The sequence below is a fragment of the Aegilops tauschii genome, chromosome 3 (assembly GCF_002575655.3).
Source record: "Aegilops tauschii subsp. strangulata cultivar AL8/78 chromosome 3, Aet v6.0, whole genome shotgun sequence".
Lineage (NCBI taxonomy): Eukaryota > Viridiplantae > Streptophyta > Magnoliopsida > Poales > Poaceae > Aegilops > Aegilops tauschii.
In genome coordinates, this window is record NC_053037.3 from 690,924 (window position 1) to 835,102 (window position 144,179).

Sequence of the window (144,179 nt, forward strand, 5' to 3'; positions counted from 1 at the left end):
ACTTATATTTGTAGGCCTCACATATTTTTTAGGAGTTTTTCATAACCTTTTGATTTATTACTTTACATTTTTCTCCTCCTTTGAAACTCAGTACTCATTTAAATTGGACATTCGACACATTATAACAGCCTTTCCATCATTCCATTCTTTGAGAGTAGTCTTGACCACCGTACGGAAGTCATAAAACAGCTTATCCACATAAATTATTAATGTTTAGAACCTTTACATAAACGTTTGATCTGTTACCGTAGATTTTTTATTCGCTAAAATGAAAACTTACTTAAATAACATCATTTAGACATCCCACGAGCATTTCTTCCTTTCAAGCTTCGGAAGTTATATATTCGACCATATTGATCTCGTATAACAACTTATAACTAGTAATGACACAATTCCATCACCAATTTTGTATCCTTTTGATCCATCACTATCGATTTTCACTTTGTTCTAAACTTAAAACTTATTAATTAAGCATCATCGACATATTCGGAAATCGTCTCCACCATTTCATGCTTCGAGGGTAGTTTGTGCATTTATACCACTAGTAGGAAAAGGGGATTTTACCCCGGTTTGTAAGGGCCTTTTGTCCCGGTTTTTGAAACGGGACTAAAGGGTCGTTACTAAAGCCCTAACCCTTTAGTCCCGGTTCTTACACGAACCGGGACAGAAGGTCCTCCACGTGGCCGCTGCTGCCAGCCCAGGCAGGGGGGCCTTTGGTCCCAGTTGGTGCCACCAACCGGGACCAATAGGCAGGGCCTTTTGTCCCGGTTGGTGTCACCAACTGGGACCAATAGGCATCCACGCGTCATCATTTCAGGAGCTGAGGTTTTTGTTTTTTTTAAAGGGGGGGGGGTTGGGGGGTTAATTTAGGTGTTTCATATATTGTGTTAGCTAGCTAATTAATAGAGAGAAGTGTCCTCTCTTATCTCCGTGCTTGGTCGACGCTACGTACTATATACGTATGGAGATGACTAGACACGCTAGCTAGTAATCAAATGAAGGAAACAGAAGATCGTCATGAACATATGCATACAGAGAGAAGTGATATCGACCACCTCTCCTTCTCCGAGAGATTGGTCGAACAACAAGTTCTCGTATATCTATCCGACACTACCGGCTACATATATACAATAATTATCTCTTACAATACAATCTCCTAATTAAATTGTAAGAACACATGGTCCACATAGTATTCTCCATTTTCAGCGATCACGTGGTCAAGGAAGAATGCCGCCAATTCCTCTTGAATTGCTCGCATACGATCTGGTGCTAGGAGTTCATCCCGCTTCCGAAACATCTAATTTAAAGAACGGGGTCAATACATATATATATATATATATATATATATATATATATATATATATATATATATATATGAATAAATGAAACTCAACACAAATGATGGTAATAAAATAAAATTGTGAATATTATTGCTTACGCACTTCATATTGTTCGTCAGAGTAGCCCCGCTCATAGGTCGTGTAGCGGATGGACTCGCAAACGTAGTATTCACAGTAATTATTCCCGGGTTCCTGCCACAACCACTTTACAAGAAATAGAGGTCAATCAAACTGATAAGCAAGCATGCTAAATGCTATTGATGAAACTAGCGCTTGAATCACTAGGAGATGCGCGGAACATGCTACTATAGTACTTACTTTCGGGTGTTTAAATTGCAGCTTCTTCGACAGTCCCGGAGCTTTTGTGGTGAATTTTCTCCAAACCCTGCCAGACAAAGAAAACATTTACTTGATATCAGGAAATGAACAAAGTTGCTGATATGGTGGATAATGATTGATTTAACTTACTTCTCGAGCATTTGAGTCATGTTCGCATAGTCCTGGGGATCTTTTCGTCTCGAGTCTAAGAGGTTACTACTCCCTGCTCAAGCTTAATCTCTAGGAGAATATAGTGGAAGCAGCGCATGCATGCATAAGTCATCAATTACATTACCATAACCTGGACTAATAAGGGAAACCGAATATGCACAAGACAGTAACACTCACTTGAAGTTGTAAGGAAAGAGTATTATATCTTTGTTTTGATTTAATACCAACGATTGTAACAAGTTGGCCTCGGCTTCTTTGGCATGTTTTTCAACCGTATATGCATCTATGAGATTTGTGTTAATGAACCCAATATCACCGATTTGTCTTTTCTTCAATTCGGCGATCTTCAATCTGCATAATATAGTGAGGATAATTATAAATACATGCAATGAAAGAGCTAACCTATATAGAGAGACTTAATGACAGAAGTAGTAGTACTTACAGACAGTAGCAAGTGATCGTTGTTTTATCGAGGGCCTTTTGATTGTAAAACTGGAAGAAATCCTCAAATGGAACATTCAGCAGTTCAATTCCAACGAGGTCATACTCCGGTTTAACTCTCAGCGTCAAAGTATTCATCCCATCAGACTCTCTGCAGGTTTTCATGTACCAATCATGTAATCTTCGCATCATCGTTGTTAGAGATCTTTCATCTTTGACGAGAGGCTTCCCGTAATGGTATTTGTGTTCGTCCACCTCCATGATTTCATAATGTACATCGTCGGGCAGGTAATCTCCAAGATTGCTATAACCGGCCACCATCCTCGGATCATTAGCGACAATGTCTTTTGACACCTTGAGCGGGGGGCACGATTGGTTCGCTTGTTCGCCGAGCTGGGCAATTTTTTTCCCAGCTCGTCGTTCTTTTAACCTTTGATCACTGACAGTACTTCCCGACCGCTCCGCTTCGGCATATGTCTTTGCAAGAATGCACTCATAGTTGCCTCTCGGCGGAGACTTTGGTGGTTTTGTCAGGGCAGCCAGAGTGCGCTTTGCTTTCACCGGATCTACCTTCTCCTCCGGAGGTGGATGTTTCTTTGCTTTCACCCCTTCAAAGAAGTTTGTCACTTCGGCTCGCACGATCTTCCTGGTTTCCTCCTCGGTCCTCTCGTATGGTAACTTCTCTGGAGTCTTCATAGAAGGACCGAATCTGTATTGCCTCCCGCCTCTGGCAGCTGTACTGCTAGACGCCGGCAGAGCAGACGGAGCGGCTGCGGCTGTCTTCTTTCCTTGCTTACGAGGCGGAGAAGGACTACGACGCGCCGGAGCAGCCGGAGCGGTGGCGGGTCTCTTCCGCCCTTGCTGACGAGGCGGAGAAGGAGGAGGCTGGCTGCTCTGGCGCGCCGGCGCAGGCGGAGAAGGAGGCGGAGTGCCGCCACGCGCCGGAGAAGGAGGCCGAGTGCCCTGATCACTCGCCGGAGGAGGAGGCGGAGTGCCGCCACGCGCCGGAGAAGGAGGCTGAGTGCCCTGAACTCGCCGGAGGAGGAGGCGGAGGAGGAGGCGGAGTGCCCTTACTCGCCGGAGCCGTCCAGTTTGGAAGGTTGATGAGCTCCTTCCGCCATAGGCACGGAGTCTTCAGAGCTAAACCCAGCCGAGTCTCCCCTTCACCAGTAGGGTGGTCAAGCTGGAGGTCCTCAAATCCCTCCATTATTTCATGAACCATCACCCTAGCATATCCTTCTGGAATCGGCTGGCAGTGGTAGGTTGCGCCGGGTTTAGGAGGTAAAACAGAGCCAACAGCCGGCTTGACTTTGAAGTTCTGCCATTGCGCCATAAGGTGGCAATCTTGAGACTCCGCGATAGCATCCACGGGGTAGCTAGCAGGAGCCGTCAAGACATGCTCCAGCTGAAGCAGCTCGGTGGAAGCCACGCTGCTTCTCCGCTGAGATGGCGGGGTAGCTTCGGGGGTAGTTTCGGCATGTCGATTGCTGTCTCGTTCCTCTACGCTTGAACCCTTTCGTGCAGCTTCTGAATTTGGGTCTGCTCCATTTTTTGTTGGAAATATGCCCTAGAGGCAATAATAAATGGTTATTATTATATTTCTTTGTTCATGGTAATTGTCTATTATTCATGCTATAATTGTCTTGTCCGGAAATCGTAATACATGTGTGAATACATAGACCACAACGTGTCCCTAGTAAGCCTCTAGTTGACTAGCTCGTTGATCAACAGATAGTCATGGTTTCCTGACTATGGACATTGGATGTCATTGATAACGGGATCACATCATTAGGAGAATGATGTGATGGACAAAGACCCAATCCTAAGCATAGCATAAAAGATCGTGTAGTTTCGTTTGCTAGAGCTTTTCCAATGTCAAGTATCCTTTCCTTAGACCATGAGATCGTGCAAATCCTGGATACCGTAGGAGTGCTTTGGTGTGCCAAACGTCACAATGTAACTGGGTGACTATAAAGGTGCACTACGGGTATCTCCGAAAGTGTCTGTTGGGTTGGCACGGATCGAGACTGGGATTTGTCACTCCGTGTGACGGAGAGGTATCTCTGGGCCCACTCGGTAATGCATCATCATAATGAGCTCTATGTGACTAAGGCGTTAGTCACGGGATCATGCATTGTGGTACGAGTAAAGAGACTTGCCGGTAACGAGATTGAACAAGGTATTGGGATACCGACGATCGAATCTCGGGCAAGTAACATACCGATTGACAAAGGGAATTGCATATGGCCGGGATTGATTGAATCCTCGACACCGTGGTTCATCCGATGAGATCATCATGGAACATGTGGGAGCCAACATGGGTATCCAGATCCCGCTGTTGGTTATTGATCGGAGAGGCGTCTCGGTCATGTCTGCATGTCTCCCGAACCCGTAGGGTCTACACACTTAAGGTTCGGTGACGCTAGGGTTATAGAGATATGTGTATGCGGAAACCCGAAAGTTGTTAGGAGTCCCGGATTAGATCCCGGACGTCACGAGAGGTTCCGGAATGGTCCGGAGGTGAAGAATTATATATAGGAAGTCCAGTTTCGGCCACCGGGAAAGTTTCGGGGGTTACCGGTATTGTACCGGGACCACCGGAAGGGTCCCGGGGGTCCACCGGGTGGGGCCACCTATCCCGGAGGGCCCCGTGGGCTGAAAGTGGAAGGGAACCAGCCCTTAGTGGGCTGGGGTGCCCCCCTTGGGCCTCCCCCCATGCGCCTAGGGTTGGGAACCCTAGGGTGGGGGGCTTCCCCCTTGCCTTGGGGGGCAAGGCAACCCCTTCCCTCCTTTTGGCCGCCGCCCCCCACCCTAGATGGGATCTGGCCGGCGCCCCCCCTCCCAGGGGGCCTATATAAAGGGGGGGAGGGAGGGCAGCAAGCTACAGCCTTGGGCGCCTCCCTCCTCCCCTGCAACACCTCTCTCTCTCTCGCAGAAGCTCGGCGAAGCCCTGCCGGAGACCCGCTACATCCACCACCACGCCGTCGTGCTGCTGGATCTCCATCAACCTCTCCTTCCCCCTTGCTGGATCAAGAAGGAGGAGACGTCGCTGCACCGTACGTGTGTTGAACGCGGAGGTGCCGTCCGTTCGGCACTCGGTCATCGGTGATTTGGATCACGGCGAGTACGACTCCGTCATCGACGTTCATTGGAACGCTTCCGCTCGCGATCTACAAGGGTATGTAGATGCACTCCTTTCCCCTCATTGCTAGTATACTCCATAGATGCATCTTGGTGAGCGTAGGAAAATTTTAAAATTATGCTACGATTCCCAACAGTGGCATCATGAGCCAGGCCTATGCGTAGTTACTATGCACGAGTAGAACACAAAGCAGTTGTGGGCGTTGAGTTTGCCAATTCTTCTTGCCGCTACTAGTCTTTTCTTGTTTCGGCGGCATTGTAGGATGAAGCGGCCCGGACCGACCTTACACGTACGCTTACGTGAGACAGGTTCCACCGACTGACATGCACTAGTTGCATAAGGTGGCTAGCGGGTGTCTGTCTCTCCTACTTTAGTCGGAACAGATTCGATGAAAAGGGTCCTTATGAAGGGTAAATAGAAATTGGCAAATCACGTTGTGGTCATACGTAGGTAAGAAAACGTTCTTGCTAGAAACCTACAAACCACGTAAAAACTTGCAACAACAATTAGAGGACGTCTAACTTGTTTTTGCAGCAAGTGCTATGTGATGTGATATGGCCAGAAGATGTGATGAATGATATATGTGATGTATGAGATTGATCATATTCTTGTAATAGGAATCACGACTTGCATGTCGATGAGTATGACAACCGGCAGGAGCCATAGGAGTTGTCTTTACGCCATGTAATTTACTTTACTTTGTTGCTAAACGCGTTAGCCATAGAAGTAGAAGTAATCATTGGCGTGACGACTTCATGAAGACACAATGATGGAGATCATGATGATGGAGATCATGGTGTCATGCCGGTGACGAAGATGATCATGGTGCCCCGAAGATGGAGATCAAAGGAGCATGATGATATTGGCCATATCATGTCACTATTTGATTGCAGGTGATGTTTATCATGTTTTTGCATCTTATTTGCTTAGAACGACGGTAGTAAGTAAGATGATCCCTTATAATAATTTCAAGAAAGTGTTCACCCTAACTGTGCACCGTTGCGAAGGTTCGTTGTTTCGAAGCACCACGTGATGATCGGGTGTGATAGATTCTAACGTTCGAATACAACGGGTGTTGACGAGCCTAGCATGTACAGACATGGCCTCGGAACACACGCAATACACTTAGGTTGACTTGACGAGCCTAGCATGTACAGACATGGCCTCGGAACACGGAGGACCGAAAGGTCGAGCATGAGTCGTATAGAAGATACGATCAACATGGAGATGTTCACCGATCTTGACTAGTCCGTCTCACGTGATGATCGGACATGGCCTAGTTAAACTCGGATCATGTTTCACTTAGATGACGAGAGGGATGTCTATCTGAGTGGGAGTTCATTAAATAATTTGATTAGATGAACTTAATTATCATGAACTTAGTCTAAAATCTTTACACTATGTCTTGTAGATCAAATGGCCAACGTTGTCCTCAATTTCAACGCGTTCCTAGAGAAAACCAAGCTGAAAGATGATGGCAGCAACTATACGGACTGGGTCCGGAACCTGAGGATCATCCTCATAGTAGCCAAGAAAGATTATGTCTTAGAAGCACCGCTAGGTGAAGCACCAATCCCTGAGAACCAAGACGTTATGAACGCTTGGCAGCAGCGTGCTGATGATTACTCCCTCGTTCAGTGCGGCATGCTTTACAGCCTAGAACCGGGTCTCCAAAAGCGTTTTGAGAAACATGGAGCATATGAGATGTTCGAGGAGCTGAAATTGGTTTTCCAAGCTCATGCCCGGGTCGAGAGATATGATGTCTCCGACAAGTTCTTCAGCTGTAAAATGGAGGAGAATAGTTCTGTTAGTGAGCACATACTCAGAATGTCTGGGTTGCACAACCGCTTGTCTCAGCTGGGAGTTAATCTCCCGGATGACGCGGTCATTGACAGAATCCTCCAGTCGCTTCCACCAAGCTACAAGAGCTTTGTGATGAACTTCAATATGCAGGGGATGGAAAAGACCATTCTCGAGGTATATTCAATGCTGAAATCAGCTGAGGTAGAGATCAAAAAAGAACATCAAGTGTTGATGGTGAATAAAACCACTAAGTTCAAGAAGGGCAAGGGTAAGAAGAACTTCAAGAAGGACGGCAAGGGAGTTGCCGCGCCCGGTAAACCAGTTATTGGGAAGAAGTCAAAGAATGGACCCAAGCCCGAGACTGAGTGCTTTTATTGCAAGGGAAGTGGTCACTGGAAGCGGAACTGCCCCAAATACTTAGCGGACAAGAAGAAGGCCGGCAACACCAAAGGTATATGTGATATACATGTAATTGATGTGTACCTTACCAGTACTCGTAGTAGCTCCTGGGTATTTCATACCGGTGCGGTTGCTCATATTTGTAACTCAAAACAGGAACTACGGAATAAACGGAGACTGGCCAAGGACGAGGTGACGATGCGCGTCGGGAATGGTTCCAAGGTCGATGTGATCGCCGTCGGCACGCTACCTCTGCATCTACCCACGGGATTAGTTTTAAACCTCAATAATTGTTATTTAGTGCCAGCTTTGAGCATGAACATTGTATCTGGATCTCGTTTAATTCGAGATGGCTACTCATTTAAATCCGAGAATAATGGTTGTTCTATTTATTTGAGAGATATGTTTTATGGTCATGCCCCGCTGGTCAATGGTTTATTTTTTGATGAATCTCGAACGTGATGTTACACATGTTCATAGTGTGAATACCAAAAGATGTAAAATTGATAACGATAGTCCCACATACTTGTGGCACTGCCGCCTTGGTCACATTGGTGTCAAGCGCATGAAGAAGCTCCATGCAGATGGACTTTTGGAGTCTCTTGATTACGAATCATTTGACACGTGCGAACCATGCCTCATGGGTAAGATGACCAAGACTCCGTTCTCCGGAACAATGGAGCGAGCAACCAACTTATTGGAAATCATACATACCGATGTGTGCGGTCCAATGAGTGTTGAGGCTCGCGGAGGATATCGTTATGTTCTCACTCTCACTGATGACTTAAGTAGATATGGGTATGTCTACCTAATGAAACACAAGTCTGAAACCTTTGAAAAGTTCAAGGAATTTCAGAGTGAGGTTGAGAATCAACGTGACAGGAGAATAAAATTCTTACGATCAGATCGTCGTGGAGAATATTTAAGTCACGAGTTTGGTGCACACTTAAGGAAATGTGGAATAGTTTCACAACTCACGCCGCCTGGAACACCTCAGAGAAATGGTGTGTCCGAACGTCGTAATCGCACTCTATTGGATATGGTGCGATCTATGATGTCTCTTACTGATTTACCGCTCTCATTTTGGGGCTATGCTTTAGAGACTGCCGCATTCACTTTAAATTGGGCTCCGTCTAAATCCTTTGAGACGACACCGTATGAATTATGGTTTGGGAAGAAACCTAAGCTGTCGTTTCTAAAAGTTTGGGGATGCGATGCTTATGTCAAGAAACTTGAACCTGAAAAGCTCGAACCCAAGTCGGAAAAATGCGTCTTCATAGGATACCCTAAGGAAACTATTGGGTATACCTTCTACCTCAGATCCGAAGGCAAGATCTTCGTTGCCAAGAACGGGTCCTTTCTGGAGAAGGAATTTCTCTCGAAAGAATTGAGTGGGAGGAAAGTGGAACTTGATGAGGTGATAGTCACCCCTTCCGAACCGGAAAGTAGCGCAGCGCGGGAAAATGTTCTTGTGGTGCCTACACCGACTGGGGAGGAAGTTAATGATGATGATCATGAAGCTTCGGATCAAGTTACTGAACTTCGTAGGTCCACAAGGACACGTTCCGCACCAGAGTGGTACGGCAACCCTGTCCTGTAAATCATGTTGTTAGACAACGGTTATCCTTCGAACTATGAAGAAGCGATGGCGGGCCCGGATTCCGACAAATGGCTAGAAGCCATGAAATCCGAGATAGGATCCATGTATGAAAACGAAGTATGGACTTTGACTGACTTGCCCGATGATCGGCGAGCCATAGAAAATAAATGGATCTTTAAGAAGAAGACGGACGCGGATGGTAATGTGACCATCTACAAAGCTCGACTTGTCGCTAAGGGTTATCGACAAGTTCAAGGGGTTGACTACGATGAGACTTTCTCACCCGTAGCGAAGCTGAAGTCCGTCCGAATCATGTTAGCAATTGCCGCATACTATGATTATGAGATATGGCAGATGGACGTCAAAACGGCATTCCTTAACGGCTTCCTTAAGGAAGAGTTGTATATGATGCAGCCGAAAGGTTTTGTCGATCCTAAGAATGCTAACAAAGTATGCAAGCTCCAGCGCTCAATCTATGGGCTGGTGCAAGCATCTCGGAGTTGGAACATTCGCTTTGATGAGATGATCAAAGCGTTTGGGTTTACATAGACTTATGGAGAAGCCTGTGTTTACAAGAAAGTGAGTGGGAGCTCTGTAGCATTTCTCATATTATATGTGGATGACATACTATTGATGGGAAATGATATAGAATTCTTGGAAAGTATAAAGGCCTATTTGAATAAGTGTTTTTCAATGAAGGACCTTGGAGAAGCTGCTTATATATTAGGCATCAAGATCTATAGAGATAGATCAAGACGCCTCATTGGTCTTTCACAGAGTACATACCTTGACAAGATATTGAAGAAGTTCAATATGGATCATTCCAAGAAGGGGTTCTTGCCTGTATTGCAAGGTGTGCAATTGAGCACGGCTCAATGCCGGACCACGGCAGAAGATATAGAAAAGATGAGTGTCATCCCCTATGCCTCGGCCATAGGGTCTATTATGTATGCCATGCTGTGTACCAGACCTGATGTAAACCTTGCCGTAAGTTTGGTAGGAAGGTACCAAAGTAATCCCGGCATGGAACACTGGACAGCGGTCAAGAATATCCTAAAGTACCTGAAAAGGACTAAGGATATGTTTCTCATTTATGGAGGTGACGAAGAGCTCGTCGTAAAGGGTTACGTCGACGCTAGCTTCGACACAGATCTGGATGACTCGAAGTCACAAACCGGATACGTGTATATTTTGAATGGAGGAGCAGTAAGCTGGTGCAGTTGCAAGCAAAGCGTCGTGGCGGGATCTACATGTGAAGCGGAGTACATGGCAGCCTCGGAGGCAGCACAGGAAGCAGTCTGGATGAAGGAGTTCATTACCGACCTAGGGGTGATTCCCAATGCGTCGGGCCCGATGACTCTCTTCTGTGACAAAACTGGAGCTATTGCCCTGGCAAAGGAGCCCAGGTTTCACAGGAAGACCAGGCATATCAAGCGTCGCTTCAACTCCATTCGTGAAAGTGTTCAAAATGGAGACATAGATATTTGTAAAGTACATACGGACCTGAATGTAGCAGATCCGTTGACTAAACCTCTCCCTAGAGCAAAACATGATCAACACCAGGACGTAATGGGTGTTCGATTCATCACAATGTAACTAGATTATTGACTCTAGTGCAAGTGGGAGACTGTTGGAAATATGCCCTAGAGGCAATAATAAATGGTTATTATTATATTTCTTTGTTCATGGTAATTGTCTATTATTCATGCTATAATTGTATTGTCCGGAAATCGTAATACATGTGTGAATACATAGACCACAACGTGTCCCTAGTAAGCCTCTAGTTGACTAGCTCGTTGATCAACAGATAGTCATGGTTTCCTGACTATGGACATTGGATGTCGTTGATAACGGGATCACATCATTAGGAGAATGATGTGATGGACAAAGACCCAATCCTAAGCATAGCATAAAAGATCGTGTAGTTTCGTTTGCTAGAGCTTTTCCAATGTCAAGTATCTTTTCCTTAGACCATGAGATCGTGCAACTCCCGGATACCGTAGGAGTGCTTTGGGTGTGCCAAACGTCACAACGTAACTGGGTGACTATAAAGGTGCACTACGGGTATCTCCGAAAGTGTCTGTTGGGTTGGCACGGATCGAGACTGGGATTTGTCACTCCGTGTGACGGAGAGGTATCTCTGGGCCCACTCGGTAATGCATCATCATAATGAGCTCTATGTGACTAAGGCGTTAGTCACGGGATCATGCATTGCGGTACGAGTAAAGAGACTTGCCGGTAACGAGATTGAACAAGGTATTGGGATACCGACGATCGAATCTCGGGCAAGTAACATACCGATTGACAAAGGGAATTGCATATGGGATTGATTGAATCCTCGACACCGTGGTTCATCCGATGAGATCATCGTGGAACATGTGGGAGCCAACATGGGTATCCAGATCCCGCTGTTGGTTATTGACCGGAGAGGCGTCTCGGTCATGTCTGCATGTCTCCCGAACCCGTAGGGTCTACACACTTAAGGTTCGGTGACGCTAGGGTTGTAGAGATATGTGTATGCGGAAACCCGAAAGTTGTTCGGAGTCCCGGATGAGATCCCAGACGTCACGAGAGGTTCCGGAATGGTCCGGAGGTGAAGAATTATATATAGGAAGTCCAGTTTCGGCCACCGGGAAAGTTTCGGGGGTTACCGGTATTGTACCGGGACCACCGGAAGGGTCCTGGGGGTCCACCGGGTGGGGCCACCTATCCCGGAGGGCCCCGTGGGCTGAAAGTGGAAGGGAACCAGCCCTTAGTGGGCTGGGGCGCCCCCCTTGGGCCTCCCCCATGCGCCTAGGGTTGGGAACCCTAGGGTGGGGGGCTTCCCCCTTGCCTTGGGGGGCAAGGCAACCCCTTCCCCCCTTTTGGCCGCCGCCCCCACCCTAGATGGGATCTGGCCGGCGCCCCCCCTCCCAGGGGGCCTATATAAAGGGTGGGGGAGGGAGGGCAGCAAGCTACAGCCTTGGGCGCCTCCCTCCTCCCCTGCAACACCTCTCTCTCTCTCGCAAAAGCTCGGCGAAGCCCTGCCGGAGACCCGCTACATCCACCACCACGCCGTCGTGCTGCTGGATCTCCATCAACCTCTCCTCCCCCCTTGCTGGATCAAGAAGGAGGAGACGTCGCTGCACCGTACGTGTGTTGAGCGCGGAGGTGCCGTCCGTTCGGCACTCGGTCATCGGTGATTTGGATCACGGCGAGTACGACTCCGTCATCCACGTTCATTGGAACGCTTCCGCTCGCGATCTACAAGGGTATGTAGATGCACTCCTTTCCCCTTGTTGCTAGTATACTCCATAGATGCATCTTGGTGAGCGTAGGAAAATTTTAAAATTATGCTACGATTCCCAACATTTTTTTTCCTCCTCTCCTGGCTTTTGTAACCGCCTACGTCCAGAAAACCAGCCTTCCACGGAACGGAGCCTGGCGTGCCTCGTGTCCGTCCAGGGTGCTCAGGATTCCTGAGGGCCATTGTGAGCTCGTCGTTCTCTCTGTCTGGAATGAACGTCCCTTCCCGCGCTGCATCGATATATTGCTGGATCTTCTTGACTGGTATTCTCAAAAGCTCGTTCGTCCAAATGCACAACCCTGATACAGGGTCCAAGGTTCCGCCAGCCCCGAAGAACCAAGTCCGGCGACGGTCTGTCCAGTTCATTGTCTGTGGTTCGATCCCTTTTTCAAGCAGATCATTCTCAGCCTTGGCCCACTTAGGCCGGGCTTTGAGGTAGCCACCTGACCCCGTGCGATGGTGAAGCTTCTTCTTCGCAGCATTCTTCTTGTTTGTCGCTCACATCTTCTTACTCTTTTCCGATGTCTTGTGGGCCACAAATGCGGGCCAGTGATCTCTGATCTTCTCATACCGGCCGATGAATTCTGGTGTCTCTTCTTTGTCGACAAACGTTTTCAGCTCATTCTTCCACATCCTGAATAGGTCTGCCATCTTCTTAAGAGCATGAGACTTGATTAATTGCTCTTTAACTAGCTTCTCCGGATCCTCCTCTAGCGGTAGGGTGAAATTTGTCTTCAGCTCAGTCCAAAGATCATCTTTCTGCATATCATTGACATAAGACACCTCAGGGTCTTCCTTCTTAGGCTTATACCATTGGTGGATGCTGATCGGGATCTTGTCCCTAACTAGAACCCCGCACTGAGCAGCAAATGCATCCTTTGTCCGGATGGGTTCAATCGGTTGGCCGTCGCGCGCGATTGCTGTGATCTCAAACCTTTCATCCGAGCGCAACTTTCTCTTCGGGCCTCGTTTCTTTACCGCAGTTGTGCTCGATCCGGAGGGCTAGAAAAAAGAAGAAAGACGAGTGTTAATTAATATGTGTACATACCAAAACAATGAATGCATCAATTAGCTAGTCAGCACAGGCTTAACTAATATATTTACCTGGCCGGACTCTGTTCGGTCACCGGGGCCGTCACCACGGGCTCCTTCTTGCACCAGCATTGGGTCACCGGAGCCATCATAATCATGTCTTTCCTCCTCCACTCTTCGATCACCGTAGCCTGCTTCTTCACCCTGTTCTTCCAGACCATCATTGTCGTTAAGATACGACAAGATATCACCTCCGGCTAAGATTATGTCCCCCAACACCTCTTCTGCTTGCTCGTCTCGTTCGTGGTCCATTGTTTCTGCAAATATTACAACATGGCAATTATTACACAAACATGACAGCAGGTGGTTAGTGCAAACGTAGACCTAGCTTATTCCGGGTTTGGGGTGGCCTCGGCAACGCTTCAAGGGTAGGGGCGCGGCGGGAGGGGGTAGGAGACCGACATCGTTTTTTTCTAGGGTTTGGGTGTCCTCGAGAGTTTTGGTCGAGCGAGAGGGCCGGGGGTGCTCCCGTGGTATAAGTTATTACGGTCAAGAGGGGGTATAAATATCGACCGTCCATCATGTCGAAGTTATCTGGGAGGGAGTTATATATATCGACAACGACGACATACATACATGGGAAAATAATGTTATCGGGGAGGGGGTATATCGACCCCCCACGTGTTGAAGTTATCGGGAGGGGGTTATATCGACAACGACAATGAACGTACATGGGAAAATAATATTATCGGGGAGGGGGTATATCGACCCCCCCTCGTGTTGAAGTTATCGGGAGAGGGGTATATCGACGACTTTTTCTATTTTTTCTTCTTCTCTTCTATTCCTTTCTTCTTCTCCTCTTCTTTTTCTTCTTTTTTCCTCTTCTTATTTATTTCTCCTCTTCTTCCTCTCCCCTTCTTCTCCTTTCTTCCTCTTCTTATTTTCCTTTTTCCTCTCATTCATAAAAAAATGTTCAAATAGAAAATTTCGAAAAAAGTAAAGGTTTTGCCTAATGCATTGTTCATATGAATATACAAACATTTGCATATTCTACAATAATTAATATCACCAAAAAAATCTATGAACAGAAAAAAATCCTAACTTTTCTAAAAATCTATCTTTTGCTTATATACATGAACATATACACAGAGAACATATATACACAGAGAACATATATACATGAACATACATATATATACACAGAGAACATATATACATGAACATACATATATACATTTTTATAAAAATGCAATAAAAAGACAGGGAGGAAGGGGGCAGTGCCGGCCCTGACCAAGGCGACGGCGGCGTGGTCGGGGCAGGGGCAGAGGCGTTGGCGGCGAAGGGCGGGGCAGGGCGACGGCGACGACGGGGACGGGCCGGGGCGGCGCGCGTCGGGGCAGGGGCGCGGCTGACGGCGAGGGCGCGGGCAACGGCGAGGGCGACGACGGGCACGGGCGACGGCGACGGCGACGGCGGGGGCGGCGGGCGGCGTCGGGGCGGCGTCGGGGCAGCCTGGCGGCGTCGGCGTCGTCGGGTGTAACGCCCGGATAATCATGCTACAGTAATCCCACGCTAATCATGCCACGTCACCTCTGTTACTGTTGCTAACCTCACAATGATTCGAAACCGTTCCAAAATTTAAATTCTAAATAGTGGCAAACACCCAAAGTTTTCAAAAGTCAAAACAAAAATGTTCGGTGGGTGCCAAATAAGGCATAGTTAATTATGGTGAAGTAAACACATTTTTGGAAAATGCCTAAATATTTTAAAATGATGTAAAACAGAAAAAAAAGAAAGCTAACAAATAAAAAAGGAAAAAGAGCCCCCCACTGGGCCGTGGCCCAACTTGGCCGAACGGCCTCGGCCCACCAGGCCACCACCTAGGCCGGCCCACCCCGTCGCCCTTAACCCCCCTGGACCCCGAAACCCCCACCGACACTCCCCCCCACGAAATATCTCTCCCCTCTCCCCCGATTTGGATCGGGATCGAGAGGAGACCGCCGACCCCGCGCCAGGACGCCGTCGCCGCCGGAGCTCCTCGTCGGACGGCCTCACCGGAGCGCTCCCTCGCCGGTCTGCCTCTTCTGCATCGACGCCGTCATCCCCGTCCCCCACCTCGACACCCACTGCCCCGTTCCCTACGCCCCAATGTCAGCCCCGCCGCCGCGCTCGTCCCCGCGCGCCCTCGCTCCCTCTCTCGCTCCCTCGCGCTCGTCGCCGCGGCCGCTACCACCGCCCGCGCGCATCGCGCCACTCTAGCCACTCCGGTCCCCCTCCCGCACCTGTCCCGCTCGCCTCCCTGCTGGTCCTAGCCACCGCCGCGACCAGAGCGTCGGGGCCGTGCCCGTGTGGCTCGGCCACGGCCACCCTCCCTCCACGCGCGGCTGTGCCTCGCCTGCCGTTGACCGGTTCTTCCCGCGCCCTCCGGCGCCGCCCCAGTGCTCGCCTCTGCCTCCCGCCGGAGCTCCACGCCGGCCGCCGCCCTGCTCATCCCCGTGGCCTCGCCGCTGCCACGCCGGTGCCGCGCCGGCATTTTTCCCCTCGCCGTGGCCCCGACTGGCTGCGACCAGTTCAGGCGCCCGCGCCCGCACCCGCACGTTCCGGCGCCCACTCGCGCCCGTGTGCCCGATAAGGCCCCCAGGGCCTATGACACATGGGCCCCCGCGCCCAGAACGAAATAAAAAAAAGATTAAAAAAATTAAATTAATTTAAAAAATAAAAAAATAAATTAATTAAATTAATAAAAATAAATAAATAAATAATAAAGATAATTAATTAACTTAATTAATCCTGTTAATATTAACTAATTAAGATTAATTAACCTAATAACTAATTAACCTAATTAACTACTGTTAATTAGCTAACAGCCCCTGACAGGTGGGGCCCACCTGTCAGGTTGACCAGGTCAACGGTCAACTGCTGACGTCATGCTGATGCATTAATTAAATTTCAAATTAAATTAATTTATTAAATTCTAAAAATGATTTAAATCTTTAAAAATTAATATAAAATAAACCGTAGCTCGGATGGAAAAACTTTGTACATGAAAGTTGCTCAGAACGACGAGATGAATCCGAATACGTAGTCCATTTTTCAGCCACACGTTCCTAGCATAGCGAACATGGAACTTTCCCCCTCCGTTTCATCTGTCCGAAAATGCGAAACATCGGGAATACTTTCCCGGATGTCCCCCCCCCTTCGCCGGTACCACCTACTGCCGCGTTAGGACACACCTAGCACCGCTCATTGTCATGTCACGCATCGTCATGCTTATGTTTGCATTGTATTTACTGTTTCTTCGCCCCTCTTCTCTCCGGTAGACTACGAGACCGACACTGCTGCTGCCCAGTTCGACTACGGAGTTGACGACCCCTCCTACTTGCCAGAGCAACCAGGCAAGCCCTCCCTTGATCACCAGATATCGCCTATTCTTCTCTATGCTGCTTGCATTAGAGTAGTGTAGTATATTACTGCTTTCCGTTAATCCTATCCTGATGCATAGCCTGTCCTTGTTTCTACTGTTGTTACCTTTACCTGCACTCCTACATGCTTAGTATAGGATGCTAGTTTTCCATCAGTGGCCCTACATTCTTGTCCGTCTGTTGTGCTATACTATCGGGCCGTGATCACTTGGGCGGTGATCACGGGTATATACTTATATCCTATATACATGACACATGTGGTGACTAAAAGTCGGGTCGGCTCGTAGGAGTACCCGCAAGTGGATCTTTGTGGCGGAGCGACAGGGCAGGTTGAGACCGCCTAGTTGAGAGGTGGGCCTGGCCCTGGATGGCGTCCGCGGTTACTTCGACATAACACGCTTAACGAGTTCTTGGTATTTGATCTGAGTCTGGCCATTTGGTCTATACGCACTAACCATCTACGCGGGAGTAGTTATGGGTATCCCGGCGTCGTGGTATCAGCCGAAGCCTTCGTGACATCAGCGACTGAGTGGCGCGCGCCGGATTGGACTGGAACGCCATTAGGCTAGGTCTGCTTCCGGCCACGTACGCAACGTGCAGGTGTGCAATGGGCGATGGGCCCAGACCCCTGCGCGCATAGGATTTAGACCGGCGTGCTGACCTCTCTGTTGTGCTTAGGTGGGCCTGCGACGTGTTGATCTTCCGAGGCCGGGCATGACCCAGAAAAGTGTGTCCGGCCAAATGGGATCGAGCGTGTTGGGTTATGTGGTGCACCCCTGCAGGGAAGTTTATCTATTCAAATAGCCGTGTCCCTCGGTAAAAGGATGACCCGGAGTTGTACCTTGACCTTATGACAACTAGAATTGGATACTTAATAAAACACACCCTTCCACGTGCCAGATATAACCCGGTGATCGCTCTCTAACAGGGCGACGAGGAGGGGATTGCCGGGTAGGATTATGCTATGCGATGCTACTTGGAGGACTTCACTCTACTCTCTTCTACATGCTGCAAGATGGAGGCTGCGAGAAGCGTAGTCTTCGACAGGACTAGCTATCCCCCTCTTATTCTGGCGTTCTGCAGTTCAGTCCACTGATATGGCCCTTTACACATATACCCATGCATATGTAGTGTAGCTCCTTGCTTGCGAGTAGTTTGGATGAGTACTCACGGTTGCTTTTCTCCCTGTTTTCCCCCCTTTCCTTTCTACCTGGTTGTCGCAACCAGATGTTGGAGTCCAGGAGCCAGACGCCACCGCCGCCGACGACTCCTACGACACTGGAGGTGCCTACTACTACGTGCAGTCCGCTGACGACGACCAGGAGTAGTTAGGAGGATCCCAGGCAGGAGGCCTGCGCCTCGTTCGATCTGTATCCCAGTTTGTGCTAGCCTTCTTAAGGCAAACTTGTTTAACTTGTGTCTGTACTCAGATTTTGTTGCTTCCGCTGACTCATCTATGATCGAGCACTTGTATTCGAGCCCTCGAGGCCCCTGGCTTGTATTATGATGCTTGTATGACTTATTTATGTTTTAGAGTTGTGTTGTGATATCTTCCCGTGAGTCCCTGATCTTGATCGTACACGTTTGCGTGCATGATTAGTGTACGGTCAAATCGGGGGCGTCACAAGTTGGTATCAGAGCCAGGTTTCGATCCTGGGACCTGTGGGTTATGGGCACATGTCGCCATTGGGTGGTACTAGGATCTTTTACTCCTCGACCTTTACTCTGGGACTCTGAACTCTCTTCTACTCGGGTTAAACGAATTTACTAACTCTAACACTAGGATCCCGTGACCGCATTCACCCCAAAGTTGGATAAGCCATAGTTGTTTCTTAGAATAGTATTTTGAACGATTCACACACTGTCATTTGACTCATTTGAAACGTCTTGCCTTAAGATGGAACCCACGAGGCAGGTCGTGCGTCACACGACGGCCATTGGTGCCTCGGGATCACCTGCTGTGCTAGCTGAGATGATGACCTATCTGGGTTATTTATTTTGTTTTGTTTCTACTTACAACAAAAAACTTATTTATTTTATTTTATTTTGTTTCTAATTACTTATTTATTTTACTTTATGATAATACTTTTTGCTATTAAAGTTTCTATCAAAAAAAGTTCTTCATGAAAATTCTTTTTGCTGTATTTAGTTTTTTTGTTTTCTTTTTTGCTTTATTTATTTTGTTTTGTTTCTACTTACAACAAAAAACTTATTTATTTTATTTTATTTTGTTTCTAATTACTTATTTATTTTACTTTATGATAATTCTTTTTGCTATTGAAGTTTCTATCAAAAAAAGTTCTTTATGAAAATTCTTTTTGCTTTTAATGATTTTGAACAGAAAATACTTCGATAATTTTAGTTGCATCAATTTTATATGATTTTAGTTTCAATAATACTAGAGGTTTCTTATAATGTTTTGAACAGAAAATACTTTGTTAATTTTAGCTTCATAAATTTTATTAAAGTTTATTTTATTTTGTCGTAACACAAGAAGTCCGGAGTTGTAATAAGTTATTAAAAATAAAAAAGAGGCGCAATGCTCGTTGATTTGCTTCAAGCCTTTCAGAATAGTGTAGACTGCACTGCACATAGCTCCATGCAGTCTACCTTATTCCTCAAGGCTTGAAGCTAAGCAAAGTGAGCATTGCGCCTCTTCTTCATCGTCTCTGCACTCAGGGCTTATAAACCGCTCCTAGTGCCTCTCAGCTAGCGAGGTGGGACTAAAAAACTGCTTAGTAAGAAACTCTAGTACCGGTTCATGCCACGAACCGGTACTAAAGGTGCTCGTGGGGCCACAGCCTCATTAGTATCGGTTCGTGGCACCAACCGGGACCAAAGGGTGGAATTGGTCCCGGTTCGTGCCACCAACCGGGACCAATGGCCTTGCACAGCGGCGTGGTGGTGGGAGTTTAGTCCCACCTCGCTAGCTGAGAGAAAGCCGCACCTGTTTATAAGGTGCGGTGTGCCTGAGCTGTCGAGCTCCTCTCTAAAGTAGGCTTACGGGCCTAACCTCTCTGTACATGCCTGTGGGCCTACTGGGCCTTCTGCGGGCCTGAATCCTGGCCCATGGATGGGTTTCTAATCGTATTCAGGCCGTGGTGGCCCAGTAGGTGGCATAATTTTTAATTTTTGGCCTGTTATTTTTCATGCATTTACTAATTATTTTCAGCTATAAGACCCTAAAATTGAAAAGAATTTCAAATGAACTCTGAAAAGGTTGAAAGTTGGCTTGGTATCATCATTTCATCCACATAGCATGTGCAAGAAAGTTGAGAGGGTTACGGCAAAAACTAGATGCACTTCGTGTACAAAACGGACAATGGTATCATACTCGTCTGTTACAAAGTTGGCATGGTATCATCATAATAGTTGCAGGAGAAAGTCTTCACTTTTTCTTTGCTTGTGTCATTTGCTTATTGTGCCGTAACCATGGATAATCTTTATCATTTATCAGGATGCTTGGGTCAGCCTTGACTTTGAAGGGAGGAATTTCATGAAACTTTTCATAATCTTCAGACATGTCTGTCTTGCCCTCCACTCCCACAATGTCCCTTTTTCCTGAAAGAACTATGTGGCGCTTTGGCTCATCGTATGATGTATTCGCTTCCTTATCTTTTCTTTTTCTCGGTCAGGTAGACATGTCCTTCACATAGATAACCTGTGCCACATCATTGGCTAGGACGAACGGTTCGTCAGTGTACCCAAGATTGTTCAGATCCACTATTGTCATTCCGTACTATGGGTCTACCTGTACCCCGCCTCCTGACAGATTGACCCATTTGCACTTAAACAAAGGGACCTTAAAATCATGTCCGTAGTCAAGTTCCCATATGTCCATTATGTAACCATAATATGTGTCCTTTCCCCTCTCGGTTGCTGCATCAAAGCGGACACCGCTGTTTTGGTTGGTGCTCTTTTGATCTTGGGCGATCGTGTAAAATGTATTCCCATTTATCTCGTATCCTTTGTAAGTCAATACAGTCGAAGATGGTCCCCTGGACAACGAGTACAACTCATCACAAACAGTGGTGTCACCTCTGAGACGTGTTTCCAACCAACTGCTGAAAGTCCTGATGTGTTCACATGTAATCCAGTCGTCACACTGCTCCGGGTGTTTGGAGCGCAGACTGTTCTTGTGTTCATCGACATACGGGGTCACCAAGGTAGAGTTCTGTAGAACTGTGTAGTGTGCTTGAGACCAAGAATATCCGTCCCTGCATATTATTGAGTCCCCTCCAAGCGTGCCTTTTCCAGTCAGTCTCCCCTCATACCGCGATTTAGGGAGACCTATCTTCTTAAGGCCAGGAATGAAGTCAACACAAAACCCAATGACATCCTCTGTTTGATGGCCCATGGAGATGCTTCCTTCTGGCCTAGCGCGGTTACGGACATATTTCTTTAGGACTCCCATGAACTGTTGGGAATCGTAGCATAATTTTAAAATTTTCCTACGCTCACCAAGATGCATCTATGGAGTCTACTAGGAACGAGGGGAAAGGAGTGCATCTACATACCCTTGTAGATCGCGAGCGGAAGCGTTCCAATGAACGTGGATGACGGAGTCGTACTCGCCGTGATCCAAATCACCGATGACCGAGTGCCGAACGTACGGCACCTCCGCGTTCAACACACGTACAGTGCAGCGACGTCTCCTCCTTCTTGATCCAGAAAGGGGGGAGGAGAGGTTGATGGAGATCCAACAGCACGACGGCGTGGTGGTGGATGTAGCGGGTCTCCGGCAGGGCTTCGCCAAGCTTCTGCGAGAGAGAGAGAGGTGTTGGAGGGGAGGAGGGAGGCGCCCAAGGCTGTAGGTTGCTGCCCTCCCTCCCCCCCTTTATATAGGCCCCTGGGGGGGTGCGCCAGCCCTGGGAGATGGGATCTCCAAGGGGGGGGCGGCGGCCAAGGGGGAAGGGGTTGCCTTGCCCCCCAAGGCAAGGGGGAAGCTCCCCCCTAGGGTTCCCAACCCTAGGCGCATGGGGGGAGGCCCAAGGGGGGCGCCCCAGCCCACTAAGGGCTGGTTCCCTTCCACTTTCAGCCCACGGGGCCCTCCGGGATGGGTGGCCCCACCCGGTGGACCCCCGGGACCCTTCCGGTGGTCCCGGTACAATACCGGTAACCCCCAAAACTTTCCCGGTGGCCGAAACTGGACTTCCTATATACAATTCTTCACCTCCGGACCATTCCGGAACCTCTCATGACGTCCGGGATCTCATCCGGGACTCCGAACAACTTTCGGGTTTCCGCATACATATATCTCTACAACCCTAGCGTGACCGGACCTTAAGTGTGTAGACCCTACGGGTTCGGGAGACATGCAGACATGACCGAGACGCCTCTCCGGTCAATAACCAACAGCGGGATCTGGATACCCATGTTGGCTCCCACATGTTCCACGATGATCTCATCGGATGAACCACGGTGTCGAGGATTCAATCAATCCGTATGCAATTCCCTTTGTCAAACGGTATGTTACTTGCCCGAGATTCGATCGTCGGTATCCCAATACCTTGTTCAATCTCGTTACCGGCAAGTCTCTTTACTCGTACCGCAATGCATGATCCCGTGACTAACGCCTTAGTCACATTGAGCTCATTATGATGATGCATTACAGAGTGGGCCCAGAGATACCTCTCCGTCACACGGAGTGACAAATCCCAGTCTCGATCCGTGCCAACCCAACAGACACTTTCGGAGATACCCGTAATGCACCTTTATAGTCACCCAGTTACGTTGTGACGTTTGGCACACCCAAAGCACTCCTACGGTATCCGGGAGTTGCACGATCTCATGGTCTAAGGAAAAGATACTTGACATTGGAAAAGCTCTAGCAAACGAAACTACACGATATTTTATGCTATGCTTAGGATTGGGTCTTGTCCATCACATCATTCTCCTAATGATGTGATCCCGTTATCAACGACATCCAATGTCCATAGTCAGGAAACCATGACTAGCAGTTGATCAACGAGCTAGTCAACTAGAGGCTTACTAGGGACATGGTGTTGTCTATGTATCCACACATGTATCTGAGTTTCCTATCAATACAATTCTAGCATGGATAATAAACGATTATCATGAATAAGGAAATATAATAATAACCAATTTATTATTGCCTCTAGGGCATATTTCCAACAGTCTCCCACTTGCACTAGAGTGAATAATCTAGTTCACATCACCATGTGATTAACACTCACTGGTCACATCACCATGTGACCAACATCTAAAGAGTTTACTAGTCAACAATCTAGTTCACATCAGTATGTGATTATCACTCAATGTGTTCTGGTTTGGTCATGTTATGCTTGTGAGAGAGGTTATTAGTCAACGGGTCTGAACCTTTCAGAACCGTGTGCTTTACGAATATCTATGTCATCTTGTGGATGCTACCACGCGCTATTTGGAGCCATTTCAAATAATTGCTCTACTATACGAATCCGGTTTACTACTCAGTGTCATCCGGATTAGTGTCAAAGTTCGCATCGACGTAACCCTTTACGACGAACTCCTTTCCACTTCCATAATCGAGAAAATTCCTTAATCCACTAGGTACTAAGGATAAGTTCGACCGCTGTCATGAGATCCTTTCCGGATCACCATTGTACCCTCTTGACCAACTCATGGCAAGGCACACTACATGTGCGGTACACAGCATAGCATACTATAGAGCCTACGTCTAAAGCATAGGGGACGACCTTCGTCCTTTCTCTATCTTCTGCTATGGTCAGGTCTTGAGTCTCACTCAATACTCACACCTTGTAACACAGCCAAGAACTCCTTCTTTGCTGATCTATTTTGAACTCTTTCAAAATCATGTCAAGGTGTGCTGTCTTTTGAAAGTATCATCAGGCGTCTTGATCTATCTCTATGGATCTTGATGCCCAATATGTAAGCAGCTTTATCCAGGTCTTCCTTTGAAAAACTCCTTTCAAACAACCCTTTATGCTTTCCAGAAATTTTACATCATTTCGGATCAACAATATGTCATTCACATATACTTATCATAAATGTTGTAGCGCTCCCACTCACTTTATTGTAAATACAAGTTTCTAACAAACTTTGTATAAACCCAAAAACTTTGATCACTCCATCAAAGCGTATATTCTGACTCCGAGATGCTTGCTCTAATCCATGGAAGGATCGCTGGAGCTAGCATACCTTTTAGCATCCTTAGGATCGACAAAACCTTTCTGATTGTATCACATACAACCTTTCCTTACGAAAACTGGTAAGGAAACTTGTTTTGACATCCATCTGCCAGATTTCATAAATGTAGCTAATGCTAACATGATTCTGACGGACCTAAGCATTGCTACGGATGAGAAAAACTCATCGTAGTCAACTCCTTGAACTTGTGAAAATACTCTTTGCCACAAGTCGAGCTTCATAGACGGTAACATTACCGTCCATGTCCGTCTTCTTCTTAAAGATCCATTTATCTCAATGGCTTGCCGATCATCGGGCAAGTTCACCAAAGTCCATGCTTTGTTCTGATACATGGATTCTATCTCGGATTTCATGGCCTCGAGCCATTCGTCGGAATATGGGCCCACCATCGCTTCTCCATAGCTCGTAGGTTCATTGTTGTCTAGCAACATGACTTCCATCAGGATCACGCATTACTCTGAAGTAGTGCGCATCCTCGTCGTCCTACGAGGTTTGGTAGTGACTTGATCCAAAGTTTCATGATCACTATCATAAGCTTCCACTTCAATTGGTGTAGGTGCCACAGGAACAACTTCCTGTGCCCTGCTACATACTAGTTGAAGCGACGGTTCAATAACCTTATCAAGTCTCCACCATCCTCCCACTCAATTCTTTCGAGAGAAACTTTTCCTCGAGAAAGGACTCGTTTCTAGAAGCAATTACTTTTGCTTCCAGATCTGAAATGGGAGGTATACCCAACTGTTTTTGGGTATTCTATGAAGATGCATTTATCCGCTTTGGGTTCGAGCTTATCAGCCTGAAACTTTTTCACATAAGCATCGCAGCCCCAAACTTTTAAGAAACGACAACTTAGGTTTCTATAAACGGTGTCGTCTCAACGGAATTGCGTGGTGCCCCTTTTAAAGTGAATGCGGTTGTCTCTAATGCCTAACCCATAAACGATAGTGGTAATTTGATAAGAAACATCATGGTATGCACCATATCCAATAGGGTGCAGTTATGATGTTCGGACACACCATCACACTATGGTGTTCCAGGTGGTATTAATTGTGAAACACTTTCCACAATGTCTCAATTGTGTGCCAAACTCGTAACTCAGATACTCATCTCTATGATCATATCACAGACATTTTATCCTCTTGTCACGACGATCTTCAACTTCACTCTGAAATTACTTGAACCTTTCAATAATTCAGACTCGTGTTTCATCAAGTAAATACACTCAGCATCTACTCAAATCATCTGTGAAGTAAGAATATAACGATATCCACTGCATGCCTCAACACTCATTGGACTGCGTACATCAAAATGTATTACTTCCAATAAGTTGCTCTCTTGTACCATCTCACTGAAAATGAGGACTTTCAATCATTTTGCCCATGTGGTATGATTTGCATGTCTCAAGTGATTCATAATCAAGTGAGTCCAAACGATCCATCTGTATGGAGTTTCTTCATGCATATATACCAATAGACATGGTTCGCATGTCTCAATCTTTTCAAAAATGAGTGAGTCCAAAGATCCACCTACATGGAGCTTCTTCATGCGTTCTACACCAATATGACTCAAGTGGCAGTGCCACAAGTATGTGGTACTATCATTACTATCTTATATCTTTTTGGCATGAACATGTGTATCACTACGATCGAGATTCATTTTAGGTGCAAGACCATTGAAGGTATTATTCAAATAAACAGAGTAACCATTATTCTCCTTAAATGAATAACCGTTTTGCGGTAAACATAATCCAATCATGTTCAACGCAAACACCAAATCTTGATGGTAGAGGGAGGATGCGATGCTTGATCACATCAACCTTGGAAACACTTCCAACACATATCGTCATCAAACCTTTAGCTAGTCTCCATTTATTCCGCAGCTTTTATTTCGAGTTACTAACACTTAGCAACCGAACCAGTATCTAATACCCTGGTGCTGCTAGGAGTACTAGTAAAGTACACATTCATATAACGTATATCCAATATACTTCTGTCGACCTTGCCTGCCTTCTCATCTACCAAGTATCTAGGGTAGTACTGCTTCAGTGACCGTTCCTCTCATTACAGAAGCACTTAGTCTCGGGTTTGGGTTCAACCTTGGGATTCTTTACTAGAGCAGCAAATGATTTGCTGTTTCATGAAGTATCCCTTTTGCCCTTGCCCTTCTTAAACTAGTGGTTTTACTAACCATCAACTATTGATGCTCCTTCTTGATTTCTACTCTCGCGGTGTCAAACATCGCGAATAGTTCAACGATCATCATAACTATCCCTGATATGTTATAGTTCATCACGAAGCTCTACTAGCTTGGTGGCAGTGACTATGGAGAACTATCACTATCTCATCTGGGAGATTAACTCCCACTTGATTCAAGCGATTGTGGTACTCAGACAATCTGAGCACATGCTCAACGATTGAGCTTTTCTCCCTTAGTTTGCAGGCTTAAGAAACTTGTCAGAGGTCTCATACCTCTTGACGTGGGCACTAGTCTGAAATCCCAATTTCAGTCTTCGGAACATCTCATATGTTCTGCGACGTTTCAAAAAACGTCTTTGGTGCCACAATTCTAAACCGCACTGAACTATCTCGTAGTCATCAACACGTGTATGTCAGATGTTTCGTAACATCTACAGACGACGCTGAGGTTTAGCACACCGAGCGGTGCATTAAGGACATAAGCCTTCTGTGCAGCAATGAGGACAATCCTCAGTTTACGGACCCAGTCCGCATAATTGCTACTACCAACTTTCAACTAAATTTTCTCTAGGAACATATCTTAACCAGTAGAACTAAAGCGCAAGCTATGACATAATTTGCAAATACCTTTTTGACTATGTTCATGATAATGAAGTTCATCTGATTATGAACTCCCACTCAGATAGACATCCCTCTGGTCATCTAAGTGAAACATGATCCGAGTTTAACTAGGCCGTGTCCGATCATCACGTGAGACGGACTAGTCAAGATCGGTGAACATCTCCATGTTGATCGTATCTTCTATATGACTCATGCTCGACCTTTCGGTCCTCCGTGTTCCGAGGCCATGTCTGTACATGCTAGGCTCGTCAAGTAAACCTAAGTGTATTGCGTGTGTTCCGAGGCCATGTCTGTACATGCTAGGCTCGTCAACACCCGTTGTATTCGAACGTTAGAATCTATCACACCCGATCATCACGTGGTGCTTCGAAACAACGAACCTTCGCAATGGTGCACAGTTAGGGTGAACACTTTCTTGAAATTATTATAAGGGATCATCTTACTTACTACCGTCGTTCTAAGCAAATAAGATGCAAAAACATGATAAACATCACATGCAATCAAATAGTGACATGATATGGCCAATATCATCATGCTCCTTTGATCTCCATCTTCGGGGCACCATGATCATCTTCGTCACCGGCATGACACCATGATCTCCATCATCATGATCTCCATCATTGTGTCTTCATGAAGTCGTCACGCCAACGATTACTTCTACTTCTATGGCTAACGCGTTTAGCAACAAAGTAAAGTAATTTACATGGCGTTATTCAATGACACGCAGGTCATGCAAAATAATAAAGACAACTCCTATGGCTCCTGCCGGTTGTCATACTCATCGACATGTAGGTCGTGATTCCTATTACAAGAATATGATCAATCTCATACATCGCATATATCATTCATCACATCTTCTGGCCATATCACATCACATAGCACTTGCTGCAAAAACAAGTTAGACGTCCTCTAATTGTTGTTGCAAGTTTTTACGTGGTTTGTAGGTTTCTAGCAAGAACGTTTTCTTACCTACGTATGACCACAACGTGATTTGCCAATTTCTATTTACCCTTCATAAGGACCCTTTTCATCGAATCCGTTCCGACTAAAGTAGGAGAGACAGACACCCGCTAGCCACCTTATGCAACTTGTGCATGTCAGTCGGTGGAACCTGTCTCACGTAAGCGTACGTGTAAGGTCGGTCCGGGCCGCTTCATCCTACAATGCCGCCGAAACAAGAAAAGACTAGTAGCGGCAAGAAGAATTGGCAAACTCAACGCCCACAACTGCTTTGTGTTCTACTCGTGCATAGTAACTACGCATAAACCTGGCTCTGATACCACTGTTGGGAATCGTAGCATAATTTTAAAATTTTCCTACGCTCACCAAGATGCATCTATGGAGTCTACTAGCAACGAGGGGAAAGGAGTGCATCTACATACCCTTGTAGATCGCGAGCGAAAGCGTTCCAATGAACGTGGATGATGGAGTCGTACTCGCCGTGATCCAAATCACCGATGACCGAGTGCCGAACATACGGCACCTCCGCGTTCAACACACGTACGGTGCAGCGACGTCTCCTCCTTCTTGATCCATCAAGGGGGAGGAGAGGTTGATGGAGATCCAACAGCACGACGGCGTGGTGGTGGATGTAGCGGGTCTCCGGCAGGGCTTCGCCAAGCTTTTGCGAGAGAGAGAGAGGTGTTGCAGGGGAGGAGGGAGGCGCCCAAGGCTGTAGGTTGCTGCCCTCCCTCCCCCCCTTTATATAGGCCCCTGGGGGGTGCGCCAGCCCTGGGAGATGGGATCTCCAAGGGGGGGCGGCGGCCAAGGGGGGAAGGGGTTGCCTTGCCCCCCAAGGCAAGGGGGAAGCTCCCCCCTAGGGTTCCCAACCCTAGGCGCATGGGGGGAGGCCCAAGGGGGGCGCCCCAGCCCACTAAGGGCTGGTTCCCTTCCACTTTCAGCCCACGGGGTCCGGGATGGGTGGCCCCACCCGGTGGTCCCGGTACAATACCGGTAACCCCCAAAACTTTCCCGGTGGCCGAAACTGGACTTCCTATATACAATTCTTCACCTCCGGACCATTCCGGAACCTCTCGTGATGTCCGGGATCTCATCCGGGACTCCGAACAACTTTCGGGTTTCCGCATACATATATCTCTACATCCCTAGCGTCACCGGACCTTAAGTGTGTAGACCCTACGGGTTCGGGAGACATGCAGACATGACCGAGACGCCTCTCCGGTCAATAACCAACAGCGGGATCTGGATACCCATGTTGGCTCCCACATGTTCCACGATGATCTCATCGGATGAACCACGGTGTCGAGGATTCAATCAATCCGTATGCAATTCCCTTTGTCAAACGGTATGTTACTTGCCCGAGATTCGATCGTCGGTATCCCAATACCTTGTTCAATCTCGTTACCGGCAAGTCTCTTTACTCGTACCGCAATGCATGATCCCGTGACTAACGCCTTAGTCACATTGAGCTCATTATGATGATGCATTACCGAGTGGGCCCAGAGATACCTCTCCGTCACACGGAGTGACAAATCCCAGTCTCGATCCGTGCCAACCCAACAGACACTTTCGGAGATACCCGTAATGCACCTTTATAGACACCCAGTTACGTTGTGACGTCTGGCACACCCAAAGCACTCCTACGGTATCCGGGAGTTGCACGATCTCATGGTCTAAGGAAAAGATACTTGACATTGGAAAAGCTCTAGCAAACGAAACTACACAATCTTTTATGCTATGCTTAGGATTGGGTCTTGTCCATCACATCATTCTCCTAATGATGTGATCCCGTTATCAACGACATCCAATGTCCATAGTCAGGAAACCATGACTATCAGTTGATCAACGAGCTAGTCAACTAGAGGCTTACTAGGGACATGGTGTTGTCTATGTATCCACACATGTATCTGAGTTTCCTATCAATACAATTCTAGCATGGATAATAAACGATTATCATGAATAAGGAAATATAATAATAACCAATTTATTATTGCCTCTAGGGCATATTTCCAACATGAACCTCTCAAAGGGGAACATATTGTGTAGAAATACGGGCCCCAGAATGACAATCTCGTCGACTAGATGAACTAGGACGTGCGTCATGATATTGAAGAAGGATGGTGGGAACACCAGCTCAAAACTGACAAGACATTGCGCCACATCACTCCTTAGCCTTGGTATGATTTCTGGATCGATCACCTTCTGAGAGATTGCATTGAGGAATGCACATAGCTTCACAATGGCTAATCGGACGTTTTCCGGTAGAAGCCCCCTCAATGCAACCGGAAGCAGTTGCGTCATAATCACGTGGCAGTCATGAGACTTTAGGTTCTGGAACTTTTTCTCTGGCATATTTATTATTCCCTTTATATTCGACGAGAAGCCAGTCGGGACCTTCATACTGAGCAGGCATTCAAAGAAGATTTCTTTCTCTTCTTTCATAAGAGCGTAGCTGGCAGGACCTTCATACTGCTTCGGAGGCATGCCGTCTTTTTCGTGCAAACGTTGCAGGTCCTCCCGTGCCTCAGGTGTATCTTTTGTCTTCCCATACACGCCCAAGAAGCCTAGCAGGTTCACGCAAAGGTTCTTCGTCACGTGCATCATGTCGATTGAAGAGCGGACCTCTAGCTCTTTCCAGTAGGGTAGGTCCCAAAATATAGATTTCTTCTTCCACATGGGTGCGTGTCCCTCAGCGTCATTCGGAACAGCTAGTCCGCCGGGACCCTTTCCAAAGATTACGTGTAAATCATTGACCATAGCAAGTACGTGATCAGCGGTACGCATGGCGGGCTTCTTCCGGTGATCTGCCTCGCCTTTGAAATGCTTGCCTTTCTTTCGACATTGATGGTTGGTCAGAAGAAATCGATGATGGCCCAGGTACACATTCTTCCTGCATTTGTCCAGGTATATACTTTCAGTGTCATCTAAACAGTGCGTGCATGCGTGGTATCCCTTGTTTGTCTGTCCTGAAAGGTTACTGAGAGCGGGCCAAACGTTGATGGTTACAAACAGCAATGCGTGCAGGTTCAATTCCTCCTGTTTGTGCTCATCCCACGTACGTACACCGTTTCCATTCCACAGTTGTAAAAGTTCTTCAACTAATGGCCTTAGGTACACATCAATGTCGTTGCCGGGTTGCTTAGGGCCTTGGATGAGAACTGGCATCATAATGAACTTCCGCTTCATGCACATCCAAGGAGGAAGGTTATACATACATAGAGTCACGGGCCAGGTGCTGTGATTGCTGCTCTGCTCCCCGAAAGGATTAATGCCATCCGTGCTTAAACCAAACCATACGTTCCTTGGGTCAGCTGCAAACTCAGCCCAGTACTTTCTCTCGATTTTTCTCCACTGCGACCCGTCAGCGGGTGCTCTCAACTTCCCGTCTTTCTTACGGTCCTCACTGTGCCATCACATCAACTTGGCATGCTCTTCGTTTCTGAACAGACGTTTCAACCGTGGTATTATAGGAGCATACCACATCACCTTCGCAGGAACCCTCTTCCTGGGGGGCTGGCCGTCAACATCACCAGGGTCATCTCGTCTGATCTTATACCGCAATGCACCGCATACCGTGCATGCGTTCAAATCCTTGTACGCACCGCGGTAGAGGATGCAGTCATTAGGGCATGCATGTATCTTCTGCACCTCCAATCCTAGAGGGCATACGACCTTCTTTGCTGCGTATGTACTGTCGGGCAATTCGTTATCCTTTGGAAGCTTCTTCTTCAATATTTTCAATAGCTTCTCAAATCCTTTGTCAGGCACAGCATTCTCTGCCTTCCACTACAGCAATTCCAGTACGGTACTGAGCTTTGTGTTGCCATCTTCGCAATTGGGGTACAACCCTTTTTTGTGATCCTTTAACATGCGATCGAACTTCAGCTTCTCCTTTTGACTTTCGCATTGCGTCCTTGCATCGACAATGACCCGGCGGAGATCATCATCCTCGGGCACTGGTTCCTCTTGATCTTGCAGCATCATTGGGCACATCGTCTGGTTCCTCTTGATCTTCAACAGCTTCCCCCGTTGCAGCATCACCGGATTCAGGGGGCACATAGTTGTCATCGTCCACTTCTTCTTCGCCGTCTTCCATCATAACCACTATTTCTCCGTTCCTCGTCCAAACATTATAGTGTGGCATGAAACCCTTGTAAAGCAGGTGGGTGTGAAGGATTTTCCGGTCAGAGTAAGACTTCGTATTCCCACATATAGGGCGTGGACAACACATAAAACCATTCTGCTTGTTTGCCTCAGCCACTTCGAGAAAATCATGCACGCCCTTAATGTACTCGGAGGTGTGTCTGTCGCCGTACATCCATTGCCGGTTCATCTGCGTGCATTATATATAAATAAGTGTGTCAAAAACCATTACAGAACATCATGAATAGATAATTAAGTGACCAATTTAATAGAAGTTCATCATCACATTAAAACCAAAGTACATACATAGTTCTCATCTAACAACATATATATAGCTCTCCAGAGCATCTAATTAATTAAACCATACATTGAAACTATGTAAAACATTTCAATGCGAAAACAAATGCGATCATAATCGCAACCAAGGTAACAATTGATCCAACGGCATAATCATACCAAGCCTCGGTATGAATGGCATATTTTCTAATCTTTCTAATCTTCAAGCGCATTGCATCCATCTTGATCTTGTGATCATCGACGACACACTACTAGGAAAAGGTCTATTAGTGGCGCACCAGTTTTGCCTACTAATGGCGCACTACTGGTGCGCTACTAGTACCACGCCACTAGTATTTTTTACTAATGGCGCACCACTGGTGCGCCATTAGTATCTGGTATACTAATGGTGCACCAGGCAGTGCGCCATTAGTATAGGCCACGGTGCGCCATTACTATCTGACTTAGTAATGGCGCACCACATAAAAGTGCGCCATTAGTAACAATTTTTTTCAAATATTTTTTCAGGTCCTAAACTAGCATTTAGATTTCAGCACATGACATCCAGGTAAAACACCAGCTGCTAGATAAAAAAGAACATGACACAAATTCTCAATAACCCCAAAGCCAAACCTTGGAAAACAACAATCATCATGATAAAACAGGCATCCAGTATGAACAATCACAATTCTGTAACAAGTAACTGCTGACTTGAAGCATGGCTTTTGTCTACAAAATTCATGCAACATGAGATTGCTTAGCCAAGCATGGTCACGGGGTAGAAGTATTTCGGATTACAAGATACCTAATACAAAAGGATTGCTCGTCTAATCTCTCAGGCTATAATCTCAATTTAGGGACTTCCTCCGATCAGCGGATCATCAATCCTGCATCCCCTGCCCGCCATCTTCAGTCACCTTGTTAGCTTGGATCGTGTTGATAGCATTTGCAATGTTTCCCTGTAGCAGAATTTTAAGAGGAAACTGTATTAGTTGCTCGGTAAGCACCTATGAGTTCTCAAGGTCACTGTAGGAGTTGCATCTGACATTCATCAAGAAATTGGAAAGCTATGCATGTTCCTACTGAACTAGTTTGCAGCTGAAAATTAGCTGCTGCAGTTCACGGCGAGGTAGATGCTTACCCTCCACACTCTAAGCTTTGGACGTAGACTCTGCCATTGTGGCATCCCGAAGACCCTCGCAGTATGCCGGCTGAAATTACATACCAGACTAAGTATTAACCAAAAAGGAAAGGATACCAGACTAAGAATTTACTTTGGTGATCTATGATCGATCTTATATTTCTTTACAGAGGAGTATCTAATATAGTGATATTTGATTGCTAAACTAAATTCACATTTGGTGATATGATTGGAGAATGGCATGTTATATCATGTTCTGGTATGGAGAAAGCGATACATCGCCCAGAGAATCAAAATCATAAGCATTATGGCTCTCACGAGATTTTTCCACACGAACACAAGACCTAAGACGGAGATGTGAGCCGGAGGATAAAAGTACCTGATAGAGGTCAGATGACATGACAAACTCAATGATTGCTGCAGCAGCTTCTTCCTTCGCTGCACCAATTGCGTCGGCCTCATCAGACGAACCATCGAATGTAGCCAGTTACTTGTTCAGAAACTTGAAGTACTCCTTGGTCATGCTGACAATCATTATAACAAGAATGGGTTGCATCAGTATACAATCTTGCCATGTAGGTTAAAAAATGCAAGGAACTTGGAAGCAAAGGGCAATGCGTGCCGCACCCCTTCTGGTCTTTAAGAATCCTGGTGACGGCAAGGAACATGTCCCTCTGCTCCGGCTTGCCGATGCCTTAGTAGGCGACAAAGGCGTCGATATTCTTGAAGGTGGGCACGACGCAGTCGGCGGCCTTCCCGGCGGCGGCAAGTTCGAGCGCCTTCCTGTAGACCAAGGCCTTGCGGAGAGGCTCGGCAGTAGGTTGTACAGGCAGAACAGGCTGCAGACGTCCACACATTGGCATCATCAGGAACCTTATATAACAATCCGATACAGGGAGGCACGGACGGTGCGAGGGTCGCCGCGGTGGCTTACACTTTGATGCGCAGCGTGGGCTTCTCGTCCGGCTGGTGGGTGAGCTTGGCGCAGATGAGCCTGGCGATCTCCAGCGCCTCGTCCTCGGATCTGGCCTTGATGACGAGGTTGCAGATGACGGTGAGGGAGCACTCGAGATCTGCGGCCGCTAACGGCGAGCGACGCGGGGTAAGCAAGGCGGAATTGAACAAGAAATCGATAGGGATGGGGAAGGAGAGGGAGGGGGAGGGGGGAGGTGCCTTTGTCGGAGAGGCGTGGGGCGAGGAGGAGGAGGTCGGCGGAGGCGAGCATGAGGGCGGCCATGTCGAGCCAGCGGCCGGCGAGGACGTGCTGCTACGCCTCGGCGCAGAGGCGGGCCACCTCCGGGTCGGCGACCTCGGCGCCCGCGTCGGCCCAGGCGAGCTCCGCCGTGGAGCGCACCACCGCCAGCATCGGCTCCTCCTCCGTGGTGTTGACGATCGTTGCCATGGTCGGCTCCTTCACTCTTCCGCGCTAGGCTAGGGTGCGCCGCCGCCGGAGTGGGAGAGGAGGGGATTGGGAGGCGACAGAGAGCCAAAGACAGCACGACGAGGAAACCCTAAAATTTAACACCCGACGCCTCGGGCCCACGGGGTGCATTCGGTGGAATGGGCCAAGTTACTAATGGCGCACCGTTGGAGTGGTGCACCATTACTAGTTCAACTAGTAATGGCGCACCACATACACGGCGCGTCATTAGTAGTTTTTCATAAAAAACAATTTGAAAAAAAATTTGAAACAAAATTACTAATGGAACTAGTAATGGCGCACTGTCCCTGGTGCGCCATTAGTAATTTTGAAAAAAAACAATTATTTTTTACTAGTGGCGCACCATGGATGTGATGCGCCATTAGTATTTGGACACTAATGGCGCACCAACACATGGTGCGCCATTAGTATATAGTAGTGGTGCACCATAATTTTTTTACTAGGGTGCACCATAAATCTAATCACTAATTAACCAATTAACTGTTAGTTAATTAATTAGTCAATGACATGCGGGACCCTCACGTCGGTTTGACCAGTCAACACTTCTGTTGACTGCTGACGTCATGCTGATGCGGTAATACTAATTTCGAATTAATTTAATAATAATAATTTAGAAAATGATTTAAAACTTTAAAAATTAATATAAAATAAACCGTAGCTCGGATGGAAAAACTTTGTACATGAAAGTTGCTCAAAACGACAAGACAAATCCGAATATGCAGTCCATTTGCCAACCACACGTCCCTAGCATAGCGAACATGCAACTTTCCTCCTCCGGTCCGTTTGTCTGAGAACGCGAAACACCGGGGATGTTTTCCCCCTTCATCGGTATCACCTCCTACTGCGTTAGGGCACACCTGGCACTGTTACTTGTCTTGTCATGCATCGATATGCATCTGTTTGCATTGTATTCATTGTTTCTTCCCCCTCTTCTCTCCGGTAGACTAAGAGACTGGCGCCGCTGCTGGTGCCCCAATCGACTACGTTGTTGACGACCCCTCCTTGCTAGAGCAACCAGGCAAGCCCCCCCTTTGATCACCAGATATTGCCTATTCCTTCTCTCTACTGCTTGCATTAGAGTAGTGTGGCATGTTACTGCTTTCGGTTAATCCTATTCTGCTGCATAGCCTGTCACTGTTGCTACAGTCGTTACCCTTACCTGCAATCCTAAATGCTTAGTATAGGATGCTAGTATTCCATCAGTGGCCCTACATTCTTGTCCGTCTGCCATGCTATACTACAGGGCCGTGATCATTCGGGAGGTGATCACGGGTATATACTTACATACATATTATATGATACATGTGGTGACTAAAGTCGGGTCGGCTCGTAGAGTACCCGCAAGTGATTACAATGTGGGGGCTGAAAGGACAGGTGGCTCTATCCCGGTAGAGGTGGGCCTGGGTTCCCGACGGCCCCCGACTGTTACTTTGTGGTAGAGCGACAGGGCAGGTTGAGACCACCTAGGTGAGAGGTGGGCCTGGCCGTTGTCGGCGCCCGTGGTTACTTCAAAATAACACGCTTAATGAGATCTTGGTATTTGAGCTGAGTCAGGCCACTGGCCTATATACACTAACCAACTACACGGGAACAATTATGGGCACTCGACGTCGTGGTATTAGCCGAAGCCTTCTTGACGTCAGCGACTGAGCGGCGCGCGCCGGGTTGGACCGCGTAACGCAACTTCCTTTGTAATGGAAGTTGCTAGGTCTGCTCACCGGCCACGTACGCAACGTGTAGGTGTGCAATGGGCGATGGGCCCAGACCCCTGTGCGCATAGGATTTAGACTGGCGTGCTGACCTCTCTGTTGTGCCTAGCTGGGGCTGCGACGTGTTGATCTTCCGAGGCCGGACATGACCTAGAAAAGTGTGCCCGGCCAGAGGGATCGAGCATGTTGGGTTATGTGGTGCACCCCTGCAGGGAAGTTTATCTATTCGGTAAAAGGACGACCCGGAGTTGTACCTTGACCTTATGACAACTAGAACCGGATACTTCATAAAACACGCCCTTTCAAGTGCCAGATACAACCCGGTGATCACTCTCTCACAGGGCGACGAGGAGAGGATCGTCGGGTAGGTTTATGCTATGCGATGATACTTGGTGAACTTACCATCTACTCTCTTCTACATGCTGCAAGATGGAGGCTGCTACAGGACTAGCTATCCCCCTCTTGTTCTGGCATTCTGCAGTTCAGTCCACCGATATTGCCCCTTTACACTGATACCCATGCATATGTAGTGTAGATCCTTGCTTGCGAGTACTTTGGATGAGTACTCATGGTTGCTTTTCTCCCTCTTTCCCCCCTTTCCATTTCTTCCTGGTTGTCGAAACCAGATGCTGGAGCCCAGGAACCGGACGCCAACGTCGACGATGACTCCTACTACACCGCGGGTGCCTACTACTACGTTCAGGCCTCCGACGACCAGGAGTAGTTTAGGAGGATCCCAGGCAGGAGGCATTCGCCTCTTTCGATCCGTATCGCAGTTTGTGCTAGCCATCTTATGCCAACTTGGTTAACTTATGTCTGTACTCAGATATTGTTGTTTCCGCTGACTCGTCTATGATTGAGCACTTATATTCGAGCCCTCGAGGCCCCTGGCTTGTATTATAATGCTTGTATGACTTATTTTATTTTATAGTTGTGTTGTGATATCTTCCCGTGAGTCCCTAATCTTGATCGTACACGTTTGCGTGTATGATTAGTGTACTATTGAATCAGGGGTGTCGCACTTCGTTTCTTGTTTCGAAGTTGTCAACGCCGCCATTTGAAAATCTTACAACAACATATATATGTCAGAGTCACATATTTTTTAATAGTTTTTCATAACCTTTTGATTTATTACTTTACATTTTATCCTCCTTTGAAACTCAGTGCCCATTTAAATAGAACATTTGATACATTATAACAGCCTTTCCAGCGTTCCATTCATTCAGAGTAGTCTCAACCCCCGTATGGAAGTCATAGAACAGCTTATCCACATAAATTATTCATGTTCAGCACCATTACGTAAACTTTTGATCCGTTACCGCTGAGTTTTTATTCGCTAAAAAGAAACCTTACTTAAATAGCATCATCTAGAAATTCCACCAGTATTTCTTCCTTTCAAGCTTCGTAAGTTGTATGTTTGACCATATGGATCTCGTATAACAACTTATCACTAGTAAACATATAATTTCATCACCAATTTTGTTCCCTTTTGATCCATCACTATAGATTGTCACTTTGTTCAAAACTGAAAAATTATGAATGAAGCGTCATCGACATATTCCGAAATTACTTCCACCATTTCATGCTTCAAGGGTAGTATGTGCATTTATATGCACCTCACAAAGCAACTTACCTATAAAAATCATATAATTTGGTACATTTATTAACAGTTTTGATCCATCGTGGTAGATTTTTTATGTTTGCGAAACTAAAAACTTATTTAAATAGCATTATCGACAAGTGATAGAAGCCTTGCTTCTTTTCTTGTTTCGAAGTTGTCTATGCCGCCATTTGAAAAATCCTACAACAACTTATATATGTAGGTGTCACATATTTTTTAGTAGTTTTTCATAACCTTTTGATTTATTACTTTACATTTCCTCCTCCTTTGAAACTTAGTACTTATTTAAATAGGACATCCGACACATTATAACAGCCTTTCTATGATTCCATTTTTTGAGAGCAGTCTCGACCGCCGTATGTAAGTTATAGAACAACTTATCCACATAAATTATTCATGTGTAGCACCTTTACATAAACTGTTTATGCGTTACCGTAGATTTTTTATTTGCTAAATAGAAAACTTAAATAGCATCATTTAGACATTCCACCAGCATTTCTTCAATTCAAGCTTCCGAAGTTATATATTCGACCATATTGATCTTAGATAACAACTTATAACTAGTAATCATATAATTTCATCACCAATTTTGTTCCCTTTTGATCCATCACTATATATTTTTCATTTTATTAAAAAACAGTAAACTTATTAATGAAGCGTCATTGACATATTCCAAAATCGTTTTCACCATTTCATGCTTCGAGGGTAGTCCGTGCATCTATATACACCTTAGATAGCAACTTACCTATAGAAATCTGATAATTTGATACATTTTCAACCGTTTTGATCCATCATGGTAGATTTTCTATTTTTTTAAGAACTGAAATATTGTTTAAATAGCATCATCGACTAGTGATAGAAGCCTTGCTTCATTTCTTGTTTCGAAGTTGTCAATGCCGCCATTTCAAAATCCTACAACAACTTATATACGTAGGAGTCACATAATTTTTAGTAGTTATTCATAACCTTTCGATTTATTACTTTAAATTTTATCCTCCTTTGAAACTCAGTGTCCCCTTAAATAGGACATTCGATACATTATAATAGCCTTTCCATGATTCCATTCATTCAGAGTAGTCTCGACCCCCGTATGGTAGTCATAGAACAGCTTATCCACAAAAAATATTCATGTTTATCATCTGTACGTGAACTTTTGATCCGTTACCACTGATTTATTATTCACTAAAAAGAAAACTTACTTAAAAAGCATCATTTAAACATTCCACCAGCATTTCTTCCTTTCAAGCTTCAGAAGTTGTATGTTTGACCATATGGATCTCGTATAACCACTTATAACTAGTAATCATATAATTTTATCACCAATTTTGTTCCCATTTGATCCATCACTATAGATTTTCACTTTGTTCAAAACTGAAAACTTATGAATGAAGCGACACCGACATATTCCGAAATTGCTTCCACCATTTCATGCTTCAAGGGTAGTATGTGCATTTATATGCACCTCAGATAGCAACTTACCTATGGAAATCATATAATTTGATACATTTATTAATCGTTTTGATCCATCTTGGTAGATTTTCTATTTTTGCGAAACTGAAAACTTATTTAAATAGCATTATCGACAAGTGATAGAAGCCTTGCTTTTTTTCTTTTTTCGAAGTTGTCTATGCCGCCATTTGAAAAATCCTACAATAATTTATATATGTAGGCGTCACATATTTTTAGTAATTTTTCATAACCTTTTGATTTATTACTTTACATTTTCTCCACCTTTGAAACTTAGTACTTATCTAAATAGGACATTCGACACATTATAACAGCGTTTCCATCATTACATTTTTTGAGAGCAGTCTCGACCGCCGTGTGTAAGTCATAGAACAACTTATCCACATAAATTATTCATGTTTAGCACCTTTACATAAACTTTTGATCCGTTACCGTAGATTTCTTATTTGCTAAATAGAAAACTTAGAGCATCTCCAGCCGCGCCCCCAGAAGCCCCCCAGGCGATTTTTCGGCCGACGGCACAGAAAAATCGGCCAAGTCGCGCCCCCAAAGGCCCAATTTTCGCCGGCTTGGGCCGAAATTGGCGCCGGCGGACCCAAGCCGAACCCGGCGCGCTGGGGGGCGCTCGGGGGCGCCGGCCGAATCGTTTTTGGCGCGAAACTCGGCGGGCCCTCCTCGTCAGCGACTCGGCTCTTCTCGCCGCTTCATCGTCCCCATCACCTCGTTTCCCCCGGCGAATCAATGCCAAAGCTGCCGCACGCTGCCGCGCCAGTCAGCCTCCTTCATTGATGCCTCACGGGCGGCACAGTGAAGACCGGAGGGCGCCTCCGCCTATATAAAGCCGCCCCCAACGCGCTGGTGACGCACAAGCTCTCCACCGCCGACGCCCCATTCCTCCCCCGCCCCTCCCTCTCCTCTCTCCGTTCCAGTTCACCCATGGCCGAGCGCTTCCCAGGCGACGGTGCGGCGGCGAACGGCTTTGGCCGACGCCACCTCCACGAGGACGAAGCTCGGCTCCTCTATGAGGCCGAGTACCCGGTCCCGCCGGACATGCGGGTGCCCGGGGCATGGAGGATCTGCGTCGGCGGGGTCCCGGTGCCACCACCACCCACCGGGGCAGCGCGGCGCGCGAAGATCTCGCGTATCCGCGCCTCACTGCCGGCGGCGGCGAGGGAAGGGCCGCAGTACGTCCCCGACAGCCCACTCTGGGAGCCCTACTTCCGCCGCCGCCACGCCGAGCATCTCGAGGCCACCAACTGCGTCGTGCCCTCTGGGAGGCTCAACGCCGAAGGACGCCGCCGATGGTGGCGCGTGCTCGGCCGCACGCTCGAGGCCGTCCTCGAGTACATCGAGGGTGGCAACACGCCCAGGCTGGAGTACCCCGCTCCACCGTCCTTCTCCCGCCAGTGTGGGAGCTCATGGGCGCCGAGGCGCATGGACCCGGGGGCGTCCTCCTCCTCGTCCGGCCGCTTGTCCGGCTCTCCCTGCCTTCGCCCCGTCAAGCCGGAGCCACAGGACACACCGGTCAGCCACCGCACCCGCAGCTCCGGCGTCCGCATCGCCGACTCCTCCCACGCCTCTGATCGCCTCGTCCTCGTCAGGCCGAAGCCGGAACCCGGCCTCCCCGCGGAGTACGAGGAAGCCCTATAGTGGGCGCGGGACGACTACCTCCGCGACGAGATGGTCCGGCAGCACCGGGCCCTAGAGGAGATAGCCGCCCGCAAGCGTGGGCGCGAGGACGAGCACAGCGTGGTGATCCTCAAAAGCGACAAGGACGAGGACGCCCCCGGACCGTCCAACCCGCAGCGCCAACCTGGGGAGGGGCGCAGCAGGGACGGCGGCCGCGGAGGAGGCGACGGTGACGACGACGGCGGTGACTACTCTAAGTTCTATAGGCTCCTCGGCATGTAGATCTTCAAGGGCGGCGGGCAGCAAGGAGCGGCGAGGGCGACGGCGGGCCTTGTAGGTTTTTTTTCACTTTTTTGTAAAATATTTTAAATATGTATGAACTCGCCGAAGTTTGGTTGAATTTGCACCTAGTTTGCGAAGTTTGGTTGAATTTGCGCCTAGTTTCTGGATTTTAAAAAAATGCGTGGGCGCCGCGACTGGGGGGCATCACGCCCCCAGCACGCGGTTTTCGCCGGCTCGCCCCTAGGGGGCGATTTTTAGCGCCTCCTGGGAGGCCAACGGCTGGAGATGCTCTTAAATAGCATCATTTAGACATTCCACTAGCATTTCTTCATTTCAAGTGTCGGAAGTTATATATTCGACACTATTGATCTTAGATAACAACTTATAACTAGTAATCATATAATTTCATCACCAATTTTCTTTCCTTTTGATCCATCACTATAGATTTTCATTTTGTTCAAAACAGTAAACTTATTAATGAAGCGTCATTGACATATTTCCAAATCGTTTCCACCATTTCATGCTTCGAGCGTAGACCATGCATCTATATGCACCTTAGATAGCAACTTACCTATAGAAATATGATAATGTGGTACATTTTCTACCGTTTTGAACCAACATGGTAGATTTTCTATTTTTTTTAAACTGGAAAATTGTTTAAATAGCATTTATTGACAAGTGATAGAAGCCTTGCTTCGTTTCTTGTTTCGAAGTTTTCTATGGTGCCATTAGAAAATCCTACAACAACTTATATATGTAGGAGTCACATAATTTTTAGTAGTGTTTCATAACCTTTTGATTTATTACTTTACATTTTTTCCTCCTTCAAAACTCAGTGCCCATTTAAATAGGACATTCGATACATTATAACAGCCTTTCCATCATTCCATTCTTTGAGAGTAGTCTCGACCGCCGTATGGAAGTCATAGGACAGCTTATCCATATAAATTATTCATGTTTAGCACGTTTACGTAAACTTTTGATCCGTTGCCACTGATTTTTTACTCGCTAAAAAGAAAACTTACTTAAATAGCATCATTTAGACATTCCACCAGCCTTTCTTCCTTTCAAGCTTCGGAAGTTGCACGTTTGACCATCTGGATCTCGTATAACACCTTATAACTAGTAATCATATAATTTCATCACCAATTTTGTTCCCTTTTGATCCATCACTATAGATTTTCACTTTGTTCAAAACTGTAAACTTATGAATGAAGCGTCATCGACATATTCCGAAATCGTTTCCACTATTTCATGCTTCAAGGGTAGTATGTGCATTTATATGCACCTCAGATAGCAACTTACCTATACAAATCAGATTATTTGGTGCATTTTTTAACCATTTTGATCCATCATGGTAGATTTTATATTTTTGCGAAACTAAAAACTTGTTTAAATAGCATTATCGACAAGTGATAGAAGCCTTGCTTCTTTTCTTGTTTCGAAGTTGTCTATGCCGCCATTAGAAAAACCCTACAACAATTTATATATGTAGGCGTCACATATTTTTTAGTAGTTTTTTATAACCTTTTGATTTATTACTTTACATTTTCTTCTTCTTTGAAACTTAGTACTCATTTAAATAGGACATTCGACACATTATAACAGCCTTTCCATCATTCCAGTCTTTGAGAGCAGTCTCGACTGCCGTATGTAAGTCATAGAAGAGCCTATCCACATAAATTATTCATGTTTAGCACATTTAAATAAACTTTTGATCCGTTACAATAGATTTTTTATTTGCTATAAAGAAAACTTAAATAGCATTATTTAGATATTCCACCAGCATTACTTCGTTTCAAGTTTCGGAAGTTATATATTCGACCATATTGCTCTTGAATAACAACTTATAATTAGTAATCATATAATTTCAGCACCAATTTTATTCGCTTTTGATCCATCAAAATAGATTTTCATTTTTTTCTAAACAAAAAACTTATTGATGAAGCGTCATCGACATTTTCCGAAATCGTTTCCACCATTTCATGCTTCGAGGGTAGTCCGTGCATATATATGCACCTTAGATAGCAACTTACTTATAGAAATCTAATAATTTGGTACATTTTCAACCGTTTTGATCCATCATGGTAGATTTCCTATTTTTTTGAAACTGATTTTTTTTAAAATAGCATTATCGACAAGTGATAGAAGCCTTGCTTCGTTTCTTGTTTCATAGTTTTCTATGCCGCCATTTGAAAATCGTACAACAACTTATATATGTAGGATTCACATAATTTTTAGTAGTTTTTCATAACCTTTTAATTTATTACTTTACATTTTGTCCTCCTTTGAAACTTAGTACCATTTAAAAAGGACATTCGATACATTATAATAGCCTTTTCATCATTCCATTCTTTGAGAGTAGTCTCGACCGCCGTATGGAAGTCATTGGACAGTATATCCACATAAATTATTCATGTTTAGCACCTTTACGTAAACTTTTGATCCGTTGCCGCTGATTTTTTATTCGCTAAAAATAAAACTTACTTAAATAGCATCATTTAGACATTTCACCAGCATTTCTTTCTTTCAAGCTTCGAAGTTGCATGTTTGACCATCTGGATCACGTATAACACCTAGTAATCATATAATTTCGTCAACAATTTTGTGCCCTTTGATCCATCACTATAGATTTTCACTTTGTTCAAAACTGAAAACTTATGAATGAAGCATCATCGACATATTCCGAAATTGTGTCTACCATTTCATGCGTCAAGGGTAGTATGTGCATTTATATGCACCTCGGATAGCAACTTACCTATAGAAATCATATAATTTGGTAAAAAAAATTTAACTATTTAGATCCATCATGGTAGATTTTTCTATTTTTGCGAAACTAAAAACTTGTTTAAATTGCATTATCGACAAGTGATAGAAGCCTTGCTTCTTTTCTTGTTTCGAAGTTGTCTATGCCGCCATTTGAAAAATCCTACAACAACTTATATATGTAGGAGTCACATAATTTTTAGTAGTTTTTCATAACCTTTTGATTTATTACTTTACAATTTATCCTCCTTTGAAACTCAGTGGCCATTTAAATCGGACATTCGACACATTATAACAGCCTTTCCATCATTCCAGTTTTTGAGAGCAGTCTCGACCGCCGTATGTAAGTCATAGAACAGCTTATCCACACAAATTATTCATGTTTAACACGTTTACATAAACTTTTCATCCGTTATAGTAGATTTTTTATTTGCTAAAAAGAAAACTTAAATAGCGTCATTTAGAAATTCCACCAGCGTTACTTCGTTTCAAGCTTCGGAAGTTATATATTCGACCATATTGCTCTTGAATAACAACTTATAACTAGTAATCATATAATCTCATCACCAATTTTGTTCGCTTTTGATCCATCACTATAGATTTTCATTTTTTTTTCAAAACAGAAAACTTATTGATGAAGCGTCATCGACATTTTCCGAAATCGTTTCCACCATTTGATGCTTCGAGGGTAGTCCGTGCATCTATATGCTACTTAGATAGCTACTTACCAATAGAAATCTGATAATCTGGTACATTTTCAACCGTTTTGATCCATCATGGTAGATTTTCTATGTTTTTGAAACTGAATTTTTTTTTAAATAGCATTATCGGCAAGTGATATAAGCCTTGCTTCGTTTCTTGTTTCGAAGTTGTCTATGGCGCCATTTGAAAATCCTACAACAACTTATATATGTAAGAGTCACATAATTTTTAGTAATTTTTCATAACCTTTTGATTTATTACTTTACATTTTGTGCTCCTTTGAAACTCAGTGCCCATTTAAATTGGATATTCGATACATTATAATAGCCTTTCCATCATTCCATTATTTGAGAGAAGTCTCGACCGCCGTATGGAAGTCATAGGACAGCTTATCCACATAAATTATTCATGTTTAGCACCTTTACGTAAACTTTTGGTCCGTTGCCGCTGATTTTTATTCGCTAAAAAGAAAACTTACTTAAATAGCATCATTTAGACATTCCACCAGCCTTTCTTCCTTTCAAGCTTCGGAAGTTGTAGGTTTGACCATATGGATCTCGTATAACAACATATAACTAGTAATCATATAATTTCATCACCAATTTTGTTCCCTTTTGATCCATCACTATAGATATTCACTTTGTTCAATACTGAAAACTTATGAATGAAGCGTCATCGACATATTACGAAATCGTTTCCACCATTTCATGCTTCAAGGGTAGTATGTGCATTTATATGCACCTCAGATAGCAAGTTATCTATAGAAATAAGATAATTTGGTACTTTTTTTTAACCGTTTTGATGCATCATGGTAGATTTTCTATTTTTGTGAAACTAAAAACTTATTTAAATAACATTATCGACAAGTGATATAAGCCTTGCTTCTTTTCCTGTTTCGAAGTGGTCTATGCCGCCATTTGAAAAATCCTACAACAACTTATATATGTTGGCGTCACATATTTTTAGTAGTTTTTCATAACCTTTTGATTTGTTACTTTATATTTTGTCCTCCTTTGAAAGTTAGTACTCATTTAAATAGGACATTCGACATATTATAAGAGCTTTTCCATCATTCCATTCTTTGAGAGTAGTCTCGACCGCCGTATGTAAGTCATAGAACAACTTATCCACATAAATTATTCATGTTACAACCTTTACATAAACTTTTGATCCGTTACCTTAGATTTTTTATTTGCTAAAAAGAAAATTTAAAGAGCATAATTTATACATTCCACCAACATTTCTTCGTTTCAAGCTTCGGAAGTTATATATTCGACCATATTGATCTTGTATAACAACTTTATAACTAGTAATCATATAATTTCATAACCAATTTTGTTCCCTTTTAATCCATCACTATATATTTTCATTTTTTTAAACAGAAAACTTATTGATGAAGCGTCATCGACATTTTTCGAAATCGTTACCACCATTTCATGCTTTGAGGGTAGTCCGTGCATCTATATGCACCTTAGATAGCAACTTACCTATAGAAATCTGATAATCTGGTACATTTTCAGCCGTTTTGATCCATCATGGTAGATTTTATATTTTTTGAAACTGAAAAACTTTTTAAATAGCATTATCGACAAGTGATAGAAGCCTTGCTTCGTTTCTTGTTTCGAAGTTGTCTATGCCGCCATTTGAAAATCCTACAACAACTTATATATGTAGGAGTCACATAATTTTTAGTAGTTTTTCATAATCTGTTGATTTATTACTTTACATTTTGTGCTCCTTTGAAACTCAGTGCCCATTTAAATAGGACATTCGATACATTATAACAGCCTTTCCATCATTCCATTCTTCCCGACCGCCGTATGGAAGTCATAAGACAGCTTATCCACATACATTATTCATGTTTAGCACCTTTACGTAAACTTTTGGTTCGTTGCCGCTGATTTTTTATTTGCTAAAAGGAAAACTTACTTAAATAGCATCATTTAGACATTCCACCAGCATTACTTCGTTTCATGCTTCGAAAGTTATATATTCGACCATATTGATCTTGTATAACAACTTATAACTAGTAATCACACAATTTCATCACCAATTTTGTTCCCTTTTGATCCATCACTATAGATTTTCACTTTGTTCTAAACTGAAAACTTATTAATGAAGCATCATTGACATATTCCGAAATCGTTTCCACCATTTCATCCTTCGACGGTACTTTGTGCATTTATACGCACCTCAGATAGCAACTTACCTGTAGAAATCAGATAATTTGGTACATTTTTAACCGTTTTGATCAATCATGGTAGATTTTCTATTTTTGCGAAACTGAAAACTTGTTTAAATAGCATTATCGATAAGTGATAGTAGCCTTGCTTCTTTTCCTGTTTCGACGTTGTCTACCACAACTTATATATGTAGGCGTAAAATATGTTTTATTAGTTTTTCATAACCTTTTGATTTATTACTTTACATTTTCTCCTCCTTTGAAACTTAGTACTTATTTAAATAGGACATTCGACACATTATAACAGCTTTTCCATCATTCCATTATTCGAGAGTAGTCTCGACCGCCGTACGGAAGTCATAGAACAACTTATCCGCATAAATTATTCATGTTTAGCACTGTTTCATAAACTTTTGATCCGTTACCACTGATTTCTTATTCGCTAAACTGGAAACTTGCTTTAATATCATCATTTAGACATTTCACTAGCATTTATTCCGTTCATGCTTCGGAAGTTGTATGTTTGACCATATGGATCTCGTATAACAACTTATAACTAGTAATCACACAATTTCATCACCAATTTTGTTCCCTTTTGATCCATCACTATAGATTTTCACTTTGTTCTAAACTGAAAATTTATTAATGAAGCATCATTGACATATTCCGAAATTGTTTCCACCATTTCATGTTTCGACGGTACTTTGTGCATTTATACGCACCACAGATAGCAACTTAGCTGTAGAAATCAGATAATTTGGTACATTTTTAACCGTTTTTCCTATTTTTGTGAAACTGAAAACCTGTTTAAATAGCATTATCAATAAGTGATAGAAGCCTTGCTTCTTTTCTTGTTTCGAAGTTGTCTATGCCGCCATTTGAAAACCCTACAACAACTTATATATATGTAGGAGTCACATATTTTTTAGTAGTTTCTCATAACCTTTTGATTTATTACTTTAGATTTTCTCCTCCTTTGAAACTTAGTACCCTTTTAAATAGGACATTCGACACATTATAACAGCCTTTCCATCATTCTTTTCTTTGAGAGTAGTATCGACCACCGTATGGAAGTCATAAAACAGCTTATCCAAAAAAATATTCATGTTTAGCACCTTTACATAAACTTTTGATCCATTACCATAGATTTTTATTCGCTAAAATGAAAACTTACTTAAATAGCATCATTTAGACATTTCACCAGCATTTCTTCCTGTCAAGCCTAGGAAGTTTTATATTCGACCATATTGATCGTCATATTCCGAAATCGTTTCCACCATTTCATGCTTCAAGGGTAGTATGTGAATTTATATGCATCTCAGATAGCAACTTACCTATAGAAATCAAATAATTTGGTACTTTTTTAACTTGTTTAAATAGCATTACCGGCAAGTGATTGAAGCCTTGCTTCTTTTCTCGTTTCAAACTTGTCTATGGCGCCATTTGAAAATCCTACAACAACTTATATTTGTAGGTGTGACATATTTTTTAGGAGTTTTTCAATATCATTTGATTTATTACTTTACATTTTTCTCCTCGTTTGAAACTCAGCACTCATTTAAATAGGACATTTGACACATTATAACAGCCTTTCCATCATTCCATTCTTTGAGAGTAGTCTCGACCACCGTATGGAAGTCATAGAACAACTTATCCATATAAATTATTCATGTTTAGAACCTTTACATAAACTTTTGATCCGTTACCGTAGATTTTTTATTCAGTAAAAAGAAAACTTGCTTAAATAGCATCATTTAGACATTCCACCAGCATTTCTTCATTTCAAGCTTCGGAAGTTATATTCGACCATATTGATCTTAGATAACAACATATAACTAGTAATCATATAATTTCATCACCAATTTTGTTTCCTTTTGATACATCACTATAGATTTTCATTTTGTTCAAAACGGTAAACTTATTAATGAAGCGTCATTGACATATTCTGAAATTGTTTCCACCATTTCATGCTTCGAGGGTAGACCGAGCATCTATATGCACCTTAGAAAGCAACTTACCTATAGAAATATGATAATTTGGTACATTTACAACCGTTTTTATCCATCATGGTAGATTTTCTATTTTTTTGAAACTGAAAAACTGTTTAAATAGCATTATCGACAAGTGAAAGAAGCTTTGCTTCGTTTCTTGTTTCGAAGTTGTCTATGCCGCCATTTGAAAATCCTACAACAACTTATATATGTAGGAGTCACCTAATTTTTAGTAGCTTTTCATAACCTTTTGATTTATTACTTTACATTTTGTGCTCATTTGAAACTCAGTGCCCATTTAAATAGGACATTCGATACATTATAACAGCCTTTCCATCATTCCATTCTTTGAGAGTAGTCTCGACAGCCGTTCGGAAGTCATAGGATAGCTTATCCACATAAATTATTCATGTTTAGAACATTTACATAAACTTTTGATCCGTTAAAAATAGATTTTTTATTTGCTATAAAGAAAACTTAAATTGCATCATTTAGACATTCCACCACCATTACTTCGTTTCAAGCTTCGGAAGTTATATATTCGACCATATTGATCTTGTATAACAACTTATAACTAGTAATCATATAATTTCATCACTAATTTTGTTCGCTTTTGATCCAGCACTATAGATTTTCGTTTTCTTCAAAACAAAAAACTTATTGATGGAGCGTCATCGACACTTTCCGAAATCGTTTCCAGTATTTCATGCTTTGAGGGTAGTCCGTGCATCTATATGCACCTTAGATAGCAACTTACCTATAGAAATCTGATAATCTGGTACATTTTCAACCGTTTTGATCCATCATGGTAGATTTTCTATTTTTTTGAAATTGAAAAATTGTTTAAATAGCATTATCGACAAGTTATAGAAGCCTTGCTTCGTTTCTTGTTTCGAAGATGTATATGCAGCCATTTGAAAATCCCACAACAACTTATATATGTAGGAGTCACATAACTTTTAGTAGTTTTTCATAACCTTTTGATTTATTACTTTTCATTTTGTCCTCCTTTGAAACTCAGTGCCCATTTAAATAGGACATTCGATACATTATAACAACCTTTCCATCATTCCATTCTTTGAGAGTAGTCTCGACCTCCGTACAGGAGGTCATAGGACAGCTTATCCACATAAATTATTCATGTTTAACACATTTACGTGAACTTTTGGTCCGTTGCCGCTGTTTTTTTATTCGCTAAAAAGAGAACTTACTTAAATAGCATCATTTAGACATTCCACCAGCATTCCTTCTTTTCAAGCTTCGGAAGTTGTATGTTTGACCATATGGATCTCGTATAACAACATATAACTAGTAATCGTATAATTTCATCACCAATTTTGTTCCCTTTTGATCCATCACTATAGATTTTCACTTTTTTCAATACTGAAAACTTATGAATGAAGCGTCATCGACATATTCCGAAATTGTTTCCGACATTTCATGCTTCAAGGGTAGTATGTGCATTTATATGCACCTCAGATAGCAAGTTACCTATAGAAATAAGATAATTTGGTACATTTTTTTAACCATTTTGATCCATCATGGTAGATTTTCTATTTTTGCGAAACTAAAAACTTATTTAAATAGCATTATCGACAAGTGATAGAAGCCTTGCTTTTTTTTCTAGTTTCGAAGTGGTCTATGCCGCCTTTTGAAAAATCCTACAACAACTTATATATGTTGGCCTCACATATTTTTTAGTAGTTTTTCGTAACCTTTTGATTTATTACTTTACATTTTCTCCTCCTTTGAAACTTAGTACTCATTTAAATAGGACATTCGACACATTATAAGAGCCTTTCCATCATTCTATTGTTTGAGAGTATTCTCGACCGCCGTATGTAAGTCATAGAAAAACTTATCCACATAAATTATTCATGTTTACCACCTTTACATAAACTTTTGATCCGTTACCTTCGATTTTTTATTTGCTAAAAAGAAAACTTAAAGAGCATAATTTATACATTCCACCAAGATTTCTTCGTTTCAAGCTTCGGAAGTTATATATTCAACCATATTGATCTTGTATAAGAACTTTATAACTAGTAATCATATAATTTCATCACCAATTTTGTTCCCTTTTGATCCATCAATATATATTTTCATTTTTTTCAAAACAGAAAACTTATTAATGAAGCATCATCGACATTTTCCGAAATCGTTTCCACCATTTCCATTTTCCAGGGTAGTCCGTGAATCTATATGCACCTTAGATAGCTACTTACCTATAGAAATCTGATAATCTGGTACATTTTCACCCGTTTTGATCCATCATGGTAGATTTTCTAGTTTTTTGAAACTGAAAAATTGTTTAAATAGCTATATCGACAAGTGATAGAAGCCTTGCTTCGTTTCTTGTTTCGAAGTTGTCTATGCCGCCATTTGAAAATCCTACAACAACTTATATATGTAGGAGTCAGATAATTTTTAGAAGTTTTTCATAATCTTTTGATTTATTACTTTACATTTTGTGCTCCTTTGAAACTCAGTGCCCATTTAAATAGGACATTCGATACATTATAACAGCCTTTCCATCATTCCATTCTTTGAGAGTAGTCCCGACCGCCGTATGGAAGTCATAAGACAGCTTATCCACATCCATTATTCGAGAGTAGTCTCGACCGCCGTACGGAAGTCATAGAACAACTTATCCACATAAATTATTCATGTTTAGCACTGTTTCATAAACTTTTGATCCGTTACCACTGATTTCTTATTCGCTAAACTGGAAACTTGCTTAAATATCATCATATAGACATTTCACTAGCATTTCTTACATTCATGCTTCGGAAGTTGTATGTTTGACCATATGGATCTCGTATAACAACTTATAACTAGTAATCACACAATTTCATCACCAATTTTGTTCCCTTTTGATCCATCACTATAGATTTTCACTTTGTTCTAAACTGAAAATTTATTAATGAAGCATCATTGACATATTCCGAAATTGCTTCCACCATTTCATGTTTCGACGGTACTTTGTGCATTTATACGCACCACAGATAGCAACTTACCTGTAGAAATCAGATAATTTGGTACATTTTTAACCGTTTTTCCTATTTTTGTGAAACTTAAAACCTGTTTAAATAGCATTATCAATAAGTGATAGAAGCCTTGCTTCTTTTCTTGTTTCGAAGTTGTCTATGCCGCCATTTAAAAACCCTACAACAACTTATATATATGTAGGAGTCACATATTTTTTAGTAGTTTCTCATAACCTTTTGATTTATTACTTTAGATTTTCTCCTCCTTTGAAACTTAGTACCCTTTTAAATAGGACATTCAACACATTATAACAGCCTTTTCCATCATTCTTTTCTTCGAGAGTAGTCTCGACCACCGTATGAAAGTCATAAAACAGCTTATCCAAAAAAAAATTCATCTTTAGCACCTTTACATAAACTTTTGATCCATTACCGTAGATTTTTTATTCGCTAAAATGAAAACTTACTTAAATAACATCATTTAGACATTTCACCAGCATTTCTTCCTTTCAAGCCTAGGAAGTTTTATATTCGACCATATTGATGGACATATTCCGAAATCGTTTCCACCATTTCATGCTTCGAGGGTAGTATGTGAATTTATATGCACCTCAGATAGCAACTTACCTATAGAAATCAAATAATTTGGTACATTTTTTAACCATTTTGATCCATCATTGTAGATTTTCCATTTTTGCCCAACTGAAAACTTGTTTAAATAGCATTACCGGCAAGTGATTGAAGCCTTGCTTCTTTTCTCGTTTCAAACTTGTCTATGCCGCCATTTGAAAATCCTACAACAACTTATATTTGTAGGTGTCACATATTTTTTAGGAGTTTTTCATAACCATTTGATTTATTACTTTACATTTTTCTCCTCCTTTGAAACTCAGTACTTATTTAAATAGGACATTCGACACATTATAACAGCCTTTCCATCATTCCATTCTTTGAGAGTAGTCTCGACCACCGTATGGAAGTCATAGAACAACTTATCCATATAAATTATTCATGTTTAGAACCTTTACATAAACTTTTGATCAGTTACCGTAGATTTTTTATTCACTAAAAAGAAAACTTACTTAAATAGCATCATTTAGACAGTCCACCAGCATTTCTTCATTTCAAGCTTCGGAAGTTATATATTCGACCATATTGATCTTAGATAACAACATATAACTAGTAATCATATAATTTCATCACCAATTTTGTTTCCTTTTGATCCATCACTATAGATTTTCATTTTGTTCAAAACGGTAAACTTATTAATGAAGCGTCATTGACATATTCTGAAATTGTTTCCACCATTTCATGCTTCGAGGGTAGACCGAGCATCTATATGCACCTTGGAAAGCAACTTACCTATAGAAATATGATAATTTGGTACATTTTCAACCGTTTTTATCCATCATGGTAGATTTTCTATTTTTTTGAAACTGAAAAACTGTTTAAATAGCATTATCGACAAGTGAAAGAAGCTTTGCTTCGTTTCTTGTTTCGAAGTTGTCTATGCCGCCATTTGAAAATCCTACAACAACTTATATATGTAGGAGTCACCTAATTTTTAGTAGCTTTTCATAACCTTTTGATTTATTACTTTACATTTTTTGCTCATTTCAAACTCAGTGCCCATTTAAATAGGACATTCGATACATTATAACAGCCTTTCCATCATTCCATTCTTTCGGAGTAGTCTCGACAGCCGTACGGAAGTCATAGGATAGCTTATCTACATAAATTATTCATGTTTAGCACCTTTAAATAAACTTTTGGTCCGTTGCCGCTGATTTTTTATTCGCTAAAAAGAAAACTTACTTAAATAGCATCATTTAGACATTCCACCAGCCTTTCTTCCTTTCAAGCTTCGGAAGTTGTATGTTTGACCATATGGATCTCGTATAACAACATATAACTAGTAATCATATAATTTTATCACCAATTTTGTTCCTTTTGATCCATCACTATAGATTTTCACTTTGTTCAAAACTGAAAACTTATGAATGAAGCGTCATCGACATATTCCGAAATCATTTCCACCATTTCATGCTTCAAGGGTAGTATGTGCATTTATATGCACCTCAGATAGCAACGTACCGATAGAAATTAGATAATTTGGTACATTTTTTCAACCAGTTTGATCCATCATGTTAGATTTTCTATTTTTGCAAACCTAAAAACTTGTTTAAATAGTATTATCGACAAGTGATAGAAGCCTTGCTTCTTTTGTTGTTTCGAAGTTGTCTATGCCGCCATTTGAAAAATCCTACAAAAAACTTATATATGTTGGAGTCACATATTTTTTAGTAGTTTTTCATAACCTTTTGATTTATTACTTTACATTTTCTCCTCCTTTGAAACTTAGTAATCATTTAAATAGGACATTCGACACATTATAACAGCTTTACCATCATTCCAGTCTTTGAGAGCAGTCTCGACTGCCGTATGTAAGTCATAGAACAGCTTATGCACATAAATTATTCATGTTTAGCACATTTACATAAACTTTTGATCCGTTAAAAATAGATTTTTTATTTGCTATAAAGAAAACTTAAATTGCATCATTTAGACATTCCACCACCATTACTTCGTTTCAAGCTTCGGAAGTTATATATTCGACCATATTGATCTTGTATAACAAGTTATGACTAGTAATCATATAATCTTATCACCAATTTTGTTCGCTTTTGATCCATCACTATAGATTTTCATTTTCTTCAAAACAGAAATCTTATTGATGGAGCGTCATCGACATTTTCCGAAATCGTTTCCACCATTTCATGCTTTGAGGGTAGTCCGTGCATCTATATGCACCTTAGATAGCAACTTACCTATATAAATCTGATAATCTGGTACATTTTCAACCGTTTTGATCCATCATGGTAGATTTTCTATTTTTTTGAAATTGAAAAATTGTTTAAATACCATTATCGACAAGTTATAGAAGCCTTGCTTCGTTTCTTGTTTCGAAGTTGTCCATGCAGCCATTTGAAAATCCCACAACAATTTATATATGTAGGAGTCACATAACTTTTAGTAGTTTTTCATAATCTTTTGATTTATTACTTTACATTTTGTCCTCCTTTGAAACTCAGTGCCCATTTAAATAGGACATTCGATACATTATAACAAACTTTCCATCATTCCATTCTTTGAGAGTAGTCTCGACCGCCGTACGGAAGTCATACGACAGCTTATCCACATAAATTATTCATGTTCAGCACATTTACGTGAACTTTTGGTCCGTTGCCGCTGATTTTTTATTCGCTGAAAAAAAACTTACTTAAATACCATCATTTAGACATACCACCAGCATTTCTTCCTTTCAAGCTTCGGAAGTTGTATGTTTGACCATATGGATCTCGTATAACAACATATAACTAGTAATCGTATAATTTCATCACCAATTTTGTTCCCTTTTGATCCATCAGTATAGATTTTCACTTTGTTCAATACAGAAAACTTATGAATGAAGCGTCATCGACATATTCCGAAATCGTTTCCACCATTTCATGCTTCAAGGGTAGTATGTGCATTTATATGCACCTCAGATAGCAAGTTACCTATAGAAATAAGATAATTTGGTACATTTTTTTAACCGTTTTGATCCATTATGGTAGATTTTCTATTTTTGCGAAACTAAAAACTTATTTAAATAGAATTATCAAAAAGTGATAGAAGCCTTGCTTCTTTTCTTGTTTCGAAGTGGTCTATGCCGCCTTTTGAAAAATCCTACAACAACTTATATATGTTGGCCTCACATATTTTTTAGTAGTTTTTCATAACCTTTTGATTTATCACTTTACATTTTCTCCTCCTTTGAAACTTAGTACTCATTTGAATAGGACATTCGACACATTATAAGAGCCTTTCCATCATTCTATTCTTTGAGAGTATTCTCGACCGCCGTATGTAAGTCATAGAAAAACTTATCCACATAAATTATTCAGGTTACCACCTTTACATAAACTTTTGATCCGTTACCTTAGATTTTTTATTTGCTAAAAAGAAAACTTAAAGAGCATAATTTATACATTCCACCAAGATTTTTTGTTTCAAGCTTCGGAAGTTCTATATTCGACCATATTGATCTTGTATAACAACTTTATAACTAGTAATCATATAATTTCATCACCAATTTTGTTCCCTTTTGATCCATCAATATATATTTTCATTTTTTTCAAAACAGAAAACTTATTAATGAAGCGTCATCGACATTTTCCGAAATCGTTTCCACCATTTCATGCTTCCAGGGTAGTCCGTGCATCTATATGCACCTTAGATAGCAACTTACCTATAGAAATCTGATAATCTGGTAAATTTTCATCCATTTTGATCCATCATGGTAGATTTTCTACTTTTTTGGAACTGAAAAATTGTTTAAATAGCTATATCGACAAGTGATAGAAGCCTTGCTTCGTTTCTTGTTTCGAAGTTGTCTATGCCGCCATTTGAAAATCCTACAACAACTTATATATGTAGGAGTCACATAATTTTTAGTAGTTTTTCATAATCTTTTGATTTATTATTTTTCATTTTGTGCTCCTTTGAAACTCAGTGCCCATTTAAATAGGACATTCGATACATTATAACAGCCTTTACATCATTTCATTCTTTGAGAGTAGTCTCGACCGCCGTATGGAAGTCATAGGACAGTTATCCACATAAATTATTCATGTTTAGCACGTTTACGTAAACTTTTGGTCCGTTGCCGCTGATTTTGTATTCGCTAAAAGGAAAACTTACTTAAATAGCCTCATTTAGACATTCCACCAGCCTTTCTTCCTTTCAAACTTCGGAAGTTGTATGTTTGACCATATCGATCTCGTATAACAAATTATAACTAGTAATCATATAATTTCATCACCAATTTTGTTTCCTTTTGATCCATCACTATAGATTTTAACATTGTTTAAAACTGAATACTTATGAATGAAGCGTCATCGACATATTCCGAAATCATTTTCACCATTTCATGCTTCAAGGGTAGTATGTGCATTTATATGCAACTCAGATAGCAACGTACCTATAAAAATTAGATAATTTAGTACATTTTTTCAACCGTTTTGATCCATTATGGTAGATTTCTATTTTTGCGAACCTAAAAACTTGTTTAAATAGTATTATCGACAAGTGATAGAAGCCTTGCTTCATTTCTTGTTTCGAAGTTGTCTATGCCGCCATTTGAAAAATCCTACAAAAAACTTATATATGTTGGCGTCACATATTTTTTAGTAGTTTTTCATAACCTTTTGATTTATTACTTTACATTTTCTCCTCCTTTGAAACTTAGTAATCTTATAAATAGGACATTCGACACATTATAACATCTTTTCCATCATTCCAGTCTTTGAGAGCAGTCTCGACTGCCGTATGTAAGTCATAGAACAGCTTATCCACATAAATTATTCATGTTTAGCACATTTACATAAACTTTTGATCCGTTAAAAATAGATTTTTTATTTGCTATAAAGAAAAACTTAAATTGCATCATTTAGACATTCCACCCGCATTACTTCGTTTCAAGCTTCGGAAGTTATATATTCGACCATAGTGATCATGTATAACAACTTATAACTAGTAATCATATAATTTCATCACCAATTTTGTTCGCTTTTGATCCATCACTATAGATTTTCGTTTTCTTCAAAACAGAAATCTTATTGATGGAGCGTCATCGACATTTTCCGAAATCGATTCCACCATTTCATGCTTTGAGGGTAGTCCGTGCATCTATATGCACCTTAGATAGCAACTTACCTATAGAAATCTGATAATCTGGTACATTTTCAACCGTTTTGATCCATCATGGTAGATTTTCTATTTTTTTTGAAACTGAAAAATTGTTTAAATAGCATTATCAACAAGTGATATAAGCCTTGCTTCGTTTCTTGTTTCGAAGTTGTATATGCAGCCATTTGAAAATCCCACAACAACTTATATATGTAGGAGTCACATAACTTTTAGTAGTTTTTCAGAACCTTTTGATTTATTACTTTACATTTTGTCCTTCTTTGAAACTCAGTGCCCATTTAAGTAGGACATTCGATACATTATAATAGCCTTTCCATCATTCCATTCTTTCAGAGTAGTCTCGACCGCCGTACGGAAGTCATAGGACAGCTTATCCACATAAATTATTCATGTTTAGCACGTTTACGTAAACTTTTGGTCCTTTGCCGCTGATTTTTATTCGCTAAAAAGAAAACTTACTTAAATAGCACCATTTAGAGATTCCACCAGCCTTTCTTCCTTTCAAGCTTCGGAAGTTGTATGTTTGACCATATGGATCTCGTATAACAACATATAACTAGTAATCATATAATTTCATCACCAACTTTGTTCCTTTTGATCCATCACTATAGATTTTCAATTTGTTCAAAACTGAAAACTTATGAATAAAGCGTCATCGACATATTCCGAAATCATTTCCACCATTTCATGCTTCAAGGGTAGTATGTGCATTTATATGCACCTCAGATAGCAACGTACCTATAGAAATTAGATAATTTGGTACATTTTTTCAACCGTTTTGATCCATCATGGTAGATTTTCTATTTTTGCGAACCTAAAAACTTGTTTAAATAGTATTATCGACAAGTGATAGAAGCCTTGCTTCTTTTCTTGTTTCGAAGTTGTCTATGCCGCCATTTGAAAAATCCTACAAAAAACTTATATATGTTGGCGTCACATATTTTTTAGTAGTTTTTCATAACCTTTTGATTTATTACTTTACATTTTCTCCTCCTTTGAAACTTAGTAATCATTTAAATAGGACATTCGACACATTATAACATCTTTTCCATCATTCCAGTCTTTGAGAGCAGTCTCGACTGCCGTATGTAAGTCATAGAACAGCTTATCCACATAAATTATTCATGTTTAGCAAATTTACATAAACTTTTGATCCGTTAAACATAGATTTTTTATTTGCGATAAAGAAAACTTAAATTGCATCATTTAGACATTCCACCAGCACTACTTCGTTTCAAGCTTCGGAAGTTATATATTCGACCATATTGATCTTGTATAACAACTTATAACTAGTAATCATATAATTTCATCACCAATTTTGTTCGCTTTTGATCCATCACTATAGATTTTCGTTTTCTTCAAAACAGAAAACTTATTGATGGAGCGTCATCGACATTTTCCGAAATCGTTTCCACCATTTCATGCTTTGAGGGTAGTCCGTGCGTCTATATGCACCTTAGATAGCAACTTACCTATAGAAATCTGATAATCTGGTACATTTTCAACCGTTTTGATCCATCATGGTAAATTTTCTATTTTCTTGAAACTGAAAAATTGTTTAAATAGCATTATCGACAAGTGATATAAGCCTTGCTTCGTTTCTTGTTTCGAAGTTGTCTATGCAGCCATTTGAAAATCCCACAACAACTTATATCACTAGTAGGAAAAGGGGCTTTTACCCCGGTTCATAAGGGCCTTTAGTCCCGGTTCTGGAACCGGGACTAAAGGGTCGTTACTAATGCCCTAGCCCTTTAGTCCCGGTTCTTACACGAACCGGGACTAAAGGCCGTCCACGTGGCCGGTGCGGGGAGCCCAGGCAGGAGGGCCTGTGGTCCCGGTTGGTGCCACCAACCGGGACCAATAGGCAGGGCCTTTTGTCCCGGTTGGTGTCACCAACCGGGGCCAATAGGCATCCACGCGTCAGCAGCTGGCAGGAGCAGAGGTTTTTGTTTTTTTTGAAAGGGGGTGGTTTAGGGGTTTTGGGGGGTTAATTTAGGTGTTTCATATATTGTGTTAGCTAGCTCATTAATAGAGAGAAGTGTCCTCTCTTATCTCCGTGCTTGGTCGACGCTACATACTATATACGTATGGAGAGGAGTAGACACGCTAGCTAGTAATCAAATGAAGGAAACAGAAGATCGTCATGAACATATGCATACAGAGAGAAGTGATATCGACCACCTCTCCTTCTCCGAGATATTGGTTGAACAACAAGTTCTTGTATATCTATCCGACACTACCGGCTACATATATACAATAATTATCTCTTACAATACAATCTCCTAATTAAATTGTAGGAACACAGGGTCCACATAGTATTCTCCGTTTTCAGCGATCACGTGGTCAAGGAAGAATGCCGCCAATTCCTCTTGAATTCCTCGCATACGATCTGGTGCTAGGAGTTCATCCCGCTTCCGAAACATCTAATTTGAAGAAGGGGTCAATACATATATATATGAATAAATGAAACTCCACACAAATGATGGTAATAAAATAAAATTGTGAATATTATTGCTTACGCACTTCATATTGTTCTTCAGCGTTGCCCCGCTCACAGGTCGTGTAGCGGATGGACTCGCAAACGTAGTATCCACAGTAATTATTCCCGGGTTCCTGCCACAACCACTTTACAAGAAATAGAGGTCAATCAAACTGATAAGCAAGCATGCTAAATGGTATTGATGAAACTAGCGCTTGATCACTAGGAGATGCGCGGAACATGCTACTATAGTACTTACTTTCGGGTGATTAAATTGCAGCTTCTTCGGCAGTCCCGGAGCTTTTGAGGTGAATTTTCTCCAAACCCTGCCAGACAAAGAAAACAATTACTTGATATCAAGAAATGAACAAAGTTGCTGATATGGTGGATAATGATCGCTTTAACTTACTTCTCGAGCATTTGAGTCATGTTCGCATAGTCCTGGGGATCTTTTCGTCTCGAGTCTAAGACGGTTACTACTCCCTGCTCAAGCTTAATCTCTAGGAGAATATAGTGGAAGCTGCGCATGCATGCATAAGTCATCAATTACATTACCATAACCTGGACTAATAAGGGAAACCGAATATGCACAAGACAGTAACACTCACTTGAGGTTGTAAGGAAAGAGTATTATATCTTTGTTTTGATTTAATACCAATGAGTGTAGCAAGTTGGCCTCAGCTTCTTTGGGATGTTTTTCAACCGTATATGCATCTATGAGATTTGTGTTAATGAACCCAATATCACCGATTTGTCTTTTCTTCAATTAGGCGATCTTCAATCTGCATAATATAGTGAGGATAAGTATAAATACATGCAATGAAAGAGCTGACCTATATGGAGAGACTTAATGACAGAAGTAGTACTACTTACAGACAGTAGCAAGTGATCGTTGTTTTATCGCGGGCCTTTTGATTGTAAAACTGGAAGAAATCCTCAAATGGAACACTCAGCAGATCAATTCCAACGAGGTCAGGCACCGGTTTAACTCTCAGCGTCAAAGTATCCATCCCATCAGACTCTCTGCAGGTTTTCATGTACCAATCATGTAGTCTTCGCATCATCGTGCTTAGAGATCTTTCATCTTTGACGAGAGGCTTCCCGTAATGGTATTTGTGTTCGTCCACCTCCATGATTTCATAATGTACATCGTCAGGCAGGTAATCTCCAAGATTGCTATAACCGGGCACCATACTCGGATCATTAGCGACGATGTCTTTTGACACCTTGAGCGGGGGGCACAATTGGTTCGCTTGTTCGCCGAGCTGGGCAATTTTTTCCCAGCTCGTCGTTCTTTTATCCTTTTATCACTGACAATACTTCCCGACCGCTCCGCTTCGGCATATGTCTTTGCAAGAATGCGCTCATAGTTGCCTCTCGGCGGAGACTTTGGTGGTTTTGTCAGGGCAGCCAGAGTGCGCTTTGCTTTCACCGGATCTACCTTCTCCTCCGGAGGTGGATGTTTCTTTGCTTTCACCCCTTCAAAGAAGTTCTTCACTTCGGCTCGCACGATCTTCGCGTTCTCCTCCCCGGTCCTCTCGTATGGTAACTTCTCTGGAGTCTTCAGAGAAGGACCGAATCTGTATTGCCTCCCGCCTCTGGCAGCTGTACTGCTAGACGCCGGCAGAGCAGACGGAGCGGCTGCGGCTGTCTTCTTTCCTTGCTTACGAGGCGGAGGAGAAGGACTACGACGCGCCGGAGCAGCCGCAGCGGCGGTGGGTCTCTTCTGCCCTTGCTGACGAGGCGGAGAAGGAGGAGGCTGGCTGCTCTGGCGCGCCGGCACTGGCGGAGAAGGAGGCGGAGTGCCGCCACGCGCCGGAGAAGGAGGCTGAGTGCCCTGATCACTCCCCGGAGGAGGAGGCGGAGGAGGAGGCGGAGTGCCCTTACTCGCCGGAGCCGTCCAGTTCGGAAGCTTGATGAGCTCCTTCCGCCATAGGCATGGAGTCTTCAGAGCAGAACCCAGCCGAGTCTCCCCTTCACCGGTAGGGTGGTCAAGCTGGAGCTCCTCAAATCCCTCCGTTATTTCATCCACCATCACCCTAGCATATCCTTCTGGAATCGGCCGGCAGTGGTAGGTTGCGCCGGGTTCAGGAGGTAAAACAGAGCCAACAGCCGCCTTGACTTTGAAGTTCTGCCATTCCGCCATAAGGTGGCAATGTTGAGACTCCGTGATAGCATCCACGGGGTAGCTAGCAGGAGCCACATGCTCCAGCTGAAGCAGCTCGGTGGAAGCCACACTGCTTCTTCGCTGAGATGGCGGTGTAGCTTCGGGGGCAGTTTCGGCATGTCGATTGCCGTCTCGTTCCTCTAGCGCTTGAACCCTTTCGTGCAGCTTCTGAATTTCGATCTGCTCCACTTTTTTCCTCCTCTCCTGGCTTTTGTAACCGCCCGCGTCCGAAAAACCAGCCTTCCACGGAACGGAGCCTGGCGTGCCTCGTGTCCGTCCAGGGTGCTCAGGATTCCCTAGGGCCATTGTGAGCTCGTCGTTCTCTCTGTCTGGAACGAACGTCCCTTCCTGCGCTCTATCGATATATTGCTGAATCTTCTTGACTGGTATTCTCAAAAGCTCGTTCGTCCAAACGCACCTCCCTGATACAGGGTCCACGGTTCCACCAGCCCCGAAGAACCAAGTCCGGCAACGGTCTGTCCAGTTCATTGTCTGTGGTTTGATCCCTTTTTCAAGCAGACCATTCTCAGCCTTGGCCCACTTAGGTCGGGCTTTGAGGTAGCCACCTAACCCCGTGCGATGGTGAAGCTTCTTCTTCGCAGCATTCTTCTTGTCTGTCGCTGACATCTTCTTACTCTTTTCCGATGTCTTGTGGGCCACAAATGCGGGCCAGTGATCTTTGATCTTCTCATACCGGCCGATGAATTCTGGTGTCTCTTCTTTGTCGACAAATGTTTTCAGCTCATTCTTCCACCTCCTGAATAGGTCTGCCATCTTCTTAAGAGCATGAGACTTGATTAATTGCTCTATAACTGGCTTCTCCGGATCCTCCTCTGGCGGTAGGGTGAAATTTGCCTTCAGCTCAGTCCAAAGATCATCTTTCTGCATATCATTGACATAAGACACCTCAGGGTCTTCCTTCTTAGGCTTATACTATTGGTGGATGCTGATCGGGATCTTGTCCCTAACTAGAACCCCGCACTGAGCAGCAAATGCATCTTTTGTCCGGATGGGTTCAATCGGTTGGCCGTCGCGCGCGATTGCTGTGACCTCAAACCTTTCATCCGAGCGCAACTTTCTCTTCGGGCCTCGTCTCTTTAACGAAGTTGTGCTCGATCCGGAGGGCTAGAAAAAAGAAGAAAGACGAGTGTTAATTAATATGTGTACATACCAAAACAATGAATGCATCAATTAGCTAGTCAGCACAGGCTTAACTAATATATTTACCTGGCCGGACTCTGTTCGGTCACCGGAGCCGTCACCACGGGCTCCTTCTTGCACCAGCATTGGGTCACCGGAGCCATCATAATCATGTCTTTCCTCCTCCACTCTTCGATCACCGTAGCCTGCTTCCTCACCCTGTTCTTCCAGACCATCATTGTCGTTAAGATACGACAAGATATCACCTCCGGCTAAGATTATGTCCCCCAACACCTCTTCTGCTTGCTCATCTCGTCCGTGCTCCATTGTTTCTGCAAATATTACAACATGGCAATTATTACACAAACATGACAGCAGGTGGATATATTAGTGCAAACGTAGACCTAGCTTATTCCGGGTTTGGGGTGGCCTAGGCAACGCTTCAAGGGTAGGGCCTCGGCGGGAGGGGGTAGGAGACCGACATCGTTTTTTTCTAGGGTTTGGGTGTCCTCGAGAGTTTTGGTCGAGCGAGAGGGCCGGGGGGTGCTCCCGTGGTATAAGTTATCACGGTCGAGAGGGGGTATAAATATCGACCGTCCATCATGTCGAAGTTATCTGGGAGGGAGTTATATATATCGACAACGACGACATACATACATGGGAAAATAATGTTATCGGGGAGGGGGTATATCGACCCCCCCCCACGTGTTGAAGTTATCGGGAGGGGGTTATATCGACAACGACGACATACATACATGGTAAAATAATATTATCGGCGGGGAGGGGGTATATCGACCCCCCTCGTGTTGAAGTTATCGGGAGAGGGGTATATTGACGACGGCAGACCCGATAAAACATAAGAAAACGAAGAAGAAATAAAAAGAGGAGAAGAAGAAAAGGAATAGAGGAGAAGATTGAAGAAAAAAAGAAGAAAAAAAAAGAGGAGAAGAAGAAAGGAATAGAGGAGAGAAGAAGAAAAAATAGAATTTTTTCTATTTTTTCGTCTTCTCTTCTATTCCTTTCTTCTTCTCCTCTTCTTTTTCTTCCTTTTTCCTCTTCTTATTTATTTCTCCTCTTCTTCCTCTCCTCTTCTTCTCCTTTCTTCCTCTTCTTATTTTCCTTTTTATATGAACATATCATCATATATATGAACATACATTTTCTTTGCATATGCATATGAACATACATTTTCTTTGCATATGCATATGAACATACATACATACATTTTTCTTTCATATGAACATACATACATACATTTTCTTTGCATATGACCATACATACATTTTTCTTTGCATATGACCATTCATACATTTTCTTTGCATATGCTTTGCATATAAACATACATACATATGAACATACATACATACATATAAACATAACATACATACACAAAAAATTCTTAAAATCTGCCTAAAAAATTCTAAAAATCTGCCTAAAAAAATTATATGAAAAAAAGCATACATCATCCATCCATCCATATAATGAACATATACATCATCCATCCATCCATATAATCAACATATGCATATGAAAAAAAAATATGAAAAAAAAATATGAAAAAATTATATGAAGAGGATCGAGCGGACAGGGAGGAAAGGGGGTCGCCGGAGCCGGACCGAACGGGGAGGAGGGGCGGCGTCAAGGCAGGGGCGGCAGTGGGGGCGGGCGCCGGCGACGACGACAATGGTGGGGGCGGGCCGGGGCGCAGGGGCGCGGCCGTGCGTGCTCGGGGACGGGGCAGGGGCACGGGGCGGCGGCCGGCGTGGGCTCGGGTGCGGGGCAGGGGCACGGGGAGACGGGGATGGCGGCCGGCGGCGGCGACGGCGACGAGGAGCGCGCGAGCGATTTGGGCAGCCTGGCGGCGGGGGCAACTGGCGAGGGAGGCGAGGGAGATGTGAAATTTTCACAAGTCCTGGTTATATAGCAAGGGCATTGGTCCCGGTTCGTGGCACCAACCGGGACCAATGCCACCCTTTAGTCCCGGTTGGTGCCACCAACCGGGACCAATGCCACCCTTTAGTCCCGGTTGGTGCCACCAACCGGGACCAAAGGTCCCTTTTCAGCAGCCCAAAGGGCGGGAACCATGGGCCTTTGGTCCCGGTTGGTGGCACCAACCGGGACTAAAGGGTGGCATTGGTCCCGGTTGGTGCCACAAACCGGGACCAAAGGCCTTGCGCTGCCCGCGGCCAAAAGTTTAGTCCCACCTCGCTAGTTGAGAGGGGCTCGGAGTGGTTTATAAGCCCCACTGCGGCTGCCCTCTCGAGCTCCTCTCAAATGCAGCATTATGGGCCTAATGTCACACTGTGCTGTTTGTGGGCCTATTGGGCCTTCTGCGGGCCTGAATCCTGGCCCAGGTTGGGTTTCTAGTCGTATTCAGGCCGTGGTGGCCCAATAGGTGGCAGTTTTTTTAATTTTTTTCCAGTGTTTTGGTTCTGTTTTTTGCATTATTTATTTTCTTTTGTTTTTTGCATTATTTTTTAATTCTTTGTGCTTTTAGGTCAGAAAATTTATAAACTTTCTGTTAGTGCCATTAGTTTTCAAATTTAAATAGTTAAAATTTGAATTCTATGAAATTTGTGTGAATCAGAAGTTTGTGATTAACTTTACTATAAAAATAGTTTTTTTCAGTTTTTTTGTTTTGTTTTTTGCATTATTTATTTTCTTTTGTTTTTTGCTTTATTTTTTAATTCTTTTTGCTTTTAGGTCACCAAAATTATAAACTGTCTGTTAGTGCCATTAGTTTTAGAAAAAATATAAACTTTCTATTAGTGCCATTAGTTCTTTATGAAAATTATTTTTGCTGTATTTAGTTTTTTGTTTTCTTTTTTGCTATATTTATTTTGTTTTGTTTCTACTTACAACAAAAAACTTATTTATTTTATTTTATTTTGTTTCTAATTACTTATTTATTTTACTTTATGATAATTCTTTTTGCTATTAAAGTTTCTATCAAAAAAAGTTCTTTATGAAAATTCTTTTTGCTTTTAATGATTTTGAACAGAAAATACTTCGATAATTTTAGTTGCATCAATTTTATATGATTTTAGTTTCAATAATAATAGAGGTTTCTTATAATGTTTTGAACAGAAAATACTTTGTTAATTTTAGTTTCATAAATTTTATTAAAGTTTATTTTATTTTGTCGGAACACAAGAAGTCCGGAGTTGTAATAAGTTATTAAAAATAAAAAAGAGGCGCAATGCTCGTTGATTTGCTTCAAGCCTTTCGGAATAGTGTAGACTGCACTGCACATAGCTCGATGCAGTCTACCTTATTCCTCAAGGCTTGAAGCTAAGCAACGTGAGCATTGCGCCTCTTCTTCATCGTCTCTGCACTCAGGGCTTATAAACCGCTCCAAGTGCCTCTCAGCTAGCGAGGTGGGACTAAAAAACTGCTTAGTAAGAAACTCTAGTACCAGTTCGTGCCACGAACAGGTACTAAAGATGCTCATTAGTACCGGTTCGTGGCACCAACAGGGACCAAAGGGTGGAATTGGTCCCGGCTCGTGCCACCAACCGGGACCAATGGCCTTGCACAGCGGCGTGGTGGTGAGTTTAGTCCCACCTCGCTAGCTAAGAGAGAGCCGCACCTGTTTATAAGGTGCGGTGCGCCTGAGCTGTCGAGCTCCTCTCTAAAGCAGGCTTACGGGCCTAACCTCTCTGTACATGCCTGTGGGCCTACTGGGCCTTCTGCGGGCCTGAATCCTGGCCCATGGATGGGTTTCTAATCGTATTCAGGCCGTGGTGGCCCAGTAGGTGGCATAATTTTTAATTTTTGGCCTGTTATTTTTCATGCATTTACTAATTATTTTGAGCTATAAGACCCTAAAATTGAAAAGCATTTCAAATGAACTCTGAAAAGGTTGAAAGTTGGCATGGTATCATCATTTCATCAACATAGCATGTGCAAGAAAGTTGAGAGGGTTACGACAAAAACTAGATGCACTTCTTGTACAAAACGGACAATGGTATCATACTCGTCTATTACAAAGTTGGCATGGTATCATCATAATAGTTGCGGGAGAAAGTCTTCACTTTTTCTTTGCTTGTGTCATTTGCTTATTGCGCCGTAACCGTGGATAATCTTCATTGTTTATCAGGATGCTTGGGTCAGCCTTGACTTTGAAGGGAGGAATTTCATGAAACTTTTCATAATCTTCAGACATGTCTGTCTTGCCCTCCACTCCCATAATGTCCCTTTTTCCTGAAAGAACTATGTGGCACTTTGGCTCATCGTATGATGTATTCGCTTCCTTATCTTTTCTTTTCCTCGGTCTGGTAGACATGTCCTTCACATAGATAACCTGTGCCACATCATTGGCTAGGACGAACGGTTCGTCAGTGTACCCAAGATTGTTCAGATCCACTGTTGTCATTCCGTACTGTGGGTCTACCTGTACCCCGCCTCCTGACAGATTGACCCATTTGCACTTAAACAAAGGGACCTTAAAATCATGTCCGTAGTCAAGTTCCCATATGTCCATTATGTAACCATAATATGTGTCCTTTCCCCTCTCGGTTGCTGCATCAAAGCGGACACCGCTGTTTTGGTTGGTGCTCTTTTGATCTTGGGCGATCGTGTAAAATGTATTCCCATTTATCTCGTATCCTTTGTAAGTCAATATAGTCGAAGATGGTCCCCTGGACAATAAGTACAACTCATCACAAACAGTGGTGTCACCTCTGAGACGTGTTTCCAACCAACTGCTGAAAGTCCTGATGTGTTCACATGTAATCCAGTCGTCACACTGCTCCGGGTGTTTGGAGCGCAGACTGTTCTTGTGTTCATCGACATACGGGGTCACCAAGGTAGAGTTCTGTAGAACTGTGTAGTGTGCTTGAGACCAAGAATATCCGTCCCTGCATAATATTGAGTCCCCCCTCCAAGCGTGCCTTTTCCAGTCAGTCTCCCCTCATACCGCGATTTAGGGAGACCTATCTTCTTAAGGCCAAGAATGAAGTCAACACAAAACCCAATGACATCCTCTGTTTGATGGCCCGTGGAGATGCTTCCTTCTGGCCTAGCGCGGTTACAGACATATTTCTTTAGGACTCCCATGAACCTCTCAAAGGGGAACATATTGTGTAGAAATACGGGCCCCAGAATGACAATCTCGTCGACTAGATGAACTAGGACGTGCGTCATGATATTGAAGAAGGATGGTGGGAACACCAGCTCGAAACTGACAAGACATTCCGCCACATCACTCCTTAGCCTTGGTATGATTTCTGGATCGATCACCTTCTGAGAGATTGCATTGAGGAATGCACATAGCTTCACAATGGCTAATCGGACGTTTTCCGGTAGAAGCCCCCTCAATGCAACCGGAAGCAGTTGCGTCATAATCACGTGGCAGTCATGAGACTTTAGGTTCTGGAACTTTTTCTCTGGCATATTTATTATTCCCTTTATATTCGACGAGAAGCCAGTCGGGACCTTCATACTGAGCAAGCATTCTAAGAAGATTTCTTTCTCTTCTTTCGTAAGAGCGTAGCTGGCAGGACCTTCATAGTGCTTCGGAGGCATGCCGTCTTTTTCGTGCAAACGTTGCAGGTCCTCCCATGCCTCAGGTGTATCTTTTGTCTTCCCATACACGCCCAAGAAGCCTAGCAGGTTCACGCAAAGGTTCTCCGTCACGTGCATCACGTCGATTGAAGAGCGGACCTCTAGCTCTTTCCAGTAGGGTAGGTCCCAAAATATAGATTTCTTCTTCCACATGGGTGCGTGTCCCTCAGCGTCATTCGGAACAGCTAGTCCGCCGGGACCCTTTCCAAAGATTACGTGTAAATCATTGACCATAGCAAGTACGTGATCACCGGTACGCATGGCGGGCTTCTTCCGGTGATCTGCCTCGCCTTTGAAATGCTTGCCTTTCTTTCGACATTGATGGTTGGTCGGAAGAAATCGACGATGGCCCAGGTACACATTCTTCCTGCTTGTGTCCAGGTATATACTTTCAGTGTCATCTAAACAGTGCGTGCATGCGTGGTATCCCTTGTTTGTCTGTCCTGAAAGGTTACTGAGAGCGGGCCAATCGTTGATGGTTACAAACAGCAACGCGTGCAGGTTAAATTCCTCCTGTTTGTGCTCATCCCACGTACGTACACCGTTTCCAGTCCACAGCTGTAAAAGTTCTTCAACTAATGGCCTTAGGTACACATCAATGTCGTTGCCGGGTTGCTTAGGGCCTTGGATGAGAACTGGCATCATAATGAACTTCCGCTTCATGCACATCCAAGGAGGAAGGTTATACATACATAGAGTCATGGGCCAGGATTAATGCCATCAGCGCTTAAACCAAACCATACGTTCCTTGGGTCAGCTGCAAACTCAGCCCAGTACTTTCTCTCAATTTTTCTCCACTGCGACACGTCAGCGGGTGCTCTCAACTTCCCGTCTTTCTTACGGTCCTCACTGTGCCATCGCATCAACTTGGCACGCTCTTCGTTTCTGAACAGACGTTTCAACCATGGTATTATAGGAGCATACCACATCACCTTCGCAGGAACCCTCTTCCCGCGGGGCTCACCGTCAACTTCACCAGGGTCATCTCGTTTGATCTTATACCGCAATGCACCGCATACCGGGCATGCGTTCATATCCTTGTATGCACCTCGGTAGAGGATGCAGTCATTAGGGCATGCATGTATCTTCTCCACCTCCAATCCTAGAGGGCATACGACCTTCTTTGTTGCGTACATACTGTCGGGCAATTCGTTATCCTTTGGAAACTTCTTTTTCAATATTTTCAGTAGCTTCTCAAATCCTTTGTCAGACACACCATTCTCTGTCTTCCACTACAGCAACTCCAGTACGATACTGAGCTTTGTGTTGCCATCTTCGCAATTGGGGTACAACCCTTTTTTGTGATCCTCTAACATGCGATCGAACTTCAGCTTCTCCTTTTGACTTTCGCATTGCGTCCTTGCATCGACTATGACCCGGCGGATATCATCATCATCGGGCACTGGTTCCTCTTGATCTTCAGCAGCTTCCCCCCTTGCAGCATCATTGGGCACATCGTCTGGTTCCTCTTGATCTTTAGCAGCTTCCCCCGTTGCAGCATCACCGTATTCAGGGGGCACATAGTTGTCATCGTCCTCTTCTTCTTCGCCGTCTTCCATCATAACCCCTATTTCTCCGTGCCTCGTCCAAACATTATAGTGTGGCATGAAACCCTTGTAAAGCAGGTGGGTGTGAAGGATTTTCCGGTCAGAGTAAGACTTCGTATTCCCACATATAGGGCATGGACAACACATAAAACCATTCTGCTTCTTTGCCTCAGCCACTTCGAGAAAATCATGCACGCCCTTAATGTACTCGGAGGTGTGTCTGTCACCGTACATCCATTTCCGGTTCATCTGCGTGCATTATATATAATTAAGTGTGTCAAAAACCATTACAGAACATCATGAATAGATAATTAAGTGACCAAATTAATAGAAGTTCATCATCACATTAGAACCAAAGTACATACATAGTTCTCATCTAACAACATATATATAGCTCTCCAGAGCATCTAATTAATTAAACCATACATTGAAACTATGTAAAACATTTCAATGCGAAAACAAATGCGATCATAATCGCAACCAAGGTAACAATTGATCCAACGGCATAATGATACCAAGCCTCGGTATGAATGGCATATTTTCTAATCTTTCTAATCTTCAAGCGCATTGCATCCATCTTGATCTTGTGATCATCGACGACATCCGCAACATGCAACTCCAATATCATCTTCTCCTCCTCAATTTTTTTATTTTTCCTTCAAGTACTTGTTTTCTTCTTCAACTAAATTTAACCTCTCGACAATAGGGTCGGTTAGAATTTCCTGTTCAACCACCTCCTAGATAAATAAAATCTATGTCACGTTGGTCGGTATATTTGTCATAAACAATAAATGAACCAAATAGTTATAAAAAGATAATATATACCACATCCGAATCATAGACAGGACGAGGGCCGACGGGGGCGGATACCAAAACCATTCACTATGTAGTAAGAAGGAATAATAAAAGTCACAAAAATAGACAAGTATCTATCTAAAGTAAGATTTTTTTTTTCCTTTCAGAAAGAAGATAAGAACAAGAGGCTCACCACGGTGGTGCTGGCGACGAGATCGGCGCGGGCGATCGACGGCCGTGAAGACGGGGACGGGACGTGACGGACCGCTAAACCTAGACAAATCTCGGGGGAAATGGAGCTCGGAGGTCGAGTTTCGAGAGGACAAAGATTAACTAGTGTGGCTCAGACATTTCATCAAACACCTCATGTGCATAGGAGGTGAGCTAGAGCACCCAAATGCCCTCCCCTCGCCGGCCAGAAAAAACAGAGCACTCTGGAGTGCTCTGCTGTGGCGATGGGGCATATATAGGGAACTCATTGGTCCCGGTTGGTGGCACCAACCGGGACTAAAGGCCTTTGGTCCCGGTTGGTGCCACGAACCGGGACCAATGCCCCCTTTAGTCCCAGTTGGTGGCACCAACCGGGACCAAAGGCCTTGTGCTGCCCTGCGTCAAAAGTTTAGTCCCACCTCGCTAGTTGAGAGAGCTCGAGAGTGGTTTCTAGTCGTATTCAGGCCGTGGTGGCCCAGTAGGTGGCATAATTTTTTTCCTCTGTTTTTTTTGCTCTTTTGCTTTATTTGTTTTGTTTTGTTTCTACTTACAACAAAAAACTTATTTATTTTATTTCTAATTACTTATGTACTTTACTTTAATTATTTTATTTTTATTTATTTTACTGCTGATATTTTTATTTATTTTACTGCTGCTATTTTTACTTAATTTATTAAGGTTTATTTATTGTAGTTACTGTAGTTTATTTTATTTTATTTTATTAAGGTTTACAAGCTGTGGGAGGGACGAGGGGTGGCGACGTGCTGTGGGACACGATGCAGGGGCCAAGGAGGGACATAGAGGAGGGGCCGAGGAGGGAATTTAGGGTTAAGTTTTTATACGGGAACGGTTAGACGGGCTTTAGCGGGCTTTCACCGGGCTTGTGGGGTTTTACCAGGTCATCGATGAGAGTTTCCAAAAATGTCAGTAGAAATCCGTCATGGATTAACAGGTTTCTTGTAGTGATATGTCGAGCACAATGAGTGGTGATCCTCCGGCCTCCCACTCGCACGCAGCCGCCGCCACCCTCCCGCTCGCTCGCCGCCGCCGTCGTCACCAGTCCCGGCCATGGCGCCGCCGCTGCCGTCGTGCCCCTAAAGACCTATTCATCTTGCTTGAAGGTGATCCTGTGTCAGATCCTGCACGATACCTCATCACTACAACACGTCGGCGGCGGTGTATGAGGCGTCCATGGCCCTGGTGGCGCCTTCAAGGGAGGACGCATGATCTTCAAGGGAGGACAGGCCATCAGATTCATCCACTTGGTAGCGTCTTTGTTCATCCAGGTTTGACGATTCATCTTTTCATTATCTAGTCTCTCAGGGATGTCAAACGTACCCTCAACAACTAACGTCAGCATTTATTTTGTTCTGTAGTGAAGCCCCTCGATGAATGCATGTCTGTTGCCGTGGCTAGAGAAAATTCTACATATCCACATCCTGATAACCAACAAGATAAGTAGCAGCTTTGATATGGAGGTATTTTCCTTCACTGCGTGCTTTTTCTTTGTGCCCTTTACTGTACTGTAGTAGCATTTGCTAAATTGCATTGAGAGAATAGGACGACACAACAAGCTAGGGCTTCAAAAAAACCAACCAAATTCCTTTTTTTGGGATCAACCAACCAAATTGCTGTAATAGCACGATCCGCAAGACCTAGAAGGGATCTACACATGACATCGGTGGCTTCTCCTCCGCCTGCTATTTGCCGCTTTGACACTGTTGACAGATCCGAGTTCCACCTGCTAGGCTCGAATGGTAGATGTTACGGGCAACTGTATGTGAATCCCACTCCAAGGGATCGCCCTTCTCTATCCCAGATATGGCGGTTACGGAGTTGATGGCTCGTGTTTTTTCTCTTTTGCTTTATTTGTTTTGTTTTGTTTCTACTTACAACAAAAAACTTATTTATTTTATTTCTAATTACTTATGTATTTTACTTTAATTATTTTATTTTTATTTATTTTACTGCTGCTATTTTTATTTATTTTACTGCTGCTATTTTTACTTAATTTATTAAGGTTTATTTATTGTAGTTACTATAGTTTATTTTATTAAGGTTTATTTAGTTTTATTTATTTTATTAAGGTTTATTTATTTTATAAATATAAAAAATGAACATAGATGCACTTATAGAGAAAATTAAACCTAAATTCATAGTAAATTTCAATTTACTGTGAATTTAGGTGAAATTCCCTGTATAAGGGCATCTATTTTCACTTTAAGAGAAGCTCAACAAGGCATAGAGGGACGGGCTTATAAACTGGTGTGAGCGCCCTTCGGTTGGCGAGGTGGGACTAAACACTGGCCGCAACTAGGACCAACCCTTTAGTCCCGGTTTGTGGTATGAACCGGGACTAAAGGGTGGTGGGCCAGGAGCGTGGCCCATTGGTCCCGGTTTGTCCCACCAACCGGGACCAAAGGGTCCGGACGAACTGGGACCAATGCCCCCACGAGGCCCGGCAGGCCCCTGGCCGCACGAACCGGGACCAATGCTCACAGTAGTCCCGGTTCGTGACTGAACCGGGACTAATGTGAATATTGCCCTGTGACCAAAGCCCAGTTTTCTACTAGTGTATATGTAGGAGTCACATAACTTTTAGTAGTTTTTCATAACCTTTTGATTTATTACTTTACATTTTGTCCTCCTTTGAAACTCAGTGCCCATTTAAATAGGACAATCGATACATTATTATAGCCTTTCCATCATTCCGTTCTTTGAGAGTAGTCTCGACCGCCGTACGGAAGTCATACGACAGCTTATCCACATAAATTATTCATGTTTAGCACCTTTACGTGAACTTTTGGTCCGTTGCCACTGATTTTTTATTCGCTAAAAAGAAAACTTACTTAAATAGCATCATTTAGACATTCCACCAGCCTTTCTTCCTTTCAAGCTTCGGAAGTTGTATGTTTGACCATATGGATCTCGTATAACAACATATAACTAGTAATCATATAATTTCATCACCAATTTTCTTCCCTTTTGATTCATCACTATGGATTTTCACTTTGTTCAATACTGAAAACTTATGAATGAAGCGTCATCGACATATTCCAAAATCGTTTCCGACATTTCATGCTTCAAGGGTAGTATGTGCATTTATATGCACCTCAGATAGCAAGTTACCTATAGAAATAAGATAATTTGGTACATTTTTAACCGTTTTGATCCATCATGGTAGATTTTCTATTTTTGCGAAACTAAAAACTTATTTAAATAGCATTATCGAAAAGTGATAGAAGCCTTGCTTCTTTTCTTGTTTCGAAGTGGTCTATGCCGCCTTTTCAAAAATCCTACAACAACTTTTATATGTTGGCTACACATATTTTTTTAGTAGTTTTTCATAACCTTTTGATTTATTAATTTACATTTTCTCCTCCTTCCAAACTTAGTACTCATTTAAATAGGACATTCGACACATTATAAGAGCCTTTCCATCATTCCGTTCTTTGAGAGTAGTCTCGACCGCCGTACGGAAGTCATACGACAGCTTATTCACATAAATTATTCATGTTTAGCACCTTTACGTGAACTTTTGGTCCGTTGGCACTGATTTTTTATTCGCTAAAAAGAAAACTTACTTAAATAGCATCATTTAGACATTCCACCAGCCTTTCTTCCTTTCAAGCTTCGGAAGTTGTATGTTTGACCATATGGATCTCGTATAACAACATATAACTAGTAATCATATAATTTCATCACCAATTTTCTTCCCTTTTGATTCATCACTATGGATTTTCACTTTGTTCAATATTGAAAACTTATGAATGAAGCGTCATCGACATATTCCAAAATCGTTTCCGACATTTCATGCTTCAAGGGTAGTATGTGCATTTATATGCACCACAGATAGCAAGTTACCTATAGAAATAAGATAATTTGGTACATTTTTAACCGTTTTGATCCATCATGGTAGATTTTCTATTTTTGCGAAACTAAAAACTTATTTAAATAGCATTATCGAAAAGTGATAGAAGCCTTGCTTCTTTTCTTGTTTCGAAGTGGTCTATGCCGCCTTTTGAAAAATCCTACAACAACTTTTATATGTTGGCTTCACATATTTTTTAGGAGTTTTTCATAACCTTTTGATTTATTAATTTACATTTTCTCCTCCTTTGAAACTTAGTACTCATTTAAATAGGACATTCGACACATTATAAGAGCCTTTCCATCATTCTATTCTTTGAGAGTATTCTCGACCGCCGTATGTAAGTCATAGAACAACTTATCCACATAAATTATTCATGTTTACCACCTTTACATAAACTTTTGAGCCGTTACCTTAGATTTTTTATTTGCTAAAAAGAAAACTTAAAGAGCATAATTTATACATTCCACCAACATTTCTTCGTTTCATGCTTCGGAAGTTATATATTCGACCATATAGATCTTGTATAACAACTTTATAACTAGTAATAATATAATTTCATCACCAATTTTGTTCCCTTTTGATCCATCACTATATATTTTCATTTTTTCAAAACAGAAAACTTATTAATGAAGCGTCATCGACATTTTCCGAAATCGTTTCCACCATTTCATGCTTCGAGGGTAGTCCGTGCATCTCTATGCACCTTAGATAGCAACTTACCTATAGAAATATGATAATCTGGTACATTTTCACCCGTTTTGATCCATCATGGTAGATTTTCTACTTTTTTGAAACTGAAAAATTGTTTAAATAGCATTATCGACAAGTGATAGAAGCCTTGCTTCGTTTCTTGTTTCGAAGTTGTCTATGCCGCCATTTGAAAATCCTACAACTTATATATGTAGGAGTCACATAATTTTTAGTAGTTTTTCATAATCTTTTGATTTATTACTTTACATTTTGTGCTCCTTTGACACTCAGTGCCCATTTAAATAGGACATTCGATATATTATAATAGCCTTTCCGTCATTCCATTCTTTCAGAGTAGTCTCGACCGCCGTATGGAAGTCATAGGATAGCTTATCCACATAAATTATTCATGTTTAGCACCTTTACGTACACTTTTGGTCCGTTGCCGCTGATTTTTTATTCGCTAAAAGGAAAACTTAATTAAATAGTATCATTTAGACATTCCACCAGCCTTTCTTCCTTTCAAGCGTCGGAAGTTGTATGTTTGACCATATGGATCTCGTATAACAACATATAACTAGTAATCATATAATTTCATCACCAAGTTTGTTCCCTTTTGATCCATCACTATAGATTTTCACATTGTTCAAAACTGAAAAACTTATGAATGAAGCGTCATCGACATATTCCGAAATCATTTCCACCATTTCATGCTTCAAGGGTAGTATGTGCATTTATATGCAACTCAGATAGCAACTTACCTATAGAAATCAGATAATTTAGTACATTTTTTAACCGTTTTGATCCATCATGGTAGATTTTTCCTATTTTTGCGAAACTAAAAACTTGTTTACATAGCATTATCGACAAGTGATGGAAGCCTTGCTCCTTTTCTTGTTCCGAAGTTGTCTACGCCGCCATTTGAAAAATCCTACAACAACTTATATATATATAGGCGTCACATATTTTTTAGTACTTTTTCATAACCTTTTGATTTATTATTTTACATTTTTCTCATTCTTTGAAACTTAGTACTCATTTAAATAGGACATTCGAAACACTATAACAGCCTTTCCATCATTCCATTCTTTGAGAGTAGGCTCGACCGCCGTATGTAAGTCATAGAACAGCTTATCCACATAAATTATTCATGTTTAGCACCTTTACATAAATTTTTGATCCGTTACCGTAGATTTTTTATTTGCTAAAAAGAAACTTAAAGAGCATCATTTATACATTCCACCCACATTTCTTCGTTTCAAGCTTCGGAAGTTATATATTCGACCCTATTGATCTTGTATAACAACTTATAACTAATAATCATATAATTTCATCACCAATTTTGTTCCCTTTTGATCCATCACTATAGATTTTCATTTTTTCAAAACAGAAAACTTATTAATGAAGTGTCATCGACATTTTTTGAAATCGTTTGCACCATTTCATGCTTCGAGGGTAGTCCGAGCATCTATATGCATCTTAGATAGTAACCTATCTATAGAAATCTGATAATCTGGTACATTTTCAACAGTTTTGATCCATCATGGTAGATTTTCTATGGTTTTGAAACTGAAAAATTGTTTAAATTGCATTATCGACAAGTGATATAAGCCTTGCTTCGTTTCTTGTTTCGAAGATGGCTATGCTGCCATTTGAAAATCCTACAAAACTTATATATGTAGGAGTCACATAATTTATAGTAGTTTTTCATAACCTTTTGATTTATTACTTTACATTTTGTGCTCCTTTGAAACTCAGTGCCCATTTAAATAGGACATTCGATACATTATAATAGCCTTTCCATCATTCCATTCTTTGAGAGTAGTCTCGACCGCCGTATGGAAGTCATAGGACAGCTTATCCACATAAACTATTCATGTTTAGCACCTTTACGTAAACTTTTGATCCGTTGCCGCTGATTTTTTATTAGCTAAAAAGAAAACTTACTTAAATAGCACCATTTAGACATTCCACCAGCCTTTCTTCCTTTCAAGCTTCGGAAGACGTATGTTTGACCATATGGATCTCGTATAACAACATATAAATAGTAATCATATAATTTCATCACCAATTTTGTTCCCTTTTGATCCATCACTATAGATTTTCACTTTGTTCAATACTGAAAACTTATGAATGAAGCGTCATCGACATATTCCGAAATCATCTCCACCATTTCATTCTTCAAGGGTAGTATGTGCATTTATATGCATATCAGATAGCAACTTACCTATAGAAATCAGATAATTTAGTACATTTTTTAACCGTTTTGATCCATCATGGTAGATTTTTCCAATTTTTGCGAAACTAAAAACTTGTTTAAATAGCATTATCGACAAGTGATGGAAGCCTTGCTTCTTTTCTTGTTTCGAAGTTGTCTACGCCACCATTTGAAAAATCCTACAACAACTTATATATGTAGGCGTCACATATTTTTTTAGTAGTTTTTAATAAACTTTTGATTTATTATTTTACAATTTTCTCATCCTTTGAAACTTAGTACTCATTTAAATAGGACATTCGAAACACTATAACAGCTTTTCCATCATTCCATTCTTTGAGAGTAGTCTCGACCGCCGTATCTAAGTCTTAGAACAACTTATCCACATAAATTATTCATGTTTAGCACCTTTACATAAATTTTTGATGCATTACCGTAGATTTTTTATTTTCTAAAAAGAAAACTTAAAGAGCATCATTTATACATTCCACGAACATTTCTTCGTTTCATGCCTCGGAAGTTATATATTCGACCATATTGATCTTGTATAACAACTTATAACTAGTAATCATATGATTTCATCACCAATTTTGTGCCCTTTTGATCCATCACTATAGATTTTCATTTTTTTTCAAAACAGAAAACTTATTGATGAAGCGTCATCGACATTTTTCGAAATCGTTTCCACCATTTCATGCTTCGAGGGTAGTCTGTGCATCTATATGCACCTTAGATAACACCTTACCTATAGAAATCTGATAATCTGGTACATTTTCAGCCGTTTTGATCCATCATGGTAGGTTTTCTATTTTTCTGAAACTGAAAAATTGTTTAAATAGCCTTATCGACAAGTGATAGAAGCCTTGCTTCGTTTCTTGTTTCGAAGTTGTCTATGCCGCCATTTGAAAATCCTACAACAACTTATATATGTAGGAGTCACATAATTTTTAGTAGTTTTTCGTAATCTTTTGATTTATTATTTTACATTTTGTGCTCCTTTGAAACTCAGTGCCCATTTAAATAGGACATTCGATACATTATAACAGCCTTTCCATGATTCCATTCTTTGAGAGTAGTCTCGACCGTCGTATGGAAGTCATAGGACAGCTTATCCAGATAAATTATTCATGTTTAGCACCTTTACGTAAACTTTTGGTCCGTTGCCGCTGATTTTTTATTCGCTAAAAGGAAAACTTACTTAAATAGCATCATTTCGACATTCCACCAGCCTTTCTTCCTTTCATGCTTCGGAAGTTGTATGTTTGACCATATGGATCTCGTATAACAACTTATAACTAATAATCATAGAATTTCATCACCAATTTTGTTCCCTTTTGATCCATCACTATATATTTTCACATTGTTCAAAACTGAAAACTTATGAATGAAGTGTCATCGACATATTTCGAAACCATTTCCACCATTTCATGCTTCAAGGGTAGTATGTGCATTTATATGCAACTCAGATAGCAACTTACCTATAGAAATCAGATAATTTAGTACATTTTTTAACCGTTTTGATCCATCATGGTAGATTTTTCCTATTTTTGTGAAACTAAAAACTTGTTTACATAGCATTATCGACAAGTGATGGAAGCCTTGCTTCTTTTCTTGTTTCAAAGTTGTCTACGCCGCCATTTGAAAAATCCTACAACAACTTATATATATATAGGCGTCACATATTTTTTAGTAGTTTTTCATAACCTTTTGATTTATTATTTTACATTTTTCGCATTCTTTGAAACTTAGTACTCATTTAAATAGGACATTCGAAACACTATAACAGCCTTTCCATCATTCCATTCTTTGAGAGTAGTCTCAACCGCCGTATGTAAGTCATAGAACAGCTTATCCACATAAATTATTCATGTTTAGCACCTTTACATAAATTTTTGATCCGTTACCGTAGATTTTTTATTTGCTAAAAAGAAACTTAAAGAGCATCATTTATACATTCCACCCACATTTCTTCGTTTCAAGCTTCGGAAGTTATATATTCGACCCTATTGATCTTGTATAACAACTTATAACTAATAATCATATAATTTCATCACCAATTTTGTTCCCTTTTGATCCATCACTATAGATTTTCATTTTTTTTCAAAACAGAAAACTTATTAATGAAGCGTCATCGACATTTTTTGAAATCGTTTCCACCATTTCATGCTTCGAGGGTAGTCCGTGCATCTATATGCATCTTAGATAGCAACTTATCTATAGAAATCTGATAATCTGGTACATTTTCAACAGTTTTGATCCATCATGGTAGATTTATTATGTTTTTGAAACTGAAAAATTGTTTAAATTGCATTATCGACAAGTGATATAAGCCTTGCTTCATTTCTTGTTTCGAAGTTGGCTATGCCACCATTTGAAAATCCTACAAAACTTATATATGTAGGAGTCACGTAATTTATAGTGGTTTTTCATAACCTTTTGATTTATTACTTTACATATTGTGCTCCTTTGAAACTCATTGCCCATTTAAATAGGACATTCGATACATTATAATAGCCTTTCCATCATTCCATTCTTTGAGAGTAGTCTCGACCGCCGTATGGAAGTCATAGGACAGCTTATCCACATAAACTATTCATGTTTAGCACCTTTAGATAAACTTTTGATCCGTTGCCGCTGATTTTTTATTCACTAAAAAGAAAACTTACTTAAATAGCACCATGTCGACATTCCACCAGCCTTTCTTCCTTTCATGCTTCGGAAGTTGTATGTTTGACCATATGGATCTCGTATAACAACTTATAACTAGTAATCATAGAATGTCGTCACCAATTTTGTTCCCTTTTGATCCATCACTATAGATATTCACTTTGTTCAAAACTAAAAACTTATGAATGAAGCGTCATCTACATATCCGAAATCATTTCCACCATTTCATGCTTCAAGGGTAGTATGTGCATTTATATGCAACTCAGATAGCAACTTACCTATAGAAATCGGATAATTTAGTACATTTTGTTACCGTTTTGATCCATCATGGTAGATTTCTTATTTTTGCGAAACTAAAAACGTGTTTAAATAGCATTATCGACAAGTGATGGAAGCCTTGCTTCTTTTCTTGTTTCGAAGTCGTCTATGCCGCCATTTGAAAAATCCTACAACAACTTATATATGTAGGCGTCACATATTTTTTAGTAGTTTTTCATAACCTTTTGATTTATTACTTTACATTTTCTCCTCCTTTGAAACTTAGTACCCATTTAAATAGGACATTCGACACATTATAACAGCCTTTCCATCATTCCATTCTTTGAGAGTTGTCTCGACCGCCGTATGTAAGTCGTAGAACAACTTATCCACATAAATTATTCATGTTTAGCACCTTTACATAAATTTTTGATCCGTTACCGTAGATTTTTTATTTGCTAAAAAGAAAACTTAAAGAGCATCATTCATACATTCCATGAACATTTCTTCGTTTCAAGCCCCGGAAGTTATATATTCGACCATATTGATCTTGTATAACAACTTATAACTAGTAATCATATGATTTCATCATCAATTTTGTTCCCTTTTGATCCATCACTATAGATTTTCATTTTTTTCAAAGCAGAAAACTTATTAATGAAGCGTCATCGACATTTTTTGAAATCGTTTCCACCATTTCATGCTTCGAGGGTAGTCCGTGCATCTATATGCACCTTAGATAGCAACTTATCTATAGAAATCTGATAATCTGGTACATTTTCAACCGTTTTGATCCATCATGGTAGATTTTCTATGTTTATGAAACTGAAAAATTGTTTAAATAGCATTATCAACAAGTGATATAAGCCTTGCTTCGTTTCTTATTTTGAAGTTGTCGATGTCGCCATTTGAAAATCCTACAACAACTTATATATGTAGGAGTCACATAATTTTTAGTAGTTTTTTATAACCTTTTGTTTTATTACTTTACATTTTGAGCTCCTTTGAAACTCAGTGCCCATTTAAATAGGACATCCGATACATTATAATAGCCTTTCCATCATTCCATCCTTTGAGAGTAGTCTCGACTGACGTACGGAAGTCATAGGACAACTTATCCACATAAATTATTCATGTTTAGCACCTTTACGTAAACTTTTGGTCCGTTGCCGCTGATTTTTGATTCGCTAAAAAGAAAACTTACTTAAATAGCGTTATTTAGACATTCGACCAGCCTTTCTTCCTTTCATGCTTCGGAAGTTGTATGTTTGACCATATGGATCTCGTATAACAACATATAACTAGTAATCATATAATTTCATAACCAATTTTGTTCCCTTTTGATCCATCACTATAGATTTTCACTTTGTCCAATACTGAAAACTTATCAATGAAGCGTCATCGACATATTCCGAAATCGTTTCCACCATTTCATGCTTCAAGGGTAGTATGTGCATTTATATGCACCCTAGATAGCAAGTTACCTATAGAAATAAGATAATGTGGTACATTTTTTTAACCGTTTTGATCCATCATGGTAGATTTTCTATTTTTGTAAAACTAAAAACTTATTTAAATAGCATTATCGACAAGTGATAGAAGCCTTGCTTCTTTTCTTGTTTCGAAGTGGTCTATGCCGCCATTTGAAAAATCCTACGATTACTTATATATGTTGGTGTCACATATTTTTTAGTAGTTTTTCATAACCAATTTTCTTCACTTTTGATCCATCACTATAGATTTTCATTTTCTTCAAAACAGAAAACTTATTGATGAAGCGTCATCGACATTTTCCGAAATCGTTTCCACCATTTCATGCTTCGAGGGTAGTCTGTGCATCTATATGCACCTTAGATAGCAACTTACCTATAGAAGTCTGATAATCTGGTACATTTTCAACCGTTTTGATCCATCATGGTAGATTTTGTATTTTTTTGAAACTAAAAAATTGTTTAAATAGCATTATCGACAAGTGATAGAAGCCTTGCTTCGTTTCTTGTTTCGACGTTGTCTATGCCGCCATTTGAAAATCCTACAACAACTTATATATGTAGATGTCACATAATTTTTAGTAATTTTTCATAATATTTTGAATTATTACTTTACATTTTGTGCTCCTTTGAAACTCAGTGCCTATTTAAATAGGACATTCGATACATTATAATAGCCTTTCCATCATTCCATTCTTTGAGAGTAGTCTCGACCGCCGTATGGAAGTCATAGGACAGCTTATCCACATAAATTATTCATGTTTAGCACCTTTACGTTTAATTTTGGTCCGTTGCCGCTGATTTTTTATTCGCTAAAAAGAAAACTTACTTAAATAGCATCATTTAGACATTCCACCAGCCATTCTTCCTTTCAAGCTTCGGAAGTTGTATGCTTGACCATATGGATCTCATATAACAGCTTATAACTAGTAATTATATAATTTCATCACCAATTTTGTTCCCTTTTGATCCATCACTATATATTTTCACATTGTTCAAAACTGAAAAATTATGAATGAAGTGTCATCGACATATTTCGAAACCATTTCCACCATTTCATGCTTCAAGGGTAGTATGTGCATTTATATGCACCTCAGATAGCAACTTATCTATAGAAATCAGATAATTTAGTCCATTTTTTAACTGTTTTGATCCATCATGGTAGATTTTCTATTTTTGCGGAACTAAAAAACTTGTTTAAGTAGCATTATCGACAAGTGATAGAAGCCTTGCTTCTTTTCTTGTTTCGAAGTTGTGTATGTCGCCATTTGAAAATCCTACAACAACTTATATATGTAGGAGTCACATAATTTTTAGTAGTTTTTCATAACCTTTTGATTTATTACTTTACATTTTGTGCTCCTTTGAAACTCAGTGCCCATTTAAATAGGACATCCGATACATTATAATAGCCTTTCCATCATTCCATTCTTTGAGAGTAGTCTCGACTGGCGTACGGAAGTCATAGGACAACTTATCCACATAAATTATTCATGTTTAGCACCTTTACGTAAACTTTTGGTCCATTGCCGCTGATTTTTTATTCGCTAAAAAGAAAACTTACTTAAATAGCATCATTTAGACATTCCACCAGCCTTTCTTCCTTTCAAGCTTCGGAAGTTGTATGTTTGACCATATGGATCTCGTATAACAACATATAACTAGTAACATATAATTTCATCACCAATTTTGTTCCCTTTTGATCCATCACTATAGATTTTCACTTTGTTCAATACTGAAAACTTGTGAATGAAGCATCATCGACATATTCCGAAATTGTTTCCACCATTTCATGCTTCAAGGGTAGTATGTGCATTTATATGCACCCTAGATAGCAAGTTACCTATAGAAATAAGATAATGTGGTACATTTTTTTAACCGTTTTGATCCATCATGGTAGATTTTCTATTTTTGTGAAACTAAAAACTTATTTAAATAGCATTATCGACAAGTGATCGAAGCCTTGCTTCTTTTCGTGTTTCGAAGTTGTCTATGCCGCCATTTGAAAAATCCTGCAACAACTTATATAAGTTTGCGTCACATATTTTTTAGTAGTTATTCATAACCTTTTGATTTATTAGTTTACATTTTCTCCTCCTTTGAAACTTAGTAATCATTTAAATATGACATTCGACACATTATAACAGCCTTTCCATCATTCCATTCTTTGAGAGTAGTCTCGACCGCCGTATGGAAGTCATCGGACAGCTTATCCGAATAAATTATTCATGTTTAGCACCTTTACGTAAACTTTTGGTCTGTTGCCGCTGATTTTTTATTCCCTAAAAAGAAAACTTAATTGAATAGCATCATTTAGACATTCCACCAGCCTTTCTTCCTTTCAAGCTTCGGAAGTTGTATGTTTGACCATATGGATCTCGTATAACAACATATAACTAGTAATCATATAATTTCATCACCAAGTTTGTTCCCTTTTGATCCATCACTATAGATTTTCACTTGTTCAAAACTGAAAACTTATGAATGAAGCGTCATCGACATATTCCGAAATTGTTTCCACCATTTCATGCTTCAAGGGTAGTATGTGCATTTATATGCACCTCAGATAGCAACTTACCTATAGAAATCAGATAATTTGGTACATTTTTTTAGCCCCTTTGATCCATCATGGTAGATTTTCTATTTCTGCGAAACTAAAAACTTATTTAAATAGCATTATCGACAAGTGATATAAGCCTCGCTTCTTTTCTTGTTTCGAAGTGGTCTATGCCGCCATTTGAAAAATCCTACAGCAACTTATATATATTGGCGTCACATATTTTTTAGTAGTTGTTCATAACATTTTGAGTTATTAATTTACATTTTCTCCTTCTTTGAAACTTAGTACACATTTAAATAGGACATTCGACACATTATAAGAGCCTTTCCATCATTCCATTCTTTGAGAGTAGTCTCGACCGCCGTATGTAAGTCATAGAACAACTTATCCACATAAATTATTCATGTTTAGCACCTTTACATAAACTTTTGATCCGTTACCTTAGATTTTTTATTTGCTAAAAAGAAAACTTAAAGAGCATAATTTATACATTCCACCAACATTTCTTCGTTTCAAGCTTCAGAAGTAATATATTCGACCATATTGATCTTGTATAACAACTTCATAACTAGTAATCATATAATTTCATTACCAATTTTCTTCACTTTTGATCCATCACTATATATTTTCATTTTTTTCAAAACAGAAAACTTATTGATGAGGCGTCATCGACATTTTCCGAAATCGTTTCCACCATTTCATGCTTCGAGGGTAGTCTGTGCATCTATATGCACCTTAGATAGCTACTTACCATAGAAGTCTGATAATCTGGTACATTTTCAACCGTGTTGATCCATCATGGTAGATTTTCTATTTTTTTGAAACTAAAAAATTGTTTAAATAGCATTATCGACAAGTGATAGAAGCCTTGCTTCGTTTCTTGTTTCGACGTCGGCTATGCCGCCATTTGAAAATCCTACAACAACTTATATATGTAGGAGTCACATAATTTTTAGTAGTTTTTCATAATCTTTTGATTTATTACTTTACATTTTGTGCTCCTTTGAAACTCAGTGCCCATTTAAATAGGACATTCGATATATTATAATAGCCTTTCCGTCATTCCATTCTTTCAGAGTAGTCTCGACCGCCGTATGGAAGTCATAGGACAGCTTATCCACATAAATTATTCATGTTTAGCACCTTTACGTACACTTTTGGTCCGTTGCCGCTGATTTTTTATTCGCTAAAAGGAAAACTTAATTAAATAGCATCATTTAGACATTCCACCAGCCTTTCTTCCTTTCAAGCTTCGGAAGTTGTATGTTTGACCATATGGATCTCGTATAACAACTTATAACTAGTAATCATATAATTTCATCACCAATTTTGTTCCCTTTTGATCCATCACTATAGATTTTCACATTGTTCAAAACTGAAAAACTTATGAATGAAGCGTCATCGACATATTTCGAAACCATTTCCACCATTTCATGCTTCAAGGGTAGTATGTGCATTTATATGCACCTCAGATAGCAACTTACCTATAGAAATCAGATAATTTAGTCCATTTTTTAACTGTTTTGATCCATCATGGTAGATTTTCTATTTTTGCGGAACTAAAAAACTTGTTTAAGTAGCATTATCGACAAGTGATAGAAGCCTTGCTTCTTTTCTTGTTTCGAAGTTGTGTATGTCGTTATTTGAAAATCCTACAACAACTTATATATCTAGGAGTCACATATTTTTTAGTAGTTATTCATAACCTTTTGATTTATTAGTTTACATTTTGTACTCCTTTGAAACTCAGTGCCCATTTAAATATGACATTTGACACATTATAACAGCCTTTCCATCATTCCATTCTTTGAGAGTAGTCTCGACCGCTGTATGGAAGTCATCGGACAGCTTATCCGAATAAATTATTCATGTTTAGCACCTTTACGTAAACTTTTGGTCTGTTGCCGCTGATTTTTTATTCCCTAAAAAGAAAACTTAATTGAATAGCATCATTTAGACATTCCACCAGCCTTTCTTCCTTTCAAGCTTCGGAAGTTGTATGTTTGACCATATGGATCTCGTATAACAACATATAACTAGTAATCATATAATTTCATCACCAAGTTTGTTCCCTTTTGATCCATCACTATAGATTTTCACTTGTTCAAAACTGAAAACTTATGAATGAAGCGTCATCGACATATTCCGAAATTGTTTCCACCATTTCATGCTTCAAGGGTAGTATGTGCATTTATATGCACCTCAGATAGCAACTTACCTATAGAAATCAGATAATTTGGTACATTTTTTTAGCCGCTTTGATCCATCATGGTAGATTTTCTTTTTCTGCGAAACTAAAAACTTATTTAAATAGCATTATCGACAAGTGATATAAGCCTCGCTTCTTTTCTTGTTTCGAAGTGGTCTATGCCGCCATTTGAAAAATCCTACAGCAACTTATATATGTTGGCGTCACATATTTTTTAGTAGTTGTTCATAACCTTTTGAGTTATTACTTTACATTTTCTCCTTCCTTGAAACTTAGTACTCATTTAAATAGGACATTCGACACATTATAAGAGCCTTTCCATCATTCCATTTTTGAGAGTAGTCTCGACCGCCGTATGTAAGTCATAGAACAACTTATCCACATAAATTATTCATGTTTAGCACCTTTACATAAACTTTTGATCCGTTACCTTAGATTTTTTATTTGCTAAAAAGAAAACTTAAAGAGCATAATTTATACATTCCACCAACATTTCTTCGTTTCAAGCTTCAGAAGTAATATATTCGACCATATTGATCTTGTATAACAACTTCATAACTAGTAATCATATAATTTCATTACCAATTTTCTTCACTTTTGATCCATCACTATATATTTTCATTTTTTTCAAAACAGAAAACTTATTGATGAGGCGTCATCGACATTTTCCGAAATCGTTTCCACCATTTCATGCTTCGAGGGTAGTCTGTGCATCTATATGCACCTTAGATAGCTACTTACCATAGAAGTCTGATAATCTGGTACATTTTCAACCGTGTTGATCCATCATGGTAGATTTTCTATTTTTTTGAAACTAAAAAATTGTTTAAATAGCATTATCGACAAGTGATAGAAGCCTTGCTTCGTTTCTTGTTTCGACGTTGTCTATGCTGCCATTTGAAAATCCTACAACAACTTATATATGTAGATGTCACATAATTTTTAGTAGTTTTTCATAATCTTTTGATTTATTACTTTACATTTTGTGCTCCTTTGAAACTCAGTGCCCATTTAAATAGGACATTCTATATATTATAATAGCCTTTCCGTCATTCCATTCTTTCAGAGTAGTCTCGACCGCCGTATGGAAGTCATAGGACAGCTTATCCACATAAATTATTCATGTTTAGCACCTTTACGTACACTTTTGGTCCGTTGCCGCTGATTTTTTATTCGCTAAAAGGAAAACTTAATTAAATAGCATCATTTAGACATTCCACCAGCCTTTCTTCCTTTCAAGCTTCGGAAGTTGTATGTTTGACCATATGGATCTCATATAACAACTTATAACTAGTAATCATATAATTTCATCACCAATTTTGTTCCCTTTTGATCCATCACTATATATTTTCACATTGTTCAAAACTGAAAAACTTATGAATGAAGCGTCATCGACATATTTCGAAACCATTTCCACCATTTCATGCTTCAAAGGTAGTATGTGCATTTATATGCACCTCAGACAGCAACTTACCTATAGAAATAAGATAATTTAGTCCATTTTTTAACCGTTTTGATCCATCATGGTAGATTTTCTATTTTTGCGAAACTAAAAAACTTGTTTAAGTAGCATTATCGACAAGTGATAGAAGCCTTGCTTCTTTTCTTGTTTCAAAGTTGTCTATGCGGCCATTTGAAAAATCCTACAGCAACTTATATATGTAGGCGTCACATATTTTTTAGTAGCTTTTCATAACCTTTTGATTTATTACTTTACATTTTCTCCTCTTTTGAAACTTAGTACTTATTTAAATAGGACATTCGATACATTATAACAGCCTTTCCAACATTTCATTCTTTGAGAGTAGTCTCGACCGCCATATGTAAGTCATAGAACAACTTATCCACATAAATTATTCATGTTTTCCACCTTTACATAAATTTTTGATCCGTTGCCGCTGATTTTTTATTTGCTAAAAAGAAAACTTACTTAAATAGCATCATTTTGACATTCCACCAGCCTTTCTTCCTTTCAAGCTTCGGAAGTTGTATGTTTGACCATATGGATATCGTATAACAACATATAACTAGTAATCATATAATTTCATCACCAATTTTGTTCCCTTTTGATCCATCACTATAGATTTTCACTTTGTTCAATACTGCAAACTTAAGAATGAAGCGTCATCGACATATTCCGAAATCGTTTCCACCATTTCATGCTTCAAGGGTAGTATGTGCATTTATATGCACCCTAGATAGCAAGTTACCTATAGAAATAAGATAATGTGGTACATTTTTTTAACCGTTTTGATACATCATGGTAGATTTTCTATTTTTGTGAAACAAAAAACTTATTTAAACAGCATTATCGACAAGTGATCGAAGCCTTGCTTCTTTTCGTGTTTCGAAGTTGTCTATGCCGCCATTTGAAAAATCCTCCAACAACTTATATAAGTTTGCGTCACATATTTTTTAGTAGTTATTCATAACCTTTGGATTTATTAGTTTACATTTTCTCCTCCTTTGAAACTTAGTAATCATTTAAATATGACATTTGACACATTATAACAGCCTTTCCATCATTCCATTCTTTGAGAGTAGTCTCGACCGCCGTATGTAAGTCATAGAACAACTTATCCACATAAATTATTCATGTTTAGCACCTTTACATAAACTTTTGATCCGTTACCTTAGATTTTTTATGTGCTAAAAAGAAAACTTAAAGAGCATAATTTATACATTCCACCAACATTTCTTCGTTTCAAGCTTCAGAAGTAATATATTCGACCATATTGATCTTGTATAACAACTTCATAACTAGTAATCATATAATTTCATTACCAATTTTCTTCACTTTTGATCCATCACTATATATTTTCATTTTTTTCAAAACAGAAAACTTATTGATGAGGCGTCATCGACATTTTCCGAAATCGTTTCCACCATTTCATGCTTCGAGGGTAGTCTGTGCATCTATATGCACCTTAGATAGCTACTTACCATAGAAGTCTGATAATCTGGTACATTTTAAACCGTGTTGATCCATCATGGTAGATTTTCTATTTTTTTGAAACTAAAAAATTGTTTAAATAGCATTATCGACAAGTGATAGAAGCCTTGCTTCGTTTCTTGTTTCGACGTTGTCTATGCCGCCATTTTAAAATCCTACAACAACTTATATATGTAGATGTCACATAATTTTTAGTAATTTTTCATAACATTTTGATTTATTACTTTACATTTTGTGCTCCTTTGAAATTCAGTGCCTATTTAAATAGGACATTCGATACATTATAACAGCCTTTCCATCATTCCATTCTTTGAGAGTAGTCTCGACCGCCGTATGGAAGTCATAGGACAGCTTATCCACATAAATTATTCATGTTTAGCACCTTTACGTTTACTTTTGGTCCGTTGTCGCTGATTTTTAATTCGCTAAAAAGAAAACTTAGTTAAATAGCATCATTTAGACATACCACCAGCCATTCTTCCTTTCAAGCTTCGAAAGTTGTATGTTTGACCATATGGATCTCGTATAACAACTTATAACTAGTAATTATATAATTTCATCGCCAAGTTTGTTCCCTTTTGATCCATCACTATATATTTTCACATTGTTCAAAACTGAAAACTTATGAATGAAGCGTCATCGACATATTGCGAAACCATTTCCACCATTTCATGCTTCAAAGGTAGTATGTGCATTTATATGCACCTCAGATAGCAACTTACCTATAGAAATAAGATAATTTAGTCCATTTTTTAACCGTTTTGATCCATCATGGTAGATTTTCTATTTTTGCGAAACTAAAAAACTTGTTTAAGTAGCATTATCGACAAGTGATAGAAGCCTTGCTTCTTTTCTTGTTTCGAAGTTGTCTATGCGGCCATTTGAAAAATCCTACAGCAACTTATATATGTAGGCGTCACATATTTTTTAGTAGCTTTTCATAACCTTTTGATTTATTACTTTACATTTTCTCCTCTTTTGAAACTTAGTACTTATTTAAATAGGACATTCGATACATTATAACAGCCTTTCCAACATTTCATTCTTTGAGAGTAGTCTCGACCGCCATATGTAAGTCATAGAACAACTTATCCACATAAATTATTCATGTTTAGCACCTTTACATAAATTTTTGATCCGTTACCGTAGATTTTTTATTTGCTAAACAGAAAACTTACTTAAATAGCATCATTTTGACATTCCACCAGCCTTTCTTCCTTTCAAGCTTCTGAAGTTGTATGTTTGACCATATGGATATCGTATAACAACATATAACTAGTAATCATATAATTTCATCACCAATTTTGTTCCCTTTTGATCCATCACTATAAGAGCCTTTCAATCATTACATTCTTTGAGAGTAATCTCGACCGCCGTATGTAAGTCATAAAACAACTTATCCACATAAATTATTCATGTTTAGCACCTTTACATAAACTTTTGATCCGTTACCTTAGATTTTTTATTTGCTAAAAAGAAAACTTAAAGAGCATAATTTATACATTCCACCAACATTTCTTCGTTTCAAGCTTCGCAAGTTATATATTCGACCATATTGATCTTGTATAACCGCTTTATAACTAGTAATCATATAATTTCATCACCAATTTTCTTCACTTTTGATCCATCACTATAGATTTTCATTTTTTTCAAAACCAAAAACTTATTGATGAAGCGTCATCGACATTTTCCGAAATCGTTTCCACCATTTCATGCTTCGAGGGTAGTCCGTGCATCTATATGCACCTTAGATAGCAACTTACCTATAGAAGTCTGATAATCTGGTACATTTTCAACCGTTTTGATCCATCATGGTAGAATTTCTATTTTTTTGAAACTAATAAATTGTTTAAATAGCATTATCGACAAGTGATAGAAGCGTTGCTTCGTTTCTTGTTTCGACGTTGTCTATGCCGCCATTTGAAAATCCTACAACAACTTATATATGTAGATGTCACATAATTTTTAGTAATTTTTCATAATCTTTTGATTTATTACTTTACATTTTGTGCTCCTTTGAAACTCAGTGCCTATTTAAATAGGACATTCGATAGATTATAACAGCCTTTCCATCATTCCATTCTTTGAGAGTAGTCTCGACCGCCGTATGGAAGTCATAGGACAGCTTATCCACATAAATTATTCATGTTTAGCACCTTTACGTTTACTTTTGGTCCGTTGCCGCTGATTTTTTATTCACTAAAAAGAAATCTTACTTAAATAGCATCATTTAGACATTCCACCTGCCATTCTTCCTTTCAAGCTTCGGAAGTTGTATGTTTGACCATATGGATCTCGTATAACAACTTATAACTAGTAATTATATAATTTCATCACCAATTTTGTTCCCTTTTGATCCATCACTATATATTTTCACGTTGTTCAAAACTGAAAACTTATGAATGAAGCGTCATCGACATATTCCGAAACCATTTCCACCATTTCATGCTTCAAGGGTAGTATGTGCATTTATATGCACCTCAGATAGCAACTTACCTATAGAAATCAGATAATTTAGTCCATTTTTTAACCGTTTTGATCCATCATGGTAGATTTTCTATTTTTGCGAAACTAAAAAACTTGTTTAAGTAGCATTATCGACAAGTGATAGAACCCTTGCTTCTTTTCTTGTTTCGAAGTTGTGTATGTCGCCATTTGAAAATCCTACAACAACTTATATATGTAGGAGTCACATAATTTTTAGTAGTTTTTCATAAGCTTTTGATTTATTACTTTACATTTTGTGTTCCTTTGAAACTCAGTGCCCATTTAAATAGCACATCCGATACATTATAATAGCCTTTCCATCATTCCATTCTTTGAGAGTAGTCTCGACCGCCATATGTAAGTCATATAACAACTTATCCACATAAATTATTCATGTTTAGCTCCTTTACATAAATTTTTGATCCGTTACTGTAGATTTTTTATTTGCTAAACAGAAAACTTACTTAAATAGCATCATTTAGACATTCCACCAGCCTTTCTTCCATTCAAGCTTCGGAAGTTGTATGTTTGACCATATGGATATCGTATAACATCATATAACTAGTAATCATATAATTTCATCACCAATTTTGTTCCCTTTTGATCCATCACTATAGATTTTCACTTTGTTCAATACTGAAAACATATGAATGAAGCGTCATCGACATATTCCGAAATCGGTTCCACCATTTCATGCTTCAAGGGTAGTATGTGCATTTATATGCACCTTAGATTGCAAGTTACCTACAGAAATAAGATAATTTGGTACTTTTTTTAACCGTTTTGATACATCATGGTAGATTTTCTATTTTTGTGAAACTAAAAACTTATTTAAATAGCATTATCGACAAGTGATAGAAGCCTTGCTTCTTTTCTTGTTTCGAAGTGGTCTATGCCGCCATTTGAAAAATCCTACAACGACTTATATATGTTGGTGTCACATATTTTTTAGTAGTTTTTCATAACCTTTTGAGTTATTACTTTACATTTTCTCCTCCTTTGAAACTTAGTACTCATTTAAATAGGAACATTCGACACATTATAAGAGCCTTTCCATCATTACATTCTTTGAGAGTAATCTCGACCGCCGTATGTAAGTCATAAAACAACTTATCCACATAAATTATTCATGTTTAGCACCTTTACATAAACTTTTGATCCGTTACCTTAGATTTTTTATTTGCTAAAAAGAAAACTTAAAGAGCATAATTTATACATTCCACCAACATTTCTTCGTTTCAAGCTTCGCAAGTTATATATTCGACCATATTGATCTTGTATAACCGCTTTATAACTAGTAATCATATAATTTCATCACCAATTTTCTTCACTTTTGATCCATCACTATAGATTTTCATTTTTTTCAAAACCAAAAACTTATTGATGAAGCGTCATCGACATTTTCCGAAATCGTTTCCACCATTTCATGCTTCGAGGGTAGTCCGTGCATCTATATGCACCTTAGATAGCAACTTACCTATAGAAGTCTGATAATCTGGTACATTTTCAACCGTTTTGATCCATCATGGTAGAATTTCTATTTTTTTGAAACTAAAAAATTGTTTAAATAGCATTATCGACAAGTGATAGAAGCGTTGCTTCGTTTCTTGTTTCGACGTTGTCTATGCCGCCATTTGAAAATCCTACAACAACTTATATATGTAGATGCCACATAATTTTTAGTAATTTTTCATAATCTTTTGATTTATTACTTTACATTTTGTGCTCCTTTGAAACTCAGTGCATATTTAAATAGGACATTCGATACATTATAACAGCCTTTCCATCATTCCATTCTTTGAGAGTAGTCTCGACCGCCGTATGGAAGTCATAGGACAGCTTATCCACATAAATTATTCATGTTTAGCACCTTTACGTTTACTTTTGGTCCGTTGCCGCTGATTTTTTATTCGCTAAAAAGAAATCTTACTTAAATAGCATCATTTAGACATTCCACCTGCCATTCTTCCTTTCAAGCTTCGGAAGTTGTATGTTTGACCATATGGATCTCGTATAACAACTTATAACTAGTAATTATATAATTTCATCACCAATTTTGTTCCCTTTTGATCCATCACTATATATTTTCACATTGTTCAAAACTGAAAACTTATGAATGAAGCGTCATCGACATATTCCGAAACCATTTCCACCATTTCATGCTTCAAGGGTAGTATGTGCATTTATATGCACCTCAGATAGCAACTTACCTATAGAAATCAGATAATTTAGTCCATTTTTTAACCGTTTTGATCCATCATGGTAGATTTTATATTTTTGCGAAACTAAAAAACTTGTTTAAGTAGCATTATCGACAAGTGATAGAACCCTTGCTTCTTTTCTTGTTTCGAAGTTGTGTATGTCGCCATTTGAAAATCCTACAACAACTTATATATGTAGGAGTCACATAATTTTTAGTAGTTTTTCATAACCTTTTGATTTATTACTTTACATTTTGTGCTCCTTTGAAACTCAGTGCCCATTTAAATAGGACATCCGATACATTATAATAGCCTTTCCATCATTCCATTCTTTGAGAGTAGTCTCGACAACCATATGTAAGTCATATAACAACTTATCCACATAAATTATTCATGTTTAGCACCTTTACATAAATTTTTGATCCGTTACTGTAGATTTTTTATTTGCTAAACAGAAAACTTACTTAAATAGCATCATTTAGACATTCCACCAGCCTTTCTTCCTTTCAAGCTTCGGAAGTTGTATGTTTGACCATATGGATATCGTATAACATCATATAACTAGTAATCATATAATTTCATCACCAATTTTGTTCCCTTTTGATCCATCACTATAGATTTTCACTTTGTTCAATACTGAAAACTTAAGAATGAAGCGTCATCGACATATTCCGAAATCGTTTCCACCATTTCATGCTTCAAGGGTAGTATGTGCATTTATATGCACCTTAGATTGCAAGTTACCTACAGAAATAAGATAATTTGGTACTTTTTTTAACCGTTTTGATACATCATGGTAGATTTTCTATTTTTGTGAAACTAAAAACTTATTTAAATAGCATTATCGACAAGTGATAGAAGCCTTGCTTCTTTTCTTGTTTCGAAGTGGTCTATGCCGCCATTTGAAAAATCCTACAACGACTTATATATGTTGGTGTCACATATTTTTTAGTAGTTTTTCATAACCTTTTGAGTTATTACTTTACATTTTCTCCTCCTTTGACACTTATTACTCATTTAAATAGGAACATTCGACACATTATAAGAGCCTTTCCATCATTACATTCTTTGAGAGTAATCTCGACCGCCGTATGTAAGTCATAAAACAACTTATCCACATAAATTATTCATGTTTAGCACCTTTACATAAACTTTTGATACGTTACCTTAGATTTTTTATTTGCTAAAAAGAAAACTTAAAGAGCATAATTTATACATTCCACCAACATTTCTTCGTTTCAAGCTTCGCAAGTTATATATTCGACCATATTGATCTTGTATAACCGCTTTATAACTAGTAATCATATAATTTCATCACCAATTTTCTTCACTTTTGATCCATCACTATAGATTTTCATTTTTTTCAAAACCAAAAACTTATTGATGAAGCGTCATCGACATTTTCCGAAATCGTTTCCACCATTTCATGCTTCGAGGGTAGTCCGTGCATCTATATGCACCTTAGATAGCAACTTACCTATAGAAGTCTGATAATCTGGTACATTTTCAACCGTTTTGATCCATCATGGTAGAATTTCTATTTTTTTGAAACTAAAAAATTGTTTAAATAGCATTATCGACAAGTGATAGAAGCGTTGCTTCGTTTCTTGTTTCGACGTTGTCTATGCCGCCATTTGAAAATCCTACAACAACTTATATATGTAGATGTCACATAATTTTTAGTAATTTTTCATAATCTTTTGATTTATTACTTTACATTTTGTGCTCCTTTGAAACTCAGTGCATATTTAAATAGGACATTCGATAGATTATAACAGCCTTTCCATCATTCCATTCTTTGAGAGTAGTCTCGACCGCCGTATGGAAGTCATAGGACAGCTTATCCACATAAATTATTCATGTTTACCACCTTTACGTTTACTTTTGGTCCGTTGCCGCTGATTTTTTATTCGCTAAAAAGAAATCTTACTTAAATAGCATCATTTAGACATTCCACCTGCCATTCTTCCTTTCAAGCTTCGGAAGTTGTATGTTTGACCATATGGATCTCGTATAACAACTTATAGCTAGTAATTATATAATTTCATCACCAATTTTGTTCCCTTTTGATCCATCACTATATATTTTCACATTGTTCAAAACTGAAAACTTATGAATGAAGCGTCATCGACATATTCCGAAACCATTTCCACCATTTAATGCTTCAAGGGTAGTATGTGCATTTATATGCACCTCGGATAGCAACTTACCTATAGAAATTAGATAATTTAGTCCATTTTTTAACCGTTTTGATCCATCATGGTAGATTTTCCATTTTTGCGAAACTAAAAAACTTGTTTAAGTAGCATTATCGACAAGTGATAGAAGCCTTGCTTCTTTTCTTGTTTCGAAGTTGTGTATGTCGCCATTTGAAAATCCTACAACAACTTATATATTTAGGAGTCACATAATTTTTAGTAGTTTTTTCATAAGCTTTTGATTTATTACTTTACATTTTGTGCTCCTTTGAAACTCAGTGCCCATTTAAATAGCACATCCGATACATTATAATAGCCTTTCCATCATTCCATTCTTTGAGAGTAGTCTCGACTGACGTACGGAAGTCATAGAACAACTTATCCACATAAATTATTCATGTTTAGCACCTTTACATAAATTTTTGATCCGTTACCGTAGATTTTTAATTTGCTAAAAAGAAAACTTACTTAAATAGCATCATTTAGACATTCCACCAGCCTTTCTTCCTTTCAAGCTTCGGAAGTTGTATGTTTGACCATATGGATATCGTATAACAACATATAACTAGTAATCATATAATTTCATCACCAATTTTGTTCCCTTTTGATCCATCACTATAGATTTTAACTTTGTTCAATACTGAAAACATATGAATGAAGCGTCATCGACATATTACGAAATCGTTTCCACCATTTCATGCTTCAAGGGTAGTATGTGCATTTATATGCACCTTAGATAGCAAGTTACCTATAGAAATAAGATAATTTGGTACATTTTTTTAACCGTTTTGATCCATCATGGTAGATTTTCTATTTTTGTGAAACTAAAAACTTATTTAAATAGCATTATCGAGAAGTGATAGAAGCGTTGCTTCTTTTCTTGTTTCGAAGTGGTCTATGCCGCCATTTGAAAAATCCTACAACGACTTATATATGTTGGTGTCACATATTTTTTAGTAGTTTTTCATAACCTTTTGAGTTATTACTTTACATTTTCTCCTCCTTTGAAACTTAGTACTCATTTAAATAGGAACATTCGACACATTATAAGAGCCTTTCCATCATTACATTCTTTGAGAGTAATCTCGACCGCCCTATGTAAGTCATAAAACAACTTATCCACATAAATTATTCATGTTTAGCACCTTTACATAAACTTTTGATCCGTTACCTTAGATTTTTTATTTGCTAAAAAGAAAACTTAAAGAGCATAATTTATACATTCCACCAACATTTCTTCGTTTCAAGCTTTGGAAGTTATATATTCGACCATATTGATCTTGTATAATACCTTTATAACTAGTAATCATATAATTTCATCAACAATTTTCTTCACTTTTGATCCATCACTATAGATTTTCATTTTCTTCAAAACAGAAAACTTATTGATGAAGCGTCATCGACATTTTCCGAAATCGTTTCCACCATTTCATGCTTCGAGGGTAGTCCGTGCATCTATATGCACCTTAGATAGCAACTTACCTATAGAAGTCTGATAATCTGGTACATTTTCAACCGTTTTGATCCATCATGGTAGATTTTCTATTTTTTTGAAACTAAAAAATTGTTTAAATAGCTTTATCGACAAGTGATAGAAGCGTTGCTTCATTTCTTGTTTCGACGTTGTCTATGCCGCCATTTGAAAATCCTACAACAACTTATATATGTAGATGTCACATAATTTTTAGTAATTTTTCATAATCTTTTGATTTATTACTTTACATTTTGTGCTCCTTTGAAACTCGGTGCCTATTTAAATAGGACATTCGATACATTATAACAGCCTTTCCATCATTCCATTCTTTGAGAGTAGTCTCGACCGCCGTATGGAAGTCATAGGACAGCTTATCCACATAAATTATTCATGTTTAGCACCTTTACGTTTACTTTTGGTCCGTTGCCGCTGATTTTTTATTCGCTAAAAAGAAAACTTACTTAAATAGCATCATTTAGACATTCCACCAGCCATTCTTCCTTTCAAGCTTCGGAAGTTGTATGTTTGACCATATGGATCTCGTATAACAACTTATAACTAGTAATTATATAATTTCATCACCAATTTTGTTCCCTTTTGATCCATCACTATATATTTTCACATTGTTCAAAACTGAAAACTTATGAATGAAGCGTCATCGACATATTCCGAAACCATTTCCACCATTTCATGCTTCAAGGGTAGTATGTGCATTTATATTCACCTCAGATAGCAACTTACCTATAGAAATCAGATAATTTAGTCCATTTTTTAACCGTTTTGATCCATCATGGTAGATTTTCTATTTTTGCGAAACTAAAAAACTTGTTTAAGTAGCATTATCGACAAGTGATAGAACCCTTGCTTCTTTTCTTGTTTCGAAGTTGTGTATGTCGCCATTTGAAAATCCTACAACAACTTATATATGTAGGAGTCACATAATTTTTAGTAGTTTTTCATAACCTTTTGATTTATTACTTTACATTTTGTGCTCCTTTGAAACTCAGTGCCCATTTAAATAGGACATCCGATACATTATAATAGCCTTTCCATCATTCCATTCTTTGAGAGTAGTCTCGACCGCCATATGTAAGTCATAGAACAACTTACCCACATAAATTATTCATGTTTATCACCTTTACATAAATTTTTGATCCGTTACCGTAGATTTTTTATTTGCTAAAAAGAAAACTAACTTAAATAGCATCATTTAGACATTCCACCAGCCTTTCTTCCTTTCAAGCTTCGGAAGTTGTATGTTTGACCATATGGATATCGTATAACAACATATAACTAGTAATCATATAATTTCATCACCAATTTTGTTCCCTTTTGATCCATCACTATAGATTTTCACTTTGTTCAATACTGAAAACTTAAGAATGAAGCGTCATCGACATATTCCGAAATCGTTTCCACCATTTCATGCTTCAAGGGTAGTATGTGCATTTATATGCACCTTAGATTGCAAGTTACCTATAGAAATAAGATAATTTGGTACATTTTTTTAACCGTTTTGATACATCATGGTAGATTTTCTATTTTTGTGAAACTAAAAACTTATTTAAATAGCATTATCGACAAGTGATAGAAGCCTTGCTTCTTTTCTTGTTTCGAAGTGGTCTATGCCGCCATTTGAAAAATCCTACAACGACTTATATATGTTGGTGTCACATATTTTTTAGTTGTTTTTCATAACCTTTTGAGTTATTACTTTACATTTTCTCCTCCTTTGACACTTATTACTCATTTAAATAGGAACATTCGACACATTATAAGAGCCTTTCATCATTACATTCTTTGAGAGTAATCTCGACCGCCGTATGTAAGTCATAAAACAACTTATCCACATAAATTATTCATGTTTAGCACCTTTACATAAACTTTTGATCCGTTACCTTAGATTTTTTATTTTCTAAAAGGAAAACTTAAAGAGCATAATTTATACATTCCACCAACATTTCTTCGTTTCAAGCTTCAGAAGTTATATATTCGGCCATATTGATCTTGTATAACCGCTTTATAACTAGTAATCATATAATTTCATTACCAATTTTCTTCACTTTTGATCCATCACTATATATTTTCATTTTTTTCAAAACAGAAAACTTATTGATGAGGCGTCATCGACATTTTCCGAAATCGTTTCCACCATTTCATGCTTCGAGGGTAGTCCATGCATCTATATGCACCTTAGATAGCAACTTACCTATAGAAGTCTGATAATCTAGTACATTTTCAACCGTGTTGATCCATCATGGTAGATTTTCTATTTTTTTGAAACTAAAAAATTGTTTAAATAGCATTATCGACAAGTGATAGAAGCCTTGCTTCGTTTCTTGTTTCGACGTTCTCTATGCCGCCATTTGAAAATCGTACAACAACTTATATATGTAGATGCCACATAATATTTAGTAATTTTTCATAATCTTTTGATTCATTACTTTACATTTTGTGCTCCTTTGAAACTCAGTGCCTGTTTAAATAGGACATTCGATACATTATAACAGCCTTTTCATCATTCCATTCTTTGAGAGTAGTCTCGACCGCCGTATGGAAGTCATAGGACAGCTTATCCACATAAATTATTCATGTTTAGCACCTTTACGTTTACTTTTGGTCCGTTGCCGCTGATTTTTTATTCGCTAAAAATAAAACTTACTTAAATAGCATCATTTAGACATTCCACCAGCCATTCTTCCTTTCAAGCTTCGGAAGTTGTATGTTTGACCATATGAATCTCGTATAACAACTTATAACTAGTAATTATATAATTTCATCACCAATTTTGTTCCCTTTTGATCCGTCACTATATATTTTCACATTGTTCAAAACTAAAAACTTATGAATGAAGCGTCATCGACATATTCCGAAACCATTTCCACCATTTCATTCTTCAAGGGTAGTATGTGCATTTATATGCACCTCAGATAGCAACTTACCTATAGAAATCAGATAATTTAGTCCATTTTTTAACCATTTGAATCCATCATGGTAGATTTTCTATTTTTGCGAAACTAAAAAACTTGTTTAAGTAGCACTATCGACAAGTGATAGAAGCCTTGCTTCTTTTCTTGTTTCGAAGTTGTGTATGTCGCCATTTGAAAATCCTACAACAACTTATATATGTAGGAGTCACATAATTTTTAGTAGTTTTTCATAACCTTTTGATTTATTACTTTACATTTTGTGCTCCTTTGAAACTCAGTGCCCATTTAAATAGGACATCCGATACATTATAATAGCCTTTCCATCATTCCATTCTTTGAGAGTAGTCTCGACCGCCATATGTATGTCATAGAACAACTTATCCACATAAATTATTCATGTTTAGCACCTTTACATAAATTTTTGATCCGTTACCGTAGATTTTTTATTTGCTAAACAGAAAACTTACTTCAATAGCATCATTTAGACACTCCACCAGCCTTTCTTCCTTTCAAGCTTCGGAAGTTGTATGTTTGACCATATGGATATCGTATAACAACATATTACTAGTAATCATATAATTTCATCGCCAATTTTGTTCCGTTTTGATCCATCACTATAGATTTTAACTTTGTTCAATACTGAAAACTTATGAATGAAGCGTCATCGACATATTCCGAAATCGTTTCCACCATTTCATGCTTCAAGGGTAGTATGTGCATTTATATGCACCTTAGATAGCAAGTTACCTATAGAAATAAGATAATTTGGTACATTTTTTTAACCGTTTTGATCCATCATGGTAGATTTTCTATTTTTGTGGAACTAAAAACTTATTTAAATAGCATTATCGACAAGTGATAGAAGCCTTGCTTCGTTTCTTGTTTCGAAGTGGTCTATGCCGCCATTTGAAAAATCCTACAACGACTTATATATGTTGGTGTCAAATATTTTTTAGTAGTTTTTCATAACCTTTTGAGTTATTACTTTACATTTTCTCCTCCTTTGACAGTTATTACTCATTTAAATAGGAACATTTGACACATTATAAGAGCCTTTCCATCATTACATTCTTTGAGAGTAATCTCGACCGCCGTATGTAAGTCATAAAACAACTTATCCACATAAATTATTCATGTTTAGCACCTTTACATAAACTTTTGATCCGTTACCTTAGATTTTTTATTTGCTAAAAAGAAAACTTAAAGAGCATAATTTATACATTCCACCAACATTTCTTCGTTTCAAGCTTCGGAAGTTATATATTCGACCGTATTGATCTTGTATAACGGCTTTATAACTAGTAATCATATAATTTCATCACCAATTTTCTTCACTTTTGATCCATCACTATAGATTTTCATTTTTTTCAAAACAGAAAACTTATTGATGAAGCGTCATCGACATTTTCCGAAATCGTTTCTACCATTTCATGCTTCGAGGGTAGTCCGTGCATCTATATGCACCTTAGATAGCAACTTACCTATAGAAGTCTGATAATCTGGTACATTTTCAACCGTTTTGATCCATCATGGTAGATTTTCTATTTTTTTGAAACTAAAAAATTGTTTAAATAGCATTATCGACAAGTGATAGAAGCCTTGCTTCGTTTCTTGTTTCGACGTTGTCTATGCCGCCATTTGAAAATCCTACAACAACTTATATATGTAGATGTCACATAATTTTTAGTAATTTTTCATAATCTTTTGATTTATTACTTTACATTTTGTGCTCCTTTGAAACCCAGTGCCTATTTAAATAGGACATTCGATACATTATAACAGCCTTTCCATCATTCCATTCTTTGAGAGTAGTCTCGACCGCCGTATGGAAGTCATAGGACAGCTTATCCACATAAATTATTCATGTTTAGCACTTTACGTTTACTTTTGGTCCGTTGCCGCTGATTTTTTATTCGCTAAAAAGAAAACTTACTTAAATAGCATCATTTAGACATTCCACCAGCCATTCTTCCTTTCAAGCTTCGGAAGTTGTATGTTTGACCATATGAATCTCGTATAACAACTTATAACTAGTAATTATATAATTTCATCACCAATTTTGTTCCCTTTTGATCCATCACTATATATTTTTACATTGTTCAAAACTGAAAACTTATGAATGAAGCGTCATCGACATATTCCGAAACCATTTCCACCATTTCATTCTTCAAGGGTAGTATGTGCATTTATGTGCACCTCAGATAGCAACTTACCTATAGAAATCAGATAATTTAGTCCATTTTTTAACCGTTTTGATCAATCATGGTAGATTTTCTATTTTTGCGAAACTAAAAAACTTGTTTAAGTAGCATTATCGACAAGTGATAGAAGCCTTGCTTCTTTTCTTGTTTCGAAGTTGTGTATGTCGCCATTTGAAAATCCTACAACAACTTATATATGTAGGAGTCACATAATTTTTAGTAGTTTTTCATAATCTTTTGATTTATTACTTTACATTTTGTGCTCCTTTGAAACTCAGTGCCTATTTAAATAGGACATTCGATACATTATAACAGCCTTTCCATCATTCCATTCTTTGAGAGTAGTCTCGATCGACATATGTAAGTCATAGAACAACTTATCCACATAAATTATTCATGTTTAGCACCTTTACATAAATTTTTGATCCGTTACCGTAGATTTTTAATTTGCTAAAAAGAAAACTTACTTAAATAACATCATTTAGACATTCCACCGGCCTTTCTTCCTTTCAAGCTTCGGAAGTTGTATGTTTGACCATATGGATATCGTATAACAACATATAACTAGTAATCATATAATTTCATCACCAATTTTGTTCCCTTTTGATCCATCACTATAGATTTTCACTTTGTTCAATACTGAAAACTTATGAATGAAGCGTCATCAACATATTCCGAAATCGTTTCCACCATTTCATGCTTCAAGGGTAGTATGTGCATATGCACCTTAGATAGCAAGTTACCTATAGAAATAAGATAATTTGGTACATTTTTTTAACCGTTTTGATCCATCATGGTAGATTTTCTATTTTTGTGAAACTAAAAACTTATTTAAATAGCATTATCGAGAAGTGATAGAAGCGTTGCTTCATTTCTTGTTTCGAAGTGGTCTATGCCGCCATTTGAAAAATCCTACAACGACTTATATATGTTGGTGTCACATATTTTTTAGTAGTTTTTCATAACCTTTTGAGTTATTACTTTACATTTTCTCCTCCTTTGAAACTTAGTACTCATTCAAATAGGAACATTCGACACATTATAAGAGCCTTTCCATCATTACATTCTTTGAGTGTAATCTCGACCGCCCTATGTAAGTCATAAAACAACTTATCCACATAAATTATTCATGTTTAGCACCTTTACATAAACTTTTGATCCGTTACCTTAGATTTTTTATTTGCTAAAAAGAAAACTTAAAGAGCATAATTTATACATTCCACCAACATTTCTTCGTTTCAAGCTTCGGAAGTTATATATTCGACCATATTGATCTTGTATAACAACTTTATAACTAGTAATCATATAATTTCATCACCAATTTTCTTCACTTTTGATCCATCACTATAGATTTTCATTTTCTTCAAAACAGAAAACTTATTGATGAAGCGTCATCGACATTTTCCGAAATCGTTTCCACCATTTCATGCTTCGAGGGTAGTCCGTGCATCTATATGCACCTTAGATAGCAACTTACCTATAGAAGTCTGATAATCTGGTACATTTTCAACCGTTTTGATCCATCATGGTAGATTTTCTTTTTTTTGAAACTAAAAAATTGTTTAAATAGCATTATCGACAAGTGATAGAAGCCTTGCTTCGTTTCTTGTTTCGACGTTGTCTATGCCGCCATTTGAAAATCCTACAACAACTTATATATGTAGATGTCACATAATTTTTAGTAATTTTTCATAATCTTTTGATTTATTACTTTACATTTTGTTCTCCTTTGAAACTCAGTGCCTATTTAAATAGGACATTCGATACATTATAACAGCCTTTCCATCATTCCATTCTTTGAGAGTAGTCTCGACCGCCGTATGGAAGTCATAAGACAACTTATCCACATAAATTATTCATGTTTAGATCGTTTACGTTTACTTTTGGTCCGTTGCCGCTGATTTTTTATTAGCTAAAAAGAAAACTTACTTAAATAGCATCATTTAGACATTCCACCAGCCATTCTTCCTTTCAAGCTTCGGAAGTTGTATGTTTGACCATATGGATCTCGTATAACAACTTATAACTAGAAATTATATAATTTCATCACCAATTTTGTTCCCTTTTGTTCCATCACTATATATTTTCACATTGTTCAAAACTGAAAACTTATGAATGAAGCGTCATCGACATATTCCGAAACCATTTCCACCATTTCATGCTTCAAGGGTAGTATGTACATTTATATGCACCTCAGATAGCAACTTACCTATAGAAATCAGATAATTTAGTCCATTTTTTAACTGTTTTGATCCATCATGGTAGATTTTCTATTTTTGCGAAACTAGAAAACTGGTTTAAGTAGCATTATCGACAAGTGATAGAAGCCTTGCTTCTTTTCTTGTTTCGAAATTGTCTATGCCGCCATTTGAAAAATTCTACAGCAACTTATATATGTAGGCGTCACATATTTTTTAGTAGCTTTTCATAACCTTTTGATTTATTACTTTACATTTTTTCCTCTTTTGAAACTTAGTACTCATTTAAATAGGACATTCGACACATTATAACATCCTTTTGAACATTCCATTCTTTGAGAGTAGTCTCGACCGACATATGTAAGTCATAGAACAACTTATCCACATAAATTATTCATGTTTAGCACCTTTACATAAATTTTTGATCCGTTACCGTAGATTTTTTATTTGCTAAAAAGAAAACTTAAAGAGCATCGTTTATACATTCCACCAACATTTCTTCGTTTCAAGCTTCGGAAGTTATATATTCGACCATATTGATCTTGTATAACAACTTATAACTAGTAATCATATAATTTCATCACCAATTTTGTTCCCTTTTGATCCATCACTATAGATTTTCATTTTTTCAAAACAGAAAACTTATTAATGAAGCGTCATTGACATTTTTTGATATCGTTTCAACCATTTCATGCTTCGAGGGTAGTTCGTGCATCTATATGCACCTTAGATAGCAACTTATCTATACAAATCTGATAATCTGGTACATTTTCAACCGTTTTGATCCATCATGGTAGATTTTCTATGTCTTTGAAACTGAAAAATTGTTTAAATAGCATTATCGACAAGTGATATAAGCCTTGCTTCATTTCTTGTTTCGAAGTTGTCTATGCCGCCATTTGAAAATCGTACAACAACTTATATATGTAGGAGTCACATAATTTTTAGTAGTTTTTCATAACCTTTTGATTTATTACTTTACATTTTGTGCTCCTTTGAAACTCAGTGCCCATTTAAATAGGACATTCGATACATTATAATAGCCTTTCCATCATTCCATTCTTTGAGAGTAGTCTCGACCGCCGGATGGAAGTCATAGGACAGCTTATCCACATAAATTATTCATGTTTAGCACCTTTACGTAAACTTTTGGTCCGTTGCCATTGATTTTTTTATTCGCTAAATAGAAAATTACTTAAATAGCATCATTTAGACGTTCCACCAGCCTTTCTTCCTTTCAAGCTTCGGAAGGTGTATGTATGTTTGACCATATGGATCTCGTATAACAACATATAATAGTAATCATATAATTTCATCACCAATTTTGTTCCCTTTTGATCCAACTATAGATTTTCACTTTGTTCAATACTGAAAACTTATGAATGAAGCGTCATCGACATATTCCGAAATCGTTTCCACCATTTCATGCTTCAAGGGTAGTATGTGCATTTATATGCACCTCAGATAGCAACTTACCTATAGAAATCAGATAATTTAGTCCATTTTTTAACCGTTTTGATCCATCATGGTAGATTTTATATTTTTGCGAAACTAAAAAACTTGTTTAAGTAGCATTATCGACAAGTGATAGAACCCTTGCTTCTTTTCTTGTTTCGAAGTTGTGTATGTCGCCATTTGAAAATCCTACAACAACTTATATATGTAGGAGTCACATAATTTTTAGTAGTTTTTCATAACCTTTTGATTTATTACTTTACATTTTGTGCTCCTTTGAAACTCAGTGCCCATTTAAATAGGACATCCGATACATTATAATAGCCTTTCCATCATTCCATTCTTTGAGAGTGGTCTCGACCGCCATATGTATGTCATAGAACAACTTATCCACATAAATTATTCATGTTTAGCACCTTTACATAAATTTTTGATCCGTTACCGTAGATTTTTTATTTGCTAAACAGAAAACTTACTTCAATAGCATCATTTAGACACTCCACCAGCCTTTCTTCCTTTCAAGCTTCGGAAGTTGTATGTTTGACCATATGGATATCGTATAACAACATATTACTAGTAATCATATAATTTCATCGCCAATTTTGTTCCGTTTTGATCCATCACTATAGATTTTAACTTTGTTCAATACTGAAAACTTATGAATGAAGCGTCATCGACATATTCCGAAATCGTTTCCACCATTTCATGCTTCAAGGGTAGTATGTGCATTTATATGCACCTTAGATAGCAAGTTACCTATAGAAATAAGATAATTTGGTACATTTTTTTAACCGTTTTGATCCATCATGGTAGATTTTCTATTTTTGTGGAACTAAAAACTTATTTAAATAGCATTATCGACAAGTGATAGAAGCCTTGCTTCGTTTCTTGTTTCGAAGTGGTCTATGCCGCCATTTGAAAAATCCTACAACGACTTATATATGTTGGTGTCAAATATTTTTTAGTAGTTTTTCATAACCTTTTGAGTTATTACTTTACATTTTCTCCTCCTTTGACAGTTATTACTCATTTAAATAGGAACATTTGACACATTATAAGAGCCTTTCCATCATTACATTCTTTGAGAGTAATCTCGACCGCCGTATGTAAGTCATAAAACAACTTATCCACATAAATTATTCATGTTTAGCACCTTTACATAAACTTTTGATCCGTTACCTTAGATTTTTTATTTGCTAAAAAGAAAACTTAAAGAGCATAATTTATACATTCCACCAACATTTCTTCGTTTCAAGCTTCGGAAGTTATATATTCGACCGTATTGATCTTGTATAACGGCTTTATAACTAGTAATCATATAATTTCATCACCAATTTTCTTCACTTTTGATCCATCACTATAGATTTTCATTTTTTTCAAAACAGAAAACTTATTGATGAAGCGTCATCGACATTTTCCGAAATCGTTTCTACCATTTCATGCTTCGAGGGTAGTCCGTGCATCTATATGCACCTTAGATAGCAACTTACCTATAGAAGTCTGATAATCTGGTACATTTTCAACCGTTTTGATCCATCATGGTAGATTTTCTATTTTTTTGAAACTAAAAAATTGTTTAAATAGCATTATCGACAAGTGATAGAAGCCTTGCTTCGTTTCTTGTTTCGACGTTGTCTATGCCGCCATTTGAAAATCCTACAACAACTTATATATGTAGATGTCACATAATTTTTAGTAATTTTTCATAATCTTTTGATTTATTACTTTACATTTTGTGCTCCTTTGAAACCCAGTGCCTATTTAAATAGGACATTCGATACATTATAACAGCCTTTCCATCATTCCATTCTTTGAGAGTAGTCTCGATCGCCGTATGGAAGTCATAGGACAGCTTATCCACATAAATTATTCATGTTTAGCACTTTACGTTTACTTTTGGTCCGTTGCCGCTGATTTTTTATTCGCTAAAAAGAAAACTTACTTAAATAGCATCATTTAGACATTCCACCAGCCATTCTTCCTTTCAAGCTTCGGAAGTTGTATGTTTGACCATATGAATCTCGTATAACAACTTATAACTAGTAATTATATAATTTCATCACCAATTTTGTTCCCTTTTGATCCATCACTATATATTTTTACATTGTTCAAAACTGAAAACTTATGAATGAAGCGTCATCGACATATTCCGAAACCATTTCCACCATTTCATTCTTCAAGGGTAGTATGTGCATTTATGTGCACCTCAGATAGCAACTTACCTATAGAAATCAGATAATTTAGTCCATTTTTTAACCGTTTTGATCAATCATGGTAGATTTTCTATTTTTGCGAAACTAAAAAACTTGTTTAAGTAGCATTATCGACAAGTGATAGAAGCCTTGCTTCTTTTCTTGTTTCGAAGTTGTGTATGTCGCCATTTGAAAATCCTACAACAACTTATATATGTAGGAGTCACATAATTTTTAGTAGTTTTTCATAATCTTTTGATTTATTACTTTACATTTTGTGCTCCTTTGAAACTCAGTGCCTATTTAAATAGGACATTCGATACATTATAACAGCCTTTCCATCATTCCATTCTTTGAGAGTAGTCTCGATCGACATATGTAAGTCATAGAACAACTTATCCACATAAATTATTCATGTTTAGCACCTTTACATAAATTTTTGATCCGTTACCGTAGATTTTTAATTTGCTAAAAAGAAAACTTACTTAAATAACATCATTTAGACATTCCACCGGCCTTTCTTCCTTTCAAGCTTCGGAAGTTGTATGTTTGACCATATGGATATCGTATAACAACATATAACTAGTAATCATATAATTTCATCACCAATTTTGTTCCCTTTTGATCCATCACTATAGATTTTCACTTTGTTCAATACTGAAAACTTATGAATGAAGCGTCATCAACATATTCCGAAATCGTTTCCACCATTTCATGCTTCAAGGGTAGTATGTGCATATGCACCTTAGATAGCAAGTTACCTATAGAAATAAGATAATTTGGTATATTTTTTTAACCGTTTTGATCCATCATGGTAGATTTTCTATTTTTGTGAAACTAAAAACTTATTTAAATAGCATTATCGAGAAGTGATAGAAGCGTTGCTTCATTTCTTGTTTCGAAGTGGTCTATGCCGCCATTTGAAAAATCCTACAACGACTTATATATGTTGGTGTCACATATTTTTTAGTAGTTTTTCATAACCTTTTGAGTTATTACTTTACATTTTCTCCTCCTTTGAAACTTAGTACTCATTCAAATAGGAACATTCGACACATTATAAGAGCCTTTCCATCATTACATTCTTTGAGTGTAATCTCGACCGCCCTATGTAAGTCATAAAACAACTTATCCACATAAATTATTCATGTTTAGCACCTTTACATAAACTTTTGATCCGTTACCTTAGATTTTTTATTTGCTAAAAAGAAAACTTAAAGAGCATAATTTATACATTCCACCAACATTTCTTCGTTTCAAGCTTCGGAAGTTATATATTCGACCATATTGATCTTGTATAACAACTTTATAACTAGTAATCATATAATTTCATCACCAATTTTCTTCACTTTTGATCCATCACTATAGATTTTCATTTTCTTCAAAACAGAAAACTTATTGATGAAGCGTCATCGACATTTTCCGAAATCGTTTCCACCATTTCATGCTTCGAGGGTAGTCCGTGCATCTATATGCACCTTAGATAGCAACTTACCTATAGAAGTCTGATAATCTGGTACATTTTCAACCGTTTTGATCCATCATGGTAGATTTTCTTTTTTTTGAAACTAAAAAATTGTTTAAATAGCATTATCGACAAGTGATAGAAGCCTTGCTTCGTTTCTTGTTTCGACGTTGTCTATGCCGCCATTTGAAAATCCTACAACAACTTATATATGTAGATGTCACATAATTTTTAGTAATTTTTCATAATCTTTTGATTTATTACTTTACATTTTGTTCTCCTTTGAAACTCAGTGCCTATTTAAATAGGACATTCGATACATTATAACAGCCTTTCCATCATTCCATTCTTTGAGAGTAGTCTCGACCGCCGTATGGAAGTCATAAGACAACTTATCCACATAAATTATTCATGTTTAGCACGTTTACGTTTACTTTTGGTCCGTTGCCGCTGATTTTTTATTAGCTAAAAAGAAAACTTACTTAAATAGCATCATTTAGACATTCCACCAGCCATTCTTCCTTTCAAGCTTCGGAAGTTGTATGTTTGACCATATGGATCTCGTATAACAACTTATAACTAGAAATTATATAATTTCATCACCAATTTTGTTCCCTTTTGATCCATCACTATATATTTTCACATTGTTCAAAACTGAAAACTTATGAATGAAGCGTCATCGACATATTCCGAAACCATTTCCACCATTTCATGCTTCAAGGGTAGTATGTACATTTATATGCACCTCAGATAGCAACTTACCTATAGAAATCAGATAATTTAGTCCATTTTTTAACTGTTTTGATCCATCATGGTAGATTTTCTATTTTTGCGAAACTAGAAAACTGGTTTAAGTAGCATTATCGACAAGTGATAGAAGCCTTGCTTCTTTTCTTGTTTCGAAATTGTCTATGCCGCCATTTGAAAAATTCTACAGCAACTTATATATGTAGGCGTCACATATTTTTTAGTAGCTTTTCATAACCTTTTGATTTATTACTTTACATTTTCTCCTCTTTTGAAACTTAGTACTCATTTAAATAGGACATTCGACACATTATAACATCCTTTCGAACATTCCATTCTTTGAGAGTAGTCTCGACCGACATATGTAAGTCATAGAACAACTTATCCACATAAATTATTCATGTTTAGCACCTTTACATAAATTTTTGATCCGTTACCGTAGATTTTTTATTTGCTAAAAAGAAAACTTAAAGAGCATCGTTTATACATTCCACCAACATTTCTTCGTTTCAAGCTTCGGAAGTTATATATTCGACCATATTGATCTTGTATAACAACTTATAACTAGTAATCATATAATTTCATCACCAATTTTGTTCCCTTTTGATCCATCACTATAGATTTTCATTTTTTCAAAACAGAAAACTTATTAATGAAGCGTCATTGACATTTTTTGATATCGTTTCAACCATTTCATGCTTCGAGGGTAGTTCGTGCATCTATATGCACCTTAGATAGCAACTTATCTATACAAATCTGATAATCTGGTACATTTTCAACCGTTTTGATCCATCATGGTAGATTTTCTATGTCTTTGAAACTGAAAAATTGTTTAAATAGCATTATCGACAAGTGATATAAGCCTTGCTTCATTTCTTGTTTCGAAGTTGTCTATGCCGCCATTTGAAAATCGTACAACAACTTATATATGTAGGAGTCACATAATTTTTAGTAGTTTTTCATAACCTTTTGATTTATTACTTTACATTTTGTGCTCCTTTGAAACTCAGTGCCCATTTAAATAGGACATTCGATACATTATAATAGCCTTTCCATCATTCCATTCTTTGAGAGTAGTCTCGACCGCCGGATGGAAGTCATAGGACAGCTTATCCACATAAATTATTCATGTTTAGCACCTTTACGTAAACTTTTGGTCCGTTGCCATTGATTTTTTTATTCGCTAAATAGAAAATTACTTAAATAGCATCATTTAGACGTTCCACCAGCCTTTCTTCCTTTCAAGCTTCGGAAGGTGTATGTATGTTTGACCATATGGATCTCGTATAACAACATATAATAGTAATCATATAATTTCATCACCAATTTTGTTCCCTTTTGATCCATCACTATAGATTTTCACTTTGTTCAATACTGAAAACTTATGAATGAAGCGTCATCGACATATTCCGAAATCGTTTCCACCATTTCATGCTTCAAGGGTAGTATGTGCATTTATATGCACCTCAGATAGCAACTTACCTATAGAAATCAGATAATTTGGTACATTTTTTAACCGTTTTGATCCATCATGGTAGATTTTCTATTTTTGCGAATCTAAAAACTTATTTAAATAGCATTATCGACAAGTGATAGAAGCCTCGCTTCTTTTCTTGTTTCGAAGAGGTCTATGCCGCCATTTAGACGTTTCACCAGCCTTTCTTCCTTTCAAGCTTCGGAAGTTGTATGTTTGACCATATGGATCTCGTATAACAACATATAACTAGTAATCATATAATTTCATCACCAATTTTTTCCCTTTTGATCCATCACTATAGATTTTCACTTTGTTCAATACTGAAAACTTATGAATGAAGCGTCATCGACATATTCTGAAATCATTTCCACCATTTCATGCTTCAAGGGTAGTATGTGCATTTATATGCACCTCAGACAACAACTTACCTATAGAAATCAGATAATTTAGTCCATTTTTAACCGTTTTGATCCATCATGGTAGATTTTCTATTTTTGCGAAACTAAAAACTTGTTTAAGTAGCATTATCGACAAGTGATAGAAGCCTTGCTTCTTTTCTTGTTTCGAAATTGTCTGTGCCGCCATTTGAAAAGTCTTACAACAACTTATATATGTAGGCGTCACATATTTTTTAGTAGTTTTTCATAACATTTTTATTTATTACTTTACAATTTCTCCTCCTTTGAAACTTAGTACTCATTTAAATAGGGCATTCGACACATTATAACAGCCTTTTCATCATTCCATTCTTTGAGAGTAGTCTCGACCGCCATATGTAAGTCATAGAACTTATCCACATAAATTATTCATGTTTAGCACCTTTACATAAATTTTTTATCCGTTACCGTAGATTTTTTATTTGCTAAAGATAAAACTTAAAGAGCATCATTTATCCATTCCACAAACATTTCTTCGTTTCAAGCTTCGGAAGTTATATATTCGACCATATTGATCTTGTATAACAATATATAACTAGTAACCATATAATTTCATCACCAATTTTGTTCCCTTTTGATCCATCACTATAGATTTTCATTTTTTTCAAAACAGAAAACTTATTAATGAAGCGTCATTGACATTTTTTTGAAATCGTTTCAACCATTTCATGCTTCGAGGGTAGTCCGTGCATCTATATGCTCCATAGATAGCAACTTATGTACAGAAATATGATAATCTGGTACATTTTCAACCGTTTTGATCCATCATGGTAGATTTTCTATGTCTTTGAAACTCAAAAATTGTTTAAATAGCATTATTGACAAGTGATATAAGCCTTGCTTCATTTCTTGTTTCGAAGTTGTCTTTGCCGCCATTTGAAAATCCTACAACAACTTATATATGTAGGAGTCACATAATTTTTAGTAGTTTTTCATAACCTTTTGATTTATTACTTTACATTTTGTGCTCCTTCGAAACTCAGTGCCCATTTAAATAGGACATTCGATACATTATAATAGCCTTTCCATCATTCCATTCTTTGAGAGTAGTCTCGACCGCCGGATGGAAGTCATAGGACAGCTTATCCACATAAATTATTCATGTTTAGCACCTTTACGTAAACTTTTGGTCCGTTGCCATTGATTTTTTTATTCGCTAAATAGAAAATTACTTAAATAGCATCATTTAGACGTTCCACCAGCCTTTCTTCCTTTCAAGCTTCGGAAGGTGTCTGTATGTTTGACCATATGGATCTCGTATAACAACATATAATAGTAATCATATAATTTCATCACCAATTTTGTTCCCTTTTGATCCATCACTATAGATTTTCACTTTGTTCAATACTGAAAACTTATGAATGAAGCGTCATCGACATATTCCGAAATCGTTTCCACCATTTCATGCTTCAAGGGAAGTATGTGCATTTATATGCACCTCAGATTGCAACTTACATATAGAAATCAGATAATTTGGTACGTTTTTTAATCATTTTGATCCATCATGGTAGATTTTCTATTTTTGCGAAACTGAAAACTTGTTTAAATAGCATTATCGACAAGTGATAGCAGCCTTGCTTCTATTCTTGTTTCGAAGTTGTCCATGCCGCCATTTGAAAATCATACGACAACTTATATATGTTGGCGTAAAATATGGTTTATTAGTTTTTTTAACCTTTTGATTTATTACTTTACATTTCTCCTCCTTTGAAACTTAGTACTCATTTAAATAGAGCATTCGACAAATTATAACAGCCTTTCCATCATTCCATTCTTCGAGAGTAGTCTCAACCGCCGTACGGAAGTCATAGAACAGCTTATCCACATAAATTATTAATGTTTAGCACTGTTTCATAAACTTTTGATCCGTTACACTGATTTCTTATTCGCTAAACTGGAAAGTTGCTTAAATAGCATCATTTAGACATTTCACTAGCATTTCTTCCTTTCATGCTTCGGAAGTTGTATGTTTGTCCATATGGATCTCGTATAATAACTTATAACTTGTAATCATATAATTTCATCACCAATTTTGTTCCCTTTTGATCCATCACTATAGATTTTCACTTTGTTTTCAACTGAAAACTTATTAATGAAGCGTCATCGACATATTCCGAAATCGTTTCCACCATTTCATGCTTCGAGGGTAGTCCGTGCATCTATATGCACCTCAGATAACTTGGTACATTTTTAATCGTTTTGATCCATCATGGTAGATTTTCTATTTTTGTGAATCTGACAACCCGTTTAAACATCATTATTAGAAGCCTTGCTTCTTTTCTTGTTTCGAAGTTGCCTATGCCGCCATTTGAAAACCCTACAACAACTTATATACATGTAGGAGTCGCATATTTTTAGTAGTTTTCATAACCTTTTGATTTATTAATTTACATTTTCTCCTCCTTTTAAACTTAGTACCCTTTTAAATAGGACATTCGACACATTATAACAGCCTTTCCATCATTTTTTTCTTTGAGAGTAGTCTCGACCACCGAACGGAAGTCATAAAACAGCTTATCCACAAAAAATATTCATGTTTAGCAACTTTACATAAACTTTTGATCCATTACCGTAGATTTTTTATTCGCTAAAATGAAAACTTACTTAAATAGCATCATTTAGACATTTCACCAGCATTTCTTCCTTTCAAGCCTAGGAAGTTTTTCATAACCTTTCAAGCCTACAACAACTTATATTTGTAGGCGTCACGTATTTTTTAGGAGTTTTTCATAACCTTTTGAATTATTACTTTACATTTTTCTCCTCCTTTGAAACTCAGGACTCATTTAAATAGGATATTCGACACATTATAACAGCATTTCCATCATTTCATTCTTTGACAGTAGTTTCGACCACCGTATGGAAGTCATAGAACAGCTTATCCACATAAATTATTCATGTTTAGAACCTTTACATAATCTTTTCACCCGTTAGCATAGATTTTTTATTCGCTAAAAAGAAAACTTACTTAAATAACATCATTTAAACATTCGACCAGCATTTCTTCATTTCAAGCTTCAGAAGATATATATTCGACCATATTGATCTCGTATAACAACTTATAACTAGTAATAATGACACAATTCTATCACCAATTTTATACCCTTTTGATCCATCACTATAGATTTTCACTTTGTTCTAAACTGAAAACTTATTAATGAAGCATCATCGACATATTCCGAAATCATTTCCACCATTTCATGCTTCGACGGTAGTTTGTGCATTTATACGCACCTCATATAGCAACTTACCTTTAGAAATCAGATAATTTGGTACATTTTTAACCGTTTTCATCCATCATGGTAGATTTTCTATGTTTGCGAAACTGAAAACTTGTTTAAATAGCATTATCGACAAGTGATAGAAGCCTTGCTTCTTTTCTTGTTTCAAAGTTGTCCTTTTGATTTATTACTTTACATTTTCTCCTCCTTTGAAACTAAGTACTCATTTAAAAAGAACATTCAACAAATTATAACAGCCTTCCATCATTCCATTCTTCGAGGGTAGTCTCAACCGTCGTACAGAAGTCATAAAACAGCTTATCCACATAAATTATTCATGTTTAGCACTGTTTCATAAACTTTTGATCCGTTACCACTGATTTCATATTCGCTAAACTGGAAAGTTGCTTAAATAGCATCATTTAGACATTTCACTAGCATTTCTTCCTTTCATGCTTCGGAAGTTGTATGTTTGACCATATGGATCTCGTATAATAACTTATAACTTGTAATCATATAATTTCATCACCAATTCTGTTCCCTTTTGATGCATCACTATAGATTTTCAGTTTGTTTTCAACTGAAAACTTATTAATAAAGCGTCATCGACATATTCCAAAATTGTTTCCACCATTTCATACTTCGAGGGTAGTCCGTGCATCTATATGCACCTCAGATAACCACTTACCTATATAAATCTGATAATTTGGTACATTTTTAACCGTTTTGATCCATCATGGTACATTTTCTATTTTTGCGAATCTGAAAACCCGTTTAAATATCATTATCAATAAGTGATAGAAGCCTTGCTTCTTTTCTTGTTTCGAAGTTGTCTATGCCGCCAATTGAAAACCCTACAACAACTTATATATATGTAGGAGTCGCATATTTTTAGTAGTTTTTCATAACCTTTTGATTTATTACTTTACATTTTCTCCTCCTTTGAAACTTAGTACCCATTTAAATAGGACATTCGACACATTATAACAGCCTTTCCATCATTCTTTTCTTTGAGAGTAGTCTCGACCACCATACGGAAGTCATAAAATAGCTTATCCACAAAAAATATTCATGTTTAGCAACTTTACATAAAATTTCCCGTTATCTTAGATTTTTTATTCGCTAAAATGAAAACTTACTTAAATAGCATCATTTAGATATTAAACCAGCATTTCTACCTTTCAAGCCTCGGAAGTTTTATATTCGACCGTATTGATCTCGTATGACAACTTATAACTAGTAATCATATAATTTACTCACCAATTTTGTTCCCTTTAGATCCATCACTATATATTTTCACTTTGTTTTCAACTGAAACCTTATTAATGAAGTGTCATCGACATATTCCGAAATCGCTTCCACCATTTCATGCTTCGAGGGTAGTATGTGAATTTATATGCACCTCAGATAGCAACTTACCTATAGAAATCAGATAATTTGGTACATTTTTTAACCGTTTTGATCCATCATTGTAGATTTTCTATTTTTACCCAACTGAAAACTTGTTTAAATAGCATTACCGACAAGTGATTGAAGCCTTGCTTCTTTTCTCGTTTCAAACTTGTCTATGCTGCCAATTGAAAATCCTACAACAACTTATATTTGTAGGCGTCACATATATTTTTAGGAGTTTTGCATAACCTTTTGATTTATTACTTTACATTTTTCTCCTCCTTTGAAACTCAGGACTCATTTAAATAGGACATTCGACACATTATAACAACCTTTCCATCATTCCATTCTTTGAGAGTAGTTTCGACCATCGTATGGAAGTCATAGAACAACTTATCCACATAAATTATTCATGTTTAGAACCTTTACATAAACGTTTGATCCGTTAGCGTAGATTTTTTATTGGCTAAAAAGAAAACTTACTTAAATAGCATCATTTAGACATTCCACTAGCATTTCTTCATTTCAAGCTTCGGAAGTTATATATTCGACCATATTGATCTCGTATAACAACTTATAACTAGTAATAATGACACAATTCCATCACCAATTTTGTACCCTTTTGATCCATCACTATCGATTTTCACTTTGTTCTAAACTGAAAACTTATTAATGAAGCATCATCGACATATTCCGAAATCATTTCCACCATTTCATGCTTCGAGGGTAGTTTGTGCATTTATACGCACCTCATATAGCAACTTACCTTTAGAAATCAGATAATTTGGTACATTTTTAACCGTTTTCATCCATCATGGTAGATTTTCTATGTTTGCGAAACTGAAAACTTGTTTAAATAGCATTATCGACAAGTGATAGAAGCCTTGCTTCTTTTCTTGTTTCAAAGTTGTCTATGCGGCCGTTTGAAAATCCCACAACAACTTATATTTGTAGGAGTCGCATAATTTTTAGTTGTAACATCCCAAATTTTCAATTTGGAATGTTATACATAGATCATTCTTGCATATAATGTTTTTTTGCATTTTTTTTTGCGATCCTAGAAATTCTACGCAACTCAAGGACCCACGGAGAGAGTTGGGGATTTCGTTATTTTCATATTTGGGTTTTCTCTAATTTTGAAAATTGGATTATTTGTTTTAATTATTTTTCTCTCTGAAAATATTTCATATCAAAATATATGAGAGGAGATAATATGACTTCTCCACAAATAAAGAAATATTGGAGGAAAAATATTAAAAACAGATATTTGATTTTATTTGGATTTTATTTGATTTTATTTGAATTAGGAAAAATACGTGTTTTTCAAAATTGCATTTTAGGCCCAAATAAATGCTCATACCTCTTTACCACCCAGTTTTATTGCATTAGATCAATCTTCAAACTATTGCATGATTAGGATCTGATTAATACGTGGGTTTTGGGAAGTAGATGAGGTAGTACCTATTGCCCTGTTTACTATCAAGCCTTTGGGAGTTACTTCTACGTTTGCTTATATTGCTATGCTATGCTCGTAGACGTGGATTAGGTTTGAGTGTATTTCATGACTGATGTGAGATTGTTAATTAATGGTTCAACTTAAGGTGGCTACTTTAATTTACATCTGGGTGGATTGAGGCACCTGGAGAACCCAGTGTTGCCTGTATTTTTGGATATCCCGGAGTACCCGTGTGATCATCCTATGGACCGCCACCCAGGCTCAAAGGGATCATGAGATTATTCATGCTAAAAACTTCCGTGTGCAGCCACAAGCTATTATGGGCTCTAGCATAGTTGAGTAGGTTACATGACCTCTTGAAGAGGTGGGCTAGCAGATGTAGGGGAAAGTAGGTGTAACTGTCCACCCGGAGTAAAGAGTATTGTTTCTGAAAGACTGTGTCTCGGTCATCCGTTTCTCAAACACCGTGTAGTGCGAGAAATCAAGCGGAGGCGATCGAGTCTTGTGGGGGAAAGTGCACAAACCTCTGCAGAGTGTACAAACTAATCATGGTTAGCCGTGTCCCCGGTTATGGACATCTTGAGTATCTAGTTCTTGGATTATCATGTGAATCTCATCATCATGTTACTTAATTTAATTTTATTGGGTTAATCACGTTCTTAATTGGGATTGAGTTGGAGGTACCTTCTCAATGTTTAACAAACCACCATGATAGTTAAATAAAATTTATTCCTTTGTTGTAGGGAAAAATTGGCTTTTCGCAAAACTGTAACCATAGAGCTTTCCACCAGCCATATATGCATGTAGTGATAGCATTATTCTGTTCATTACTCTCTATGTGTTACATTGCCAGCATATTCCATGTGCTGACCCGTTTTCGGGCTGCAACGTATCATGTTGCAGACTTTTCAGACGACGAGTAAGGAGCCTTAGGTCGTGGTCTTATACTCAGTGATGCCGTTGGAGTTGATGGACTCACTTTATCTTCCAAGCCTTCCGCTGTTATCGTTTTTAGATGGCCTTAAGCCATATTTATTTGTATTGAGTTCTCTTGAACTATTCGATGTAATAAGTGTGTGATTTCTACTCTGTTATAAATCCTTCAAAGTACTGTGCGTGTCAGCATTACCGATCCAGGGATGACACTGATGCACGGAGACTAGACTGTTTGAGGTCTGGTCGCTACAAAGATGGTATCAGAGCACACGCTGACTGTAGGACACGACCACTAAGCTAAAGCCCTAGATCACTACTCTCTTCTCATTTCTGACTCCTCTCCTTCTCTTCCACTCTTTTAGGATGGCGGATGCAAGGAACAAGTTCGCGCAACCGGATGAGGATACACCTTTTGGACGACACTTGAAGGAAGTTACTAAGTACCTGAACATTGGAATACCAAGCTTCATCGGAACCTACAACGCCGCACTACCAGAACAGGAGCGCTGGATGATTCAAGTTCAAGTTCCAGGAAGGACGTTCATGCCAGTCACTGAGCCCATAGAGTTTTCCTTTGATGCACCAACCTGGAGTCTAGGAAAGAGCACGACAGCCCACATCACCATGGGACGCATTGGAGAAGTGTACCACAATGATCTCAAGGATACTATCTATCAGATTTGTGGGCGCCGAGACAAGCAATGGGAGATTATCAGCACCAGGAAGGATAGATCTATTGCAGCTTTCATTCAGGAGTTAAACTAGCACATTCGTCGCCAGGAGGACCAGATGTGCGCAGACATGATAGAACTGAAGAAGGCAAAGACTAGGATCATGGAACTGGAGGAAGAACTCAAGGCTACACGCGATAGATATGAGGAGGAAATCGCAACATTGTTGGAGAAGAATGGCGACCTGACAATGAAGCTAGGAGTTTTCATGGGAGACCCCGCACCAGGAGGAGATGATGACGATTCTACTTGCCCGGACAACTACATCATCATCGACGACACAGACTCGGACCCCAGTGATGATGATTGGGAGGATGAAGCCGGAGCAGATATCATGGAGTCTTCGACTGAGCAATTTTTCTAGTAGACCACCAAATTAGTAGTAGTATTCCACCATGTATATAGTATAGTCCAAGCACTTTGTAACGATAGTTAGATCGATTGTATGCCTTGTTTGAATTGATTGGAGTAATATGATTGTGTTTGTCTCATGTGCATATGGGTAGTGTTTTCCCTTTAGACCTCATTCTATCCTATTTTCTCATCTTTTCTAAACCATCAGATGCCTCCGAGACGCGACACCGGATTTGTTTTCCCGCCGGAGATCACTCAGTTGATTCAGCAGCAGAATGCCCTGATGCAAGTGCTAGTTCAGAACCAAGGCAACAACAACAACAACCCACCACCACCACCACATGTTGATCACTTAGCCCGTTTTCTTAGGCTGAATCCGCCGGTGTTCTCCAGTAGCACCAAGCCGATTGTGGCAGATGATTGGCTCCGCAAGGTTGGAAGGGAGCTGACCACTACAGGATGCACAGATGCGTAGAGAGTGCATTTTGCCGCACATCAGCTCGATGGACCCGCAGCATCATGGTGGGAGAATTACACAGCCACTCACCCCATTGACACTGTCACATGGGACCTGTTTTAGCAAGCTTTCCGTACTGCCCATGTTTCAGCAGGAGCTATGGCCATGAAGAAGCGCGAGTTTCGCAACTTATGCCAAGGAGGACGTACCGTTGGCCAGTACGTGGAGGATTTTAGTAAGTTAGCACGTTATGCCCCAGATGACGTTGCTACGGATGCAGCTAAGCAGGAGAAGTTTCTGGAAGGACCGAATGATGAGCTGAGGATGCAGTTGATGGTGGCAACTTTTAACAACTACCAGGAGTTGGTAGATAGAGCTCTCATGATTGAAGGGAAGCAGCAGCAGATTGAGAGCCGTAAGAGGAAGTATGGACAAGGAAAGTACAGTACAGGAGCTCACCAGAAGCCTCGTTTTACCCCGAACTCGGGAGGACACCTTCAGCATAACCATGGAGGTCACAATCACAATGGAGGGAGCTCGCACAATCATAGTGGCCCCAAGAATGGCAATGGAAACGGAGGAAGCAATGGACAGAACCGTACCAACCCATCAACCCCAGCCAAGAGGGATCTAAGCCACGTTACTTGTTTCAAGTGCCAGAAGACTGGACATTATGCAACTGAATGTCCGGAAGCTAAGAATGGAAATGGCAATGGAAGCTCGGGGAAGAAGCCGAACCCTTTCAACAGGGGATAGGTGAACGACGTTAATGTGGAGGAGGTTGAAGCACAGCCTGATGCAGTAATAGGTAAGTTTTTGGGTAAGTCATTTACTGCAATCGTTCTTTTTGATACTGGTGCATCGCATTCATACATATCAAGGGGATTTGTCGATAAGTTTAAGTTGCCCACCAAAGTTCTCAGAACACCTATGTTAGTAACCTCGCCAGGAGCAGAGTATATGGCAAGCCAAGGATGTTTTCAGATGCAATTGTCCATAGGTAGGCATGTTTTCCCCTCAGACCTAATAGTTTTGGAGTCGCAAGGTTTGGATGTGATTTTGGGAATGGATTGGCTATCGATGTATGGAGGAAACATCGATTGTGCCAGTAAGACGATTTTGCTTACTACCCCAGAAGGAAGAAGGATTAAGTATGTATCCCGGCATGTGCCGAAGAGGACTCAAGTAAATTCCTTATCAGGAGTTGTACAGGAGGAAGTACCAGTGGTGAAGGATTTCCCTGACGTATTTCCAGAGGAGTTGCCAGGCATGCCACCGGATAGAGACATTGAGTTTTTGATTGGGCTTTTGCCAGGCACTGGGCCAATATCTAAGAGGCCGTACAGGATGCCTGCTAAGGATTTGGAAGAAATTAAGAAGCAGATTAAGGAGTTACTGGATAAAGGATATATTCACCCAAGTTCGTCACCTTGGGGATCACCAGTACTTCTAGTGGAGAAGAAAGATGGATCGTTGAGGATGGTTGTTGATTATCGTGGATTGAATGAAGTAACAATCAAGAACAAGTACCCACTGCCGATGATCAATGATCTGTTTGACCGACTACAAGGAGCTAAAGTATTTTCCAAGATTGATTTGCGATCAGGATACCACCAGTTGAATATTCGAGAGCAGGATATACCCAAGACAACTTTTACCACAAGGTATGGGCTATATGAGTACACCGTTATGTCATTTGGCCTGACTAACGCACCCGCCTATTTCATGAACATGATGAACAAAGTGTTTATGGAGTTTTTGGATCAGTTCGTCGTAGTGTTCATTGATGATATTCTGGTCTATTCGAAGAATGAAGAAGAGAATAAGGAGCATTTGCGTTTGGTACTTGGAAAGCTCAGAGAACATCAGTTATATGCCAAGTTCAGCAAGTGTGAGTTTTGGTTAAAGGAAGTTGGATTTCTTGGACATGTTATATCCGGAGAAGGAATAGCAGTAGATTCCACCAAGGTTAACACTGTGACAAATTGGGAGTCACCCGCGACAGTTGGAGAAATCCGGAGTTTTCTGGGACTCGCAGGATATTACCGGAGATTCATCGAGAATTTCTCGAAGACTGCAAAGCCTATGACGGAGTTGTTGAAGAAGGACACCAAATTCAAATGGACTGAGGAATGTGAGGCTAGTTTCCAGGAGTTAAAGAAACGTTTGGTTACAGCGCCAGTGTTGATTTTGCCAGATCAACGCAAGGATTATGAAGTATATTGTAACGCTTCTCGTCGAGGACTTGGAGTTGCTAATGCAGGAGGGAAGAGTTGTTTCATATGCCTCACGATAGCTTAAACCCCATGAGTTGAATTATGCTACACATGATTTGGAGTTAGCAGCCGTAGTGCATGCGTTGAAGACGTGGAGACATTTTCTCATCGGAAACCATTGTGAGGTGTACACGGATCACAAGAGTTTGAAGTACATTTTCACGCAGAAGGAGTTGAATCTCAGGCAAAGGAGATGGTTGGAGCTCATTAAGGATTATGATATGAGATTGCATTATCACCCAGGGAAGGCTAACGTAGTAGCCGATGCGTTGAGCCGCAAGAGCCATGTCAACACACTCATGACCGGAGAGTTACCCAAGGAGTTAGCAGAGGATCTTCGTGAACTATGTTTGGAAATAGTTCCGAGAGGTTATGTAGCAGCATTGGAGATTCAGTCTACTTTGATGGATAAGATCAGAGAAGCCCAGAAGACAGACAAGGAAATTGCTGAGATAAAGCAAAGGATGAGTAAAGGAAGATCCAAGGGATTTCGTGAGGATGATCACGATACCTTATGGTTTGAGGACCGCGTTTATGTGCCCAATGATCTGGAGATCAGGAAGTTGATCTTGCAAGAGGCCCATGATTCACCATATTCGATTCACCCAGGAAATACCAAGATGTACCTAGATTTAAAGGAAAGTTTCTGGTGGACCGGAATGAAGAAGGATATTGCAGAGTATGTAGCAGTTTGTGATGTATGTCAGAGAGTAAAGGCAGAGCATCAGAAGCCAGCAGGATTGTTACAATCATTGCCGATACCCGAATGGAAGTGGGATAAGCTAGGCATGGATTTTATCACAGGATTGCCCAGGACTCGTTCAGGCTATGACTCGATATGGGTTGTAGTCGATCGTTTGACGAAGGTAGCTCATTTCATCCCAGTAAAGACCACTTATACAAGTGCTAAGTTGGCAAAGATATACATGACCAGGATCGTATGTCTGCATGGAGTTCCGAGGACCATTGTATCAGATAGAGGAACCCAGTTTACTTCAAAGTTTTGGAATCAATTGCACGAAACTTTGGGTACCAGGCTATAGTTTAGTACAGCCTTTCATCCACAGACAGACGGACAGACCGAGAGAGTCAATCAGATTTTGGAGGACATGCTGAGAGCTTGTGCGCTAGATTATGGATCTAGTTGGGATGACAATTTGCCATATGCAGAGTTCTCTTATAACAACAGTTATCAATCCAGTTTGAAGATGTCCCCTTTCGAAGCTCTGTACGGAAGGAGGTGCAGGACACCGTTGTTGTGGGACGAAGTTGGAGACCGCCAGTTGTTTGGACCAGATTTGATTAAAGAGTCTGAACGGAAAGTGAAGTTGATAGCAACAGAACGTGCATCTATATGCACCTTAGATAGCAACTTATCTATAGAAGTCTGATAATCTGGTACATTTTCAACCGTGTTGATCCATCATGGTAGATTTTCTATTTTTTGAAACTGAAAAATTGTTTAATTAGCATTATCGACAAGTGATAGAAGCGTTGCTTCGTTTCTTGTTTCGACGTTGTCTATGCCGCCATTTGAAAATCCTACAACAACTTATATATGTAGATATCACATAATTTTTAGTAATTTTTCATAATCTTTTGATTTATTACTTTACATTTTGTGCTCCTTTGAAACTCAGAGCCTATTTAAATAGGACATTCGATACATTATAACAGCCTTTCCATCATTCCATTCTTTCAGAGTAGTCTCGACCGCCGTATGGAAGTCATAGGACAGCTTATCCACATAAATTATTCATGTTTAGCACCTTTACGTTTACTTTTGGTCCGTTGCCGCTGATTTTTTATTCGCTAAAAATAAAACTTACTTAAATAGCATCATTTAGACATTCCACCAGCCATTCTTCCTTTCAAGCTTCGGAAGTTGTATGTTTGACCATATGGATCTCGTATAACAACTTATAACTAGTAATTATATAATTTCATCACCAATTTTGTTCCCTTTTGATCCGTCACTATATATTTTCACATTGTTCAAAACTAAAAACTTATGAATGAAGCGTCATCGACATATTCCGAAACCATTTCCACCATTTCATTCTTCAAGGGTAGTATGTGCATTTATATGCACCTCAGATAGCAACTTACCTATAGAAATAAGATAATTTAGTCCATTTTTTAACCGTTTTGATCCATCATGGTAGATTTTCTATTTTTGCGAAACTAAAAAACTTGTTTAAGTAGCATTATCGACAAGTGAGAGAACCCTTGCTTCTTTTCTTGTTTCGAAGTTGTGTATGTCGCCATTTGAAAATCCTACAACAACTTATATATGTAGGAGTCACATAATTTTTAGTAGTTTTTCGTAACCTTTTGATTTATTACTTTACATTTTGTGCTCCTTTGAAACTCAGTGCCCATTTAAATAGGACATCCGATACATTATAATAGCCTTTCCAACATTCCATTCTTTGAGAGTAGTCTCGACCGCCATATGTAAGTCATAGAACAACTTACCCACATAAATTATTCATGTTTAGCACCTTTACATAAATTTTTGATCCGTTACCGTAGATTTTTTATTTGCTAAAAAGAAAACTAACTTAAATAGCATCATTTAGACATTCCACCAGCCTTTCTTCCTTTCAAGCTTCGGAAGTTGTATGTTTGACCATATGGATATCGTATAACAACATATAACTAGTAATCATATAATTTCATCACCAATTTTGTTCCCTTTTGATCAATCACTATAGATTTTCACTTTGTTCAATACTGAAAACTTAAGAATGAAGCGTCATCTACATATTCCGAAATCGTTTCCACCATTTCATGCTTCAAGGGTAGTATGTGCATTTATACGCAGCTTAGATAGCAACTTACCTATAGAAATAAATAATTTGGTACATTTTTTAACCGTTTTGATCCATCATGGTAGATTTTCTATTTTTGTGAAACAAAAAACTTATTTAAATAGCATTATCGACAAGTGATAGAAGCCTTGCTTCTTTTCTTGTTTCCAAGTGGTCTATGCCGCCATTTGAAAAATCCTACAACGACTTATATATGTTGGTGTCACATATTTTTTAGTAGTTTTTCATAACCTTTTGAGTTATTACTTTACATTTTCTCCTCCTTTGAAACTTAGTACTCAATTAAATAGGAACATTCGACACAATATAAGAGCCTTTCCATCATTACATTATTTGAGAGTAATCTCGACCGCCATATGTAAGTCATAAAACAACTTATCCACATAAATTATTCATGTTTAGCACCTTTACATAAACTTTTGATCCGTTACCTTAGATTTTTTATTTGCTAAAAAGAAAACTTAAAGAGCATAGTTTATACATTCCACCAACATTTCTTTGTTTCAAGCTTCGGAAATTATATATTCGACCATATTGATATTGTATAACAACTTTATAACTAGTAATCATATAATTTCATCACCAATTTTCTTCACTTTTGATCCATCACTATAGATTTTCATTTTTTTCAAAACAGAAAACTTATTGATGAAGCGTCATCGACATTTTCCGAAATCGTTTCCACCATTTCATGCTTCGAGGGCAGTCTGTGCATCTATATGCACCTTAGATAGCAACTTACCTATAGAAGCAATGGACAGAACCGTACCAACCCATCAACCCCAGCCAAGAGGGATCTAAGCCACGTTACTTGTTTCAAGTGCCAGAAGACTGGACATTATGCAACTGAATGTCCGGAAGCTAAGAATGGAAATGGCAATGGAAGCTCGGGGAAGAAGCCGAACCCTTTCAACAGGGGATAGGTGAACGACGTTAATGTGGAGGAGGTTGAAGCACAGCCTGATGCAGTAATAGGTAAGTTTTTGGGTAAGTCATTTACTGCAATCGTTCTTTTTGATACTGGTGCATCGCATTCATACATATCAAGGGGATTTGTCGATAAGTTTAAGTTGCCCACCAAAGTTCTCAGAACACCTATGTTAGTAACCTCGCCAGGAGCAGAGTATATGGCAAGCCAAGGATGTTTTCAGATGCAATTGTCCATAGGTAGGCATGTTTTCCCCTCAGACCTAATAGTTTTGGAGTCGCAAGGTTTGGATGTGATTTTGGGAATGGATTGGCTATCGATGTATGGAGGAAACATCGATTGTGCCAGTAAGACGATTTTGCTTACTACCCCAGAAGGAAGAAGGATTAAGTATGTATCCCGGCATGTGCCGAAGAGGACTCAAGTAAATTCCTTATCAGGAGTTGTACAGGAGGAAGTACCAGTGGTGAAGGATTTCCCTGACGTATTTCCAGAGGAGTTGCCAGGCATGCCACCGGATAGAGACATTGAGTTTTTGATTGGGCTTTTGCCAGGCACTGGGCCAATATCTAAGAGGCCGTACAGGATGCCTGCTAAGGATTTGGAAGAAATTAAGAAGCAGATTAAGGAGTTACTGGATAAAGGATATATTCACCCAAGTTCGTCACCTTGGGGATCACCAGTACTTCTAGTGGAGAAGAAAGATGGATCGTTGAGGATGGTTGTTGATTATCGTGGATTGAATGAAGTAACAATCAAGAACAAGTACCCACTGCCGATGATCAATGATCTGTTTGACCGACTACAAGGAGCTAAAGTATTTTCCAAGATTGATTTGCGATCAGGATACCACCAGTTGAATATTCGAGAGCAGGATATACCCAAGACAACTTTTACCACAAGGTATGGGCTATATGAGTACACCGTTATGTCATTTGGCCTGACTAACGCACCCGCCTATTTCATGAACATGATGAACAAAGTGTTTATGGAGTTTTTGGATCAGTTCGTCGTAGTGTTCATTGATGATATTCTGGTCTATTCGAAGAATGAAGAAGAGAATAAGGAGCATTTGCGTTTGGTACTTGGAAAGCTCAGAGAACATCAGTTATATGCCAAGTTCAGCAAGTGTGAGTTTTGGTTAAAGGAAGTTGGATTTCTTGGACATGTTATATCCGGAGAAGGAATAGCAGTAGATCCCACCAAGGTTAACACTGTGACAAATTGGGAGTCACCCGCGACAGTTGGAGAAATCCGGAGTTTTCTGGGACTCGCAGGATATTACCGGAGATTCATCGAGAATTTCTCGAAGACTGCAAAGCCTATGACGGAGTTGTTGAAGAAGGACACCAAATTCAAATGGACTGAGGAATGTGAGGCTAGTTTCCAGGAGTTAAAGAAACGTTTGGTTACAGCGCCAGTGTTGATTTTGCCAGATCAACGCAAGGATTATGAAGTATATTGTAACGCTTCTCGTCGAGGACTTGGAGTTGCTAATGCAGGAGGGAAGAGTTGTTTCATATGCCTCACGATAGCTTAAACCCCATGAGTTGAATTATGCTACACATGATTTGGAGTTAGCAGCCGTAGTGCATGCGTTGAAGACGTGGAGACATTTTCTCATCGGAAACCATTGTGAGGTGTACACGGATCACAAGAGTTTGAAGTACATTTTCACGCAGAAGGAGTTGAATCTCAGGCAAAGGAGATGGTTGGAGCTCATTAAGGATTATGATATGAGATTGCATTATCACCCAGGGAAGGCTAACGTAGTAGCCGATGCGTTGAGCCGCAAGAGCCATGTCAACACACTCATGACCGGAGAGTTACCCAAGGAGTTAGCAGAGGATCTTCGTGAACTATGTTTGGAAATAGTTCCGAGAGGTTATGTAGCAGCATTGGAGATTCAGTCTACTTTGATGGATAAGATCAGAGAAGCCCAGAAGACAGACAAGGAAATTGCTGAGATAAAGCAAAGGATGAGTAAAGGAAGATCCAAGGGATTTCGTGAGGATGATCACGATACCTTATGGTTTGAGGACCGCGTTTATGTGCCCAATGATCTGGAGATCAGGAAGTTGATCTTGCAAGAGGCCCATGATTCACCATATTCGATTCACCCAGGAAATACCAAGATGTACCTAGATTTAAAGGAAAGTTTCTGGTGGACCGGAATGAAGAAGGATATTGCAGAGTATGTAGCAGTTTGTGATGTATGTCAGAGAGTAAAGGCAGAGCATCAGAAGCCAGCAGGATTGTTACAATCATTGCCGATACCCGAATGGAAGTGGGATAAGCTAGGCATGGATTTTATCACAGGATTGCCCAGGACTCGTTCAGGCTATGACTCGATATGGGTTGTAGTCGATCGTTTGACGAAGGTAGCTCATTTCATCCCAGTAAAGACCACTTATACAAGTGCTAAGTTGGCAAAGATATACATGACCAGGATCGTATGTCTGCATGGAGTTCCGAGGACCATTGTATCAGATAGAGGAACCCAGTTTACTTCAAAGTTTTGGAATCAATTGCACGAAACTTTGGGTACCAGGCTATAGTTTAGTACAGCCTTTCATCCACAGACAGACGGACAGACCGAGAGAGTCAATCAGATTTTGGAGGACATGCTGAGAGCTTGTGCGCTAGATTATGGATCTAGTTGGGATGACAATTTGCCATATGCAGAGTTCTCTTATAACAACAGTTATCAATCCAGTTTGAAGATGTCCCCTTTCGAAGCTCTGTACGGAAGGAGGTGCAGGACACCGTTGTTGTGGGACGAAGTTGGAGACCGCCAGTTGTTTGGACCAGATTTGATTAAAGAGTCTGAACGGAAAGTGAAGTTGATAGCAACAGAACGTGCATCTATATGCACCTTAGATAGCAACTTATCTATAGAAGTCTGATAATCTGGTACATTTTCAACCGTGTTGATCCATCATGGTAGATTTTCTATTTTTTGAAACTGAAAAATTGTTTAATTAGCATTATCGACAAGTGATAGAAGCGTTGCTTCGTTTCTTGTTTCGACGTTGTCTATGCCGCCATTTGAAAATCCTACAACAACTTATATATGTAGATATCACATAATTTTTAGTAATTTTTCATAATCTTTTGATTTATTACTTTACATTTTGTGCTCCTTTGAAACTCAGAGCCTATTTAAATAGGACATTCGATACATTATAACAGCCTTTCCATCATTCCATTCTTTCAGAGTAGTCTCGACCGCCGTATGGAAGTCATAGGACAGCTTATCCACATAAATTATTCATGTTTAGCACCTTTACGTTTACTTTTGGTCCGTTGCCGCTGATTTTTTATTCGCTAAAAATAAAACTTACTTAAATAGCATCATTTAGACATTCCACCAGCCATTCTTCCTTTCAAGCTTCGGAAGTTGTATGTTTGACCATATGGATCTCGTATAACAACTTATAACTAGTAATTATATAATTTCATCACCAATTTTGTTCCCTTTTGATCCGTCACTATATATTTTCACATTGTTCAAAACTAAAAACTTATGAATGAAGCGTCATCGACATATTCCGAAACCATTTCCACCATTTCATTCTTCAAGGGTAGTATGTGCATTTATATGCACCTCAGATAGCAACTTACCTATAGAAATAAGATAATTTAGTCCATTTTTTAACCGTTTTGATCCATCATGGTAGATTTTCTATTTTTGCGAAACTAAAAAACTTGTTTAAGTAGCATTATCGACAAGTGAGAGAACCCTTGCTTCTTTTCTTGTTTCGAAGTTGTGTATGTCGCCATTTGAAAATCCTACAACAACTTATATATGTAGGAGTCACATAATTTTTAGTAGTTTTTCGTAACCTTTTGATTTATTACTTTACATTTTGTGCTCCTTTGAAACTCAGTGCCCATTTAAATAGGACATCCGATACATTATAATAGCCTTTCCAACATTCCATTCTTTGAGAGTAGTCTCGACCGCCATATGTAAGTCATAGAACAACTTACCCACATAAATTATTCATGTTTAGCACCTTTACATAAATTTTTGATCCGTTACCGTAGATTTTTTATTTGCTAAAAAGAAAACTAACTTAAATAGCATCATTTAGACATTCCACCAGCCTTTCTTCCTTTCAAGCTTCGGAAGTTGTATGTTTGACCATATGGATATCGTATAACAACATATAACTAGTAATCATATAATTTCATCACCAATTTTGTTCCCTTTTGATCAATCACTATAGATTTTCACTTTGTTCAATACTGAAAACTTAAGAATGAAGCGTCATCTACATATTCCGAAATCGTTTCCACCATTTCATGCTTCAAGGGTAGTATGTGCATTTATACGCAGCTTAGATAGCAACTTACCTATAGAAATAAATAATTTGGTACATTTTTTAACCGTTTTGATCCATCATGGTAGATTTTCTATTTTTGTGAAACAAAAAACTTATTTAAATAGCATTATCGACAAGTGATAGAAGCCTTGCTTCTTTTCTTGTTTCCAAGTGGTCTATGCCGCCATTTGAAAAATCCTACAACGACTTATATATGTTGGTGTCACATATTTTTTAGTAGTTTTTCATAACCTTTTGAGTTATTACTTTACATTTTCTCCTCCTTTGAAACTTAGTACTCAATTAAATAGGAACATTCGACACAATATAAGAGCCTTTCCATCATTACATTATTTGAGAGTAATCTCGACCGCCGTATGTAAGTCATAAAACAACTTATCCACATAAATTATTCATGTTTAGCACCTTTACATAAACTTTTGATCCGTTACCTTAGATTTTTTATTTGCTAAAAAGAAAACTTAAAGAGCATAATTTATACATTCCACCAACATTTCTTTGTTTCAAGCTTCGGAAATTATATATTCGACCATATTGATATTGTATAACAACTTTATAACTAGTAATCATATAATTTCATCACCAATTTTCTTCACTTTTGATCCATCACTATAGATTTTCATTTTTTTCAAAACAGAAAACTTATTGATGAAGCGTCATCGACATTTTCCGAAATCGTTTCCACCATTTCATGCTTCGAGGGCAGTCTGTGCATCTATATGCACCTTAGATAGCAACTTACCTATAGAAGCAATGGACAGAACCGTACCAACCCATCAACCCCAGCCAAGAGGGATCTAAGCCACGTTACTTGTTTCAAGTGCCAGAAGACTGGACATTATGCAACTGAATGTCCGGAAGCTAAGAATGGAAATGGCAATGGAAGCTCGGGGAAGAAGCCGAACCCTTTCAACAGGGGATAGGTGAACGACGTTAATGTGGAGGAGGTTGAAGCACAGCCTGATGCAGTAATAGGTAAGTTTTTGGGTAAGTCATTTACTGCAATCGTTCTTTTTGATACTGGTGCATCGCATTCATACATATCAAGGGGATTTGTCGATAAGTTTAAGTTGCCCACCAAAGTTCTCAGAACACCTATGTTAGTAACCTCGCCAGGAGCAGAGTATATGGCAAGCCAAGGATGTTTTCAGATGCAATTGTCCATAGGTAGGCATGTTTTCCCCTCAGACCTAATAGTTTTGGAGTCGCAAGGTTTGGATGTGATTTTGGGAATGGATTGGCTATCGATGTATGGAGGAAACATCGATTGTGCCAGTAAGACGATTTTGCTTACTACCCCAGAAGGAAGAAGGATTAAGTATGTATCCCGGCATGTGCCGAAGAGGACTCAAGTAAATTCCTTATCAGGAGTTGTACAGGAGGAAGTACCAGTGGTGAAGGATTTCCCTGACGTATTTCCAGAGGAGTTGCCAGGCATGCCACCGGATAGAGACATTGAGTTTTTGATTGGGCTTTTGCCAGGCACTGGGCCAATATCTAAGAGGCCGTACAGGATGCCTGCTAAGGATTTGGAAGAAATTAAGAAGCAGATTAAGGAGTTACTGGATAAAGGATATATTCACCCAAGTTCGTCACCTTGGGGATCACCAGTACTTCTAGTGGAGAAGAAAGATGGATCGTTGAGGATGGTTGTTGATTATCGTGGATTGAATGAAGTAACAATCAAGAACAAGTACCCACTGCCGATGATCAATGATCTGTTTGACCGACTACAAGGAGCTAAAGTATTTTCCAAGATTGATTTGCGATCAGGATACCACCAGTTGAATATTCGAGAGCAGGATATACCCAAGACAACTTTTACCACAAGGTATGGGCTATATGAGTACACCGTTATGTCATTTGGCCTGACTAACGCACCCGCCTATTTCATGAACATGATGAACAAAGTGTTTATGGAGTTTTTGGATCAGTTCGTCGTAGTGTTCATTGATGATATTCTGGTCTATTCGAAGAATGAAGAAGAGAATAAGGAGCATTTGCGTTTGGTACTTGGAAAGCTCAGAGAACATCAGTTATATGCCAAGTTCAGCAAGTGTGAGTTTTGGTTAAAGGAAGTTGGATTTCTTGGACATGTTATATCCGGAGAAGGAATAGCAGTAGATCCCACCAAGGTTAACACTGTGACAAATTGGGAGTCACCCGCGACAGTTGGAGAAATCCGGAGTTTTCTGGGACTCGCAGGATATTACCGGAGATTCATCGAGAATTTCTCGAAGACTGCAAAGCCTATGACGGAGTTGTTGAAGAAGGACACCAAATTCAAATGGACTGAGGAATGTGAGGCTAGTTTCCAGGAGTTAAAGAAACGTTTGGTTACAGCGCCAGTGTTGATTTTGCCAGATCAACGCAAGGATTATGAAGTATATTGTAACGCTTCTCGTCGAGGACTTGGAGTTGCTAATGCAGGAGGGAAGAGTTGTTTCATATGCCTCACGATAGCTTAAACCCCATGAGTTGAATTATGCTACACATGATTTGGAGTTAGCAGCCGTAGTGCATGCGTTGAAGACGTGGAGACATTTTCTCATCGGAAACCATTGTGAGGTGTACACGGATCACAAGAGTTTGAAGTACATTTTCACGCAGAAGGAGTTGAATCTCAGGCAAAGGAGATGGTTGGAGCTCATTAAGGATTATGATATGAGATTGCATTATCACCCAGGGAAGGCTAACGTAGTAGCCGATGCGTTGAGCCGCAAGAGCCATGTCAACACACTCATGACCGGAGAGTTACCCAAGGAGTTAGCAGAGGATCTTCGTGAACTATGTTTGGAAATAGTTCCGAGAGGTTATGTAGCAGCATTGGAGATTCAGTCTACTTTGATGGATAAGATCAGAGAAGCCCAGAAGACAGACAAGGAAATTGCTGAGATAAAGCAAAGGATGAGTAAAGGAAGATCCAAGGGATTTCGTGAGGATGATCACGATACCTTATGGTTTGAGGACCGCGTTTATGTGCCCAATGATCTGGAGATCAGGAAGTTGATCTTGCAAGAGGCCCATGATTCACCATATTCGATTCACCCAGGAAATACCAAGATGTACCTGGATTTAAAGGAAAGTTTCTGGTGGACCGGAATGAAGAAGGATATTGCAGAGTATGTAGCAGTTTGTGATGTATGTCAGAGAGTAAAGGCAGAGCATCAGAAGCCAGCAGGATTGTTACAATCATTGCCGATACCCGAATGGAAGTGGGATAAGCTAGGCATGGATTTTATCACAGGATTGCCCAGGACTCGTTCAGGCTATGACTCGATATGGGTTGTAGTCGATCGTTTGACGAAGGTAGCTCATTTCATCCCAGTAAAGACCACTTATACAAGTGCTAAGTTGGCAAAGATATACATGACCAGGATCGTATGTCTGCATGGAGTTCCGAGGACCATTGTATCAGATAGAGGAACCCAGTTTACTTCAAAGTTTTGGAATCAATTGCACGAAACTTTGGGTACCAGGCTATAGTTTAGTACAGCCTTTCATCCACAGACAGACGGACAGACCGAGAGAGTCAATCAGATTTTGGAGGACATGCTGAGAGCTTGTGCGCTAGATTATGGATCTAGTTGGGATGACAATTTGCCATATGCAGAGTTCTCTTATAACAACAGTTATCAATCCAGTTTGAAGATGTCCCCTTTCGAAGCTCTGTACGGAAGGAGGTGCAGGACACCGTTGTTGTGGGACGAAGTTGGAGACCGCCAGTTGTTTGGACCAGATTTGATTAAAGAGTCTGAACGGAAAGTGAAGTTGATAGCAACAGAACGTGCATCTATATGCACCTTAGATAGCAACTTATCTATAGAAGTCTGATAATCTGGTACATTTTCAACCGTGTTGATCCATCATGGTAGATTTTCTATTTTTTGAAACTGAAAAATTGTTTAATTAGCATTATCGACAAGTGATAGAAGCGTTGCTTCGTTTCTTGTTTCGACGTTGTCTATGCCGCCATTTGAAAATCCTACAACAACTTATATATGTAGATATCACATAATTTTTAGTAATTTTTCATAATCTTTTGATTTATTACTTTACATTTTGTGCTCCTTTGAAACTCAGAGCCTATTTAAATAGGACATTCGATACATTATAACAGCCTTTCCATCATTCCATTCTTTCAGAGTAGTCTCGACCGCCGTATGGAAGTCATAGGACAGCTTATCCACATAAATTATTCATGTTTAGCACCTTTACGTTTACTTTTGGTCCGTTGCCGCTGATTTTTTATTCGCTAAAAATAAAACTTACTTAAATAGCATCATTTAGACATTCCACCAGCCATTCTTCCTTTCAAGCTTCGGAAGTTGTATGTTTGACCATATGGATCTCGTATAACAACTTATAACTAGTAATTATATAATTTCATCACCAATTTTGTTCCCTTTTGATCCGTCACTATATATTTTCACATTGTTCAAAACTAAAAACTTATGAATGAAGCGTCATCGACATATTCCGAAACCATTTCCACCATTTCATTCTTCAAGGGTAGTATGTGCATTTATATGCACCTCAGATAGCAACTTACCTATAGAAATAAGATAATTTAGTCCATTTTTTAACCGTTTTGATCCATCATGGTAGATTTTCTATTTTTGCGAAACTAAAAAACTTGTTTAAGTAGCATTATCGACAAGTGAGAGAACCCTTGCTTCTTTTCTTGTTTCGAAGTTGTGTATGTCGCCATTTGAAAATCCTACAACAACTTATATATGTAGGAGTCACATAAGTTTTCGTAACCTTTTGATTTATTACTTTACATTTTGTGCTCCTTTGAAACTCAGTGCCCATTTAAATAGGACATCCGATACATTATAATAGCCTTTCCAACATTCCATTCTTTGAGAGTAGTCTCGACCGCCATATGTAAGTCATAGAACAACTTACCCACATAAATTATTCATGTTTAGCACCTTTACATAAATTTTTGATCCGTTACCGTAGATTTTTTATTTGCTAAAAAGAAAACTAACTTAAATAGCATCATTTAGACATTCCACCAGCCTTTCTTCCTTTCAAGCTTCGGAAGTTGTATGTTTGACCATATGGATATCGTATAACAACATATAACTAGTAATCATATAATTTCATCACCAATTTTGTTCCCTTTTGATCAATCACTATAGATTTTCACTTTGTTCAATACTGAAAACTTAAGAATGAAGCGTCATCTACATATTCCGAAATCGTTTCCACCATTTCATGCTTCAAGGGTAGTATGTGCATTTATACGCAGCTTAGATAGCAACTTACCTATAGAAATAAATAATTTGGTACATTTTTTAACCGTTTTGATCCATCATGGTAGATTTTCTATTTTTGTGAAACAAAAAACTTATTTAAATAGCATTATCGACAAGTGATAGAAGCCTTGCTTCTTTTCTTGTTTCCAAGTGGTCTATGCCGCCATTTGAAAAATCCTACAACGACTTATATATGTTGGTGTCACATATTTTTTAGTAGTTTTTCATAACCTTTTGAGTTATTACTTTACATTTTCTCCTCCTTTGAAACTTAGTACTCAATTAAATAGGAACATTCGACACAATATAAGAGCCTTTCCATCATTACATTATTTGAGAGTAATCTCGACCGCCGTATGTAAGTCATAAAACAACTTATCCACATAAATTATTCATGTTTAGCACCTTTACATAAACTTTTGATCCGTTACCTTAGATTTTTTATTTGCTAAAAAGAAAACTTAAAGAGCATAATTTATACATTCCACCAACATTTCTTTGTTTCAAGCTTCGGAAATTATATATTCGACCATATTGATATTGTATAACAACTTTATAACTAGTAATCATATAATTTCATCACCAATTTTCTTCACTTTTGATCCATCACTATAGATTTTCATTTTTTTCAAAACAGAAAACTTATTGATGAAGCGTCATCGACATTTTCCGAAATCGTTTCCACCATTTCATGCTTCGAGGGCAGTCTGTGCATCTATATGCACCTTAGATAGCAACTTACCTATAGAAGCAATGGACAGAACCGTACCAACCCATCAACCCCAGCCAAGAGGGATCTAAGCCACGTTACTTGTTTCAAGTGCCAGAAGACTGGACATTATGCAACTGAATGTCCGGAAGCTAAGAATGGAAATGGCAATGGAAGCTCGGGGAAGAAGCCGAACCCTTTCAACAGGGGATAGGTGAACGACGTTAATGTGGAGGAGGTTGAAGCACAGCCTGATATGACTTCTCCACAAATAATGAAATATTTAAGGAAAAATATTAAAAACAGATATTTGATTTTATTTGGATTTTATTTGAATTAGGAAAATATGCGTTTTTCGAAATTGCATTTTAGGCCCAAATAAATGTTCACCTTGTCCGGCTTATTTTTAGAGGACAGGGAAAATTTATTTCGGGATATTTGGAGTCCATTTAGTATTTCTTTTCTTACTTTTTCTGCACGTCCGAATTATTTAAAAAAAATCGCGAACCGCCTTACGGGCCGTGTCCGACCCGGACACCTCAGCCCGGCCGGCCTTATAGCCGCGGCCCGACCCCGCCGCCAGCCCAAGTCGCCGCCGCCACCTAACCCTAACCCTAACCGATCCGCGCCGCCGCCGCCGGATCCGCCGCCGCCGACGCCCGACGCCACCACCCGCGCCGTCGCCCGTCGCCGACCCCGCCGCCACCGCCGCCCGACGCCGCCCGCCGGAGCCCCGCCGCCCCTCGCCCGACGCCGCCCTGCCGGAGTTGCTCGCCGCCGACACCGTCACGCGAACCGAGGTAGCCGCCGTTTTTCTCGAAAAAACCGTTCGATTTTATTTCGAAACCGAGATTCGTTTTTTATTAGATCAGTTTGTTTTTTTCGGTTTAACTAAATAGCGAACGCCCGTTCGTACGTTCATTTTAACGAACGGTTTTCGTCATTTAACCGCAGACAGCGAACGTTCGTTCGTTAGCCTGTTCGTCAGTTTTTTCTATTTCTCGGATTTTCCTCGATTATTTTCAATCGCGATTTCTGATCCGATTTTCGTTTCAGTTTAACTTTTCGCTCGTTTATCGGAATCAGGCGATTCAAGCGCCTAGAGTTTCGTCTCGAAACCCTCTTTTTTTTAACCAACCCAAACAAGTTTTTTCTACTGTAAAATTTGACTTAGGTCCAGATTAGTACACGAAGCTTGTTTCTTTCGCCCTTTGAGTTTCGTTGCTTCGTTCGATTTGTTTCTTTTTGCAAACCGGAGTTCTTAAGTTGAACTTTCTGGTTAGATCTCTTATTTTGATTTTTATTCATGCACCCTTGCTTGATTGCTTATGTATGTATTGTTTGTTTGCGATAGAGTACCCGGAGTGCGAAGCGTGCTACTACGAGTCTCTAGGTTTCACGGATCATCAGTAAGGCAAGTAACACTTTGATCATACCTCTTTACCACCCAATTTTATTGCATTAGATCAATCTTCAAACTATTGCATGATTAGGATCTGATTAATATGTGGGTTTTGGGAAGTAGATGAGGTAGTACCTATTGCCCTGTTTACTATCAAGCCTGTGGGAGTTACTTCTACGTTTGCTTATATTGCTATGCTATGCTCGTAGACGTGGATTGGGTTTGAGTGTCTTTCATGACAGATGTGAGATCGTTAATTAATGGTTCAACTTAAGGTCGATACTTTAATTTACATCTGGGTGGATTGAGGCACCTGGAGAACCCAGTGTTGCCTGTATTTTTGGATATCCCGGAGTACCCCTGTGGTCATCCTATGGACCGTCACCCAGGCTCAAAGGGATCATGAGATTATTCATGCTAGAAACTTCCGTGTGCAGCCACAAGGTATTATGGGCTCTAGCATAGTTGAGTAGGTTACATGACCTCTTGAAGAGGTGGGCTAGAAGATGTAGGGGAAAGTAGGTGTAACTGTCCACCCGGAGTAAAGAGTATTATTTCTGAAAGACTGTGTCTCGGTCATCCGTTTCTCAAACACCGTGTAGTGCGAGAAATCAAGCGGAGGCGATCGAGACTTGTGGGGAAAAGTGCACAAACCTCTGCAGAGTGTACAAACTAATCATGGTTACCCGTGTCCCCGGTTATGGGCATCTTGAGTATCTAGTTCTTGGATTATCATGTGAATCTCATCATCATGTTACTTAATTTAATTTGATTGGGTTAATCACATTCTTAATTGGGATTGAGTTGGAGGTACCTTCTCAATGTTTAACAACCACCATGATAGTTAAATAAAATGTATTCCTTTGTGGTAGGGAAAAATTGGCTTTTCACAAAACTGTAAGCATAGAGCTTTCCACCAGCCATATATGCATGTAGTGATAGCATTATTCTGTTCATTACTCTCTATGTGTTACTTTGCTAGCATATTCCATGTGCTGACCTGTTTTCGGGCTGCAACGTATCATGTTGCGGACATTTCAGACGACGAGCAAGGAGCCTTAGGTCGTGGTCTTATACTCAGTGATGCCATTGGAGTTGATGGACTCACTTTATCTTCTAAGCCTTCCGCTGTTATCGTTTTTAGATGGCCTTAAGCCATAATTTTTAGTAGTTTTTCATAACCTTTTTATTTATTACTTTACATTTTCTCCTCCTTTGAAACTCGAAACTCATTTAAATAGGATATTCGACACATTACAACAGCCTTTCCATCATTCCATTCTTTGAGAGTAGTCTCGACCGCCGTATGGAAGTCATAGGACAGCTTATCCTCATAAATTATTCATGTTTAGCACCTTTACGTAAACTTTTGATCCGTTGCCGCTGATTTTTTATTCGCTAAAAAGAAAATTACTTAAATAGCAACATATAGACATTCCACTAGCCTTTCTTCCTTTCAAGCTTCGGAAGTTGCATGTTTGACCATATGGATCTCGTATAACAACTTATAACTAGTAATCATATAATTTGATCACCAATTTTGTTCCCTTTTGATCCATCACTATAGATTTTAACTTTGTTCAAAACTGAAAACTTATGAATGAAGCGTCATCGACATATTCCGAAATCGATTCCACCATTTCATGTTTCAAAGGTAGTATGTGCATTTATATGCACCTCAGATAGCAACTTACCCATAGAAATCAGATAATTTGTTACATTTTGTTAACCGTTTTGATCCATCATGGTGGATTTTAATTTTTGCGAAACTAAAAACTTGTTTAAATAGCATTATCGACAAGTGATAGAAGCCTTGCGTCTTTTCTTGTTTCGAAGTTGTCTATGCCGCCATTTGAAAAATCCTACAACAACTTATATATGTAGGTCTCACATATTTTTTAATAGTTTTTCATTAGCTTTTGATTTATTACTTTACATTTTCTCCTCCTTTGAAACTTAGTAATCATTTGAATAGGACATTCGACACATTATAACAGCCTTTCCATCATTCCATTCTTTGAGAGTAATCTCGACCGCTGTATGTAAGTCATAAACAGCTTATCCACATAAATTATTCATGTTTAGCACCTTTACATAAACTTTTGATCCGTTACAGTATAATTTTTTATTTGTTAAAAAGAAAACATAAATAACATCATTTAGACATTCCACCAGCATTACTTCGTTTCAAGCTTCGGAAGTTATATATTCGACCATATTGCTCTTGTATAAAAACTTATAACTAGTAATCATATAATTTCAGCACCAATTTTGTTCCCTATTGATCCATCACTATAGATTTTCATTTTGTTCAAAACAAAAATCTTATTAATGAAACGTCATCGACATAATCCAAAATCATTTTCACCATTTCATGCTTCGAGGGTAGTCCGTGCATCTATATACACCTTAGATAGCAACTTACCTATAGAAATCTTATAATTACGTACATTTTCACCCGTTTTGATCCATCATGGTAGATTTTCTATGTTTTGAAACTGAAAAAAAAATTAAGTAGCATTATAGACAAGGGATAGAAGCCTTGCTTCGTTTCTTGTTTCGAAGTTGTCTATGGCGCCATTAGAAAATTCTACAACAACTTATATATGTAGGAGTCACATAATTTTTAGTAGTTTTTCATAACCTTTTGATTTATTACTTTACATTTTTTCCTCCTTTAGAACTCTGTGCCCATTTAAATAGGACATTCGATACATTATAACAGCCTTTCCATCATCCCATTCTTTGAGAGTCTCGACCGCCGTCTGGAAGTCATAGGACATCTTATCCACATAAATTCATGTTTAGCACCTTTACGTAAACTTTTGATCCGTTACCGTTGATTTTTTATTCGCAAAAAAGAAAACTTACTTAATTAGCATCATTTAGAAATTCCACCAGCCTTTCTTCCTTTCAAGCTTCGGAAGGTGTATGTTTGACCATATGGATCTCGTATAACACCTTATAACTAGTAATCATATAATTTCATCACCAATTTTGTTCCCTTTTGATCCATCACTATAGATTTTCACTTTCTTTTAAACTGAAAACTTATGAATGAAGCGTCATCGACATATTCCGAAATCAATTCCACCATTTCATGTTTCAAAGGTAGTATGTGCATTTATATGCACCTCAGACAACAACTTACCTATAGAAATCAGATAATTTGTTACATTTTTTTAACCGTTTTGATCCATCATGGTAGATTTTCTATTTTTGCGAAACTAAAAACTTGTTTAAATAGCATTATCGACAAGTGATAGAAGCCTTGCGTCTTTTCTTGTTTCGAAGTTGTCCATGCCGCCATTTGAAAAATCGTACAACAACTTATATATGTAGGTCTCACATATTTTTTAGTAGTTTTTCATTAGATTTTGTTTTATTACTTTACATTTTCTCCTCCTTTGAAACTTAGTAATCATTTGAATAGGACATTCGACACATTATAACACCCTTTCCATCATTCCATTCTTTGAGAGTAATCTGGACCGCTGTATGTAAGTCATAGAACAGCTTATCCACATAAATTATTCATGTTTAGCACCTTTACATAAACTTTTGATCCGTTACAGTATATTTTTTATTTGCTAAAAAG